The 128,305-nt window shown below is 46.1% G+C and overlaps 4 protein-coding genes across 5 annotated transcripts; 2 read left to right on the top strand and 2 right to left on the bottom strand.

Annotated features, from left to right (window-relative positions):
* Window positions 1-42,244: 42,244 nt before the first annotated feature.
* On the bottom strand, window positions 42,245-50,321 carry CHCHD4 (coiled-coil-helix-coiled-coil-helix domain containing 4). Its single transcript, XM_082663677.1, has 3 exons — window positions 50,184-50,321; window positions 44,077-44,175; window positions 42,245-43,266 (listed from the first exon to the last, which is right to left on the bottom strand). The coding sequence occupies exons 1-3, from the start codon at window positions 50,203-50,205 to the stop codon at window positions 42,992-42,994; spliced, it is 396 nt and encodes a 131-aa protein (XP_082519803.1). The 5' UTR covers window positions 50,206-50,321; the 3' UTR covers window positions 42,245-42,991.
* A 233-nt stretch (window positions 50,322-50,554) lies between these two features.
* TMEM43 (transmembrane protein 43) lies at window positions 50,555-75,530 on the top strand. The gene is made up of 12 exons (XM_082664166.1): window positions 50,555-50,735; window positions 62,593-62,742; window positions 63,512-63,646; window positions 64,230-64,324; window positions 65,100-65,149; window positions 65,404-65,473; window positions 66,215-66,285; window positions 67,274-67,395; window positions 67,659-67,733; window positions 68,223-68,324; window positions 69,686-69,803; window positions 72,466-75,530. Exons 1-12 carry the CDS (start codon window positions 50,724-50,726, stop codon window positions 72,666-72,668), a joined length of 1,203 nt encoding a protein of 400 aa, XP_082520292.1. The 5' UTR covers window positions 50,555-50,723; the 3' UTR covers window positions 72,669-75,530.
* Window positions 75,531-75,662: 132 nt separating this feature from the next.
* On the bottom strand, window positions 75,663-110,741 carry XPC (XPC complex subunit, DNA damage recognition and repair factor). Of its 2 annotated transcripts, none has more exons than XM_082664164.1 (16): window positions 110,563-110,741; window positions 103,535-103,730; window positions 101,450-101,568; window positions 99,066-99,189; window positions 98,085-98,169; window positions 96,409-96,566; window positions 96,012-96,132; window positions 85,522-85,611; window positions 83,801-84,697; window positions 82,434-82,594; window positions 79,605-79,686; window positions 78,501-78,635; window positions 78,220-78,389; window positions 77,372-77,465; window positions 76,789-76,878; window positions 75,663-76,056 (listed from the first exon to the last, which is right to left on the bottom strand). In XM_082664164.1, exons 1-16 carry the CDS (start codon window positions 110,708-110,710, stop codon window positions 75,847-75,849), a joined length of 2,880 nt encoding a protein of 959 aa, XP_082520290.1. In that variant the 5' UTR covers window positions 110,711-110,741; the 3' UTR covers window positions 75,663-75,846. The 2 variants fall into 2 exon arrangements, with proteins under 2 accessions (XP_082520290.1, XP_082520291.1); XM_082664165.1 differs by having other exon boundaries at window positions 110,626-110,727.
* An 88-nt stretch (window positions 110,742-110,829) lies between these two features.
* Window positions 110,830-120,600, top strand: LSM3 (LSM3 homolog, U6 small nuclear RNA and mRNA degradation associated). The gene is made up of 4 exons (XM_082664167.1): window positions 110,830-111,054; window positions 113,267-113,377; window positions 115,604-115,699; window positions 120,290-120,600. The coding sequence occupies exons 1-4, from the start codon at window positions 111,034-111,036 to the stop codon at window positions 120,368-120,370; spliced, it is 309 nt and encodes a 102-aa protein (XP_082520293.1). The 5' UTR covers window positions 110,830-111,033; the 3' UTR covers window positions 120,371-120,600.
* The last annotated feature ends 7,705 nt before the right edge of the window (window positions 120,601-128,305 follow it).

Raw genomic sequence — 128,305 nt, 5'->3', positions numbered from 1 at the left:
GCGCAAACCTCTCGCAGGAAGCGCAGCTTACTTTACTTCAGGTGAGGCCCTGGCATTCGAGGACAGCAGCGGCAGGTTCACAGTTCTTCGTCAAACCAACGGGAAAGCAGCTGATGGGGGTCAGAGGGATCAGAGAAGGGAAGAGTGGGTCCCCACCTTCTCTGGGCCTTGATTTCTCCAGCTCAGACATGGGGCCAGGCGTGGCTGCCCTAAGTCTGCATCTCCCCAAAAGGGACTTCTGCAGACCCTTAGTTTTCCAGAGACAGGCTCAAGGCTCCAAGAGTGAGAATTTTTAAATTGTCGTTTCAATTCAATGGGAATCTAACATCCACGTACCTTGGACTATCGGGATGACAGCTTTCTGACTGAGGGCCACCCTCCGCTGAGTTCCCTGCTTGAGTTTGTCTCTGTGTTGATTGTAGTTGTCTATATTTAATCTGGAACTTGCTGATTTTAGAAGAGCCTGTACTTAGTTTTATGATAGTGTATATTAAACAATGGAATACAGGTAGACTTCTGAGTTACTGTGGGTTCGGTTCCAGACCACTGAAAATCCAGACAGTAACGCAAATATCACAGTAAAGCGAGTCACAAGAATTTTTTTGTTTCCCAGCGCATATAAAAGCTACGTTTACACTATACTATAGTCTGTTAAGTGTGCAATAGCATTAGGTCTAAAAAAAGTACACACCTTAATTTAAAAATACTTTACTGCTGAAAAATGCTAACCATTAACCGACACTTCAGTGAGTCATGATCTTTTTGCAACCATAACACCGATGATCACGCACCGCAGATTACCTTAACAAATATAATAATAAAGTTGAAATATTTCGAGAATTACCAAAATGTAGCACAGAGACACAAAGTGAGCAAATGTTGTTGGAAAATTGGCACTGACAGATTTGCTCAACGCATGGTTGCCACAGACCTTCAATTTGTAAAATCAAAACAAAAACAATATCTGCAAAGCATAATAAAACGAGGTATGCCTGTAATAAAAATTGGTCAAACCACCATTTGGTGCAGGGGAGGAGCACACAGACAGCTTTCTCAAATTCGAGAAACACTGTCCCTGTTGGTTTCCAAGGACCGTCATGGTTTATGAGCTCGTAGATGAGCCACCACATGGGATTTTCCACTGAACTTTGGGCTTAGAGTCATTACGAGCCATTTTACACTAACTATAGTGTGGGTGGGGGAATGGGGAGCTTGGAGTTCAGTGGCATCAAAATCCCCTTTGCCCCCTCTGGACTCCACCCTTCCCATTTGGACATCAAGGGGTTTGGACAAGTCTAGTGCCTCTTCTAGAAGCAAGCATAAGACTCGAGGCCTGGTTTGCCATGAGGAGTCGAGAGCCTGTGGTTTTATTTGTGAGACTTCACATCCAGGCCGGGAGCTGCGGGAACAGGAGGGCAGGAGCTCCCTGCTTTGGGAGGAGCTGGCGGCAACAGATAGGCAGACTCCCACTTCAGATCCCACCTCTGCCCGTGTGACCTTGAACGAGTGACTTATCCCCAAGTCTCTGTTTTGTTTTTTTTTCCTCATCTCGAACGTGGAGGTGTTCATCCTCATGACGTAAGGTCACCAAAAAGCCTCTTCTGGAAAGCACCTGGAACTATTCTTAGACACAGCTGAGTGCTCGAGCCACACGTGGCCTCACTGATCACTGACGTGGGCTCTGGTCACCTTGGGAGGAGGGTGCTTATCACAATTCCACCCCCAAGGTCTTCCTCAGGATAATCTGTCCCTGGTGATTCATCTCGTGGGCTGGGCCCTTCCTCTCAGGCCTGAAATATCTCCCTCCCTCCACCGTTCCTGGGTCAGGCCTGTGACCCCCACCACGTGACTTCCTCCGGGGACTGGCCCTGGGCCCCTGCCCGCCTGCCAGCCCTCCAGTCCCTCGCTAGGGACCCGTTCTGGGCCTGACATATCAGGCAGGGCTCAGCTGGGGAGGAGGAAACCCACAGCTTGTTGTGCTGGGGAAAAAGTGCATCCCCACGTCCTGCCCCGACCTGGGCCCAGCCACACTTCTGCCTTCAGCGGGCTGGGCTTCCGCTGCACATCCTGGCCTGGCCCGGCCCTTTATCACCCGGCTGCCACGTGGTGCCCTGCCCCTCGGGCACACACATTCCCAGGGAGGTTTCTGGGCTGGCTGGGGCAGAGGGGTTGGCCAGTGTACCCCCCAACTTTATGGAAGCGATCTTCTTCTGGAGCCAAGGACAGCTCTTTGGAGAAGGTAAAGAGATGTGGATACACATCCCAGTTCCACCGTGAACTTGCTGTGTGACTTTGGGCAAGTGAGTCTACCTCTCTGGATCTTAGTTTCCCCAATTTTAAACAGAGAGAAAAATACCATCTCCAGTTGCTGTGAGGGCTAAATAAGGTAATACAAGTACACAGATGCCCAGGCTCTACCCCTCCAACCAATTAAGTCAGCATTTCTGAGGGGCAGGTCCCAGGCACTGGGCACAGCAAAGAGTGGAAAAATTGTAAAGAGTCGAAGTTTTAAAGTAAACCAACATGGGTTTGAATTCTGACTCTCTTATATAAGCCTTGAATAGATCGTTAGCTTCTCAGAGACTCCGTTTACTTGTCCATAAGATGGGGAAAATAGTGCTTACTTCCCAGTGCTGTTGGGAGAATTAAAGGGAGGAATCACTATCAGGTGCTCGGCACATAGCCCCCAAGTGACCCGTGTGAGGACAGACCCTGGTCTAGTCACCACTATATACCCAACAGCTGGCTCTGTGCCTGACCCACGGCTGGCACTTCAAACAAACATCTGTGAGTGAATAAATGCAGCTGTTGTCGTCACTGTATATTAAAAAGTGAGGATGAAATATCAGTTATCATGAAGATAAAGCTTCTGTCTTTTGACCTAAAAACGTACATTTCCCAGCATCCTCTGCAGGCCTCTGCTCTGGCCAATGAGACTCAGGTGCAAGTCTCAGGGCTCCTAGTCCCTGGGGTTCCCCCTTCCTCCCCGACCTCTGGCCACCATCTTGAGAAGGAGGCCAGAATGGGAAACAAGGAGGATCTGGGGACATGGCCGAGCTGCCACAGCAGCCCAGACTGCCCACCTCTGGGCTTTATTTCCCCCCCCCCAAGTGAAAGAAACTTGTCATTGTTTAGACCCCTGGTTGGGAATTTTTGTTTCTAGTAGAAGGAAAACAGATGCTTTGAACTTCCTCATTGTCCTACTTTCTGTCCACAGTCCTCAGCCTCCAGATAAATATAGGACAAGAAGATCAGCAGCCGGTGTCACTAATTCCCTCCTCAGACCCCTGGGGCTGGGTTAGGAAACCTGCCCTGCCTCAAATCTGACCTCTTGGGCAGAGTTAGCCCTGTGTCCTGTCCAGACTCCTCTGGCCTCCCAGAAGGTTCAGGAAGAGAGAGTGACTGTCTCATTCCCCAGAGGCCAACCTCATACCAAAAGCTCCCATCTCCTGAGCAGTCTCTGGAGTCAGGAAAATCTAGCTCAGACTCTTGAAGCCTGCACTGGATTGACTCCTGCACTGATCTGCATGGGCAAGGTGTCTTTGAACAAATCGCGATGTTCACATTCGTCAACTGAGGCTATGGCCACCAAGAGATAAATCTAAACACGGAACTCAGAGAGGGAAAAGCCAAGGTAACAGGGATAGAGGTGAGTAATGCTTCCAAATAAACCCAGAACTAGGACTAAACATCCCAGGGAAGGGAGGTGGCAGAGTAAATGTAGATACTGAAGACCTTGGCATTATGAAAACAATAGCCCAACGGCAGAATGTTGGGCGTGGGCACGGAAGAGAGTGTGAGGGACTTACTTTTCTCATCCTCCACAGTAGGGAAAAATCGAGCCAAGAGTGAAACATGTAATTTAAGAAAATAAATGACCCCCAACCTCTTAATGTTCTTCATAATCTTGGGGGAGTCTTGTAGGAAATAACATGTCATAGTAACAATAAGTAAAATTAGCAACTGCTTTTAAATTTCATTTAAATTTTTTTATTTTGTTAAATTCAAGTATAAATAAGCTCCATGTATTTTAAAATTTAGCAAATAGAGTGTGATCCCACTTTATAGAATTCTTTCTTTTCCTTGCTTCCTTTTACCCTCCCTCCCTTCCTTCCACACAACCTTCCTCCTTTCTTCTCTCCTCCTTGCCTCCTGTCATATACATGCCTAGAAAGATATCTGGAATGATGCTGCTAATATTAATACTGGATATTTGGGGTACTAATATTCACAGTGATTCACCACCCCCCATTTTTGCAGTATTTTCCTGTAAAGCTTGAAAGCATTTAGCAATTTTATAGAGAAAATAAAATCATTTTCCCCAAAATTAATAGCACCTATTTTTGTGGGGTTTTGTGAGCACTGAACAAGAGGGCCAGGAAAGTATCTGGCGTAGTGTGGCAAGCAGAATTCTGCGATGGCCCCAAGATCCCTGCCCTCTCATGGACATGCCCTGGACCTGCTTCTCCTACCTGGAAGGCCTTCCCTCTCCCTTTGGCAAATTTCTATTATCCTTCAAAAGCTACTCCAGTGTGAAGAATTTCCTGACACCACATTAATCAGATCCTCTCTCTGGACACATAGTCTGAGCAGTGGCAGCCCAGTGTCCAGGGGTGACTCTTCAGAGGTTTTGGGTACTGAGACCACCTGGGGCAGCCCAGCTGCTGCCTTGTTGACTCTTGTCTTCAGGCCTCCCTTAATTCCTTAGCTCTTGACTATCCGTTCAACAATTGTTTTCATGTAAATTCCTAAGGTCAGTTTCTGCAGCTTGCAATTCAAGTACCCAACTGTGGCCCTGTCTCCCCAATATTGAGTTCCAGGCTATTAAAGGTTTGTGGGTGAACCTCAGTCACAGTGAAGTCATTGTAAGAGGCTGTCCTTCCCTCAACCCAACCTTCTGAAGGACGACGAATGGGATTGACACCTGTGCAGCCTCATTCTGCGATGTCTGGGGCTGGAAGCAGGGCGCGCACAGATAGTTTTTACTTGCCCAGGAGTTAGGCCTTTCCTGAGAGGAAACTGGGCTCGGTGCGTCTGAGCAACGTGCTCGAAGCCACACAGCTATGGACAGGCAGAGAGGGCCAGGTGTCCGTGCCCCTCTCCGCATTCAGGGCCAGGCCTCTCGCTCTCTTGTCCCAGGCTCTCCCCTGCGTCCACCCTCGGCCTGGCGCACCGGCAGCGCGCAACACGCACTCACTGCTCCCCAGCCCCGCCACGAGCCCCGCCACGAGCCCCGCCACGAGCCCCACGAGAGCGGGGTTATCAGCAGCTTCATTTTGCATAAGGAGAGACGGAGATTCAGAGGCCCCAGGGTCATCCAGTTGCCATGTGGGTCGAGTTCGCGATGGTCCAGAACCCAGGGCCACCCCTCAGCCCGCGCGGCCTCAGCGACGATGGAAACCCGGGGGAACCCTGCAGGTCGTGTGCGACAGGCTCCCCCAGAGCGGCCGGGTCGGTGACTGGTGGGAAGGTGCCGGGGGTCTTCTCAGGTGACTGGAGAAGGGGGCGAGGCTGCGGGTGGAAGCGGCTGTGCAGGACACAACCCGAGGGGGGCCGAAGAGAGCCGAGCCGGACCCAGCCACGACCGTAAGGCCCAACGCGGCAAGCGTGCCATTCGAATTTGTTCTACAGTTGGAGAGCAGCAGAGCACGTGGGCCGAGCACGTGGGCCGAGCTAGGCCGAGCACGTGGACGGAGCCTGTCGGGCGGAGCCGAGCAGGGCCGAGTGGAGCCGAGTGGAGGCGAGCGGGGCCGAGCGGGGCCGAGTCCCGCGGCGCAGCGCTGGTGACCTCCAGGAGGCTGAGAGAGTCCCGCCTAGTGGAGGCGGTGGGAGTTGGTAGAGGTGAGGCAGCTCTGGAAGTCCTGTGATCCTTCGCATTTAGACCCCGTCTTTTCAGGCTAAACAGGGAAAGCAGGGCACTTCGTTCACCAAGCCCGCGAGGTAACGTCAGAGGAGTCTTTTCCTGTGGAGGCCCTTGTTTCCCCGTTTGCACACCTGAGGCCGTGGAGGGGGGCGGAAGCCGCTGGGGGCTCAGCCTGTCTCCGACTCAGGGGATGTTGTAGACCTTTCGCATTTTCGGGTGGGACTGGCTGTCACCTCTCTCGGTGGGGTCCCTCGGGTCCAGTTAACCTGGGAAGGGTTTTGGGGGATGTCGCTTAAAAGACTCTGCTTCTCTGGGGCAGAAATTCTCCGTCACGTTGTTCGGAGAGCGTGTCCTCGCCTCGTCGTGCGGTGGGTACTGTCCCCGGTCCGGAGCGGGGAGTGGGACACAGCCGACACCAGCTGAGCCTGGGCTGCGCCCAAAGGCCGGCGTCTTGACGTGAAGCAGGAGGCGCTCCCTGGGGTCTGGGCGGTGAAAGAGTCCCAGGTGTGGGCAACCGCCCCGAGCCTCAGTTTTCGCCTGCAAGGTGGGGAGACACCCCTGCCTCTCAGGCTGGTGTGCAGCCCGGAGCTAACTTCGGAATTTTCAGAAAGCAGATTTGGGGATGGTTGGGGTAGGGGATCAGGATTTTGACAGTATTATCCTGTGGTCTTTTATATAGTAAAATACCACCCCTTTTGATTTTTAATAAAAACTCATATGTACCAGGCACTGTTCTAAGCAGTGAGGACACAGACGCGAACAAACAAGTCAGTAATCCCTGCTTGTATCCTGGTAGGAGACAACTATTCCTGTGGTCTGGCCCCCAAATTCAGGCGGAAGCATAGTCTTGGATACGCTGTCCCCGTAGGCATCTGATCCCTTCTCGCAGTCCCAGCCTGTATTCCTACAGCTGAATTGTTCTGAAACACACATCTTATCATGTCACTTAGGTACTAAGAGCCCTTCAGTGCTATGAGATAAAGGCCTCCCTCAGGGCTCCCCCAGCCTACCTCTCCGGTGGCACCTCCTTTCTCTCCCCGAAATTTAAGGAACGCTTCGCTACATCCCTTTGCTCTGGGTTGGTTGGTTGGTTGTTTTTTCTTGTTTAGAAGTGCTGAGCACAATACTGACACGAGATGGCGCCAGAACTGTACTCACGGCTTTCTCTAGTGGCCGTTGAGCATGGGCTTCCTGGAAACTGGCTTGGTTGTTGGACCTTTTAGGAAGCCACTTAAAACTTGTTTTATTAGCAGCTTATATATTTTTAGCACAGCTGTCAATGAATTTTATGTATCTAATTAATTTTCCAGAGGTAAACAGAGATGGGAGTATTATACAGCTTACCTGCCCGCACTGTTTCAGTACCATCACAAAGCCCTCGGAGAGCGAGCCATGTAATTGTACTCAGAACCTGGCCCAAAGTCCGAACTCACAGCCTCTTCCCGCAACTTCCGTCGCCAGGATGATTTAGGGAACTTGGGCCAAGGTTGGGGACGTTCCCTTCTCTTTGTCCGGCTCTGTTTTTCATAAGCCAGGAAACAGTTCAATCAGAAGGATTCCCCTCCATCCCCCGATCGCATTTACCTTCCACCCACGCTAGGATTAGGTCAAAAGCAGATATTACTTGCGCTGCTTTCTCACCAAAATTTCTTTCATTTCAAATGTGTGAACATGCAGGCCCCTCCCTATCTTAGGAGGGACCACAAAATGGAATTTCATCCGAAATTCAGAAGTGGTCCTGACCTAGCCTCTGCTGCCAGCTCATGAGGAAACATGCCATCCTTTTTTAGGTGGTTTTTCTCCGAAGAGAAATTGTCCTGTGGAAGGAAGATTGAGGGGGACATTTTAGGGGCCAGGCTGGAGGCAGTTGACGCCACTTCCTTCCCCAGATTCCAGCAGCCTGAACTCAGTCCTATGGTCTAAAGTAATAGCAAGAGAGACTGGGAATGAAATCTGGGCGGAGGGGGGGATTTGTGAGCATCCAGCAGATCTCGCCAGAAGAGTCCCGGGTATCAATAGAATACATATTGTATTCTGTGACGGCATGACTAGCTGAGAGAAGAATGAGAGTGGTTGGATCTGGGATACAGATTATTTTGGCTCTAGATTAGGCAGGGTTTGCTGAGAGATGGATGTGACCAATAAGGGATAAGAGAAACTAAAGTTGATTCCTGAGTTTTTGGTTTGGGCAACACAGGTGGTTCATGCCACCTGATACTGGACAGAGAGGGGAGGAGACTTGGGGCAGGAAAAATATTATTGGTTTTTCCTGGGGTTGGAGAGTTCTGTGTTTGCACTGTTAAGTTTGAGATACTATTAGATATCCATGCGGCGAGGACTGCAGGTAAGCGGGGCGGCAGGAAGTCACGGGCATCGGATAGTATTTACAGTTGACCCTTGAACAACACAGGTTTGAACTGTATGGGTCCACTTCTACTTGGATTGTTTTCATAGTAAATTCTGCAGTACTGCATGATCCCTGGTTGGTTGAATCCCCAGAGGCTGAATGTCGAATAGGGAGGAACCACTTATAGGGAGGGCCGACTATTAACTTACACGTGGATTTTCGACTATGTGGATGGTCGGTACCCCTAACTCCCTGCATTGTTCAAGGGTCAAGACAGGGTGACCAATTAGAGAAGCTTGGGGAGCCTCGCCCTGAGTCCTGGGGCACAGGACACTTAGAGACAGAGAAGTCTCTGAAAGAGACAGAGAACGGACGTTCGGTCAATAGATGGCACACCAGGTAAGCGTAATGACATGGATTTCAGAGGAGATGATTTCAGGAAGACAGGTGGGGCCGCCTCAAGCCAAGCACCACTGGGAGCGAGCAGAAGGAGGTCGAGAGGAGACCATTAGATTTGGCACCAACGAGGTTACGGATGCTCTCGATGGAACCAGTGTCCTTCAGGTGTTGGGAGCAGAAGCCAGTTGGGTGAGTTGATGGCAGAATGTGGGTAGAGGACATGAAGGCAACACGTGATATTTTTCTGATTAAGGAGAATGAGATAAAAGGGTACCTGCCCAGGGTGTTAACATTGTTGATCTTGGAGCTGTGGAATTCATGTAATTTTGTAAAATCTGCGGGTTTTTTTCTCTTTTGTGGCCACTGAAATCTCTGCTGTGTTAGCATATTGGTCAGTTCATAACTGGAGAGAGATTTGCTTAAAAACATGGAGCTAATACGTCTTGTAGTTTAGACGCACTGTGTGTTGGGACATGCCTTCAACGTGGTGAGGCAGTTTATAACTTGTAGTCTTTGCTTCCTGCTTGTGCAAAATGCCTTTTCTAGTATGCCTACAGCCCTGAGTACGCTCACTACTGTATGTGTGCTTGTGGGCTTTTATATCCCCCAGGAATTCAAAGCCCCCTAGGGACACCTCATTCTCCAGATTTTACTTTTTAAAGGTTTTTGGTTAGCTTGTTTTTTACCCTGTTATCATCATCTCAGCTAGCTCAATTGCTGCTGATTTTTTTTGACAGGTGCACCTGGAGAAAATACTTTTCACAGTGGGTGATTCTGAGTAAGGTAAAATAAGAGAAGGCCCTTGAGTGGGGTTATCTCTGGAACTTCCAGACAGGTGAAATAATAACAGTTCTCTTGGAACGGGGCTTTGAATGTGTTCCAGCCCAGTCCTTCCCCTTCAGTGGCTGCTGGACTGTAGATTTTCACCCTGATTGCTGGCTCTTGATTTTCAAAGATACCCACAGGTGGAGTAAAGGGAGTATAAATAGAGCTATTTATTTATTTGTTTGTTTTTACTTTTGGCTGCGTTGGGTCTTCGTTGCTGTGCGCGGGCTTTCTCTAGTTGCGGCGAGTGGGGGCTACTCTGTTGCGGTGCACAGGCTTCTCATTGCGGTGGCTTCTCTTGTTGCAAAGCACAGGCTCTAGGCGTGTGGGCTTCAGTAGTTGTGGCACACAAGCTCAGTAGTTGTGGCTCACGGGCTTAGTTGCTCCGTGACGTGTGGGATCTTCCCAGACCAGGGCTCGAACCCATGTCTCCTGCATTGGCAGGTGTATTCTTAACCACTGCGCCACCAGGGAAGCCCTAGAGCAATTTAAATGCCACAGAGCTGGCTGTTCTTACCTTCCTTGAATAAATGCTCTCCTGATTGTTACAAGCCTTGAAATGTCAAGAGTTCTGAAAGAGTTGATTTTGACTATTTTTGCTGGTGTTGTCATCACTTTTATGAAGCAGGGTATGTTGGGGGCACTTACTATGTCATCCCCCTGATGTCTTCCTAGCTCCTTAGTTTCTAGTAACTCTCCAATCTGTGCATTTTCTCTTTTGCTCTTTTCTGCTTACTTCTTGTGTGTACTTTATGGGTTTTCTGCATAATATAAGTTCATATGTGAAGTAATTCATATGTTCTCCTCCCCAAATTGTCCAAAAATTTTTTGTACCGATTGTCTTTTGTCAGGTATTTTTTCAGATAGGGAAGGGAGTATTTGCACTTGAGCTTTCTTTGGTTCTGGAAAAGTAGACATGAAACCAGACTGTCATACACACAACAGGACACTTCTGACCAAGGATACACCTAGGTAGATTATAGGAATATTCACAAAGAATAGTTATTTGTGTTATTTATTTAAAAAGGAGATGTCAACCAGTTACATTCATTTTCAGTAAAGCATTGACTGTGGTGGAGGAAGGAAACGAATGTAGTAAAATTGGAAGCCAATTTCATGTAAACTCAGAGTTTATTCCTCTAAGAAAAATATCCCATAGTTGTTTGAGGGCATTTCTAATGTAGTTTAGGCAAAGTTGAGAGAAACTGTGCTAGCGTGAACTCCCATGGACATAATGAGTGAGGGAAAGTATTCTACAATAGCTGAACCTGTGCAGCAGGAAAACTTTTGGGATGTAATCAGTGTGGGAAAACCTGCAGTCATAACAAACCTCGTAAGACCTCAAGAGATTAATAGTGGAAAGAATCCTATAAGTGCAATAAATGTAGGGAGGCCTTCACCCATTTTTGCCCCCCCCCCCTTGCTTCAGGTAATCACCAATCTGTTCTCTGTTTCTGTAAGCTGAGGTCTTGGTTTCTGTTTGTTTGTTTTGTTGTTCTTTTTTTTTTAGATTCCACATACAAGTGAGATCATATAGAAATTTTTAAAATTAATTAATTTTTTATTTTTGGCTGCATTGGGTCTTCATTGCTGCGCACGGGCTTTCTCTAGTTGCAGCGAGCGGGGGCTACTCTTCGTTGCGGTGTGCAGGCTTCTCATTGCCGTGGCTTCTCTTGTTGCGGAGCATGGGCTCTAGGCGCACAAGCTTCAGTAGTTGTGGGACGCGGGCTCAGTAGTTGTGGCTCGCGAGCTCTAGAGCGCAGGCTCAGTAGTTGTAGTGCGTGGGCTTAGTTGCTCCACGGCATGTGGGATCTTCCTGGACCAGGGCTCGAACCCGTGTCCCCTGCATTGGCAGGAGGATTCTCAACCACTGCGCCAAGCCCAAGATCATATAGTATTTTTATAGTCCTTCTCTGTCTTATTTCACTTAGCGTAATGCTGTTAAGGTCCATCCACGTCACAAATTACAAGACTTCGTTCCTTTTTATGGCTGAATAATATTTCATTATATATATATTTCATATATATATATCACATTTTAAAAATCCATTCATCCATCGATGGATACAGGTTTTTTCCATATCTTGGCTATTATAAATAATGCTGCAGTTGACATAGGGGTACAGATGTCTTTTCAAATTAGTGTTTTTGTTTTCTTTGGATGAATACCCAGAAGTGGAATTGCTGGATCATCTGGTAGTTCTATTTTTAATTTTTTGAGGAACCTCCATACTGTTTTCCATAGTGGCTGCACCAATTTACACTGCTCTTACTAATGTAATAAATTCATCAGAATGTGTGAAAGTTCCTGAGTTCCTTACCATGCAAGAACTCATACATGTGAATAAAAAATACGTGAGACATATGTAGGTGGAAAACCAATCTGGGAAAATCATCTGGAAATGAAACCTCTTTGTACATCACTAAATTTTTCTTGAAAGCAAACCCAATTTTTTTATTAATTTGGAAAATGTGAAACTCATATAAACATATTCAAAAATTGATATTATTTGATACCAAACTAAAGATAAAAACTTATAAGACCATAAGTCTTCAGTATAAGTTTGTAATTTTTTCCGTGTTAAATAATTCAGGTAGCAGAGTAAAAATTCCATACATTCGAATGGAATAGGAATATAATAGGATATAACTAACAGTTACTATTTTCTTAATAACTTACTTTTCTTTTAAACAACAAATTAAGAAAGACATTTTTATGAGGGTCATGCACCACATATTATCAAATCAGAATTGCTACAAATTATAAAATGTAACACTATTTTATGTACCATTAAGACTTTTAAAAAAAATTCCCAATTAAACTATGTCATTTCAATGATTATAAAATGTATCATGATACAAAGATGTTGAGATATGGGTCATAAGTGCATTGTAGAGTCTCCCACCTACATGGTAATTCAGTAATATTTCATTAGGTATAGAGAGAAAGAGCATTGAATTTGAGCCTTAATTCACAAAATGAAGTCTTTCTCCCTCTACCAAAAATCTTGTGCTAAGATCGTGAATTGGACTTCTTTCTGTGATTTTGTGCTTTTCATTAAATCCATTTTTGAAGTCTGACCTGATAACAAATGTCTAATATTTTCAACGTCTGTATGGTATAGGTTTGGTATCTGTTGATGATGTTTATCCCTTAAAATTGGTCACATTTTCCTGATTCTTTATATATTAAGTTATTTTTAATTATATTTAAACTTTTTGAATGTTATGTTCTCAGTCCTGTTCCCTACCTCTTGAGGTTTTGTTTTGCTGTAGAAGGCAATCAGCCTGGTTTGGTTCAGCCTGTGTGTCTAGTTCAGCTTCTGTGTGTTGGATCAAACAGCTCTGTTGCTTCGGGTGTGAGCCATATGTGTTCAGAGATTAGGCTGAGACACCTGCAGGGACATAGATGGATTAGGACCCCTTTGCAGGTTTTCCCCTCTGGAATTCCCTCCCACACTCTCTGGCCCTCAAAGGCACCTCTTCTGTATCCTCCGGCAGGCGGATATGGTTTCTGTTACTACTGCCAGGCCAATTCATGGGTGAAAAAAATCCATGAGAGAAAAGAAATGGAAACCTTGTCCTCATACATATATATCTGGTTTATTATTAAAGTCTTTAGATCTTTGCTTATGTTTTAATTCCCATATTTATTTCTTTAATGTTTTTCATGCTTATCTTACATATGTGGTAATTACAGGATCTGGACTTTTGGAGTTCTTTCCTCTTTAATTTCAACGGAAATTTGATTTTTCAATGTATTGAAAGTTTAGATTTTTCACTCATATATAGCTGACTTTACTCTGGAGAATATTTTATGAATGGATTGTTATTTGCTTCTTTCTTGCTCTTGAGGACTAACAACTAGAGAACATATATTCTTTATCACACACATTTGTTAATTTGAAGTCCAAACTAACAAGAAGGAAAACTTTCCTCACTATCAGATCCATATGAAAATTCTAGAAGTAAAATGAAAAATTAAAAAATTGAAATGAAAATACAATGGAAAAGTTTCAATTCTGCTATGGTAAAACCCATTGCTCTTGCCAATTACACATAAAATCTTTGGGCAAAATATAAAAGACAGCTATCTGAGGGCTCTGAAAAGTAAACAAAAGCAGGCCAGCTGTGGAGGGAGCCCATTGGAGATGCATCCTGCATGAGGGTGGGTTTCCCGTTTATTTTCTCTCGTGAAGTAATAACAGAAACCATGTTGTTCTGGCAAAGGGAAAAAGAGAAGGGGCCTCTGAGAGTCAGAAGGGAATTCTGAATCATGAGGATAAGCCTTGAGGACAGTGTGCTCAGTGAAATCAGCCAGTCACAAAATGACAAATACTGAATGATTCCTCTTATATGAGATCCTAATATAGTGAGATTCATAGAGACAGAAGGTAGGTGGTGGTTGCCAGGGGCTGGAGGAGAGGATTGGGGAGTTGTGTTTAACGGGGACAGAGCTCCAGTTATTTAAAGTGCAAAGAGTTCTGGAGCTGCATGGTGCTTATGGTTGCACAACAGTGTGAATGTACTTAATGCCTCTATACTGTACATTTTAAAATGGTGAAGATGTTAAATTATTTTTTATGTATTGTATCCCAGTCTTTAAAAAGTAAATGCTTTGACTCTATGTCTATATTACCTGACATTAAAAAGAGACTTCTTGTGCTCATTCTTTACATGGCATCTCTCTCACTTTGTATGTAAAGTGTTCTGGGACTTTCCTAGCAGTCCAGTGGTTGGGACTTCCCCTTCCAGTGTAGGGGGTGCAGGTTCGATCTCTGGTCGGGACGCTGAGATCCCACATGCCTCACGGCAAAAAAAACAAGACATAAAACATAAGCAATATTGTAACAAATTCAATAAAGACTTTAAAATTTGTCCACATAAAAAAAAACCCTTTAAATAAAATAATAAAATAAACTGTTCCTATTTCAGCATACATATAATATGGACTTTCAAAAATCATTCTCCATCTTTGCATGAATTTGGATTCTTTAGATTATTAACATTTTATATACTTATGGATACAGTTGGATTGAGATCTATCATTTTCTTATGTGTTTTCTATTTGTCTCCTCTGGTTTTTTTTGTTTGTTTTTGGTTTTTTTTTTTTGCGGTATGCAGGCCCCTCACTGTTGTGGCCTCTCCCGTTGCAGAGCACAGGCTCTGGACGCGCAGGCCCAGCGGCCATGGCTCATGGGCCCAGCCGCTCCACGGCATATGGGATCCTCCCAGACCGGGGCATGAACCCGCGTCCCCTGCATCGGCAGGCGGACTCTCAACCACTGCGCCACCAGGGAAGCCCCATGCATTCACTTCTTAAAGGACATTTCTATTGTTTCAATTGTTGTCTACCCATGAATGCACAAGTCTTTTTTGTGGACGTGTTTCCATTTTTCTGGGGTAGATACATATGTGGAATTGCTGAGCAAAAGGGTAGCTGTATGTTTGACTCAATAAGAAACTGCCACAACCTTCCAAAGTCATTGCATCATTTTACACTCCCACCAGCGATATGTAAGACTTCTAGCTGATTAACATCCTTGCCACATTTTTGTTGTTTGGTCTGTAATTTCATATATTCTACTGGATGTGTAATAGGGTATTATTATCTTACCTTGTTTCTGATCTCAGGAGGAAGACATCTACTTTCTCACCTTTAAGTATGATGTTAGAGGTACATGTTTTGTAGCTCTTCTTTACCACGGTGAGGAAGTCCCCCTGTAGTGTTAGTTTGTTTTTTGTTTTTATGATGAATGGATGTTGAGTTTTGTCAAATGATTTTTCTGCATCTATTGATATAATTATATGATGTTTTCTTTTTCCCTGTTGATATGATGGGTTATGTTCATTGATTTTCAAATGTTGAGCCACCTTTACACACCTGGAATGAATCCCACTTGGTCCTGCTGTTTATATCTTTTTATACATTGTTGGATTTGATTTGCTAATATTTTGTTGAGGATTTTTGCATCTGTATTCATAAGAGATATTGTTCTGTAGTTTTCCTTTCTTGTAATGTCTTCATCTGGTTTTGATATTAGGGTAATTCTGCCTCTTAGAATGAGTTAGAAAGTTTTCCCTCTGCTTTTATTTTCTGGAAGATATTGTAAAGAATTGGTATAATTTCTTTCTTAAATGTTTAGTAGAATTCACCAGTGAAACCGTCTGGGCTTGTTGCTTCTTTTTTGTGAAACATTTTAATTATTGATTTAATGTCTTTAATAGATGTAGGCCCATTCAGATTATCTGTTCCTCTTTGTGTGAGTATTGATAGTTTGTGTCTTTTAAGGAATTAGTCCATTTTATGTACGTTATCAGATTTATGGATTTAGGGTTATTCATAATGTTCTTTTATTATGCTTTGCATGTCCGTAGGATCAGTAGTGTTTACTTCTCTTTCATTTCTGGTAAGAGTTTTATCAATTCGAAGAACCAGACTTCGGTTTTATTAATTTTCTCTATTGATTTTGTGTTTGGGGTTTCATTGATTTAAGTTTTTATTTTTATTATTTTTTTATTTCTGCTTACTTTAGATTTAATTTGATCTTTGTTTTCTAATTTCCTAAAGTGGAAGCTTAGATTATCTATTTTAGATATTTCTTCTTTTTCAATATATGCACTGAATGTTGTAAATTTCCCTGTAGGCCCTGATTTCAGTACATACCACAATTTTTGACAAGTTGTATTTTCATTTTTAGTTAGTTCTAAATAGTTATAATTTTCCTGAGATTTATGTTTGACCCATGTGTTATTTAGGGGTATATTGTTAATCTCCAAGTATTTGGGAATTTTCTAACTTTTTGCTGTTGGAAAAAGTTTAATTCCATTGGCGCTCTGGAGCATATATTGTATGATTTCTCTTGTTGAAAATTCGTTGAGATGTGTTACTTGGCCCAGGATGTGGTCTATTTTGGTAAATGTTCCATGTGAACTTGAGAAGAATATAATTCTGCCCTTGTTGGATAAAGTAGTCTATAGATATCAATTAGATCTAGATGAATGGCTGGTGAGTTCAGCTATGTTCTGACTCATTTTCTACCTGCTGGATTTGCACATTAGTGATTGAGGGGGATTGAAGTCTCCAATTATAATGGTGGATGGATCAGTTTCTCCTTGCAGTTCTGTCAGTTTTGGATCATGTATGTTGATGCTCCGTTACTAGGCACATATATATTAAAGATCTTTATGTCTTCTTGGAGTGTTTTATAACTCTCAGTCAAGTCAAGGTGATTAATGTGTCTTTCAAAACTTTGCTCTCTTTACTGTTTTTTGCTTGTTTGTTTGCTCATTCTATCATTTGGGGACTTTTAAAATCTATGATTGTGGATTTGTCAATTTCTTCCCTTTATATTGTCATTTTCTTCCCTTTGAATTGTCATTTTTTCTATATGTGTTCTAAAGTTCTGTAAGTAGTTGTACACACAGTTAGTATTACTATGTCCTCTTGAATAATTTTAACCCTTTTGTTATTATGAAATACCCCCATTTTATCTGTTATCAGAATAGACATCCCAGATGTATTATGCTTACTATTTGTAAAGTGTTTCTTTTCTATCTTGCAACTAATTTTTAAAGGACTACCACTCATTGCATTTTGATGCAGTTTCAAAAGCAATGTACACTATAATGAAAAGGCTGTGAAAATACTCCTCCATTTCCCAATTACATATCCATGTGAGATCAGATTTTCTCCATATGCTTTAGCCATGATACTATTTCACAAATATTGCATAGAGTAATATATATAGGAATCCAGCTCTTTTCTCTTAAGTCAGACATTAAAGAGCATTTTAAAAATGTGAAGCATTAAAATAAAGACTATTAGAAGAGACAAAGAAGGACACTACATAATGATCAAGGGATCGATCCAAGAAGAAGATATAACAATTGTAAATATTTCTGCACCCAACATAGGAGCACCTCAATACATAAGGCAAATACTAACAGCCATAAAAGGGGAAATCGACAGTAACACATTCATAGTAGGGGACTTTAACACCCCACTTTCACCAATGGACAGATCATCCAAAATGAAAATAAATAAGGAAACACAAGCTTTAAATGATACATTAAACAAGAAGGACTTAATTGATATTTATAGGCCATTCCATCCAAAAACAACAGAATACACATTTTTCTCAAGTGCTTATGGAACATTCTCCGGGATAGATCATATCTTGGGTCACAAATCAAGCCTTGGTAAATTTCAGAAAATTGAAATTATATCAAGTATCTTTTCCAAGCATAGCGCTATGAGACTAGATATCAGTTACAGGAAAAGATTTGTAAAAAATACAAATACATGGAGGCTAAACAATACACTACTTAATAACGAAGTGATCACTGAAGAAATCAAAGAGGAAAACAAAAAATACCTAGAAACAAATGACAGTGGAGACACGATGACCCACAACCTATGGGATGCAGCAAAAGCAGTTCTAAGAGGGAAGTTTATAGCAATACAATCCTACCTTAAGAACAGGAAACATCTCCAATAAACAACCTAACCTTGCACCTAAAGCAATTAGAGAAAGAACAAAAAAACCCTAAAGTTAGCAGAAGGAAAGAAATCATAAAGATCAGATCCGAAATAAATGAAAAAGAAATGAAGGAAATGACAGCAAAGATCAATAAAACTAAAAGCTGGTTCTTTGAGAAGGTAAACAAAATTGATAAACCATTAGCCAGACTCATCAAGAAAAAAAGGGAGAAGACTCAAATCAATAGAATTAGAAATGAAAAAGGAGAAGTAACAACTGACACTGGAGAAATACAAAAGATCATGAGAGATTACTACAAGCAGCTCTACGCCAATAAAATGGACAACCTGGAAGAAATGGACAAATTCTTAGAAATGTACAACCTGCCAAGACTGAATCAGGAAGAAAGAGAAAATATGAACAGACCAATCACAAGTAATGAAATTGAAACTGTGATTAAAAACCTTCCAACAAACAAAAGCTCAGGACCAGATGGCTTCACAGGCGAATTCTATCAAACTTTTAGAGAAGAGCTAACACCTATCCTTCTCAAACTCTTCCAAAATATACCAGAGGGAGGAACACTCCCAAACTCATTCTACGAGGCCACCATCACCCTGATACCAAAACCACACAAGGATATCACAAAGAAAGAAAACTACAGGTCAATATCACTGATGAACATAGATGCAAAAATCCTCAACAAAATACTGGCAAACAGAATCCAACAGCACATTAAAAGGATCATACACCATGATCAAGTGGGGTTTATTCCAGGAATGCAAGGATTCTTCAGTATACGCAAATCAATCAACGTGATACACCATATTAACAAATTGAAGGAGAAAAACCATATGATCTTCTCAATAGATGCAGAGAAAGCTTTCGACAAAATTCAACACCCATTTATGATAAAAACCCTGCAGAAAGTAGGCATAGAGGGAACTTTCCTCAACATAATAAAGGCCATATATGACAAACCCACAGCCAACATCGTCCTCAATGGTGAAAAACTGAAAGCATTTCCACTAAGATCAGGAACAAGACAAGGTTGCCCACTCTCACCACTCCTATTCAACATAGTTTTGGAAGTTTTAGCCACAGCAGTCAGAGAAGAAAAGGAAATAAAAGGAATCCAAATCGGGAAAGAAGAAGTAAAGCTGTCACTGTTTGCAGATGACATGATACTCTACATAGAGAATCCTAAAGAGGCTACCAGAAAACTACTAGAGCTAATCAATGAATTTGGTAAAGTAGCAGGATACAAAATTAATGCACAGAAATCTCTGGCATTCCTATACACTAATGATGAAAAATCTGAAAGTGAAATCAAGAAAGCATTTCCATTTACCATTGCAACAAAAAGAATAAAATATCTAGGAATAAACCTACCGAAGGAGACAAAAGACCTGTATGCAGAAAATTATAAGACACTGATGAAAGAAATTAAAGATGATACAAATAGATGGAGAGATATACCATGTTCTTGGATTGGAAGAATCAACATTGTGAAAATGACTCTACTACCCAAAGCAATCTACAGATTCAATGCAATCCCTATCAAACTACCACTGGCATTTTTCACAGAACTAGAACAAAAAATTTCACAATTTGTATGGAAACACAAAAGACCCCGAATAGCCAAAGCAATCTTGAGAACGAAAAACGGAGCTGGAGGAATCAGGCTCCCTGACTTCAGACTATACTACAAAGCTACAGTAATCAAGACAGTATGGTACTGGCACAAAAACAGAAATATAGATCAATGGAACAGGATAGAAAGCCCAGAGATAAACCCACACACATATGGTCACCTTATCTTTGATAAAGGAGGCAGGAATGTACAGTGGAGAAAGGACAGCCTCTTCAATAAGTGGTGCTGGGAAAACTGGACAGCTACATGTAAAAGTATGAGATTAGATCACTCCCTAACACCATACACAAAAATACGCTCAAACTGGATTAAAGACCTAAATGTAAGGCCAGAAACTATCAAACTCTTAGAAGAAAACATAGGCAGAACCCTCTATGACATAAATCACAGCAAGATCCTTTTTGACCCACCTCCTAGAGAAATGGAAATAAAAACAAACAAATGGGACCTAATGAAACTTCAGAGCTTTTGCACAGCAAAGGAAACCATAAACAAGACCAAAAGACAACCCTCAGGGGCTTCCCTGGTGGCACAGTGGTTGAGAGTCCGCCTGCCGATGCAGGGGACACAGGTTTGTGCCCCGGTCCGGCAGATCCCACATGCCGCGGAGCGGCTAGGCCCGTGAGCCATGGCCACTGAACCTGCGCATCCGGAGCCTGTGCTCTGCAACGGGAGAGGCCACAACAGTGAGAGGCCCGCATACCGCAAAAAAAAAAAAAAAAAAAAAGACAACCCTCAGAATGGGAGAAAATATTTGCAAATGAAGCAACTGACAGAGGATTAATCTCCAAAATTTACAAGCAGCTCATGCAGCTCAATAACAAAAAAACAAACAACCCAATCCAAAAATGGGCAGAAGACCTAAATAGACATTTCTCCAAAGAAGATATACAGAGTGCCAACAGACACATGAAAGAATGCTCAACATCACTAATCATTAGAGAAATGCAAATCAAAACTACAATGAGATATCATCTCACACCAGTCAGAATGGCCATCATCAAAAAATCTAGAAACAATAGATGCTGGAGAGGGTGTGGGGAAAAGGGAACACTCTTGCACTGCTGGTGGGAATGTGAATTGGTACAGCCACTATGGAGAACAGTATGGAGGTTCCTTAAAAAACTACAAATAGAACTACCATATGACCCAGCAATCCCACTACTGGGCATATACCCTGAGAAAACCATAATTCAAAAAGAGTCATGTACCAAAATGTTCATTGCAGCTCTATTTACAATAGCCAGGAGATGGAAACAACCTAAGTGTCCATCATCGGATGAATGGATAAAGAAGATGTGGCACATATATACAATGGAATATTACTCAGCCATAAAAAGAAACGAAATTGAGCTATTGGTAATGAGGTGGATGGACCTAGAGTCTGTCATACAGAGTGAAGTAAGTCAGAAAGAGAAAGACAAATACCGTATGCTAACACATATAATGGAATCTAAGAAAAAAAGTGTCATGAAGAACCTAGGGGTAAGACAGGAATAAAGACACAGACCTAGTAGAGAATGGACTTGAGGATATGGGGAGGGGGAAGGGTAAGCTGTGACAAAGCGAGGGAGTGGCATGGACATATGTACACTACCAAACGGAAAATAGCTAGTGGGAAGCAGCCGCATAGCACAGGGAGATCAGCTCGGTGCTTTGTGACCACCTAGAGGGGTGGGATAGGGAGGGTGGGAGGGAGGGAGATGCAAGAGGGAAGAGATATAGGAACATATGTATATGTATAACCGATTCACTTTGTTATAAAGCAGAAACTAACACACCATTGTAAAGCAATTATACTCCAATAAAGATGTAAGAAAAAAAAATTACTCAGGAAAGACAGAACCAGGAAAATGTGACCAATACTAAGGTATAATAAATACATAGAAGCCAAACCTAGACTCAAAGAAGCTGTTATAAGTTATAAATATAACATATGTTATATATTTATTTGTAAATATTTATATATTTCTAATATAGAATATAAATGTGATCCATAAGTCAAGAAAAATACTCTAAAAATGAATGAAAAGATAGGATATCTCAGTAGAGAAATAGAAATTATAAAAAAAAACCCAATGGAAAATTTCGAACTGAAATATTTTACAACCAAATTGAAATCTTCCTTGATAGTCTCAATAGTGAATGGAGATGACAGAGAAAATCATCAACAAACTTGATGAAAGACCAATAGAGAATAAGAGAAAATGGACTGAAAGAAGTGGACAGAGCTTTGAGGTCCTAGCAGACAATATCTAAAGGTCTAAGGTGTATGTAATTGGTGTTATGATAATAGAGAAGGAAAAGGGAAAAATATTTGAAAAAAAAGAATAGCCAGAAAACTACCCAAATGTGACACGTGACATAGATTTATCAACCTGGAAGCTCAGCAAACCCCAAACAGGGTAAATTCAAAGAAAACCAAGCCTAGATCGATCGTAATAAAACTGCTAACACCCAAAGATGTAAATATCTTGGAAGCAGCCAGAGGTAGAGGATACATTAAAAGTGGGAAAACAATGATTGGAATGACCATGGGTTTTTCATCAGTAACAATGGATGTCAGAATGCAGTGAAAATATCTTTAAAGTGCTATAAGGAAACAAAACAAAACAAAAAAACCTGTTAACCCAGAACATTATATGCAGCAAAAGTATCCTCAACTGAAGTAGAACTTAGAGAAGTATTTACAAGCATATCTGCTCTACAAGATATGCTAAATAAAGTACTTCATTCTGAAGGACGAGGGAAACTTGGATCTTTAGGACTTAAAGGATAGCACAGAAATGGTAAATGTATGGGTAACAAGAAAACACTACTTTTATTCCTTCTTAGATTTTCTTTAAAATACACATGACTGTTTAAAGCAAAATTTCTAACACTTGGACTGGGGATTTTCTGTGTGCAAATGTACTACCTATAAACAATGATGGTGGTGTAAATGAACCTATATGATACTAAAAATTTGGTGGTTTATATGCAATGGTACTATTATTAATTCTAGGTAGATCATGAAAAGTTAGATATATACATTAATTTTCCTAGGGTAATAATGAAGTAAATAATTCAAAGATATACCACAAAAATTCCAATTGATAAATTAGAATACTGATATTATTCAAATAATTCAAAAGCAAGCAGGAAGAGGAGGAGAAGAACTGCAGCAGAAGCAGCAAAAACACGCATAGGGGACAAACAGAAACGAAGAAAAATGATAGATCTCAGTCCACCCATGCTAATAATTACATAAAATGTTGATAATCTAAACTGTCAGATTAAAAGGCAAAGATGGACACGGTGGATAAAAAACAAGTCCCTATTATATGTTTTCTAAAATAGGAATATTAAATATGGAGTAAAAGAGATGCACCATTTAAAGAGTAAGCATAAGAAATCTCAAGTTGCTTTTTTTTTTTTTTTTTTTTTTTGCGGTACGCAGGCCTCTCGCTGTTGTGGCCTCTCCCGTTGCGGAGCACAGGCCCCGGACGCACAGGCTCAGTGGCCATGGCTCACGGGCCCAGCCGCTCCGCGGCATGTGGGATCTTCCCGGACCGGGGCACGAACCCGCGTCCCCTGCATGAGCAGGCGGACTCCCAACCACTGCACCACCAGGGAAGCCCTCAAGTTGCTATTTTAATACTAGATAAAGTAAACATAAAGATGAAGCATTTACGATAACAAGAGAGATATTTCCCAGTGATAAAGGCAAAACTTTATCAGGAAGGCATAACAAATGTAAACATGTCTTCACCTATGCATATGACCTCAGATGCATGATGCAAAAATTGAGAGAAATCAAGAGAGAGAAATACAGTCATGGTGGGAGATTTTAACACCCCTCTGTCAGAAATTAATAGTAGAAAAATTCAGAAAAGACATAGTAGTTTGAACAACACTATCAATGACCTTGCTCTAATTATCGAATACGGAGACCTACATCCCAAAACTATAGAATATTTTTTTCATGCTCATGGTACACCAAGATAAGTCATATGCTGGGACATAAAACAAGCCTCAGTAAATTTAAGAGAAACAAAACTATACAGAGTTGTTTTCTCTTACCACAAGCAACTTGACTAGAAATCCATAAAAACAATATACCTAGGAAGGAAAGAAAAATAATCTGACAATTATAGAAAAGATTAATGAACCTAAAAGCTGTTTTCCAAGATCAGAAATTACAAATTCTTAGCTACGTTGATCCAACAAAAAAGAAAAAACAAATCACCGGTATTAGGATTTTAAAAAGGTTTAACAAAATGAATGGATAAACAAGATGTGGTATATATACAGAATGGAATACCACTCAGCCATTAAAAAAACACTGAAAATTTTGCCATTTGCAACAACATGGATGGACTTGGAGAGTATTATGATAATTGAAATAAATCAGAGAAAGAGAAATACTGTATGATATCACTTATATGTGGAACCTAAAAACATACGACAAACTAGTGAATGTAACAAAAAAGAAGCAGACTAACAGATATTGAGAACAAACTAGTGGTTACCAGTGGGGAGAGGGAAGGGGGTAGAAGCCATATAGGGGTAGGGGACTTAGAGGTACAAACTTATGTATAAAATAAGCTACAAGGATATATTGTACAACACAGGTAATATAGCCAATATGTTACAGTAACTATAAATGGTGTATAACCTTTAAAAATTGTGAATCACTATATTGTACACCTGAAACATATAATATTGTACATCAACTATACTTCTTTTAAAACAAATGGGTTAACGCGACTTCCAGTTTCTGGTTCTGCATGTAAGGAGCTTGGAAGTCGCCGCTCCATTCTAACAAATAAATGGCTCAACAGATTGAAAAACCATTAACTCATCTTGGATCCAATTGAGAAGGGAAGACACAGGGTAAACCACAGCCCCCAAGGTTGGAGAGACAGGCAAATACAGGAAGACGTGGATTAATAAAACAGAGGCTCACAAGTGGAAATTGCTGCAAGAACCAGTGCCAGGGTAGGAAGACCTGAACTGTAATTAAAGGATTGCTGGAGATTCAGTGTGGACAACTCAGAGAGTTAAAAACTCCAGGGGGACTCAGTCCTTGGTGGTGGTGGTGGAGAGACACTATATTGGGAGATTTACCTTCAGGAGCTCCACTGTATTCCCACAGTTAATATCAAAGAAAAATCCCCTCTGGCTTCCTGGAGGGGGAGAGGGAAAGGAACCATTTAAAAATAAACTAGAGCACTCTGTTCTTCTTTACAAACCCTGCCCTCAGAGGAACCTGGTTAACCGGTGGCTAAACTGGGGTATTATCAGAGCCTAACTGACCCAGGTAAGGGGAATACCCAACTGCAGCTCTCTCTAGCCATTCTGTCCCACCTTAACGGGCAGAAAAAAACTGAGAAACAGTTGTGAAGTTCACAGCCCAGAGGCATGGGCTCGCTGAAAGATTGCAACCTAATCATAGAAATAGAGAATGCTTCCCCTCCTCTCATACCTCGCAACCACATTTCTAGTGGAGTCACATATTTGATGACTATAATACAATATTGTTGTCTATATTCACTGTACTGTGCATTAGATCACTAGAGTTTATTTACTACTCATTCTAACTTTGTACCCTTAAACATCTGTCCTGTCCACCCACCCCCATCTCCTGTTAACCATCATTTTACTGTTTTTATGAGTCTGGCTTTCTTAGATTTCATATATAAGTGATATCATTCAGTACTCTACTTTCTGACTTATCTCACTTAGCATAATGTGCTTAACACATTATGCTAAGTGAGATAAGTCAGACAGAAACAAATTATAAACAAATTTATATAAATAAAAATAAAGATAAAATAAATTTTTAAAGAATATTGGAAAGATCTATCTTATTTGTGTTCAAGGAAATAGAAGGGAATTTGAGCATCTTTGAGAAATATTTGGTACAGAGTGCTTGATTACAAGATCAGGGAAAGGAAATGTAACAATAGATGGAAACTGACAATAGAAATTCTTTATTAGGAAGGAAAAGAAAGTGAAATGAACACCTTGAACAAAAAAGCAGGTGAAATGAAAATGAGGAAACAATAAAGTAAAGCAAGTAATAAACATGAAGGAAATGAAAAAATGAAACAAATACGTTGTCACAAATGGCAGGATGTCCTCCTTTCTCATGTCTGAATAAAAAATGCTGCAAGAACATGGGGGTGCATATAGCTCTTTGAAATCCTGTTTTCATTTCCTTTGGGTATTTACCTAGAAGTGGAATTGCTAGATCATGTAGTAGCTCTATTTTGAACTTTCTGAGGAAACTCTATATTGTTTTCCATAGTGGTTGAACCAATTTGCATTCCTACCAACTTTGTACAATCTTCCACATCCTTGTCAGCACTTGTTATCTCTTTTCTCCTTGATGATAGCCATTCTAACAGCTGTAAGGTGATATCTCATTGTGATTTTAATTTGCATTTCCGTGATTAGTGATGTTGAGCGTCTTTTCAAGTACTTGTTGGCTGTTTGGATGTCTTTAGAAAAAAAGTCTATTTATTTAGTTCTGTGCATTTTTCAATTGGATTTGTCGTTGTTGTTGTTATGCATTCTTTTTATATTTTAAATATTCACTCCTTATCTGATACAGTCTTCCCTCAGTATCAATGAAAGATTGGTTCCAGGACCCCCCATGGATACCAAAATCCACAGATGTTCAAGTCCCTTATATAAAATAGTGTAGTATTGGGCTTCCCTGGTGGCGCAGTGGTTGAGAGTCCGCCTGCCGATGCAGGGGACACGGGTTCATGCCCCGGTCCGGGAAGATCCCACATGCCGCGGAGCGGCTGGGCCCGTGAGCCATGGCCGCTGAGCCTGCGTGTCCAGAGCCTGTGCTCCGCAATGGGAGAGGCCGCAACAGTGAGAGGCCCACGTACTGCAAAAAAAAAAAAAAAAAAAAAAAGGTGTAGTATTTGTGTATAACCTACACACATATTCCCATATACTTTAAATCATCTCTAGATTACTTATAATACATCATACAATGTAAATGCCATGTAAGTAGTTGCCAGCATGTGACAAATTCAAGTTTTGTTTTTTGGAACTCTCTGGAATTTTTTCCAAAGATTTTTGATCTGAGGTTGGTTGAATCTGAAGATGCAGAACACACAGATATGGAGGACTGTGTATGGTGTGCAAACATTTTCTCCCATTCTGTAGGCTGCCTTTTCATTTTATTAATTTCATTAATTTTTTTTCTTTCCCTGTGAGGAAGCTTTTAAGTTGAACATAATCCCATTTTTAAAATTTTGCTTCTATTGTTTGTGCTTTTGGTGTCATTTCCAAAAAATTGCCAAGACCAATATTGAGGAGTTTCTTCCCTATGTTTTCTTCTAGACGTTTTACAGTATCAGTCTTATATTTCAGTCTCTGTCCATTTCAAGATAATTTTTGTGAGTGCTGTAAAATAAGGGTCCAATTTCATTGTTCTGCATGTGTTTATCCAGTTTTCCCAAAATCATTTTTTGGAGAGACTATCCTTTCCCCATTGAATGTTCTTGGTTCCTTTGTTGAATATTAGTTGACTGTATTAGCAGGAATTTAATTTAGTTCTGGGCTCTCTATTCTAGGCAATTGATCTGTGTCTTTTTTCCCCAGTACCGAACAGTTTTAATTACTATAGCTTTGAAGTATAGCTTGAAATCAGGAGTGTGTGTGATACCTCTGGCTTTGTTTTTTTTCCCCTCAGGATTGCTTTGGATATTTGAGGTCTTTTGTAGTTTAATACAAATTTTAGGATTGTTTTTTCTGTGAAGAATGCCATTAAAATTTTGATGGAAATTGCATTGAATCTACGGATGCTTTTCAATGTTATGGTCATTTCAACAATATTAATTCTTCTGATCCATGAACACAGGATGTCTTTCCATTTGTTTGCATCTTCTATTTCTTTCAACAAAGTAGTGAAAAAAAATGTAGTTTTCAATGTACAGACATTTCACTTCCTTGGTTAAATTCATTCGTAAGTATTTTATTGTTTTTCATGCTATTGTGAATGGGGTAATTTTCTTTACTTCTTTTTCAGATATTTCATAATTAGTGTACAGAAATGCAGCTCATTTCTATATGTTAATTTTATATCCTGCAACTTTATTGAAATCATTGATTAGTTCCAACAGTTTTTGGTGGAGTCTTGGGATTTTCCATATACAAAATTATATTATCTGCAAATAGCAACAATTTTACTTCTTCCCTTCAGCTTTTGATGCCTTTTGTTTCTTTGTCTTGCCTAATTGCTCTAGCTAGGACTTCTAGTAGGACATTGAATAAGAGTGGTGAGAGTGGGTATCCTTGTCTTGTTCCTAATTTTAGAGGGAAAGCTTTCAATTTTTCTCCTTTGAGTATAGTTAGTTGTGAGTTTGTCATAAATGGTCTTTATTATGTTGAGGTATGTTCCTTCTGTATCCAATCTTTGAGGGTTTTTAAAATTTATTTATTTATTTAAGGCTGAGTTGGGTCTTTGTTGCTGTGCGCAGGCTTTCTCTAGTTGCGGCGAGCGGGGGCTACTCTTCATTGCAGTGTGCGGGCTTCTCATTGTGGTGGCTTCTCTTGTTGCAGAGCGTGGGCTCTAGGTGTGCGGGCTTCAGTAGTAGTGGCTCTTGGGCTCTAGAGCGCAGGCTCAGTAGTTGTGGCACACAGGCTTAGTTGCTCCGCAGCATGTGGGATCTTCCCAGACCAGGGCTCGAACCCATGTCCCCTGCATTGGCAGGCAGATTCTTAACCACTGCGCCACCAGGGAAGCCCTCTTTGAGGGTTTTTAATCATGAAAGAAGTTGTATTTTGTCAGGTGCCTTATCTGCATCTATCAAGATGATTATGTGATTTTTATCTTTCATGTTATTAATGTGATATACTACATTTATTAATTTTCATATGTTGAAACATTCTTGCATCCCAGGGATAAATTCCATTTGGTCATGGTGTGTAACACTTTCAATGTAGTCTTCAATTCAGTTTGCTAATATTTTCTGAGAATTTTCGCATCTATATTCATCAGGGATATTGGTTTATAGTTTTTTTTCTTTTGTGTTATTATCTGGCTTTGATATCAGGATATTGCTGGCCTTGTAGAATGAGTTTGAAATTGTTCCCTCCCCCTCAATTTTTCAGAAGTTTTTGAAAAGAATTGGTGTTAATTCCTCTTTAAATGTTTTGTAGAATTAGCCAGTGAAGCCATCTGGTCCTGGGGTTCTTTGTGGGGAGGTTTTTGATTACTGAGTCAATGTCTTTACTCATTATAGATCTGTTCAGATTTTCTGTTTCTTCCCGATTCAGACTTGGTAGGTTGTGTGTTTCTAGAAATTTATCCATTTCCTCTAGGTTATCTAATTTATTGGCATATAATTGTTCATAGTAGTCTCTTATGACCCTATGTATTTCTACAGTATCCGTTGTAATGTCTCCTCTTTCATTTTTGATTTTATTTATTTGAGTCTTCTTTTTTACTTGGTGAGTCTAACTAAAGGTTTTCCAATTTTCTTTATCTTTTCAAAAAACCCACTCTTAGTTTCATTGGTCTTGTCTTTTTTTTCTGGTCTCTATTTCATTTATTTCCTTTATGATCTTTATTATTTCCTTCCTTCTGCTAACTTTGGGCTTAATTTGTTCTTCTTTTTCTATTGTTATAAGATGTGACGTTAAGTTGTTTATTTGAGGTCTTTCGAATATATCAGTATATGCATTTATCTCTATAAACTTTCATCTCTAAACTGCTTTTGCTGCATCTTGTAAGTTTTGATATGTTGTGTTTCCATTTTCATTTGTTTCAAGATATTTTATTTTTCTTTTGATTTCTTTATTGACCCATTATTTGTTCAGAAGCATGTTATTCATTTCCACATATTTGTAGATTTTCCAGCTTTTCTCTTGTTGTTGATTTCTAGTTTCATACCCATTGTGGTCAGAAAAGATAGTTGGTATGATTTCAGTCTTAAGTTTGCTAAGATTTATTTTGTGTCCTATCATATATATGCTCTATCCTGGAGAATGTTTCATGTGTACTTGAAAGGAATGTGTATGCTGCTGCTGTTGGATGGAATACTCTCTCTATATATCTGTGAAGTCCAGTTGGTGTAAAACATGGTTCAATTCCAAGGTTTCCTTGTTGATTTTTTGTATGGATGATTCATCCATTGCTGACAGTAGGATATTGAAGTCCTCTCTACTGTTATTGTATTGTTGTTTATTTCTCCATCAAATCTGTTAGTATTTGCTTAATATATCTTGGTACTCTAATGTTGGGTGCATATATATTTATGGTTGATATATGTTCTTGATATATTGACCCTTTTATCATTATGTAATGACCTTCTTTGTCTCTTGTTACTACTATCAGTTTGAAGTCTATTTTGTCTGATATTACTATGGCTGTCCCCACTTTCTTTTGGTTCCCACTGGCTAGGATGTCTTCTTTCATTCTCTCACTTTGAGCTTTGTATGTCTTGACAGCTGTAATGAGTCTCCCGTAGACATCATATGGTGGGTTCTTATTTTTCTTATTCATTCAGCCACTCCATGCCTTTTGATTGGTAAATTCAATCCATTTACACTTAAAGTGATTATTGGTATGTAAGGACTGACTTTTGCCATCTTATCATTTGACTTCTGGTTGTTTTGTGTCTCCACCATTTCTTTTCTCCTCTGTTTCTGCTTACCTTTGTAATTGGTGGTGTTTCGTGGTGATAGGCTCAGTCTCCCCTTTTTCTATGTTTTGTGAATCCACTCTAGATTTTTGCTTTGTGGTTACCATGAGGCTTACATTAAACTTTCCATTGATAAAACAGTCCCTTTTTTACTGATAGCAGCTTATCTTCATTCACCTATAAAGACTCCACCTTTTTACTCCTCTCCTTTTATTTTCGATGTCACAATTTACCTCTTTTTATGCTGTGAATTTTTAAAATTATCATAACTGTAATTATTTTCAGTGTTCTTTCTCTTTAAACTTTATACTATAATTAAGTGGTTAACACAGTATTCTAATAGTTACTTTTTCTAATACTAAGCGTCTATTTTTCACCTTAACCAGCATGTTGTTTACGTTCATATGTTTTGTGTCACTAGTTAACGTCTTTTCACATTGTTTTGAAGAGCTCCTTTTAGCATTTCTTGCAAGGCAGGTGTAGAGGTGGTGAACTCCCACAGCTTTTGTTTGTCTGGAAACCCTTTATTTATCCTTCATATCTGAAGGATAACTTTGTGAGATGAAGAATTACTGATGGCAATTTTTATCTTTCAACATTTTGAATTTTTCATTGCATTCTCTCGTGAACTGCAGAGCTTCTGCTGAGAAATTTGCTGATAGCCTCATGAGGGTTCCCTTGTAGGTTACTTTCTTTTTTCCCCTGGCTGCCTTTAAGATTCTTTAGTTACCATTGATTTTTGACAGTTATGCTATGTTATATTATGTCTTGGAGAAGATCTTTCTACATTGAAGTAATAGGGTATTCTGTTGGTTTTGTGGACTTGTATGTACCAGGTTGGGAAGTTCTCAGCTATTATTTCTTATATAAATATAAATATATATATTTATTTATTTTTAAAATTTTCTTTAGGTAAACTCTCTGCCTCCTTCTCCCTGTCTTCTCCTTTGGTACACCAATTATTCTTGTTTTCTTTTCTGACTGAAAGTGATAGTGCTCATAAAATTTCTTCACTTTTTAAAAATCTTAGTTCTCTCTCCTCTTCCAACCAAATCATTTCTAAATTCCTATAAGTCACTTATTTTTTCTTCCATCTGTTCTGCATTACCTATGGTCTCTAATGTATGCATCGTCTCGATCACTGAATTCTTCAGCTCCAGAATTTCTGCTTGGTTCCTTTTTTAAAATTTCAATCTCTTTAGTAGAGAACTCCTCTGCTCATTGATTTTATTCCTGAGTTTATTGAATTCCTTTCTGAGTTTGCTTGTAGCTCAGTGAATTTCTTCATAATAGCTATTTTGAATTCTTTATCAGTTTCATTGCAGTACTCCATGCCTTTGAATTCAATGGTTGGAGAATTATCATTTTCTTTTTCGATGACGTATTACCCTGATTCTTCATAGTGTTTGAGGATATGCACCTCTGCTTTCACATTCGAAGTAGCAAACACTCTCCTTAGGCAAGGATTTGGGCTTTTTTAGCTGTTACAGTTCAACAGGCTGGCAATTAGAAACCTTTCTTTTGTATTTCAGAAGGTGGCACTATAGCTCAAGTTTTTGGTTTCTCTTACTGGCTCTGGCTTTCAGAGCAGTACTACTGACCATGCAAGAAGAGGTGGCAGCAGAGTGAAAGGAGGTGTGGCCTCAGCACCTGGGGCTGTGGGTGCCCTGGCTCTGTTGGGGGATCGAATGGGAGACTCTAGAGGTTCATAGGCAGACCTCCTGCTGAAATCCTGGAGCAGGCAGCAGGAAATGCATTCCTTCAATGCGCTTTGATATTCTTGTCTGCCTCCTTCCCTCTCCTCTCACTCCCCAACCCCCATCCCCGTCACAGAAGTCTCGCCTCAGCAATCCAGGTGCTGCTGTAGAGAAACGGGTCCCTTCAGCTGCAGTGTGTTCAGTCGGGCAGTGAGTCACTCACCGCTTTTGCATCCCACTCCTCTGCCAGGGAGGTCACGGCTTGTCCCCATTACCAGCAAAAAGCGCAGTACCTCACAGTGGCACCCTGGGGAGGGGGACCTGCTTGGTGAGTTCCTCTGTCTTCTCTTCCTCCAAACTCATCTCTGTCCTGCTCTGATGGCACACCACTTTCTCCCATCAGGTTGGATGGACCTCCACAGATTCTCTGTCTCCCATGAATGGCGCCCTGTGTTACACTCTCCACGTTTCCCTTTTCCTGGTGTGAAAAGTGGGTGTGGGGCAGGCTCACCAACTCCCGTGGACCCACAGCCCCACTGAAGGCCTGTCTGCCGTGCTGGATGCACAGGTGGTAGAAACTCCTGGATGTCCTGGCGTAATGTGCAGAGGCACTTTGGTTTGGTTATGGACATCCAGTTAGTTGTAAATCGGGGGGGAGAGAAAAAAAGGAAAAACTCACACTGCCAAAGATGCTGTTTTTCCTCCACAGCAGTTCCTTTTACCAGGTGCATCTAGTTCAGCTATCAGAGAAAAATTACATGGCATATCAAAACATAATTTGAAGGGACAAATCAAGCATCAGAAGCATACATGGCAGAGATGTTGGAATTAGATTGGGAATTTAAAACAACTGCGACTAATATGCTAAGGGCTCTAGTGGATAAAGTAGACAATATGTAAGAACAGATGGGCAATGGAAGCAATAGATGTCAATTATATCCTGTTGATTGAATATTGATGGGTTTAACTGTGTCCTAACTGATTTTCTGCCTGCTGGATCTGTCTACTTCTGATAAGGGGGTGTTGAAGTCTCCAACTATTATGCAGGATTCATCTGTTTCTCCTTGCAGCCCTACCAGTTTTTGCTGCATGTAACTTGATGCTCCATTTTTAGGTATATGGCATTAAGAATTGTTGAGACTTCTTGGAGAAATGATCCCTTTATCATCATGTAATGCCTTCTTTATCCCTGATAACTTTCCTTGCTTTGAAGTCTGCTCTGTCTGAAATTAATATAGCTACTCCTGCTTTCTTTTGATTAGTGTTAGCATGGTATGTTTTTCTCCATCCATTTACTTTTTTTTTTTTAATAAGTTTATTCATTTATTTTCGGCTGTGTTGGGTCTTCGTTGCTGTGCGTGGGCCTTCTCTAGTTGCGGTGAGCAGGGGCTACTCTTCATTGCGGTGTGCGGGCGTCTCATTATGGTGGCTTCTCTTGTGGAGCACGGGCTCTAGGCGCACGGGCTTAGTTGCTCCGCGGCATGTGGGATCTTCCCAGACCAGGGCTCGAACCCATGTACCCTGCATTGGCAGGCAGATTCTCAACCACTGCACCACCAGGGAAGTCCCCATCCATTTACTTTTTTTTTTGGCGTTACGCGGGCCTCTCACTGTTGTGGCCTTTCCTGTTGCGGAGCACAGGCTCCAGACGCACAGGCCCAGCGGCCATGGCTCATGGACCCAGCCACTCCGCGGCATGTGGGATCTTCCCGGACCGGGGCACGAACCCGTGTCCCCTGCATCGGCAGGCGGACTCTCAACCACTGCGCCACCAAGGAAGCCCCCATTTACTTTTAATCTATATGTGTCTCTGTAATTATAGTAGGTTTCTTGTCAACAACATGTAATTAATTGGGTTTTGTTTTTTGATCCAATCACTATCGTTTAACTGGTGTATTCAGACTATTAACATTCAAAGTGATTATTGATACTGTTGGATTAATATCTCCTGTATTTGTTACTGTTTTATATTTGTTGCCCTTGTTCTTTGTTTCTATTTTTGTCTTCCACACTTCTGCCTGTTTTTGGTTTTCATTGAGCATTTTATATGATTCTGTTTTCTCTCCTTTTTTAGCATATCAGTTACACTTCTTTACTTTTTTAGTGGTTGCCCTAGAGTTTGCAATATACATTTACAACTAATCCAAGTCTACCTTTTTTTATTGAGGTATAATTGCCATATAACATTATATTAGTTTCAGGTATACAACTAAATGATTTGATATTTGTATCTATTGTTAAATGATTACCACAATAAGTCCAGTTAACATCCATCACCACACATAGTTATAAAAGTTTTTTCTTGTGATGAGAACTTCTAAGACCTACTGTCTTAGCAGCTTTCAAATATGCAGCACAGTATTATTAGCTAGAGTCACCATGCTGTACCTCACATCCCCAGGACCTGTTTACCTTAAAACTGAAAGTCTGTCCCTTTTGACCCCTTGAAGCATTTTGCCCCCACTCCAGCCCCTGCCTCTGGCAACCACCAATCTGTTTGCCTTATCTATGTGCTTATGTTTGTTTTTGTTTTAGATTCCACATATAAGTGACATCATACAGTGTTTGTCTTTCTCTGTCTGACTTATTTCACTTAGCATAATGCCCTCAAAGTCCATCCATGTAGTCAAAAATGGCAGCATTTCCTTCTTTTTTATGGATGAATTATATATATATAAAATATATGTTATATATATATAATACATATAATATATATAGATTATAGATATATATGACATTTATTTATCCATTCATCCGTGACTGGACACTTAGGTTGTTTCCATGTCTTGGCTATTGTAAACAATGCTGCAATGAACATGGAGATGCAAATATCTTTTTAAGTTAGTGTTTTCATTTCCTTCAGATAAATACCCAGAAGAGTAATTGCTAGATCATCCAGTAGTTCTACTTTTAATTTTTTGAGGAACCTCTATACTGTTTCCATAGTGGCTGTACCAATTTACCTTCCCACCAACAGTGCACAAAGGTTCCCTTTACTCCACATCCTTGCCAACGTTTGTTATTTCTTGTCTTTTTGATAATAGCCATTCTAGTAAGTGTGAGATGATATCCCATGGTGGTTTTTTTTTTAACATCTTTATTGGGGTATAATTGCTTTACAATGGTGTGTTCATTTCTGCTTTATAACAAAGTGAATCAGTTATACATATACATATGTTCCCATATCTCTTCCCTCTTGCATCTCCCTCCCTCCCACCCTCCCTATCCCACCCCTCCAGGTGGTCACAAAGCACCGAGCTGATCTCCCTGTGCTATGCGGCTGCTTCCCACTAGCTATCTATTTTCCGTTTGGTAGTGTACATATGTCCATGCCACTCCCTCGCTTTGTCACAGCTTACCCTTCCCCCTCCCCATATCCTCAAGTCCATTCTCTACTAGGTCTGTGTCTTTATTCCTGTCTTACCCCTAGGTTCTTCATGACACTTTTTTTCTTAGATTCCATTATATGTGTTAGCATACGGTATTTGTCTTTCTCTTTCTGACTTACTTCACTCTGTATGACAGACTCTAGGTCTATCCACCTCATTACCAATAGCTCAATTTCGTTTCTTTTTATGGCTGAGTAATATTCCATTGTATATATGTGCCACATCTTCTTTATCCATTCATCTGATGATGGACACTTAGGTTGTTTCCATCTCCTGGCTATTGTAAATAGAGCTGCAATGAACATTTTGGTACATGACTCTTTTTGAATTATGGTTTTCTCAGGGTATATGCCCAGTAGTGGGATTGCTGGGTCATATGGTAGTTCTGTTTGTAGTTTTTTAAGGAACCTCCATACTGTTCTCCATAGTGGCTGTACCAATTCACATTCCCACCAGCAGTGCAAGAGTGTTCCTTTTCTCCACACCCTCTCCAGCATTTATTGTTTCTAGATTTTTTGATGATGGCCATTCTGGCTGGTGTGTAGTTTAGATTTGCCTTTCTCTAATGATTAATGATGTTGAGCATTCTTTCATGTGTTTGTTGGCACTCTGTATATCTTCTTTGGAGAAATGTCTGTTTAGGTCTTCTGCCCATTTTTGGATTGGGTTGTTTGTTTTTTTGTTATTGAGCTGCATGAGCTGCTTGTAAATTTTGGAGATTAATCCTTTGTCTGATGATTCATTTGCAAATATTTTCTCCCATTCTGAGGGTTGTCTTTTGGTCTTGTTTATGGTTTCCTTTGCTGTGCAAAAGCTTTGAAGTTTCATTAGGTCCCATTTGTTTATTTTTGGTTTTATTTCCATTTCTCTAGGAGGTGGGTCAAAAAGGATCTTGCTGTGATTTATGTCATAGAGGGTTCTGCCTATGTTTTCTTCTAAGAGTTTGATAGTTTCTGGCCTTACATTTAGGTCTTTAATCCAGTTTGAGCGTATTTTTGTGTATGGTGTTAGGGAGTGATCTAATCTCATACTTTTACATGTAGCTGTCCAGTTTTCCCAGCACCACTTATTGAAGAGGCTGTCCTTTCTCCACTGTACATTCCTGCCTCCTTTTTCAAAGATAAGGTGACCATATGTGTGTGGGTTTATCTCTGGGCTTTCTATCCTGTTCCATTGATCTATATTTCTGTTTTTGTGCCAGTACCATACTGTCTTGATTACTGTAGCTTTGTAGTATAGTCTGAAGTCAGGGAGCCTGATTCCTCCAGCTCCGTTTTTCGTTCTCAAGATTGCTTTGGCTATTTGGGGTCTTTTGTGTTTCCATACAAATTGTGAATTTTTTTGTTCTAGTTCTGTGAAAAATGCCAGTGGTAGTTTGATAGGGATTGCATTGAATCTGTAGATTGCTTTGGGTAGTAGAGTCATTTTCACAATGTTGATTCTTCCAATCCAAGAACATGGTATATCTCTCCATCTATTTGTATCATCTTTAATTTCTTTCATCAGTGTCTTATAATTTTCTGCATACAGGTCTTTTGTCTCCTTCGGTAGGTTTACTCCTAGATATTTTATTCCTTTTATTGCAATGGTAAATGGGAATGTTTTCTTGATTTCACTTTCAGATTTTTCATCATTAGTGTATAGGAATGCCAGAGATTTCTGTGCATTAATTTTGTATCCTGCTACTTTACCAAATTCATTGATTAGCTCTAGTAGTTTTCTGGTAGCCTCTGTAGGATTCTCTATGTGTAGTATCATGTCATCTGCAAACAGTGACAGCTTTACTTCTTCTTTTCCGATTTGGATTCCTTTTATTTCCTTTTCTTCTCTGACTGCCGTGGCTAAAACTTCCAAAACTATGTTGAATAGGAGTGGTGAGAGTGGGCAACCTTGTCTTGTTCCTGATCTTAGTGGAAATGCTTTCAGTTTTTCACCATTGAGGACGATGTTGACTGTGGGTTTGTCATATATGGCCTTTATTAGTTGAGGAAAGTTCCCTTTCTGCCTACTTTCTGCAGGGTTTTTATCATAAATGGGTGTTGAATTTTGTCGAAAGCTTTCTCTGCATCTATTGAGATGATCATATGGTTTTTCTCCTTCAATTTGTTAATATGGTGTATCACGTTGATTGATTTGCGTATACTGAAGAATCCTTGCATTCCTGGAATAAACCCCACTTGATCATGGTGTATGATCCTTTTAATGTGCTGTTGGATTCTGTTTGCTAGTGTTTTGTTGAGGATTTTTGCATCTGTGTTCATCAGTGATATTGGCCTGTAGTTTTCTTTCTTTGTGACATCCTTGTCTGGTTTTGGTATCAGGGTGATGGTGGACTCGTAGAATGAGTTTGGGAGTGTTCCTCCCTCTGGTATATTTTGGAAGAGTTTGAGAAGGATAGGTGTTAGCTCTTCTCTAAAAGTTTGATAGAATTCGCCTGTGAAGCCATCTGGTACTGAGCTTTTGTTTGTTGGAAGATTTTTAATCACAGTTTCAATTTCAGTGCTTGTGATTGGTCTGTTCATATTTTCTCTTTCTTCCTGATTCAGTCTTGGCACGTTGTGCATTTCTAAGAATTTGTCCATTTCTTCCAGGTTGTCCATTTTATTGGCATAGAGTTGCTTATAGTAATCTCTCATGATTTTGTATTTCTGCAGTGTCAGTTGTTACTTCTCCTTTTTCATTTCTAATTCTATTGATTTGAGTCTTCTCCCTTTTTTTTCTTGATGAGTCTGGCTAATGGTTTATCAATTTTGTTTACCTTCTCAAAGAACCAGCTTTTAGTTTTATTGATCTTTGCTGTCATTTCCTTCATTTCTTTTTCATTTATTTCGGATCTGATCTTTATGATTTCTTTCCTTCTGCTAACTTTAGGGTTTTTTTGTTCTTCTTTCTCTAATTGCTTTAGGTGCAAGGTTGGGTTGTTTATTGGAGATGTTTCCTGTTCTTAAGGTAGGATTGTATTGCTATAAACTTCCCTCTTAGAACTGCTTTTGCTGCATCCCATAGCTTTTGGGTCATCGTGTCTCCACTGTCATTTGTTTCTAGGTATTTTTTGATTTCCTCTTTGATTTCTTCAGGGATCACTTCGTTATTAAGTAGTGTATTGTTTAGCCCCCATGTGTTTATATTTTTTACAGATCTTTTCCTGTAATTGATATCTAGTCTTATAGTGTTGTGGTCGGAAAAGATACTTGATACAATTTCAATTTTCTTAAATTTACCAAGGCTTGATTTGTGACCCAAGATATGATCTATCCTGGAGAATGTTCCATGAGCACTTGAGAAAAATGTGTATTCTGTTGTTTTTGGATGGAATGGCCTATAAATATCAATTAAGTCCTTCTTGTTTAATGTATCATTTAAAGCTTGTGTTTCCTTATTTATTTTCATTTTGGGTGATCTGTCCATTAGTGAAAGTGAGGTGTTAAAGTCTCCTACTATGAATGTGTTACTGTCGATTTCCCCTTTTACGGCTGTTAGTATTTGCCTTATGTATTGAGGTGCTCCTATGTTGGGTGCATAAATATTTACAATTGTTATAATTGGATTCCTCATTATGTAGTGTCCTTCTTTGTGTCTTGTAACAGTCTTTATTTTAAAGTCTATTTGTCTGATATGAGTATTGCTACTCCTGCTTTCTCTTGATTTTCATTCGCATGGAATACATTTTTTTTTTTTTTTTTTTGCGGTACGCGGGCTTCCCACTGCTGCGGCTTCCCCCATTGTGGAGCACAGTCCCGGGACGTGCATGCTCAGTGGCCATGGCTCAGCACGTGGAATCTTCCTGGACCAGGGCATGAACCCGCGTCCCCTGCATCGGCAGGTGGACTCCCAACCACTGCACCACCAGGGAAGCCCTGGAATACATTTCTCCACGCCCTCACTTCCAGTCTGTGTGTGTCCCTAGATCTGAAGTGGGTCTCTTGTGAACAACATATATATGGGTCTTGTTTTTGTATCCATTCAGCCATTCTATGTCTTTTGGTTGGAGCATTTAATCCATTTACATTTGAGCTAATTACCAATATGTGTATTCTTACTGCCATTTTGTTAACTGTTTTGGATTTGTTTTTGTAGATCTTTTTTCTTCCCTTCCTCTTTTGTTCTCTTCGCCTGTGATTTGATGACTATCTTTAGTGTTGTGTTTGGATTCCTTTTTCTTTTTTGTCTATCTGTTGTAGACTTTTGGTTTGCAGTTATCATGAGGTTTTGATATAGCAGTCTCTATATATTCAAGATTAAGTTGCTGGTCTCTTCATTTCAAATGCATTTCCAATATCTTACATTTGTACTCTCCTGCTGGTTTTGATATCATATTTGTGTGTGGATGATTTCCTACCTTTACTGTATGTTTGCATTTACCAGTGAGCTTTCCCATTCGTAATTTTCTTGTTTCTGGTTGTAGGCTTTTCTTTTCTGCCTAAAGAAGTTCCTTTAGCATTTGTTGTAAAGCTGATTTGGTGGTGCTGAGTTCTCTTAGCTTTTCCTTGTCTGTAAAGCTTTTGATTTATTCATCAAATCTGAATGAGAGCCTTGCTGGGTAGAGTATTCTTGGTTGTAGGTTTTTCCTTTTCATCACTTTAAATATATTGTGCCACTCCCTTCTGGCCTGCAGAGTTTCTGCTGAAAAATCAGCTGATAACAATATGGGGATTCCCTTGTATGTTATTTGTTGCATTTCCCTTCTTGCTTATAATATTTTGTTTGTCTTTAAATTTTGTCCATTTGATTAATATGTGCCTCAGCACGTTCTTCTTTGGGTTTATCTTGTATGGGTCTCTGTGCTTCCTGGATTTGGGTGACTGTTTCCTTTCCAGGTCAGGTAAGTTTACAGCTATTATCTCTTCAAATATTTTCTCAGGCCCTTTCTCTCTCTATTCTCCTTCTGGGACCCTTATAATGTGAATGTTGGTATATTTAATGTTGTCCCAGAGGTCTCTTAAACAGTCCTCATTTCTTTTCATTCTTTCTTTATTCTCTTTCATGGCAGTGATTTCCACCATTCTGTCTTCCAGCTCGCTTCCATTCTTCTGCTTCATTTATTCTGCTATTGATTCCTTCTAGTGTATTTTTTCATTTCAGTTATTTTATTGTCCAACTGTTTGTTTGTTTTTTATATCTGCTAGCTCTTTGTTAAACATTTCTTCTATCTTCTCAGTCTGTGCCTCCATTCTTTTTCCATGATTTTGGATCATCTTTACTATCATTACTCTGAATTCTTTTTGGGGTAGGTTGCCTATTTCCACTTCACTTAGTTGTTCTTCTGGGGGATTATCTTATTTCCTCTGGAACAGTATTCCTCTGCTGCCTCTTTTTGTCTCACTTTCTGTGTTTGCGGTCCCACAGGCTTCAGGATTGTAGTTCCTCTTGCTTCTGGTGTCTATCCCCTGGTGGGTGATGCTGGTCTTCGAGGCTTGTGCAGGATCCCTGGTGGGAGGGACTGGTGCCTGCCCACTGGTGGGTGGAGCTGGGTCTTTTGCCTCTGGTCGGCAGGGCCATATCAAGGGGTGTGTTTAGAGGTGGCTACAGGCTCAGGAAGGCTTTAAGCAGCCTGGCTGCTGATGGGTGGGGCTATGCTCCCGCCCTGTTGGTTGTTTGGCCTGAGGCATCCCAGCACTGGAGCCAAAGGGCTGATGGTTGGGGCCAGGTCTCAGTGCCAAAATGGTGACCTCCAGGACAGCTCACGACAATGAGTACACCCCAGAACCTCCGCCACCAGTGTCCTTGTCCCCAAGTGAGTTACAGTGAGCTACAGCTGCCTCCCACCTCCCCAAGAGACCCTCCAAGACCAGCAGGTAGGTCTGGTCCAGGATCCTGTGAAGTCACTGCTTTTTCCCCTGGGTCCTGGTGCACACAAGACCTTGTATCCTCTAAGAGTGGCATTTCTGTTACCCCCAGTCCTGTGGAGTTCCTGCGATCAAGCCCCGCTGGCCTTCAAAGCCAAATGCTCTGGGGTCTCCTCCTCCTGATGCCAGATCCCCAGACTGGGGAGCCTGACTTGGGGCTCAGAACTCTCACTCCTGTGGGAGAACCTCTGCAAAATAATTATTTTCCAACTTGTGGGTTGCCTACCTGGCGGGTATGGGGTTTGATTTTATCACGAATGCGCCCCTCCTACCCTCTCGTTGTGGCTTCTTCTTTGAAAGTAGAATATCTTTTTTAGTAGGTTCTAGTCCTTTTTTGTCTATGATTGTTCAGCAGTTAGTTGTGATTTTGGCATTTTCATGAGAGGAGGTGAGCTCAGGTCCTTCTACTCTGCCATCCTGTCCTTGCACCTGGGATCTGCTTTTCTGATTCTTCTTGCTTTCTAGTAAATGCTGACCCCTGGCTGGACTGTAGCTTCATACAAGCAGAGGCCAGATAAGTCACCTCCCTGTGTCCCTAGGACATGGACGGTAGAGGTTCCCTGAATGTATCAAATGAATGGGATCCAGGACTAGTCACAGGTCAGTGACATCTTGATCAAAACGTTTCCTGAAAAAGTATGTTTGTTAAACATGCAAGGCTCTGCCTGCAGCTCAAAGAAGTCCCAAAGCTCCTCCAGACTGCACGGCTTCCAAAGCTGGTGGCTCCGGCTTCCTGACGCCAGACTCAGAACTGCACTCCTCACCCTGAGCCGGGCCTCCAGGCTTCAGAGAGCCAACAGCTCACTCTCTGGGGTGGAAGGCAGCCTCCTGTGCTCATGCTTCATGTCCCCTGGGCAGTGTGGGCTGGGACTCATTTCTAACAAATACAACACGTTAATGTTGACAGCGACGCCTGTGTGAAGGCATCTGCTCACAGAATCAGTGAGCTCCGTATGGACGCAACACAGAAAAGTTTAACAGATTCAAAGTGATCTACCAGTATCTTCAAAGGAGAATTTCAATTGAATTTTTCATAATTTATATTTCCTTATATCACAACATTTTTAATTAGGAAAAGCAAATTAAAACCCACTCAAAAATCACGTTTTCCTTTTAATTGACACCGTTTCCCCTCTCGGGTGCTACTTTGGTAATGATTAGGTCCCCACCTCTCAAGAACGTTGCATCTGAACAGGCTGAGACAGAGCCAGTGTGAACGCAGACCCCAAAGCAGGGCTTTTGGGATAACAAAAAGAGAAAAAAACAGCCTTTCTCTTCACTTACAAAGGGAGTCACTCAGAGGGTCCAAAGCTCTGTTTTCCAAACGTAGAAAACATGGAGCTCAATGCAAACTAGAACCCAAAATATATCAGAAATGAAGCATAGTGCTTCGTCACATCCTCCAGGTCTGATCATCCCGCCTCTTCTATAAGGAATGCCCCCCTCCAGCATTTTTAAAGGAAGATGTTTGTTTCTATTTCACTTTCCAACTGGGTATAAAATCTACTAAAAGGGATACAATGAATCAGAATAGATCAGCTCACTCACAAGACACTCCCAGATAAAGATTTTTGGTTGCTGAGATTATTCAGCACATTATTTCAAAATGGCAAAATTCAGGACAATCTGAGAATTCAAAAGTGGCGGCTACATTCGCTGACAGGTTATGTGAGACACACATACATACAACCCATGTTTCAGTGTACATGTCAAGGGGCCAAGACCCCTGATCACTCAATAAGTTATTTTGTACATTACAGTGCACAGAACAACAGAGGGAGAGACACTTTCTTGGAGAGGTTCATCCTCTCTGAAGGAGGCTGGAGACCAGGACCCTCATTAGCTAGACCCCTCCTCTTCTTTGGTTGTGGCAGCCTCAGAGACAGCCGTTTCCTCTAATCGATCCTCCTCCTCCTGGGGATAGAGGTCCGGGTACTTCTGCATGCACTCCTGCATGGCCCGGAACTGGTCTATACAGTCCGACCCCTTGACATCCTCTGTGCTGTAGTGGAAGCAGGAAAAGGCCGCCTTGAACTGTTCCCCACACGGGCCGCTGGCCATGCCCCCCAGGCACGGGCAGTTCCAGTTGATGTCTCCGTTGGGCAGGATCAGTCCTGGGACAGGAAGATGAGCAAGGAAGTGTGAGAGGTGCTGCCTGAGGTTTCAGAAAAAGCAAAACCAAGACCAGCCCTCATAGGCATAACGGTAACATGAACCACTGCCTGGCTGGCACTCACCGGTGGACCTGCTGCTCCCTCGGGATGGGGTTCAAATGCCCAGCACAAACCCAGCATTCCCGGCTCTGTCGGAAAGGTCACCATCAGCGACTCTCTCCGTGTGCAGCACTGCTCTGTGTCCTAAGCCGCCTCCCAGTGCTGTGGCCGTGCCTGTGCTCCAAGAACTACACAGGGAAACCGTTTAATCCAAAGCGGAAGTAACCGCTCGGATGGTTACTGAGAAGCTTTGAAAGCCCAAACACTGGAAGGAGTCAAGGTGCTGGTCTCCTCCTTTCACACAGATGGTCAGGAACCCCTGCGCCCCGGACCTTCTCCTCAAGCCCCTCCCACTCCTCAGCTGCCCTCAGCTCAGCACAGTGTGAGGACTGGTAAAAGCAAGGCTGGAAGATGTCCAAGGCATGGTGGGCAGGAAAAAGCGAGTGACGTGCCAGAGCACTGCGCTCCATTCTTATAAAAATGGAAAACCATTCAAAAAATCAGAAGAAAGAGAGGCGGAAGAAAGAAGAAACTCCTAGGTTCAGCCTGATGGCCAGGGAAGCACGTGGGAACGAGGGCTGGAAAGCACACAGCCCCTCACACCTGATGGAGACGCACTCAGTGTCCCAGGAGCAGTGGTGGCCAAGGTAGACATCTGGAAACCCAGCCGCGGCCAGGGATGTTGGACTCCCACCCCCGCCCAGCACTCACCGTGCTCCTCGTAAGGATCATTGGGGTCGTCGGCCACCAGCTCCGCGTTGCTTGGAGTTTCATGGTCTTCTTTGGTCACAAATATGATTCGATCCTTTCCTAGTGTTTGGAGAACAGAGGGAGAAATGTTTCACCCAGGAGCTGTGAATCAGCCCTAAACCCAAGCAGCCAGGAAAACCTTGTTTGAAGACTGTCCCATTTGAAACCCCGAAGTGAGTTCAGTGGTGCTCCCCAGGCTGGGGACTCGCTCACTGCTGACTCTGGGGGAAGGTCTAGCAGCCGCTCCTGCATCACGTGCCTGTGACCAGACTGGGGAGGAGGAAGATGGCTCCTGCTGGCGCCATGTGCATCCTCGAGTGGGAGACGAGACGCCCCAAGCCATCAAATGCAGCTGTTTTCAGTCCCCAAGTTTGCTGACATCTAACAAACGGGTCTTCTTCCTCTGCTCAGAACTCCCATGAGCTCTGATGGCTCTGTCACTTCCCGTCCCTGTGAGCACCTGGTCCACTTGCTCCAGGCCCCTCAGGACCTGCCAGCAGGCGCCCTCAGATAACATTTTACCAATCGGGCTCCTCCGGAAGAGGCTTGGGGAAAGCACGAGGTTGACAGTAAACACCAGAGAGACGTGCCAGTGAGGACAGCAGAGGGGACAGAGGGAAGGTACTTGGTGTTTACACCCTCCCCACACCTGTACAGCGTCTCCCAGGAGGGGTGACAGTAATGGCAGCTGACCCTCAGCACGCTCAGGACCACGGCCTGCTCAGAACACCTGAGGGTTCTCTCCAACACCTCCCATTCTATCTCAGAGAAGGTGGCTTGTCCCAAGTGGCCTGGGAAAGGATTGGGGCCGGGCAGCCAGGGCATGTTGAAGAACCTGAAGACCTTGGTAATTCTGGCCAGTGTTCAGAACACTTAAAAGCAGCCTGCAAAAGTGCTGCGTGCTAAGCAAAATAAATAAGCTGACACAATTGCTCAGCTCAGCTCTGACAGTTTTGTTTACCAAGGTCTCAGCCGGGCCCAGCCGAATGGGGAGGCTGGTCTCAGGCCAAGGCAAGGCGTCCAAGCCTGCTCAGTACGGGAGGCACCTGTGGGGCTTATGAGGCCCAGCCTCACAGAACAGAAGCTGAATCAAGCTCTCTGCACGTCCACACCACTGATGGGCTCCCAAGTGACTGATGCACAACCCCACCCAGAATGTTCCAGGTCCCTCCCACAGGCCGAGTCCTCCCAGGCACCTTTCTGGACATCCCCCAGAGAGATCGGTTATACTGGATCGAAGGATGTGATACTGTCATTTAGAATAAGAAGTATATATTTCACCTTTGACCCCATTCTTAGCACAGAGCTCCTAAAATTTTGGTTTCCCAAGTGATGAGAGCATAAAGATCTTTTCGTTATGTTAATAGGATGACTTGGGGGAGCCTGAGGATGGGGGCTGGTTGCCAGGAGAAACGGCCCTGGGATTAGAGGGTTGGAGCTTTCAGTCCCAACGTGCCCCCCCCCACCCCCGCATCCCACCCTGGGGAAGGGAGAGGAGCTGGAGGCTGAATCAGCTGCCAGCGGCCGATGATTTAATCAATCATGCCTATGTAATGAAGCCTCCGCAAAAGCCCAAGCGGACAGGTGAACACGTGGAGGTTCGGGAAGAGAGGGCATGGAGGCTCCGCCCCTTCCCCACACCTTGCCTTGGGCGTCTCTTCCATCCAGCTGTTCCTGAGTTATATCTGTTAATATAATATTCTATCCTTTTATAATAATCCAGCGATCTAGTAAGTAAACTGTTTCTCTGAGTTCTGTGAGCTGCTCTAGCAAATTAATCCAACGCTAGGAGGAGGTCGTGGGAACCTCTGATCTACAGCCAGTGGTTAAGAAGAACAGATGACAACCTGGACTTGTGACTGGCACCTGCAGTTGGGGCGGGGGAGAGGGGTGTTGCAGGCCTGAGCCCTTAAACTGTGGGATCTGACACCATCTCCAGGTAAACAGTGACAGATTGAGCTGAATTGGAGGACATACTGCTGGTGTCAGAGAATTGCTTGATGTGGGGGAAATACCCACACACTGGAATTGGAATCAGAATCGTTAACGGCAGAACATAACTGCATCTTTTACACGCTTGGGCCCTACTCAATGAGTTTCCCCACCCGTCGGCTCATTTAATCCTTACACCAACACTGTGAGGTGGGTATTACTAATCTCCTTTTTACAGAGAGAGGAAACGGAGGCCCAGAGAAGGTAGGAAACCAGCCCGAAGGCACATAGTATGTGAAGGCAGAGCAGGAACACAATCTCTGGTCTGAAAGATTGCGAGTGTGTCACCCTGTCCACTGCACGCCTGTCCCAGCAGGAATGTCTGAGAGTGCACACAGGACTGACAAAAGGACAGTGCTCACCGATCCCCGAGTCCCAACTGTGAAAAGAGAACTCATCATGACTGCCAACTAGTGGGGTAACCAGCTAGACTGGAAGTCTCATTACATTTCTCTGGAGAAAATATAAAAATGCTTGTTTTCACTTCCAAGATAACCTTAAAAAGTTGATACAAGCATATTCAGAAGGACGTGGATAACCACCTTATGCCCTCTTAGAGTTCCAAGTCAAGATTTTCATGATCACGGCCGATGGGAGAAAAGGCCTGGGGTGGACTTAACTCCCAGCCAAGGAGGGCCAGCGACTTCCTGGTCTCCACAGCAAAGGCTCCTCGGTCAGAGATTGGCCTTGGATGACCTTGGTCATCAGACGGTGGCACAGGGACAGTAACCTCAAGGACCCACCACTGGCACAGAAGCACATTCTCCACGCAAGGGGCAATTCAGTGAAATATCATCTACGAGACTGAATTAATGTTGTAAACTGAATGCTGTGAGAATTCAATCCACTCATCTGTCCAGTTTTAGAGTCACTGAAGCCCACGGGCACATGTTTATTAGAGCAGGTTCCTTAGACGTTTACATGACAGTAATAAAAGAAAAATTTAAAAATCAACACAAAAATATATTTCTCAAATTCAGGAAGCAGGGATTCCCTGATGCTGTACTCACTATAGGAGAATCAACCTTTTTAAACAACCTAATAAGGACTTCACCCTCATGACTTAAGCTCCTCTCAAAGGCCCCACCTACTAATACCATTCACCCTTGGGGTTTGGATTTCAGCATATGAATTTTGGGGGGACACATTCATATCGTAGCAATGGGAAAATAAGGAGCACGTTCAGATACCCTCACAGCCTCCCTCTCCCTGACTTCATAGCTCCTGCTCAGATGCCATCTTCCTTCATCACTCCCCATCACCCTTAACCTGCTTTTTCTCACCTAACAATTATGTATTTGTTTTTGTTTTTTTTTGCGGTACACGGGCCTCTCACTGTTGTGGCCTCTCCCGTTGCGGAGCACAGGCTCCGGACGCGCAGGCTCAGCGGCCATGGCTCACGGGCCCAGCCGCTCCGCGGCACGTGGGATCTTCCCGGACCGGGGCACGAACCCATGTCCCCTGCATCGGCAGGCGTACTCTCAACCACTGCGCCACCAGGGAAGCCCCAATTACGTATTTGTTTACCACCTGTCTCCCCCACTGAAATGTCAGCTCCTCAGGGGCAAGGATTTGTCTATTCCATTCACTGCAGTATCCTCGGAGCCTAGAACAGTGCCCAAGACATAGTGGGTAATCAGTATTTGTTGAAAAAGTGAATGGAGGAATGAACTCTGAATTCAGACATGAAGACCCCCAGACCCAGCAGAGGGCAGAAGACAGAACGGCTATCACTATGAAGTAGGTTAGAGAAAAAAAAAACCTTGGATGGGTGGTCTCATTCACCCTAGAACATGCGTGGGTCTTTACACAGCAGAATCTCTTGGTACATCCAACCCAGAAGGGGCGCCCACCACCTCCACCGTGCCACGAAGGCAGACCGCCCACCTGTGCCCACTGCCATGTGATCAGTGGCTGGCACATCACAGGTACTCAATAAACGTTTGTTGACACAACAGGAGAGAACACGGTCAGCATTAGAAAAGGAAGAACAATGACAGGAACAGTGTGGCCCTGGGCCAGGGAGCGAGCCTGAGTCCACGCTGCCCAACACCTTGAACGCCCTGCTAAGGCCTTTAACCCCAAGGCTTGGGGGTGGACCCCTGAAGTAAATGTGCACAGGCAAGTGACTGACTCAGAACAGAGGGCAGCCGTGTGTGTGGGTTCACTGGGTAAAGGTGCCGGGGATATGGCCCATCTAATGCTCTCGGCTTGCTGCAAGAACATAAGAAGGAAGATGACAAAAATAAACCAGGTAATTTCAAAGAGTTTAGGATATGAAAGACACGAAGACCCAGAGAAGACCTCACTGAGGTGACATATGAGCTGAATCTTAAAGGATGAGGAGGTAGTCATGGGAAGAGCTGGAAGAAGGGTGCACCAGGCAAAGGGAAGGGCCAGAGGCCAGTGTGGCTGGTCAGTGATGGCAGGAGCCGGATCAGGCAAGGGGCTCGCTCACATCAGCCTTAATCTGGAAGGAGTGTGGGATCATTTCTTTAAGTCCCATGGGAAGCATAAAGAATCGGTGGGTAGAAAAACAAGAAGTTGGGGACTTAGGGGACAGTGGCATGGATAAGATAAAAACTAGGGAAGGCCTAAAGTGAATGCTTTTAATTCTCATCTCCAAACTAAGAGAGCTTTGATCCAGGAAAAGATAGGGATCTAAACACCTGCCTCTGCTTCCCAGAGAAACTGCAACCCCTAGAAACCCTCAAGAATGAGGATTATACCTTCATTATACCCAAAAGGTTAAAAAAAATTTGCTAAATGAAGAAGTAAATTTGACTTAGAAGAAGGAAATTAAAAACAAAAGACTTGCTGTCTAACAAAGTGGTGAGGGCAGAGGACTTTTGCTCATGGCAAAGTTAAATATCAATCAATGGAAACTACTCATTAGAGACATCAGTGAGTTTTACGGCTTTATGACCCAGGGAAGGAGGATTCCAGAAGCAGAATGGGGTACTGGGAAAAGGCTTAGCATTTTAGACTGAGCTGTTCTCCTAACTGAAGCATGACCTTGGGTGGGTCACTTCCATCTCTGGGCTTAAGATTCCCTTAATTAACTGAGGGAGCTGGACTATTCGCTAAAGGATTTCTGGGTGAGTTCCAACTCTCTCTGGAACTTTATAGTCTCAGGTGTCCACCAATCCCCTCACCTGGCACCGAGGTGCTTCATGAATATGCGTGGAATAAATGAAGATCAACTTCTCATTTTACAAGAATGGACACTAGGCCCTGGAGGAGTTGGGTGGCCGCTCAGGGACAGAGCCGGTTAGTGGTTGTGCAGGAAGACCCTTGGACCCGGCTTGGAGACTTCTGAGGTCCCGGGTAGAGGTAACAAGCAGACAGACAGTAGGCGGGGACCAACTTTGTTTTATTTTGTTTTGTTTTCTGCACAGGGTGTCTTCTGAGCGGAAGGCTCCCTGGAGTCCACTGGGCACCAGACTGGGCAGTTCTGGAATCAGACCGCGGGCCTCCAACCCCAGCTTTGCGACTTGCCGGCCGTGTGGCTTACCCAAGTCACTTCTGGGTCTTGGTTTACTCTCCGGATAAAAGCAGGGCCTGACTTAGGAAGGTCGTCGCGAGATAGGCCACACAAAATTCCTGGACCAGGGTCTGACCCGTCGCAGCAGGCGGCACTCCCACCCGCAGCGCAGCGCCCACCGAGGGGCAACTTTCCGGGAGAGTTGAAAGCAGTGCAAACGGGAACACGTGGTGTGTGGTGAGCGCCATAGTAACATTATAATTAGAATCAATAAATTCCCAGTTACCAGCCACAGGCAGGGCGCTCGCACAGCCCTGACCCCCGGGCCTAGGTTACGAGCGCCCCCATGTGCTGTTCCCTCCGAGGTCCGGGTTCGAGCCTCACAGTGACCTCGGCCGGCCTCGCTCCTACCCGGGCCTCGGTTTTCTCATCTGAAAACCGGGGATGGCGACTCCGCCGCCGGGCCCAACCCGAGGGTCCCGAGGACTGTCCTCCGCGTCTGCAGTGGGGGCGCGGGGGTCCGGCGCGCTGCACAGACCGCGTGTCCCCTGCAGGCCCTCGTAGGCCGTCTCCACGCAGTCCCATCTCCTACCTTCCTGCCGGCAGTAGGCCATGGTGCAGCCCGGCGCTCCGACCTCGCGACGACTGTGGCGGCGGCCTCACGCCGTGACCTCTCCGCTGCAGGGCTGGCGGCTTGGAGGCCCGCGCGGACCCGCCCCCTCCAGGCCTGCCCGCCGCGCGCCTGCCTCGGCGCGTCTAGCCCGGCCCTCTCAGCCGGGAACTACATTTCCCGGCAGGCCGCACGCAGCCCGGCTGCTCCTCCAGGCAATAGGAACTACATCTCCCAGAATTGCTTGCAGTGCGCAGGCGCATCAGTGAGGTACGGTAGGTTGCTACTTTTGGAGCGTGCACCCGACCCTGGACTACATTTCCCAGGAGGCGGCGCGGCGCGGCGAGCGAGAGCCGAAAAGCTCGTGCCCGCGGGGCGGTAACTGTGGCGCGTCCCGGGCTCTGGGATTCGGTTGGTTGGTTGCCGCTCTCCGGTAGGCGAGAGGCCGCGGGACTCCGCGCTGCGGCCGTAAGCACCTCTCGCAGCTGAGCCGAGCGAGGCGGGCGGCGACCCAGCCGCGGCATGGCCGCGAACGTGAGTGTCTTCTGGTTCGCCGGCCACACCCAGGCCTCCCCGTGTCCCGGTCCCCTCTCCCCGCGGGCGGGCCGCGGCCCCCTGCCCGGTGAACCCCTTCCTCTCCCGTATCCGGGCCTTCTGGCAGCCGAGCCGTCTGTCCGTTTCTCCTAGCTCGGCCGGACTCCTTGGGGCGCGCGGTGGCGAGGACCGGGCCTCGGGACGTGTGGCTTCGGCTCCCCGCAGCTTCTCCTTTCGTTCCCAGTTCTCGCCTGGGTTCTCGGATTTCTCCCATGTAAGGACCTTGAGGGCTGGACTGGGCCGCAGAGAAGGCCAGTCCACTGGGGCGGTGGCGAAGCCGATCCGCGACGCACTGTCCGGGCGGGCGGTGAGCTCACCGCCCCAGGGGGGTATGTAAACCCCGGCTGATGCTGCTGCAAAGGGGCGTGGGCTGGTTTGGGAGCGGAGGAGTTAGGACGACGGGGAGAAGGGGGCATTTCCCTACGGCCGGGCCGTCTGCCTCCTAGCATGGATTTGGTTGCAGACGCCCTGGCCGAAGGTGGTGCCCCTGGAACGGCTGCTGGCTGCTTTTTCCTGCAGCCAGCCGTATTTCAGGAATCTTTCTATTTAAGCCCAACATTCGTTCAACAAACAGAGGGGCACCTCCCGCCAGGGTGCAGGGCATGGGAGGAGCTGGTGATTCACACTCGCCTTCTCTCTGAAAGTGTGTGTGGAGCCAGCTCACAGCCCTGCCAGCCCAGGCACTCCCTCCCTCCTGCTGTGGTGGAGTGTCCAGCCACTCTCCCCTGGTCTGTTACCTGCTCTTTTCAGGCCCCTCCTCTGTCCCCAAGCGCCCTCTCTGCCTCCCACACCCCCTGAGAAGCCAGGGCTGTGTCTCCCACAGCCTGGATTAGAGTTGTCTGGGAGTCCGAGAAACCTTAAATGGCGCACCTAGAGGTGGTCCGTGAGACGCAGGGTCCGCTGCCGGGAGAGACCCAAGCTGGCAGGACACGGGCCTGCCCCCATACCGCCACCACCATATCTTACAGATGAGGAACTTCCCCGGCAGGGGAAGGCACTTGCCCAGGGTCTCACAGCCAGTTTGGCAGGTCGTGGGAAGGTGTGGGGCAGGTTTTGGAGTCAGGCTGACCTGGGGGAAAATGCAGATTTTTCCTCAGTAGCTGTGTGGCCTTAATCTCTTGGGATTTTTGTTTCCTCATGGGAGCAGTTACTGTGAAGTTTAAGGGAGACTGTGTTTAGCATAGTGTCTGGGGCATAGTAGGTACTTAATACGTAAAAAAGAAAAGAGTTTGTCTTCAGTTTTGGTGGGCAGAGACCTTGGATACATTGGGTCCTGACCTTTGCCAAAGAATGTAGATGAATTAGGGTTCCCTCTGCTGCCAAACCTTTGTTGATTCACCCAGCAGTGGGGTGCACATCTACAGGGGCCACGAGGCCCCGTGAGGAAGAAAGATCTGAAGATGATGGGGCGGAGCAAGGAGGCCACAGGATTATTAATCACTGTAAAATCTGTCCAGTGATGGAGTTACTGTTACCATCTCCACTTTATAAATGAGTAAACAGGATCAGAGAGGTAGAGCAGCTTACTCAGTGTTACACAGCAAGTGATTTTCAGGGCCTGTATGTCGACCCTTGTTCCTACCACTCACTGCTCATTGATTCGAAGCTTGGAGTAGGGGAGTGGGCAGGGAGGAAATCTCCACGAACATCCATGTTTACTGGGCATTTGGTCCAGAATGTGGGCTGGGTGTGTCAAGCCACTCTGCACGCTCGCCAGCCTGAGGGGCACCTTCTTCTCCTAAGGCCATCTTTGAGCCCCTTATGTTGATGTTGGCTCCTAGCTGTGTGCTGAGGGGCGGCCCAGGAGGAAGCCAGGCCTTCCAGCCATCGACTTGGGGACTGCACTGGCTGTAGCGGGACTGGCTTCTTTTCCTGTCTTGCCTGCCTGCCTGCAGCGAGCTCCCAAGGAGTGAGGAACGCAGTTCAGAGCAGAGTGGTAGGAGAGTGGCCTCCAGGCTGCCCATATTTGAATCCTAAGTTCATCTCTTAGAGGCTGTGTGATCTGGACTGGTGGTATAACTGCTGAGCCTCTGTGTTCCTGCCTGCGAAATGGGGTCGTGATAGCGCCCCCTTCCTTGGGCTTGTCCGTGTCTGGCCTGATAGACTGGAGTGTTTGCCATTGTCATCATGATGATGGTTGATGGTCACCTACCTGCCTGCAGCAAATTGCTCCACTAATGTTTCCAAATGGCCTGGAAAGTCAAGACCATTTCTGAACGCAATGGACATCTGGGCCCTGGCAGGCCTGGGCTGGTGGCATTCAGCGACAGTCAGAGAACATGGCACTAGCTTCGTTTAAGCAGAGACTGCCTTGATTCTCCTCTGACTCCCCAGTGCCAGGATGGGCTAGCTTACCCTGCATGCTCATCCGGGAACCGCTTACATCTTTGTGGCTTTTGTCAGCTCAGCCCGGCCCAGCCTTGGTATCAGTGATAGAGAAAGCTGACTGCATTCCCACCAGCCAGCACCGGCATGGGGCTCCCTGTGCCCTGGGCACTGAGCATCCAATAATTATGTCCTCTGGTTCTTACCACAACCCTATGTACTGGATTATTAGCCCCATTTTACCCATGAGGAAGTGCCGGGCACAGCGGGGTTAAATCGCTTGCCCAAGGTCTCATAGCTGCTGTGTAGCAGAGCCTGCATTCAAACCCAGCCTTCTGGCTCCAGAGTCCTGCTTCGGATGATGACGCTCTGGGTCAGCAGCGGACACGCTGAACTGTGCTTTGTTACTGGCTGGACAATCCTGACCCACTGACTCTGGAGTTTGCAGCCTACCATGACCCACCTAGAGCCGCCTAGCTGCCCTCCTCTCCTCCCCATGCCCTCCACAACCCAGCCAGAGCAGAGAGGCCGCTGTTCCCCCTGCTAGGGATGCCCTCACCCCAGGGTCCGCCTCTGAGAGCCCACTCAAAATGCCCCCTCCTTCAGGGGGCCTGCTTTGACCCTCCCAGCTGGAAGCGGTCACTCCTTTAACACTGGATCTGCGCCTCTCACCCGGCACTCAGCAAGGCCTGGCACTGTTTGTCACCCTGACTCAATGGCCCTAAAGCCTCTCACCCCTACATTCTTACCCCTGTGAGGCCTGGCACTGCCCTACGGAAACTCAGCCACTATTCGTTGAACTGAATTAGAAATATATCTCTAATAACCTGTTTGTAAAACAATTTGCTAATTTCTTAAAAAACATGCATCTTCCCTATGATCCATCAGTTCCACTCCTAGGTATGTACCTAATGCCCAGGGGAAATGAAAACACATGTTTTCCTGAAGATTCTGACAAAAATTCAATTAACAGTCAAGTTAAGAGGAAAAAAAGTTAATTCTGTTTGAGCCAAACAGGATTATAACCCGGGAGATAGACTCTCAGAAGCTCTTGAGAACTGTTCCACATGTTAGAAGTCAAAGGCACACACCGCAATGAGAAGCCCATGCACTGCAACGAAGAGTAGCCCCCGCTCGCCGCAACTAGAGAAAGCCCGCACGTCGCAATGAAGACCCATCGCAGCCAAAAAAAAAAAAAAACAAGTCAACCTCCTCCCAAGGCTGTGTATACTGGCTGAAGTCTCAAGAGCCATCCCCAGTCCACTCCACTTTCCACCCCCGCCATTTTATCCCATTATCCTGTAGTATGTTCTTCGTTGCACTTATCATTATATAAATGTATCTTACATATTTAAAAAAAAAAGAAGTCAAAGGCACAGTCGTGTGCATTTTCAAATCAAAGGATCAAACATCAAAATGACATACTGATATTTTCTATGAAGTTCATCAAAGACACATTGTCCAGTAGGCACGTACAAAGGAGCAGTAAATCACCATGACTGCCTGCAGAGCTGGGAAAGAACGCTATTCTTTTGAGAAGTTGCATTGCTTGCATCAGAAGAAAGGGAAAAAAATAATCTTTACAGTCGAGCAGGTGCTTCTGTCTTTGAGAAGGTCTGGTCAGTGTAATGCAGATGCAGACTGCACGTTAGGGAGGGAGAGAAGAGGCCCAAATGCACACAGAGAGAATTTTAGGCTTAAATTTTCATGTCTTGCCTTAAAATATAAATTTCATTTCATCTTTTTCCCTCTTTTGGTAGAATACATTAGGTGATCAAATATTTGATCCCTCGATGGGGTTGGTGATTGCTTACCTGCCCTGCATCCTCTCCCTTGATGACAGATCTTAATAGCCTGATTCTTTCTTTCCTTTTAGGGGGTTAGGCTAGTAAACTGCTTGGCAAGGACTGATGGTCAGTTGTCCAATAGGACTTATGCCAGTTTTACGCTGCATATGCGTTGTGCATACCTATTATCTTATATAGAACTACAGGTATGATCAATAGTGTCAAATCGTTAGACATCGTTATTTTAGTTGGAGTTTTTTTTTTTTTTTTTTTGGCTGTGTTGGGTCTTCGTTGCTGCGCGCGGGCTTTCTCTAGTTGCGGCGAGTGGGGGCTACTCTTGGTTGCGGTGGGCGGGCTTCACATTGTGGTGGCTTCTCATTGCGGAGCAGGGCTCTAGGCGTGCGGGCTTCAGTAGCTGCAGCACGCAGGCTCAGCAGTTGTGGCGCATGGGCTTAGTTGCTCCTTGGCATGTGGGATCTTCCCAGACCAGGGATTGAACCTGTGTCCCCTGCATTGGCAGGCGGATTCTCAACCACTGCGCCACCAGGGAAGTCCCTGGAGTTTTGAATATACAAGAGGCACAAGAGATTATTACTCTGTAAATGAAATCAATAAAGCCAACGACAATAACAAAGTCACAAGCAGAGCTTTAAGCCATGAATCCACAGAGTTGAGCCATTTCCCTGAGATTTCACCTGGACTAGGAAGGGGATCCTTCAGTACGGAAATTGTACTTGGTATGTGAGCTGTTAAATGAGTTGTATTAGAGGACTCATCCTATATGGAAACGCAGCATTTAGTCTGGGTTATAGCACAAGCTTCTCCTTGCAAGGTGGTGTTGAAAATCAAGAGCTATTCGATTTTGCAACATCACTTTCCCATCGTAGAAACTTCAGAATTGAGTAAATTAATCCTATAGAGTAAACAAACATAGAGGTGTATGCTGATGGGGAAACAGTTTATAGATTATACGTTTTCTAAGGCAGCACTGTTAGCTAATACTACATGAGCTAAGGAACTTAGGGATGTCTGTTGGGCTGCAGTGCTGCTTGCAGTCTCTTTGGCTGTTTGACCAACGGTGCCTGATAGATTTCTGAGCATATCTCTGTTTACATATATTCCTGCCCTAGGACTCAAGATTCCCAAAAGACTTTGCCACCAGATATCTTGATATCCTGCTAACATGGATCTCTTGACTGTCATGGAGAGAGAAAGGAGGTTCATCTGCCTCATTGTATAGACAGTGGGGTAACATAATGCCCAACAAACAAAAAGCCTTTTACCTGCCAGCTGTTAAGACATTTATGTGCCCATCCTTGGGTAGGTGTGTCAGTTCCAATACCATATAAGAAGATAAAACCTAGGGATGCAAGTGTTCCCTCCCAGAGAGCTCTCATGGATAGCCGCATCGATTGGAAGTTTTGCTAACACGGTATTAAACCATGGTCGTTCTTGCAGGCTTTCCAAAAGCTGTCTGTATGGTATTTGACATGGGGGAGTTGTGGGCACAAGTTCCTTGTGTTTTTCTCTTCAAGACATTTGTAAGTTAAGTAAGAGATGGAGCTCGGGGCGGGGCGGGGCTGGGGTGTGGGTACTAGCGTAAGTTGTGTCTGGTCCCTAAGGACTGAGGGTAGTGTAGTGTCAGACAAGGCATGGACACATTAGCACTTTAGAAAATTTGAACCTGAAAGGTTAGGCCAGAGGGAGGTTGATCTAAGTAAGTGGTAACATTGGGAACATCTGAAAAGTCAATGACAGGAGTTATGAGGGCCTGCGTCGGCCTTGTATTGTCTGAAGAGTTGGATGACAGATCCAGCGATCGGTTAAATTTGCCTCCGGTAGCTATACTTTGCAACAGCTGTACTAAGGAATTTTCCTTCCATCTTAAACCCTGGGGCAAAAGCATAGCTAGAAGTAAAACAGTAGCTGTCAGTTTTGACAGACATTTGGTAAATAGTACAATTGAACGGGTAGGATGGGTCTTGCAGGCCTGGTCTGGACTCCTGGGGCAGTTGTCTGCTGCTGTTGTCCCCTCATCCTAGCTTGGTGGTACTTGTCTTAGTTGAAACAGGGTGTTAGAAACGGGTCGAAGTCCATTTAGGTGGAGGGGCCTTTTTAAAATGAGAGACGTGAATCCATGAATTAATGTCTTTCGGTTTGGCTGAGCATGGATTAGTTAACAATAACAGATAAGGTTCTTACCCTTGTGGCTGCAAAGAATCATTTATTTGATGTCCTTTCCAATAAACAAAATCACTAGGTTATAATCCATGATCTGTAGGGTTTTCTGGGAGCTCGCTGTAAAAAGAGTTAGTTACTGATTGTTTTCTAAGTGCCTCAGTGAGACCCTGACAATAATGTAATGTTTCCCTCGAACCACCGTGGAGGCAAGTTTCCAAGAATACTGTTTTCCCCAGAAACCGTTTTCTCAGGCGCACAGTGAGTTAAAGGGGGTGCGTGCTGGAGTGATGGCAGTTGTGCTCCAGACACTAGGTGGTTTTTTTTCAATCAGGTCTAAACCATATATCTGTGGTGGGATCAGAATTCCCTTTTTTGTGGCCATATTTGTTTCTCTTCTTTAGTGGCAATTTCTTGAGCCTGTAGAAGGAAATCTTTTACTGGGTTAGCAGAGTTAACTGAGAGCAGTGGCCGTTCTGGAGGCTGGATAGGATGAGTGTTTAAAGCTGCCTCATGGGCGGGAGCGTCACCGAGCTGATTTCCTCTAGTTTACATACTGTCAGATTTGGAATGCCTGGCGTAGGTGAAAACTGAAAATTATTGAAAATTACGGTTTCAATAATTGCTAACCGTATTGGCAGTCGTATAACAACAACTCTGCAACCTGTTTTCCGTTTTTTTATTAGGTTGTCCTGAAGAGCTTAAAAACCTCATTGTTTCCATAACATTCCAAAGTCATGTGTCACTCCAGAGGCATGGTGACTGTCAGTATAAATATGTATTAACTGGTCTTTAGCTAGAGTTAAGGCAGTTAATTCAGCTTGTGCTGACTTTGTTCCTGGTAAGTAAAAGTTTTCATTATGTCTACTGTGGGCGTTACTGCATATCCAGCTCGGTAATGTCCTAATGCCGTGCTCATCCCTTAAGTAGGACCATCTATAAATTAAATTAGATCAGCATTACTGATATGGGCTTCCTGGAAGCAAGAAGATAATTGGTTAACAAAACGCAGTCATGGTTGTTTTCTTCCGGTGGTGCTGGAAGCAGAGTTGCAGGGTTAAGGTTATTACATGGAACCAAGGTAGCATAAAGCAACGATACTTCATAGGAAGCTAGCTGGCTTATAGAATAGTGCTGAGGGTGGTGAGAGTTTAGAAGAAACTCACCCGAGTGTGGGACATAAATAGTTAAAGGAGACCCCATTACTATTTCTTCAGTGGCTTTATGTGAGAGCCGTGGCTGAAATAGCCCTCGTACAAGGAGGAGGTCCTTTTGCTACCGAGTCTAATTTAATTTGGGAGCATAACAGCAAGTCATCTACAAACATTTTTGTAAAAGCATCAGTTATTGTATAGGCATAACTGTGTATAAATGACAAAAGACTTAAAAGCATGGTTAAAGACCTGATTACAGTGTAGTTATCAAGGAAATTTGGGTATTTCTGTGGCATACAACATTTTAAGATACTGTAAATCATGACTGACAACATACCAGGACATTTCAAATTTTAGGAACTTCATATAATTTCTAGAATGTTTATAGTAATATATTTAGCCATATAATATAACCTAACAAGATTTATCATTACTCATTTGACAATGTTTCCCATGTAATTTAACATACCAAATGAGCCTAATTAGTTTAAATATTTCTCTTTGAGCTGTTTAGGGGCCTTCTGAAGCTTCCCAAAGGTAGCTGGAGGCCAAAAGAACATTTAGAATTTGATTTGAGGAAGTTTGTGAACGATATCAAGAGGTTTTAAATGTTTGGCTAAGTAGAATCATAAGTCACTGTGAAACAATATTTATTCACTTAACCAAAGTGCTAGTAAAAGATTTCAAAAGCAAATACAGAAAGTTACAGAAGATTACTTAAGAGTTAAAGAAACTTTACAGTCTGTTATCAAAAGCAGATCAATATTTCAAGAGAACTTTGTCTTCTTAACAGAAAAAAACAAACTCTAGTTTTCACCATTTCACCTTTAATATTAAATTTCATTCATTTAATTAAATTCAGTCTGATCTTAGTAAGTCCTGGCCATGCATAGAACTCTTTTCTCAGGGTTCCCTTTTCAAAATTAGTTTTTAGAAATGTATGCCACTTTATAGTTGTCTTCCAACAAAGCACAGAATATATTTACTAATAGTCTCAAACATGTTTAATCTCTCTGTAATAAGAGATCAAAGTAGGTAAACATAGACTTCTTTAGCAATTAATGTTTCAGTATTTCTTATTAAGAAAATGATCTAGACATTCAGTGAATTCCATCATTTGACTTAATTTAGCAGAACGCTGAAGTTTCAAGTCACCAAAAATCTGGAGAAACTGTTTTTAGGCAGACATACCATAAAACAAAATTATTCTTAAAGAGTTCACCCCAAAACTTATTTATTACTTATGAAAATATTATCATACCAAGTTAATTTTCTTGTTGACAAATTTTATAACAGAGATAACATGAGCTTATTAACTTTCAGTAAACCTAGGTACAGTTAAAGTATTACACTTAACGTTTGACTCTAAAGACATGTCTATTAATTAAACCATCAATTCTGACTCATTTTCATTCATTAAAGATTAAGCCTAGATTATGTGATCCTTTAAAAATTCGGGCTAGTGTAATTACATTTAGAAATATTTGATTTGTATGCATTTACTTTTAAGTCAATTAAGTGAACCTCTTTTACCAATTAATGTTGAGAATACCATTTGGAGTTAGAGACGGATCGTACATACATGCAGACATGCACATATCCAGCCAGACACGGACAGAAGTCTCCTGGTTTTCCTGCTTGAGTTTCACAACGGCCTCCTCTTTGCACACACTGTGCGCCCCCCACCCCCACGCCCCCCGTTTTTTTCCCCAGTTTTAGAGTCTATTAAGCCAAGGTTGTAGACTCAGGCGATGTGGGCTGTGTTTACATTTCAGGGACATGAGAAGAGTTGTAACTTCAGGCTTTCTCCTAGGAATACTTTTGTTCTCTCAGGGTCAGAGTTTTGAAAAGATGTTTTATCAAGCCAGCTTTCTCTACAGTGTTGGAATGTTAGAAGAGCTCCATCCTGGCCATTTAAGAGTTAAGATAAGTGTTTGCAAAAGCATCGGTTTCTTCATGAAGCCAGCCAGAGTGGCTGCCCATCAGGGGGCTGTTTGGCCTTTGAGCACGGTTTCCCATTATTAATTTGGCAGCCCAATTCAGATAGGATCCGAACAACTTTCTGAGGGCGGTGTGATGGATCGAATGTGTGTCTGTCTCCCTAAGGGCTTCCCCTTGGGTCAGCTTGACTCTCACGCGTCTTGGCTTCTCCCTCCGACAGTCTGAAACCACCGTGGATGCTCAGAGCGCAGGGTGATCAGCCTTTATGATGCGAACCTGGCGAGCAGAACTTAACTCAGTGGTTGTGGTGGGACTCCCTGGGCGACCGATGCGTGCTAAGAGACTTGATCCTCAGACACTTCCCCCAGGTTCTCAGTCGCCTGAGAACGGCTGGTGGCTGGAAGGAGCAAGTGTCCCTTTACTTCGGAGCTGAACATGCTCAGTCTCTCATTTCACTAGCAGTTTGTTCAGACCGTATATACATAATCTTTCCAATTTAAGTCAGTTTTTAAAAGAGACCAGTGAACCCCGTTCACTCCAAAGCTCCTCCGAGGTCCCTGCCTAGGATATGTTCCAGTACCCCCTTAGGACTCCAAGTCCCAAGAAAAACAGCTCAAGTAAAACTCAGGATGTCATTTAAAGCAGTGCTGTCCAGGTACCAGGAGAACCCACCAAAGTGCCTGAGGAATACGGAGGAGTGGGGCTCCAAGGGCCTATGCTGGTACCAAGCACCCGTTTGGGGTGGACTCCAGGTGTCCTCTGCTGTCTGTCTCTGATATCCCGCCACCTACGCCAAGCAAATGTCCACGAAAATTCAACTAACAATCAAGTGACAAAGAAAAAAGGGCATTTTATTTGAGCCAAACAGGATTATGCCCCAGGAGTTCTGAGACCCAGACTCTCAGAAGCTCTGAGAACTGTTTCGCCTGCTAGAGGTCGAAGGCATAGTCATGTACATTTTTGGGACAAAGGATCGTAAATGAAAATGACATACTGATCTACATAAAGTTCACCAAGGATACATCGTCCAAGTGGTACGTGTACAAAGCGAGCAGCAAGTCATCATGACCCCCTGCAGGGCTGGGAAAGAACGCTGTTGTTTTAAGAAGTTACATTGCTAGCATCAGAAGAAAGGGAAAAAAAATGGGCTTTATGGTCGAGCAGGCGCTCCTGTCTTTGAGAAGTCTGGTGAGTGTAATGCAGATGCAGACTGCATGTTAGGGAGGGAGAGAAGAGGCCCAAGTGGACACAGAATTTTATGTTTAAATTTTCGTGTCCTGCCTTAAAATATAAACGTTATTTCACCAACTTGTACATGAGTGTTCACAGAAGCATTGTTCATAATAGCTAGGAACTGGAAACAACCAGGGTATCCATCTACTGGTGAGTGAATCCACAGAAGTGATATGCTCGTGGGTAGAATTCTACTTGGCCATAAAAAGAAACAAATTACTGATACCGTGACATAGATGACCCTCAAAAGCGTTACGCTGAGTTAAAGAATCTGGACAGAAGGAGTTGATGCTGTGTGGTGATTCCATTCATACCAGGTTCTAGAAGATGCAAAACTAATCCGTAGTGATACGGATTCAAATCGTTGTTACCTCTGGGCGGTGGGGAGAGGGAGTAGTGTCAGGAAAGGGGCACAAGGAGCCTTCTGGGTGAGAGACATGTTCTGTGTCTTGACACATGGGGTATGCACTTGTCAAAACCAAACACTTGGAATGTGCATTTTTTTTTTTTTTTTTTTTTTTTGCGGTACGCGGGCCTCTCACTGCCGTGGCCTCTCCCGTTGCGGAGCGCAGGCTCCGGACGCACAGGCTCCGCTGCCATGGCTCACGGGCCCAGCTGCTCCGCGGCATGTGGGATCTTCCCGGACTGGGGCACGAACCCGTGTCCCCTGCATCGGCAGGCGGACTCTCAACCTCTGCGCCACCAGGGAAGCCTGGTCTGTGCATTTTTAACATACAGAATTAAAACTCAATAAAAACAGTATAAATAGGACTTCCTGGTGGCCCAGTGGTTAAGAATCTAGCTGCCAATGTAGGGGACACGGGTTCGAGCCCTGGTCCAGGAAGATCCCACATGCCGTGGAGCAACTAAGCCGGTGCGCCACAACTAGTGAGCCTGTGCTCTACAGCCCGCAAGCCACAACTACTGAGACCACGAGCCACAACTACTGAAGCCCGCGCGCCTAGAGCCCATGCTCCGCAACAAGAGAAGCCACTGCAATGAGAAGCCTGCGCACCACAACAAAGAGTAGCCCCCACTTGCCACAACTAGAGAAAGCCCGCACACAGTAACGAAGACCCAACGCAGCCAAAAAAAAAAAAGTATAAATAAATAGCAAAATTCAATTTATTTTTTGAAAACCAATTTTCTTTCTTTTTTTTTTTTTATGTCTTTTTTCAGTATTCCAGTACGAGTAACAGGAAAGAACATGTCAGAATTACAACCAAGTCCCAGCCAGGCTTCCTGGAGCGGCTGAGTGAGACCTCGGGTGGAATGTTTGTGGGGCTCATGACCTTCCTGCTCTCCTTCTACTTAATTTTTACCAATGAGGTACGATGTTCGGAGTCCCTCTGTGCAGATTGAGGGTCCCTGCAGTATCAGGGAGCAAAGGCTGTGAATTCGGAGGCTGGATATGGTAATAAGGGTCTAGATTTTATGGGGGCAGGAGCTGAATTAATCAGAGTTCTTTCTTTTGTGACCCACCTCACGGCTGATGTAAGCAGGAGGGGGAATGGATCTGTTCGCACACCTGCAATCCTGGGTAGCGTCAGTTTCAGGCACGGTTGCATCCAGGCGTTCATGCTGGGTCACTAGGAATCTCCATTTCTCCATCTCTTGCCCATTTTTCTCTGTTGTGGATGTTTCTTTGGCAGGCTCTTCCTTTGTGGTGGCAAAGGTGGCCCCGTAACTCCAGGGTCACATCCAAGCAGCTTAGCAACCCCCGGGAAAAGAGGAACCATCTCTTTCTAAATCAGTTTAGCAAAAGTCGCAGGGAGATCCCTCAGTGGCCTCAGTCCTCTCTCTGAACCGCTGCCTGTGGCCAGTGGACACAGGATGTGATTGCCGAGGCCTGGGTCACATGATTTGAACAGGTGTGCGATCGCCCCAAGTGAAGCAGGAGGGAAGGGGCGGAGAAGGCAGAGGAAAATGGGGGAGGGGTGCAGGGCAGAAGCAGCAGCAGCTCTTCCTGGCACGGGCGGTGCTGAGATGGGTGCCGGGTGGCCTTCCTGGGAGAGCGCACGTCCTGGGTTCCTCTTGCCCAAGGCAGAGGGCACAGCTGTGTCCAGTGGTTGAAATCCTCACTCCCCGCTGTGCACAGGGCCACACAGTGAAGACGGCGACCTTGCTGGCTGAGGGACTCTCGCTGGTGGTGACCCCCGACAGCATCCACAGTGTGGCTCCAGAGAATGAGGGGAGGCTGGTGCACATCCCTGGGGCCCTGCGGACGTCTAAGGTAGGCTTGGCGGTGGTTGCTGACCCGCGGAGGCCGGGACACATCGCAGGATATTGTCTGATGGAGGATTTGAAAGCGTGGGCCTTGGAGACGGGGACACTTGGTGTGACTCCCGCTGTATCTCTCAGCAGCCGTGTGGACCCATCTTTCCTGAGTCTCAGTGTCTTCCTCTGTCAAATGGGGAGAATAATTGTAACAGACCAGGGCCCGGTTCTGAAGATTGGGTGGGATTCAGTAGCTACCCTCCCGGCACAGTCTCTGGCCCGAAGCAAGAGCCTCACAAAGAGGCGCTTTAACAGTGATGATGGATTTGCGTGTCTGGTGCCAGGTCTTCCGTCTGAACACCCGACACGCTGCGTGGGTACCGCGCACTTGGGCCGAGCAGCCTGAGCTGTGCACGCGGCTCGTGTCACAGTCTTGCAGGTTCAGCACTCGGGACGGGCAGCTTCCCTCGTCTCCCCATGCGAGCAGCCGCGGAGTTCTCTGTGCTGTTCTGCCCTCTGGACCTGTTCCTCCTCCAGCCCGGCTTCCCCCGAGCTGGGCATTCTTGTCCTTTATTTTTCTTGTTTGATTCTATCTGAAGCTCTTGTCTGATCCAAACTACGGGGTCTACCTCCCGGCTGTGAAGCTGCGGCGGCACGTGGAGATGTACCAATGGGTGGAAACCGAGGAGTCCAGGTGAGGGGCCGGCGGGTGAAGAGTTGGCTGGGGCTGAAGGAGGCGTGGGGATTAGGGTGACGTGCAGGTGGCGCTCACTTTGACACTTCGGAAATTTAAAATATAAAATCTTCCCATCAGAGAAACGTCGAGTTATCCCCCAATTACTGGCTGATGGTCTTGTTTGGAGGGGGCAGGAATCTCCTGCAGAGGGGCTAGGAGGAGAAAGCGGGCTTGGTTAGCTCCCTTCCGGGGAAGTTGTCTAGGGCTGCCCCAGCTTAGGCTCAGACGGACCTGTGCCAAGTTGTGTCCCATCTTCTCTTCCATGGGGGGCGGGGGCGGGGGCGTCCTGGGTCATGTGCTATCGGATCTAACAGGAGCCCCAGGCAGGCTCTCATCGACCACACATACTAAGAGTGAGGGTGGAGAGGGGACTCGGGGAGCCCAGGTGGCTCAGTTTGGGGCAGGGCAGCCTCAGGGGCCTCCACAGGGCTGTCGCAGAGCAGAGGGTGCAGGCAGATCGCTGAGCCCACAGGGCAGGGCTGGGACACAAGCTAGGGGAGGCCGGTTTCAGCTCAGGATGAGAAAGCTCTTTTCTCTAGTGAGCGCCTTTGAGGCCTGGAGCTGCCTGTTTGCCAGGGAGCACCCTGTTTCTGGGCTGGTGTGGACCAAGCCTGCTCCATCTGGGGAGTCTGACCTGGGAGCCCCGAGGTTGCTTCCAGCCGGAGATGCTTAGAGATGGGGATGCCTCGGGAGTGATGGGCTGACTGTGGTGCTGCCTGTGCTTTCCCTGCAGGGAATACACCGAGGACGGGCAGGTGAAGACAGAGAGGAGGTACTCCTACAGTGAGTACCGGGCCCCGGGCCTGCGGGCGGACAGAGCACCTCCCTGCACACCTGTGGGCTCTGTCCTCACCAAGCATCAGGCTCCTTGGGTGCTGGTCCTCAGAGCCCTGCTCTCCCATCCATCCAGCGAGGCTCCAGTAGCCGCCCCTTTGGCTCCCGAGTGGTCACAGGCTTGGATAAGAGGACGTGCGGCCAGTGGGCCTCAAACCTGAGGTTTACCATGGTTTCTGCATTTTTCCCTCTGCCTGAAACAGACACTGAATGGAGATCGGAAATTGTCAACAGCAGAAACTTTGACCGAGAGATTGGCCACAAAAACCCCAGGTGAGAGCTAGGTCCCCAGGCCTGAGCGTAGCCTTGTCGGCCACTAGCAGGTGCCCAGCCTCAGCCTCCTCATCTGAGTAATGGGATTGAGTTGCTTCTGTCTCATGAGCTGATGAAAATGTGGGACAGGTTTCCGAGGCCAGGTCCTGTGCTGGGCACCAGGAACAGAGGTGAGACCTGACACCCCTGGCCCCAGGCGACCTCCCCTCAAACAGGTCACGGGTGTAAGGCTGGACTGAGTGCCTGGAGGGGTCACCAGCGGTTGGCGTGGGTGGGAGGACAGTCAGAAGGGGCTTTCAGGAGGCAGCAGCGTTTGACCCGGCCCTGCGGGGGTTCCGGCAGAGGAAGCTTAGCTCAGGGGCAGGATGGGGGTGGCGAGACAGGCGTGACACTGGGCTGGGCCAGGGAGGGCCTTGAATGTGCACAGTAGGGTTTGGGTGTTAACTCGGCTGGGAAGGGTCAGGAGGGTGTGAAGTCCGTGGAAGGGCCATCTGAAGGCTGGGGGACAGGATGGGACATGCTGGTAGGGGTCCAGGCAAGAGGGTAGGAAGCTCTGGGGGACAGGAGGCCGGAGGAGCCTGCTCCTCCCGGGCAGAGGCAGAGGGGGAAAGACCAGACTGTGGGGCTGGGCTGGACGTGCAGGAGCCCTCTGGGTTGGGACACTGCCCAGCACAACCCACAGGGACCCAAGCAGCGCCTGCCCAGCGCCCTCCTTCACCAGAAGCTCCCCCTCTTCCACAGTGCGATGGCCGTGGAGTCATTCACCGCAACAGCCCCCTTCGTCCAAATCGGCAGGTTTTTCCTCTCGGCGGGTGAGTCTCAGGCCCCTTTAGGTGAGCCAGCATCGACCCGGGTCCCTGCACTTTCACCTGGCCGCTTCCCAGGAGCCGGGGCCCTAGCACTCAGCCCTCAGATGCTTAAAGGGGTCCCCTGCTGTCCTGGGCATGGGGTCAGCCGGAGCTTTTCCAGCATTGTACTCTGGGCCGAGGCCAGAGGGCAGGTGTGTCCCCAGGAGGTGGGGAACCATGTAGAAGCCCTCCTGAAACCCATACCAGGGAGCAGCTGCTAGGTGCTGCGTTCTTATCGGGCTGACGAGGCAGAGCTGAGAGCCCTTGCTTGGCAGCCCTGGAGCCGGCAGCGCAGAGGAGGCCCCAGGACTCCACTTCTGAGCCCCACTGGCACCCAGCCCTGTGCCCGGGGTCGTCCGGTTCATCACAGGCCCCGAAGGGACTCTAAAGAGAGGCTTGCAAGGGACAGGGTGGCACCACTGGCCGCAGAAACTCCTGGGGCTCTGTCCCTGGGTCTCAGTCCCTGGGCCTGACCCAGGAAGGAGGGAGAGAAGACACTTAGGTGGCAGATAGCCAGGGGGACGGGGGAGAGACTGTGTGAGCCGGGGCCTGGCTTGTCTGCTGTCTGCTCTGGCGCTCAGCTGGTGCCAGCCATGCCAGCCAGCCCCAGCCTCGTGCTGTTGCTGCAGCAGGGAAGCCAGGCCTGGACACAGATGACCAGACCCACGGTGGAGTGGCTGCCAGGCTAAGGCCCTTGCGGAGCTGAGGGGAAGAGGGGACAGGGAAGGCTTCCTGGAGGAGCTGAAGACTGAAGGGGGCTGGCATTGCGGAAGAACGGAGTCGGAGGGGGACTCCGGGTGGGAGACGGCGTGTGTGGACGCCCAGGGGGCGAGCCAGGAGGTGGCTGCATGGCTGGGCTTGTGAGGGTGCTTGGAAAGGCCGTCAGGCCGAGGGTCTGCAGCCAGGAGCTGCAGTGGACTCAGCACTGTTTCTAACTGCCCGCCTCTCTCAGGCCTCATCGACAAAGTGGACAACTTTAAGCCACTGAGTCTGTCCAAGCTGGAGGACCCACACGTGGACATCATTCGCCGGGGGGACTATTTCTACCACAGTGAAAACCCCAAGTACCCCGAGGTACCCAGCGGGCTTGGGCGCTCAGATGGCAGAGGTCAGGGCCCCAGAGTCCCACCCCCGACAGCGCGTGGGACTCAGAGCGCAGCTTCAGACTCTGGTCCGGTTCCGGTGAATCACAGCTACACTCGGCCAGGGAAATTGGAGGGGAGAGACTTTCCGGGTGATGGGGCCACCTGGGAAAGGGCAGAGGTCATGGGAGTGGGGCACGCCGTGGGCCCAGCTGACAGCTCCCGCCTCCCTCACTTGCTTCTCTTCCACCCCAGGTCGGAGACCTGCGCGTCTCATTTTCCTACGCAGGGCTGAGCGGCGATGACCCCAACCTGGGCCCAGCTCACGTGGTAATCAGCTCCCCGGGCCGACTCAGGGGGGCCTTCCTGGGCGCAGATGCTGGGGCCCAAGCAAAGGCTATGGGCGCTCCCCCCCCCCCACCGTGTGCACACGTGCCCTGTGCACGTCCATGGGCCCCAGGCTGAGGGCGCGGTGCTGGGGGTCTCGCAGCTGGGCCCGATGAGGTTCTTTCAATCACGTGCAGTCCCTCTGCCCCCAACCCCGGCTTCTGCTCTGTAGAGACTCGGTCCCACGTTCCTGACCCCGTCACCCCGGCCCCAGCCCCTGCTCAGCCCTGAAACGCGCTTCTGCCCGGGGTCCTCCCTGGAGCTTCAGACGGAGCAGCAAAACGGGAGCCACCGTCCTCTGGGCCGACGTGGAGGCGGAGGCTCGGGGTGGCGTGGGTGTTCGCGCTAGCTGCCTCGTTGGCACATGGTGAGGAGGGGAGCTGGGCCCGCGGGTGGTTGCCCCGCAGCTCTAAGCCTGAATTCTCTGACCAGGTCACCGTGATTGCCCGGCAGCGGGGCGACCAGCTGGTCCCGTACTCCACCAAGTCCGGGGACACCTTGCTGCTTCTGCACCACGGGGACATCTCAGCAGAGGTGAGTGGCCACTGTGCACCTGTGCTCTGCCCTCCAGTGGCATGTCACAGATTGCCACCACGGAGGCAGACCCAGGCCCCGAGGCCAGAGAAAGCTGTAGAAGGGGTTAGGTCTCCCTGTGTGTGCAGCCCACGTCCCCGAAGTGGGGAGCAGTGGGCAGGGCCCCTGCAGCCTGGTGTGAGGGGCAGACGCTGAGCTCACAGACATGGAGACAGCAACCTCCTGTGGCAGTGGGCAGCAGGGGATGTTTTTGCTGAGTCCCAGGTGAAGAGAAGGGGCCAGCCAGTCGCGCTAGCAGGCCAGGGCCCTCCTTGTCGGGGCCAGGACGCCGGGTGGCCCTACCCAGGGAGGGGCGGGCAGAGGCCCGTGAAGGCTGTGTGAGCTGGGGTGAAGGGGTTGAGCTACGTGGCCCCAGGACCAGGCGAGTGAGGGCGGGTGCCTCCAGAGAGACCAGGGCACCCACCCCATCCGTAAAACGGGGTCACGCCTCACCCAAGCCCCGAGGAGAAGGGGTGCAAAGACGTGCCATTAGTTCAGTGCCTGCCTTAGAAGTTAGCCTCTCCTGTCCAGGCACGAGATCCTTCTCTGTAGCAGAAAATGCGCTTGTATGTTGTTGATGAGCACAGCATGTCCGTGGAGAGCTGTCCTAAACCTGCCCTCTCAACCCATAAGGGTTTGGAAGGTTAAGGTAGTGGGCAGGCGGCAGGGCTTAGCTGTGACCTTTTGACCCGCTTATTGGGCCTTCAGAGGTCGTCCTCTCCCTTCGGCCCCCAGTCCAGGAGGCGCTGGGCTGTGCCTTCTTCTTGAGCTTGGGACGAGGGTGTGGTCAGGCTGCGGCCCAATAGCCAGTTACCAACCTCAAGGCAGGGCTGGCCCCTCCCAGCCTGGTGACTGTGAGTCACCCTTTCTCAGGCAGCTTTCAGGGCCCCAGGGAGTTTCTAGAATTAGGAGGCCCAGCCCAGGCCTCTGTCCCGGGGCTCCAGCCTCCCGCAGGTGGGGCCCCGGTCTCAGAGCTGCCCCCCAGAGAGGAGTGCTGGGGCTCGTGGCTTGACGCCGCGTGAGGACAGATGACCCCTGGAAGGCGCTGCTGCGGCAGGAGGGTCAGGTTTATTCGGTGAGACGGTGGGCTGGTGGCTCTTGGAGGAGGCGGGCTGTGATCTGAGGGCCCAAGCCTGCCTGCTCTGTGCTGCCAGGTGGGCGAGGCACGTAGGCCTGGGTAGTGCCCTTTCCTCCTTCTGATCTGTCCAGAAATGCAGTGGCTCCTGGGTCAGCCCGGGCCCCTCGGCTCTGGCCCTGCCGACTGGGTAGGCTGGTGACCCCCGGAGCTGAGACGTGGCGGCCCCTCCCCGCTTGTCCTCCAGGAGGTGTTTCGTCGGGAACAGAAGAGCAACTCCATGAAGACGTGGGGCCTGCGGGCGGCCGGCTGGGTAGCCATGTTTGTGGGCCTCAACCTCATGACGCGGATCCTCTACACTCTGGGTAGGTGGGGAGAGACAGGGCCTCCTTGGCTTCTCCCGCCGCCGCTCTCCCTTCCAGCCTGCTGGGGGGCACTCAGCCCATCCTGTGCCCCCAAGGCTTTGGGACGAGAGAGCAGGGGAAGCAGGATGTGGGTCAGGATGCTTCCAGCGTAAGACCGGGCGGATGCTGACCCCCGAGGCTGCGGGTTTCCCCGCTCCGTCCACCCGCCCATCCCCTCAGCCCTTCACCCCTTCACCCCTTCATCGCACAACCAAATAGCCGTGCTGAGGAGGCTGGCCGGCCCATGCCAGGCCTGAACAGAGCTCTGGATTCCTTTCCTGGCCTGGCTTCGGTTTCCTCACACCTAATTTGCAGAGTTCTGTGAAATGTTTGGCAAATAGGAAACACTCAGGAATTGTTATGCTTCACCCCGACCCCAAATCCTGGGCTAGACTTGGCACAGCCGCTGGCAAGTCTGGAGCGCAAGGGAGAGCGTGCCGGGCTGCCCAGGGCCCGGGGTTGGCCCGCTTGAGCCCCAGAGCTGCCCAAGCAGCCCAGCCTGGCTCAGGAGGACCAAGTGCCTGGGGTGACTGAGTGCTGGGCCTTGGCCGCTCTCCGGGAGGATGGGGCTTCTCGGGGGACGCCCTGTCCAGTGAGATGGTTCTGTCCACCGTCTCTGGGCCCGGAAACCCGTCCCCTGCTTACCCTCTCCAGCTGGGGAGAGTCTGGCTGCAGTACACGCAGACTGTCAGATCATTTTATAGCTGGGAAAACTGAGGTGAAGGGAAAGGAAGGCTGCTTCCCTTGGACAGCTGAACTGTACTCAGAAAGGCAACCGCGTCTTGGTCACAATCGCTAAGTCCATCGTGGCTGTGACCTTGGACAGGCTGTTTTCCTCTCAGAGCCCAGTTCCACCATCAAGTTTGTCTCATAGGGCCCTCCTTTGACTCTCCGACTGGTTCTCTCCACACTGGAAGGCTGATCCTCCAGAGTCAGAACAGACATGAGAGCACAGAGGGACAGTGCAGGGGAGGGACTCAGGAATCTGCAGCGCAGGGCGCCCGTTCACACCTCCACTCCTGTGATGAGCACTTTCCGAGTGCCTGCTGTGCGGAGGACGCTGCTCCGGGCCCCGGAGGCCACGCAGCCAACAGTACGGACTCGCTGTCCTCTCTGGGCTTAGCACAGAGACTAAGACCTGAGGCTCTGCACTCAGACAGTCTTTTTTTTTAATTTATTTTTGGCTGCATTGGGTCTTCGTTGCTGTGCACAGGCTTTCTCTAGTTGCTGCAAGCGGGGGCTACTCTTCAGTGCAATGCATGGGCTTCTCATTGCGGTGTTTTCTCTTGTTGCAGAGCACAGGCTCTAGGTGCACAGGCTTCAGTAGTTGTGGCACGCGAGCTCAGTAGTTGTGGCTCACGGACTCTAGAGCGCAGGCTCAGTAGTTGTGGCGCATGGGCTTAGTTGCTCCACGGCATGTGGGATCTTCCCGGACCAGGGCTCGAACCCTTGTCCCCTGCATTGGCAGGCGGATTCTTAACCACTGCGCCACCAGAGAAGTCCCACTCAGACAGTCTTAAGTTTAAATCCTGGTTATGCCACCTTCTAGCTGTAAGTTTAACTCCCAGGCCTCAGTGATCTTGTGGGTGAACTGAGGTTGAGAGCAGTACCGGCCTATGCTGCGGAGCAACTAAGCCCGTGCGCCACAACTACTGAGCCTGCGCTCTAGAGCCCATGTGCCACAGCTGCTGAGCCCGCGTGCCACAGCTGTTGAAGCCTGTGTGCCTAGAGCCTGTGCTCTGCAACAAGAGCAGCCACCACAGTGAGAAGCCCGCGAAGCCCGCGCACTGCAACGAAGAGTAGCCCCCGCTTGCCGCAACTAGAGAAAGCCTGTGCGCAGCAATGAAGGCCCAACGCAGCTAAAAATTAATTTAAAAAAAAAAAAAGATCAGTACCGGCCTTACAGGGTGGGCATGGTGTGGTGCAACACATGGTCCCATGGTCAGTGCTCAAATGTGACGTGTGCTTGTGGGGGCCCTGCCGTCGTGGCAGACACCCAGGCCGGCCGTGCAGACCCAGCGGCACCAGGCCCCTGGCCCATGGGAACTGAGTGCAGATCCCCCCAGTGGATGATGGCTATGGAACGCCTGCCTGCAGAGGCCAGGAGGCCAAGGACGGCTAATTCCACAAGGGGTGACGGATCCGAGACTGTATCACGTTGGGCGGTAGACTGCAGGGTCCTCGAGGTGGGCGGCTGGGGCCTGTTGAGTCCCCTCAGCCCCTCCATGGAGCTGGGTGCACAGGTAACTGGTAACGGCTTGGGTGACCGAATAGGTCCCTCCAGGAAGGGCTGAGGGGCCCAAATAAGCCCCCCAGGGGGTTTGGCCCAGCCTGCTTTGTGAGGGGCAGCAGCCAGGTGCTTGCCACCATCCCCGGAGAGTCTCCGTTCTGCCCTCAGCGCACAAGGTCTCAGAGCACGACCACGCGCCCTCCCTGGGGCTGGGACGGGCTGCAGTCAGGAGCAGGGCTCCTCCTCGTGTGACCTCCCAGCTCCCTCAGGCCACATGCCCCGCCACCACTTCCTCTTCCTCCCCACCTGGTCCAGAGACAGTGGCTGGCGGGGCGGGGAGAACAGCAGAGCGCGGGGGCCTGGGAAGCCTCACTACCTCTCTCTTCCCCACAGTGGACTGGTTCCCCATCTTCCGAGACCTGGTCAACATTGGCCTGAAGGCCTTTGCCTTATGCGTGGCCACCTCGCTGACCTTGCTGACCGTGGCCGCTGGCTGGCTTTTCCACCGGCCCCTGTGGGCGCTTGTCATCAGCTGCCTGGCCCTGGTGCCCATCATCATTGCTCGGACACGGGTACCGGCCAAAAAGCTGGAGTGAGCCGGGGCTCCGGCACCCACTGGACACTGCCTGTGCCTCGGGACCCAGGTCATCCCCTCCCCCAAACCCACGTCGGTCTTGGATTCCGCACGCGCCCCACTCAGGTGGCAGCCTTGGCAGTGTGCATGGGTGTCGGGTTGGCGTCCATCACTTAGCACTTCGCACCCCTTCTTGCCAGCGGGCAGCGTTGGTGGCAGGAGGCGGCTCCTGTCTGGCAGCGTGACACGCGCCCTCCTGCTTGTTTCCTTTCCTTCTCTTGGGGCCGTGCGGCCACTTGCGTGTTTCACTTAGCTGATGTCTGCCGCGGTGGTGACACTCAGCCCTGGGGACGGTGTCAGGCTCCACCACAGCCACCGCCGTGCCCGCCTCCCAGGACAAGGCAGCAGGGGCGCCACAAACCCACTCTGCGCATGGAGCTTGATTCGGTACTTAAGAGAACCGGGGGGTGTGGTGACGAGGAAGGTGGACGTTTGTTGGGCTTTGCACGCACATTACCATTTGGCAGAATCTTTGTGGCGTGTAGGACCCCCACAGGCCTGGTTGTTTCTTGCCACTTCGTTTCTCTGCACATAGCTCCCCGACCTGCCCTAAGAGGGGGCAGTTTCAAGTCAGATGTAGAAAACAAACACCTCTGGAATGATTTACGTCTCAGACTGTTACAGAAAAAAACCCTTTCATCTGTCAGTTGAAGGTAGTTCAGAGCACAGAAAGTTCAGTGGGGCTGTTACTTACCTGGTTGAGAAAGTTACCTGTCGGTGTTCTGGGTCCCTGAGAAGCTTTTCAAAGCTTCAGGTGCTTTGAAACCAGTGTTAGCAAAAGGCTCGTTTTCCCTCTGGGAGGAGATGCTCGTCTCTATCCGGGAGAGAAAGGCATTTCCTTCCATCCTCTGGCATCAAAACCCAGATTTTCTTGAAGATGATTTTGAGTTTTTACTCAGTTATCCTAAGTGGGCTCCTTCGTGGTGACACCCCACCCACCAACCAAAATCAGGCGTCAGAGGCTGCAGATTGGAAAGCTCTCTGGCCTGGCTCTGTTCATCACAGGTGTGCTTTTGACATTAGCATCTGGGTCTCAAGTGGCTGCTTCTGGGTGATTTATGTGTTCAGTATCCACAGCTTTATTCCTAAATCGTATCTACCCATGCTTATTTAATTCACAGAGTTTAAGTTTCCCAACTACTCTCAACACCCTTTGAAAGATCAAGTATGTTGTAACACTGATGTCTTAAAAGACTTGTGTGTCCTTTACCTTTTAACTATTTGGAAACTGTTGTGTTTTGCTGGGAGTGGCTGCTTTAGTGGAATAAGTATTTGGCAGCTGAATAGGGCTTAGAACTTCGGAAACTCAAGAGCTAATAACCTCTCTCGTTGTCCTGGGGCATTTGTGGTACAAACTGAGATTTTTCATGTTCAAAACAGCCAGCCCCAGCGATGAGTTATCTGGGTTTAAGGACTGAAATAGTGTTGTTCACTGTTGCTTGTTAAATGAACAGTTTCTTCGATCTCTCAACTCTTAAAGATGCTTTTGGAAAGCACAGTGACGAGATGATGGCTAAATACAAAATCCTTGATATTTGGTTTGTGTAATATTTTTCTGGCACAGATTTTAAATTACTGCCAATTTCAAGTGTTCTTAAAGACCAAAATCATGTTAAGAAATATATCAGGCCTTTGGGAAATCATGACGAAACTTGTATTATCTTTGTATTTTTGATAAAAGTTCAAAATAAATTTCGAAATATCTTTTGATACAGGAACTCGCCATTATCCCTTTTTTTTTGCTTTCTGTCTGAAATTTCTGTCTGAAAGAATTCAGCCATAGAATTTATTAAGAACCCTATGAATTTTTGGAACTTAGGTTCTAAATTGCTTTCAGTGGTTAAAATTGGTTTCAATTTTTGAGAAGGCACCTCAGTATCTCTAGCACTTAGAAACCTGCTCTGGTTTGTGTGGACTTACGCGGCTCCCACCTTTGCCGGTCTTCAGATCGTTCTCAGAGGTGGGAGGGAGCCGGCGGGACCCGGCACAAAAGGCATCCCGCATCTGCCGCTGACGAGCTGTGTGACGCTAGGCATGGCAGTGACCTGAGCCTCAGCTTCCTCATCTGTGACACGGGGACAGTGCCTCTCTATGGAGTGAGATAAAGCCCACGAGCGCCTGAAGAAGTGGGCGGCCGCGAAGTGTCCGCCCTGCAGTTTGAACTTCTTTCCCCTTGTTACAGGATTTGAAGCAGGTGAGTGGTAACTTTCCAAAACCTGAGGTTTCACTCCATTTCCAAGATGCATCCTAGGAGCTGCCATCTGCCTGAAGAACTAGTTATTCCTGCAGAGACAGGGCAGTGCTCTTGACTCAACTCCCAGAAAACACGGTGCTCACTTCCAGGAGGGTGAGAGCCAGCTCTGGTGCACACAGTGCCAGACCAGACGGTTTCCATGGCAACCCCCATGTGTTTCACAACAGGAGCCTGCCTGCCAGTTCTTGCTGCATGAGTCACACCCCAAGTATTTTGCTTGTTTCCCTTGGATAAAACTGACTCAAAATTTTAATGGCTCCTGTCAAAGATTAAATCATATCTCCTGGATTAAACATAGAAATAAAAAAATTCCATGTGTGTAATGGTAAGTTCCCAGCCTGTGGGAAAACAAGATCTGATCTTTAACATAGTCACGACCTGTATACAGTCACTGTCATCCAAGTGTTCTTACCTGATGTAAAATCTGAAAGAAAACGTAGTCACGTCTTTCTAGAGAAATGCTTTATTTTTTTCCTCAAAATGTTATAAAAGTTATTTCTCCTAAATATCTACAGTGCATAAGGCTTTATAAATGTATCCAGTAATGAATAAAATCTCGTTTAACACTGATCCACTCTTCCTGACATTTCTCTAATTCTCATCGTTTGTCCTTTCCTTTCCTGACTTCAGCTCTTTGTTCTAGTCTTCTGCCACCACGAAGTGTTACCTGGGAATGTAGGTCCAGCCATGTCACCCTGAGACGGCCTGCGCTGACCTGCTCTCCCCCCACAGCGTCAGGCGGCTTCAGGGACCTGACTGAGGGCAACGAGGGGCCTGCAGAGAAGGGGCCCGAGTCTGCAACAGCACGCGTGTCAGACGCAGGAGGGATCTATCCGGGAGCAAGGTCTGGGGCACGGCTGAGCCACTGAGGAGGTGACCACTCACATCACAGCTTCTCAAATGGGAACAGGTGGGAAGCTGCCTCCTTCTCCTCCCTCCTGCTCTTCCGGGGGCACTTCCGCTTCTCCTCTACCTCTCGGTTTTGGGGCCAGGAGGCTGCCAGGATCCTGGCCACTTCCGCTGGAGAGCTGGTCCCCTCCTCCTCGTCTGAAGAGAGTCCTCCTCCTGCGTCTGCGTGGGGAGCGGCTTCCTCACTCTGGGGGGGACAGTGGAGGAAGCCCCGTCAAGAGGCAGTGACGCCCCAGCAGCGCTGAGCCGTGACCCGGAGGACAGGGCTCAGCCCAGCAGGTCCCAGAGCGCTTGCTGTGCACACAGGGCTAGGGCCACAAAACTGCCCTTGGGGAGCTACGAGCAATCCAGGAGGTAACTGCGTTTTCTTCCTCGTTTCTAAACAGAACAAGTGCACGAATGCACAGCATCAGCGCTCAGTGCCCGCTGCTGCGAGGACGGGCTGGGGAGGGAAGGGGGAGCCGTGCGTGGGGTCGCAGCTGCCCCCAGAGCGTGTCTGTGCGTCTCTGACCACTCCACGTGACTGTGTCCGGGGGGCCTCTGTGCCCCCATGGAGCCCGCAGGGGCTGTGAGAGGGGCCTGAATGAGCACCTGTGGGCCTGAAGGGTGGTCACAGCCCCAGGGGCAGCACAAGGCCAGGAGATGCAGACACCTGTCCCCCGCCCCGAGTGGGCTCAGCACCAGATCCAGCCCATAGCAGGCACCCTCTTGTGCAGACAGGGCGGGGCTGGCAGAGCAGCCGAAGCCTGACTCCAGGACACCTTGGACACCTCCTCAACGTGGACAGGACGCAGGGCCTGGGAGACACAGGTCTGTGGCACCGGAACAGAGCTGACTTGATCTCTGAGCAGAATCGGCCCCTGGTTCCCTAACTCCGCCCCCCTCCAAACCTGGCGTGTCCTCCAAGGACCACCCTGACCTGAGCCCCGTAGCGAAGCCTCAGCCGCTCCCGGATGAGCAGCCCTTTGACCAGCAGCTTCCAGTTCCCCAGAGCCCGCTTCTCCCTTTTCTGCAAAAGCAAACAGAATGGAAAACACTGTGCACTGCCGTTTCAGGAACATAAAGATACAGGTAATGCTTCAGGTTAAAATAGTTTCTCAACCATACCAGGTGTGATTCATAAAGTGCTACACATGAAAGGCACCAAAACCAAAAACCTCTTAATTGTTACCAACTCTCAAGTGTTTAGTGGAGGAGGGGGTCCGGGACCTGGACCACGGGCAGCTCCCTTTAACAGAGGTGGGTGTCGGCAGCAGGGGTAGCGGGCCCCAGAGCCCGGATCCAGGCAGACAGTGGACAGAGACAGGGTTCTGAGGGGCAGGCAGGTCGTTGCTCAATGCTGCCTCCCAGGAAGAAAGAGCCAGAAAGAGGGCTGAGGCCGGGCTCTCCCCTTCTCTTACACGTGGAGTGAGGGAGGCTGGAGGGAACACCAGCTCCGCTGTGCGTGCTTCCCCACCTTTCTGCTTCCCCCTCCTGGCCCCTCCCAGGCCCTGCCTGCTCACCTCCTTCTCCTTCTTCTCAATGAGCGCCTGCTCGTTCTCCCAGGCGGCCAGGAGCACATCTTTATATTCTTCACAGATTATGTAGCCATCGGTTCTGTGGGGATCAACACAGATGGTCTCTCGAGTCTGGGCCTGCTCTGGCCTCTCCACTCCCCTCCGTGGGGGACAGTGGGCTGCTCCTAAGCACTTGGGGCCCTGAAGTACTTCCAGGGTCAGCAGTCCACAATCCCGGCCACAGCTGCTGGCTGACACCACCCATGCAGAAGGCAGGCCCGTGGACCCCAGGCTATGTCCTCTTCCCCAGCTCCTCCCCACCCCCACTGCAGGGCAGGACAGAGGTCACCAACCAGGAAGGATGCTGACCCTATTCAGTCACCCTGACCACCCCCAGAACACTGTTAATCCACATCGTTAGGATGCTGGTTTCGCAGCTTTCACTGGTTTTGCAGCCTCTGGTTGGAAGCCAGAGTAAAAGTATAAAACATCGAGGGTTAAGGCTGATTTTGCAAATCCAGAGTAAAACCTTAGGGCTTCCCTGGTGGCGCAGTGGTTGAGAGTCCGCCTGCTGATGCAGGGGACACGGGTTCGTGCCCCGGTCTGGGAAGATCCCACGTGCTGCGGAGCGGCTGGGCCCGTGAGCCATGGCCGCTGAGCCTGTGCGTCCGGAGCCTGTGCTCCGCAACAGGAGAGACCACAACAGTGAGAGGCCCGCGTACCGCAAAAAAAAAAAAATAAAAAAAATAAGAGCCACTGGGCCTCAACCCCTGCCAGCCCCACACCAACCTCCCGCCCCTTCTCCATAACTTCCCCCCACCCCTTCTGGCCTCCACGGGAGGCCCCTCACGCACATGGGATGGGAGTAGCCTTTGTGGAAATCGAAGCCCGTAACAGCCTGGGCACAGTCAATGTTCAGCTTTCGGGCCACGCGGTGCAAGTTGGGCAGGTTCAGCTGGACGCAGCCGACAGGCATCATGCCGGGCAGGAAGAGGTACACGTTGCCAAATTCGTTCCGGGGGACCTGCGGAGGGTGGCACACTGGGTCCGGCGGCCACAGAGGGAGGTGGCCTGGTACCGACTGAGCGTGGCCCTTACCTACCAGGTGGCCTGGTACCACTGAGCGCGGCCCTACCTTCCCGTCCACAGCCACTGGCGGCTGGTACTCCTCGGTCTGCCACTTGCCAAACAGGCCCAGGTCATTGTAGTCCTGCAGTTGCGGCTCAGCCAGGCGGGCTCTCCGGGCCCGGTTGGAGTAGCCTTTTACAACCTACACCCGAGGGCACAGCCACAGTTAATAACAAAGGCAGCCACTTCCTGAGCATTCACTGTACACCGGGCACTGCTCTCAGTGCTTCTGTGTGTTCATTAATCTTTTCAACAAACCCAGGAAGTAGAGTCCATCATCGCCTCCATCTTACAGCAGCCTAGGAGCTGTAAACAGTCACCTACAGTCACACAGCTTGTAGAGCGCGTGTCTTGAACAGCTATGCTGTGCTTGGTGTCCATCACTGAAGGGGAAATTGGGACTCAGAGATGTTCCTGTGGCCGGTGAGTGACGGGGCCTGCTTTTGGCAGTGACCGGCTCCCCGTGCCTCAGCCCCTTCCCACCAACCAGAGGCCCCTGCACCCTGGCCCAGCTCCCTGGGTCTCACAATGCGAAGGGCTCCTCCGAGGGATCTGACAAAGAAAAGCGACTGTGTCTCATGACTGGCCACCGTCCTCCGCCGGCTGAAGCGGGCCCTATGTCCCGTGACAGCCTGTGTGGTCTGCACTGAATTCATGCGTCTGTGGGCAGCTGACCGGCTAGAGAGGGAATGAGGCATTGGGGCTGCACGCTGCCATCTCACTAGCTCTGGCCTTGGACAGGTTTCCCTTTCTGAGCTCCTGTTTTTTCATCTGTACAACGGGCATCCTGATGCTAACTCCTGTGAGACTCAGCAAAGATCACATACATGCAAAATGAAGGGACAGTGAGGGCGGGTGGGCCTGTCCACGCCAGGCAGGGCTCCGGCCTCCCAGAACAAATGGGTGACATGGTTCTGACCCACAAGGCCAAGGTTCTGACCCACAACACCGGGGCTTGGAGGGCTGCTTGCTGGCCTAGATTTCCTGTGTGCTCGGGAAGGCCCATCTCTTACAAGGTCCTCAGTAAAGATGCTCTTCTCCTCTGATCCTCTCAAGCCAGAACAGTCTGTCCCCACGCGTGCGCGGCAGCCCACAGTCCCGCGGCTGTTACCTTGTAGGGCACTTCTCCAAGCCTCACCACTCGGGCCTGTTTCAGCCACGTGTCCTTGGAGTGCAGGGTGTGCACGCAGTCCCTAAGGAGCCAACGGGAGACAAGACAGGGTTCACGCCCACTGAAGCACCCCGTGCCCAGTAGCCCGCAGGGCCCAGCTGCCTCCTCTGGCCCCCCAGGAGAAGGGGGAGCTCGGCCCTGGAGCGTCTCCCGGGGCACCAGGGGCCTGCGTCAGGCCCACGGTTAACAGGCACCTGCTGTCTCGCAGGGGGATGCATCCACTCACAAATCCCAAACTAAATGGCTTCCCGTGGTGCCTTCCCCCTCCTCCCGCCGAAGGGCTCAGCAGCCGGGGGCGGGGGGAAAAGCCAAGCAGCACAGGTGCAAGCCCCCCAGGGTCTGGTCTGCTCCTGAATACCAGAGACGGGGAGGGAGGGGCGAGTGTCCAGAGAAGGGGTGGGGAAGCCAGAAGACAACAACACGGAGACTACAGTAAGCTGACGAAGTACACAGGTTAGGATGAATGCACACAGAGCAATCGGTTCCACCTGGCTCTGGCTTCGCTCTCCTTCCAGAGCTTAGAGCCACACCCTGCCTCACATTCCAGCTGCTTCCTGCTGAGCCTTCAGCAAGGCCCGCCCTTCAGTAGGGCTCCAAGGAGCAGGGGCACTAAGCTCCCTGTGGTGCGGACATCCGGCCCTTTGCCTGCCCCCGGGCTGAGGCTGACGTCCAGCACAGTGCACCGGACAGGGTCACACCTCCTCTGTGCCCCTTCCTAGCGGGGTGACCCCCGATCCATCAGGAACGGTGAGTGCTGCCTCCCTGCCTCACAAGCTGCTGGCGGGACCAGAGCCAAGGGCTCCGCACGCGTACCCACCGCAGGGGCACATCTCTGCCTGAAAGAGTGACTGTCACAGTCGTGGTCTTCCGGGAGGAGCGGAGAAGGGGCAAGCAGGTGGGCATCGTCTGGACATTCATAAGGATAGCAGAGGGAAGTGGGCACAGACAGCCCGTTCAGAATAAATCTCAGCTTCTAACCACTTTACATCTATTAGGACACTACTCAAGAAACAAAACAAGAACTGGCGAGAATGTAGAGACAGTGCGACCTTCATGCTCTGCTGGGGGACATAAAATGATGCAGCCACTGCAGAAAACAGTGTGGAGGTTCTTTACAAAGTTAAACAATCATCATGTGATGCAGAAATCCTACTTCTGGGCATATACATCCAAAAGGACTGAAAGCAGGGTCTCAAGAGATGTCTGTGCACCCATGTTCATAGCAGCACTAAAAGCAACAGCCAGAAGGGGAAGCAACACAAGTGTCCATCAATGCATGCCATGGATGCCAGTCACAAAAGGACAAATGCTGTAGGATCCACTTCTATGAGGTGCCTGGAGGAGTCAGATTCATAGAGACAAAGTAGAGGGTGGTTACCAGGGCCTGGGTGGGGGGAGGGGGGTTAGTGTTGATGGGGACAGTTTGGGAAGACAGAAAAGTTCTGCAGATGGTGGTGATGGCTGCACAACAATGTGAATGTACTTAGTACTACTGGACTCTTAAAGCGGTTACATGGTAAATTTCGTTCTGTATATTTTATTACATTAAAAACAGGAAAAGTCTGCCTCGAAAGCTTTCTCCAGGCAGGGACCCCCTTCCCACCAGATGTCCCCTGCACGTGAGGACACCTGTGCTGTATCCTCCATTGAGGTCGCCAGGCCCTGGACGCTGACTGTCGGCAGCTGGGCCCCTGACCAGCCAGGGGACAGAAAGCTCCCACAGTGACCCTAACCGGAGGGTCAGGGATGACTCCCTTTGGGGCTGAGCTGCAGGAAGTAGCTCTCAGGCAGAGGACTTGAGCCACCTACTCCTGTGAGTTTCCCTAAGTTTCCTTTTCTGTCTTCCTTTTCTCATTTATTAAGAACATCCTCTATTTTGTGGTCTTGCATCTTGGTCTTGGTCTTTTTAGAGTTTCTAAAAATCACTTATTTTCTTTCTATTAACATTTCTTCCATTTCTTCCATTGTTAATGCTGACTCACCTTAAGTTTATTACATTTTTTCTCAGTTTTAACTTTGTATATATTTTGTTTTCTATGCTGTTCCCTTCCCCCCCTTCTTTGGCAATGTTTTTACTGTGGGGAAAAAACACACATAAGATAAAATTTACCCTCTGAACCATTTTCCGAGTCTACAGCTCAGTGGCATCAAGTACATTCATACTGTTATGTAACCGTCACCACCATCATCTCCAGAACTTTCTCCTCTTCCCAAACTGAAACTCTGTCCCCATTAAAATATCTGCTCATTTTAAGTTTCATTATCAAATCCTTTATTCCTTCCTTTTGCATGTTTTTTGACTTCTGTTTTGGGGGGTGTTTTCTTATTACCCCATATAATCCTTATCTGTCCTACGTATCTTTCCCCCCATAGATTTTCTCCCCCTGCTGATCTTTTTTTTTTCTTCTATTTATTTATTTATTTTTTGCGGTACGCGGGCCTCTCACTGTTGTGGCCTCTCCCGTTGTGGAGCACAGGCTCCGGACGCGCAGGCTCAGCGGCCATGGCTCACGGGCCCAGCCGCTCCGCGGCATGTGGGATCTTCCCGGACCAGGGCACGAACCCGTGTCCCCTGCATTGGCAGGCGGACTCTCAACCTCTGCGCCACCAGGGAAGCCCCCTGCTGATCTTGTAATCCCCGTGGTTTTCATTTTCAGGCCGCAACCTCTCTGCCATGCCCCCCGCCCACAAACGGCATGCGCACACCGTGAAGCTCGAACCCCAGCCCGGCGAAGGCTGCTAATCCCAGGCCGCCGGGCGACTCCTCACCTGGAGTAGACAGCCTCTCCGCGGCAGTACCCGAGGATGGCGGCCGTCTCGGGGTAGATGGCCTCGTACTTGAGGAGGTGCCTCTTGAGGGCGTACAGAGGGTGGTTCTTGTACATGCCTATGACGGTGGGCAGAGGCTGGTCCAGGTGCCTCGCCTGAAACTGCAGAGGCCGAGAGACGACGTTGGGCGTGGTGCTCGGAGAGGGAGGGAGGTTGGCGGCGACCCCCGAACTTGCCCAGGTAACTGATGGTGCCGTGGGGCTTTCGGGGCCCCAGGGCCGCCGCACCACGCTGTGACCTGGCGTTCTGTCCCACGGGTTTAGGTGCCTCGGAAGCTCCGCAGGGGCCGGTAATCCTGCAGCTCGCAGCAACAGAAAAGTCAGCCCTACCCTCTGACACCTCGGCCGGCCCGAGCAGAGCCTTCCTCGGGAGGAGGCCTCACCTCAAGTGACACCACAATTCTGTGACACGGGTTCAGCGGCTCGGCTCCCCCGGAAACCAGAATGAGCACTCACACCTTCTCCGTCCACTACGATCAACACATGTTTTCCCCGCCGCCTCAAGGAGCCTAGCTCTTCACAGGCAAGCCCACTGCTCTCACCTGCATCCCACTCACCAGGTCTCCTGCATTTCCCCGCAGCATCTCTTCAAACCCCGACAGACAAGGGAGGAGCGGCAAGTGGGGAGCAGGAGGGACCCCGCTTGGCCAGCTTGCATGACAAGCCCTTGAACCAGGTCAGTCACAACACGCTCTGCACGACTCCCACGACCCTGTCACCTCTGAGCCACACCCTGAGCGATGCAGTGCAGAGGGACGACTCCCTGCCCCGGGGAAGTGGGAATAATTCTCTAGCAAGTCTGCCCACCCTGCGCTGTGGGCAGCCCTGCACAAGCCCCCGGCCCTCTTCCGGGCCCACGGCTGTCCTACGACTCAGGGACGCGCTGCTGCTCCAGAAGCCGCCCCCCAGGGTGCCCCTCAACAGACAAGCCATCTCCTCAGCCCTCCTCCTGGGAGCTGAGTGTGCCGGGTCGGGGCAGGGGTGCTGGCGTGCACACCTCTGTGCATGTGCACGCTGAGAAGGGGGACCAATTATGTTACTGCATGTTTTCCTCTTTCACTCAGGACTACTTACCTGACGTAAAGCTCCAAATTTATAACTGGGCAATAACTGAAAGTACACAGGCTTTGAAGCCAGAGCAACCTGGGTTCAAATACAGGTTGGCTCATCTCTCAGACTCTAAACGTTTAGCTGGTAAAATTAAGGCTACGATAACCCCAGCTTTGTACTGTTGCTGTGACAATTAATTGAGGTAAAAACACAACACGGGGCTGGGCATCCAGCAGGTGCACGTGTGCAAGGCCTCACCTCCTGGTCCTCCTTCTGCTCCCTCTCCACCAGCGGGCTCCGGTAGGGTCGCAGGGTCTCGGCCCACCACGCGGCATCAACCCGGCACTTTCGGGTCACCGTCATCCAGGCAGGGTCGTACCTCTGTGTGACATCGCGCAAGCAGCCGTCGCTGTCGATGCCCACGATGTAGGTCACAGGCTTGGTGGCATACTGGTAGCAGGTCAGGGGCTGGCCCACTACACCGTGCACACAGTCCACGCACACCCACTTCTCCTCCTGCTCAGAGAACACCTCCAGCCACTGGTCCACACCAGCTGCTCTCCGGCCGTCTGCTTCCTCACCATCCACGGGCATCTTACGCTTGCCTCTCTTACGCTTACTGCTGGAAGCGCTTACAGACGCTTCTGGAAAGCCAGGGGGCTGACCGTCGCTTCCACGCTGGGACCTGGACTCCCTCTTGGACCCCACCTTCATCCTCTGAGGGGCGGCGGCCCTCCTCTGCCTTGGAAGGCCTGGCTCAGAATCCTCGTCGGATGGGCGATGGCTGTCCGAGCTGGAGAGCTCAAAGTCAGAGCTGCTGCTGGCCTTGTCACTCCCGCTCTCCTCTTTGTAAGACACCCTGGCGGCCGCCTGCCGCTCCCGGCCCCGCGAACGCCTCTGGGTCCCCTCCGTCTGCCCCCCGGCCTTGCCCTCTTCTTTCCTGCTGGAGGAGGGCTCTCTCCGTTTCTTCCTGGTGGCAGCCGCCTTGCTCCCCTTCGCTTTGTCAGGTGCACTGCCAGTGCCCTCAGAAGACATGTCCTCTCGTCTGCTTCCTCTGCTGGTCTCTGGTTTGCTTGGCTTTCCAGGAACTTGGCTGGAAGTTTCTGAGGAGCCTCCAGGACCCTCTGTGGATCTCTCCTTGGAAGGTTTCTTTCCCTTAAACAGAATAGGAAATTTTTGTGTTTTCTTTTTTTGCTAGTGATGCAATAAAGACTCTGGCATCTAATGGGGCTAAGTCACACTGGAACACCAGTGTACACAAGACATTCCCGGCTCAGACAGTGACAGGCTGGCTACCCTCCAGGATTGTAAGAAAGCAGTCACTAAATTCTGCAGCTCCTTAAATAAGGCCACACTCTAATTCTTTTCAATACAAAGTGTAGCACAGGGAAAAGAGCACAGGATGTGGAAGCAAACCCGGGTTCAAACTCTACTTCTGCTTTCTCATTTTTTATGTGATTCAGATAAATTATGTAACCTCTGAGTCTCAGTTTCCTCAGCAATAGTACTCACCTTGCACATAAGGCATTTTGCAAACAAAGTCACAGCATTAAGAATTCAGAAATTATTAAACTTGACTCCTGGACCGAATTTCGGACAATGCCAGCACCCCAAGGAGCACAGTGTTCAGCCTCCTTGGATGATGGCAGAGCTCTGAGTCCTCACCGTCCTCTCTCCGCACTGCTGAGGATGACCAGTACCTTTTTATTCTACCATTTACAGAACAGAAACCAGAGCACGAAGGAGCCCAGGCTCTCGCAGGCCCCTCTACGCACGCAAAGCCCGGCTGCTAGATACCCACCCAGGCGCCCAGTCTTCCCAGCACAGGGCCTGTGCCAGGCAGGCTCAGAGGAACCCTGGTCCACGAAGACTGATTTTTAAAAATCGTCTAATGAGCAGATCTGTTTGCTCTAAGTCTCATAATTTCTCACTCCTCCCTGACCAACTACTCTTTTCTCTGAAAGCCCCGGGAACCTCACCTTCGCTGCTGATAACTTCAGAGGAATTGGCTGTAGAGACAGTACAAGTCGGGTAGGGAGATGTAGGGCCCGGAGAATCAGTAAAAATATCTATGATGAAAAAGAACAACATGCTTATCCTCAGGGAAGAATGAAGCATTTGCATAATTCCAAGCTGTTTGTTGTGGTGCCTATTTATAAAAGGGAAACAACCAACTTGTCTAACAGTAGAAGCCTGGAACCCTCAACACTATTAAAATGATGCTGTAGAGATTTATCTTTGTAGAAAAATGGGGAAAGGTAACCATATATTAAAGGAAAATAAATGTTTGCTTTTTAATGAGTTATGTTAATTTTTGTAAGAAAAAATCGTGTCCAGACATAAACATGTATGTGTATTTGGAAAAGCACCCATATTGGGTTATGGGTGTTTATAGGTGTTTGGTTTTTTTCCAGCTTACCTATCTTCTGATTGTTCTGTTTTCAACATGTGTTGTGTTTGTGATAAAACAGTAAAGCAAAATACCACTTCGAGAGAAAAGGCATCATCATCATCAGGCCCGAGAACCCCTCCCGTGCACTCAACCTCCCCAGAGCGAATATTTCAACCAGAGGCTGCAGCTCTAAAAATTCTGTGAACTTGGAAGGATGGGAGCCTCCTCATGGGAATTAACCTCCAAAACAACAACAGTGGGACAGCACGTGAGCAAGATCTTCCCACACAGACCTCCGGGTCCTGGCGTCCTCATGAATCACTACAGTCATCTTCCCTCCTCGGAAAGCAAGAGCAAAAGTCAGAAACAGGAAGGCAGGTTTTCTGTGAAAAGCCAGTTATATTGAAAAAAATAACTACTTTTGCCTTGTTTCTTCTGGAGTTAAAAATGGCGGATGAGAAAACATCAAAGAAACCCAAATTGAGGAACTCTACAAAATTCCTAAAAAGCACTCCTCAGGGGTGCTGGGGTGACAAGATCACTAATGCCTGGACTGCATCCTGGGACAGGAAAAGGGCATCAGTGGGAAAACGTGGAAAACAGAACTCACCCCTACAGTGTGGTGTACAACTGGCACAGTGCACACCATACGAGTGTTGGTTGGCTCCTCACTTTCTCTGTGTGTGGGTGGTGCAGGGGCACGGGTGTAAAAGGCAGGGAAACCGAGCACCAGCAGGCGGCTGAATGATGGTTTAAACCTAGAACCTCCATCCGGAACATCCCCACCTCGTCCTCCTCACAAGACCACAGGGAAGACTGAATAAGGTCAGGTACACGACAGCACTCTGGAAGCGATCTTGTGCCTCACAGAGACGCGTGGTCACCACCTTTCACAAGTACGTCACTGAAGAAAAAATTTAAGTTACAAAACTGTATGACCCCTACACTAAATACAAGGTGAGCCAAGTGAAAAGGACGAATCCTAGAAACATACAAATTACCAAAACTAACTCAAGAGAAAACAGAGACTCTGAGAGACTGAGTCAAAAATCAAGCCCTCCCAATAGAGGGGGATCAAGACAGCAGAGTATGAGGACGTGGAGCTCACCTCCCCCCACAAACACACCAAAAACACATCTACACGAGCAATAACTCCCACAGAAAACTAACTGGAAACTCACAGAAGATCTCCCATAACCAAAGCTGCAAGAAAGATCTCCATGTAATCGGGTAGGATGCAAAAAAGAAAGGTACCAGGTTGGGACCGGCACTCCTGGGAGGGATCTGTCAGGAAGAGAAGGTGTCCGCTTGCCCTGGGGAGTCCCCTTCCTGCTGGGAAGCCCACTGAGACAGACAGGAGGGCTGGAGAAGCCTAGACTCTACTCAAGAGGAGCATGCGGGCTGGCTTGCTAACAACCAGGACAGAGAGACCTGCCCTGGTGGTGGCCACCTCCCCGCACTTCCCAATTCAAAGGGGCGAATGCCCTGGCCCTGCTCACTCCACACCGCGGCCTGGCGTGAGATCAGTGCAGAGACTGGGTCTAGCCGCGCAGAGGCAGACGGGGTGCCTAGGATGTGATCCAGGTGGGACTGTGAAGACTCCCGTCAGTGCACACACAGGGGCGACGGGGCACGCTGGGAAGACAGTGTCAGCGCATGCCACACGTGGCACCTCAACAAGGTGCAGCAGCTAAGCAGTGAATTTCACGTAGAACCTACAAGATGCTGCCACGAGAAACTCGCTTCATGGCAAAAGACGCACACAGACTGAAAGCGAAGTATGAAAAATATTTCATGCAAATGGAAACAACAAGCAAGCGGGCACAGCAATACTTAACAAAAGACAAAGCAGACTTCAAAACAAAGACCATACAGAAAGACAAAGAAGGACATTACATAACAATAAAGGCATCAATACAACAGCGTATTACACTTGTTAACATATACGTTTCCAATACAGGAGCACCTAATTATATAAAACAAATATTAACAGACGTAAAAGGAGAAATTCACAGGAATACAATAACAATAGAGGACTATAACATCCCACCTACATCAATGAACAGATCATCCAGACAGAAAATCAGTATGGCAACAGAGGTCCTAAATGACACAATGGACCAACTGTACTTAATAGATATCTACAGGACACTAAATAAGAAAAACACCAAATATACATTCTTTTCAAGCCAGCAAGGAACATTCTCACGGATAGACACATACTTGGTCACAAAACAAGCCTCAACAAGTTTAAGAGGACAGAAATATTTTCAAGCATCTTTTCTCACCACAATGGTAAGAAACTAGAAATCAACCATAGAAAGGAAAACAGGAAAAGAACAAACACATGGAGACTAAACAACATGTTACTAAAAAGCAAGTGGGTTGATGATGAAATCAAAGAGGAGATCAGAAATATCTTGAGACAAATGAAAATAGAAACACAATCTTACAAAATCTATGGGATGCAGCAAAAGCAGTTCTAAGAGGGAAGCGCATAGCAATACAGGCCTTCCACAAAAACAAGAAAAATCTCAAACAAGATAACCTACCACCTAAAAGAATGAGAAAAAGAAGGACAAACAAAACCCAAAGTCAGCAGAAGGAAGAAATAATAAAGATCAGAGAGGAAATAAAAGACATCAAAAAAGCAATAGAAAAGATCAATAAAACCAAGAGCTGTTTTTGTTTTTAAGATAAACCAAATTGATAAACCTCTAGCGAGGCTCACCAACAAGAAGAGAGAGAGGACCCAAATAAACAAAATAAGAAATAAAAGAGAAACAACTGAAACCACAGAAAAACAAAAAATCATGAAAGAATACAAACAATTATATGCCAACAAATTGGACAACCTAGAACAAGTGAACAAGTTTCTAGAAACATACAGCCTGTCAAAACTGAGTCAAGAAGAAACAATTTGAACAGACCATTCACTGGAAGTGAAATACAACCTATAATTTAAAAAACTCCCTGCAAACAAAAGTCCAGTACCAGAGAGCTTCACTAGGGAATTCTACCAAACATACAAAAAGACAAAAACAAAAACTTAAATCTATCCTTCTCAAACTATTCCAAAAAAATGAAGAGGAGGGAACACTCCGAAATTCATACTATGAAACCACCATTACCCTGATACCAAAACCAGACAAAGACACTTACAACCCCAAATCTTTGATGAATATCGATGCAAAAATTCTCAACAAAGTATTAGCAAACTGAATCCAACAATACATACTAAGGATACCACACTCAAGTTGGATTCACTCCAGGGTTGCAAGGATGGTTCAAAATATGTAAATCAATCAATGTGATACACCACATTAACAAAAGAATAGATAAAAATCACATGATCATCTCAATAAATGCAGAAAAAGCATTTGACAAAATTCAACAACGATTCATGATAAAAATTCTCACCAAAGTGGGTACAGAGGGGACATAACTCAACATGATAAAAGCCGACCATGTCAAATCCACAGCCAACATAATACGCAACAGTGAAAAACTGAAGGCTTTCCCAATAAATTCAGGAACTAGACAGGGATGTCCACCCTTGCTGCTTCTATTTAACATAATATTGTAAGTCCTAGCTACAAGAAAAAGAAATAAAAGGCATCCAAATTGGAAGGGAAAAGGTAAAACTATCACTATTTGCAGATGACATTATATTCTATATAGAGAACTCTAAAGTTTCCACATAAAAACTATTAGAACTAATAAATGAATTCAGCAAGGCAGCAGGATGTAAGATTAATATACGGAAATGTACTGTGTTTCTATACACTAACAATGAAATAATCAGACAGAGAAAGTAAAAAAAGCAATCGTGTTTATTAAAATTGCATCCCCCCCCCAAAAAAACCCAAAAAAACACAAAACACAAAACCTAGGAATAAACTTAACCAAGGAAGTAAAAAGATCTATTTGCTAAAACCATAAAACACTGATTAAGGGAACTGAAGATGATTCAAAGAAATGGAAAGATATCCCATGCTCTTGGATTGGAAGAATTAATATTGTTAACATGAACATACTACCCAAAGCAACCTACAGATTTAATGCAATCCCTATCAAAATACCCATGACATTTTTCACAGAACTAGAATAAATAATCCTAAAACTTATATGGAACCACAAAAGACCCAGAACTGCCAAAGCAATCCTGAGGAAAAAGAACAAAGCTGGAGGCATAACCTTTCCAGACTTTATACTATACTACTATACTACAAAGCTATAGTAAACAAAACAGTGTGGTGTTGGCATAGAAACAGACATATAAATCAAAGGAACAGAATAAAGAGCCCAGAAATAAACCCACACACGTATGGTCAACTAATCTATGACATAGGAGGCAAGAATATACAATGGAGAAAAGACAGTTTCTTCAACAAGTGTTGCTGGGAAAATTGGACAGCTACATGTAAAACAATGAGATTAGAACATTCCCTCACACCACATACAAGAATAAATTCAAAATGGCTTAAAGACCTAAATGTAAGCTCTGAAACCATAAAACTCCTAGAAGAGGGCTTCCCTGGTGGTGCAGTGGTTGAGAATCTGCCTGCCAATGCAGGGGACACAGGTTCGAGCCCTGGTCTGGGAAGATCCCACATGCCACGGAGCAACTAGGCCCGTGAGCCACAACTACTGAGCCTGCGCGTCTGGAGCTTGTGCTCCGCAACAAGAGAGGCCGCGACAGTGAGAGGCCCGCGCACCGCGATGAAGAGCGGCCCCCACTCGCCGCAACTAGAGAAAGCCCACGCACAGAAACGAAGACCCAACACAGACATAAATAAATAAATAAATAAATAAATAAAAATTTAAAAAACCCCCACAACTCCTAGAAGAGAACATAGGCGGAACACTCTGACATAAATTGTAGCAATATTTTCTTGAATCAGTCTTCTAAGGCAAAATAAATAAAAGCAAAAATAAACAAATGGGACCTAATTAAACTTAAAAGGCTTTACACAACAAAGGAAACCATTAACAAAATGAAAAGACAACCTACTGAATGGGAGAAAATGTTTGCAAATGATGAGACTGACAAGGGTTAATATCCAAAATATACAAACAGCTCACACAGCTCAATAACAAAAAAAACCAAACAACCTGGGCTTCCCTGGTGGCGCAGTGGTTGAGAGTCCGCCTGCCGATGCAGGGGACACAGTTTCGTGCCCCGGTCCAGGAAGATCCCACATGCCGCGGAACGGCTGGGCCCGTGAGCCATGGTCACTGAGCCTGCGCGTCCAGAGCCTGTGCTCCGCAACGGGAGAGGCCACAACAGTGAGAGGCCCGCGTACCGCAAAACAAAAAAAACCAAACAACCCAATCAAACAATGGGCAGAAGACATACGGATGGCTAACAGGCACATGAAAAGATACTCGACATTGCTAATTATTAGAGAAATGCAAATCAAAACCACAATCAGCTATCACCTCACACCTGTCAGAATGGCTATCATCAAAAAGCCTACAAATAACAAATGTTGGAGAGGATGTGGAGAAAAGGGAATCCCCGAACACTGGTGGTAAGAATTTAAATTGGTGCAGCCATTATGGAAAACAGTATGAAAGTTCCTTAAAAAACTAAAAATAGAACTATCATATGACCCAGCAATTCCACTCCTGGGTATATCTGGAAAAAAACCCTCTAATCCAAAAAGATAACATGCACCCCAGTGAACATAGCAGCACTATTTACAATACTCAAGACATGGAAGGAACCCCAGTACCCATCAACAGATGACTGGATTAAAAAGATGTGGTATATACATACAATGGAATATTACTCAACCACAAAAAACAATAAAATGCTTTGCAGCAACATGGATGAACCTAGAGAATATTATGCTTCGTGAAATAAGTCAGACAGAGAAAGACAAATATGGTAATGATATTACTTATACGTAGAACCAAAAAAAAAAAAATACAAATGACAGTATATGCAAAGCAGAAACAGAGTCACAGATATAGAAAACAAACTTGTGGTTACCAAGGGGGAGTGAGAAGAGGAAAGGGACAAATTAGGGTATGGAATTAACAGATACAAACTACTATACATAAAATAGATAAGCAACAAGGATTTGCTGTATAGCACAGGGAATTATACCCATTATCTTGTAATAAGCTATAATGGAATATAATCTGCAAAAAACACTAAATCACTATGCTGTAATCTGAAACTAACACAATATTGTAAATCAACTATACTTCAATCAATCAATCAACAGAAAATCCATGAATGCAATGCACTACGTTAGTAGAATGAAGGGGAGAAAAATCACAAAATCATCTCATTTGACACAGAAAAAGCATCTGACAGAATCCAAAGCACTTTCATGATTAAAACACATTCAGAAAACTAGAAATACGGAACTTCTTCAACATGATAAAGAATGTATATGAAAATCCACAACTACCAAGATACTCAGTCATGAAAGAGTGAAAAGCTTTCCCTCCCAATATCAAGAACCAGACAAGATGCCTGCTTTTGTCACTGCTATTGTACACTGTGCTGGAAGTTCTAGCCAGAGCAACTGGACAAGAACAAGAAACAAAAGGCATCCAAACTGGAAAAGAAGAAGTAAAACTAACTCTATTCACAGAGGTCAAGATCTTATATATAGAAAATCCCAAAGAATGCACAAGAAACTGTTAAATGAACTCAGCAAAGCTGCAAGGTATAAGATCAACACAATCAGCCGTTTTTTTAATACACCGTCACTGAACAATCTGAGAAGGAAATTAAGAAAACAATACCATTTACAACAGCATCGAAAAGAATAACATACCTAGAAAAAACCAAGGATATGAAAGACAGGTACACTGAAAACTACAAAATACAACTAAAAGAAATTTAAAAAGCAAATAAAAGGAAAAAGCCATGTTTACAGACTTAATATTGACTAGATAGCAATGCTGCCCTAATCAATGTACAGAATCAATGCAAACCCTATCAATACTCCAATGGCCTTTTTTTTTTTTTTTTGCGCGGTACGCGGGCCTCTCACTGTTGTGGCCTCTCCCATTGCAGAGCACAGGCTCCGGACGCGCAGGCTCAGCGGCCCAGCCGCTCCACGGCATGTGGGATCTTCCTGGACCGGGGCATGAACCCATGTCCCCTGCATTGGCAGGCGGACTCTCAACCACTTGTGCCACCAGGGAAGCCCCTCCAATGGCCTTTTTTGCAGAAATGGAAAAGCAGACCATCAATTTCACATGAAACTGCACAGGGCCCCACATAGCCAAAATGGCATTATGAGGTTGTACTCATACTTCTGATTTCAAAACTTACTACAGATTCACAGTAATCAAAACAGTGTGGCACTGGCATAAGGACAGACATGTAGACCAATGGAATAGAACAGACAGCCCAGAAATTAACCCAAGTGTCTATGGCCAATTGATTTCTGATAAGTGTGCCAAGACCATTCATCCCCATTGAAAAACTTCCAATAAATAGTGAAAATAATACAACAAATACAATGAATAGTTGAAAGACTAGTCTCTTCAAGAAACGGTGCTGGGACCACTGGATATCCATGTGCAAAAATAATGAAGTTGAACACCTACCTTACATCATATAAAAACATTAACTCAAAATGGATGAAAGACCTAAATGTAAGAGCTAAAACTGTAAAACTCTTAGAAGGAAACACAGGAGGAAATCTTCATGATCTGGGATTTGGCAATGAATTCTTGATATGACACCAAAAGTACAAGAAACAAAAGAGGACTTCCCTGGTGGCACAGTGGTTAAGAATCTGCCTGCCAGTGCAGGGGACATGGGTTCGAGCCCAGGTCTGGGAAGATCCCACATGCTGCGGAGCAACTAAGTATGTGTGCCACAACTACTGAAGCCCGCACACCTACAGCCCGTGCTCCGCAACAAGAGAAGCCACCGCATTAAGAAACCCGCGCACCGCAACAAAGAGTAGCCCCCACTCGCCGCAACTAGAGAAAGCTCACGCACAGCAACCAAGACCCAATGCAGCCAAAAATAAAATAATTAAAAAAAAAAAGAAAAATAGAAAATTGGACTTTGTCAGAATTAAAACTTTTGTGCATCAAGGGACTTCATGAAGAAAGTAAAAAGACAACCTACAGAATGGGAGAAAATATTTGCAAAGCATATATCTGATAGGCGTCTGGTAACCGAAATATATAAAGAACTCTTACAACTCAATAACAAAGACAAAGAACCCAATTTTAAATGGGCAAAGGACCTGAACAGACATTTCTCCGAAGAAGATAAACAAATGGCCGATACGCATATGAAAAGACATTAACCCATCATTAATCATCGGGAAAATGCAGACCAAAGCCACAGTGAGTACCACTTCACACCTGTAAGGATGACTATAATCCAAAAAATGGAAAATAACAAGTGTTCGTGATGATCTGGAGAAACTGGAATCCTTGTACTTTGCTGCTGAGAAGGTAAGATGGTGCAGCTGCTATGTAAAACAGTTTGGCACACAATTACCATATGACCCAGCAACTCTACTTCTAGGTATATACCCGAAAGAACTGAAAACAAGTACCCAAATAAATATATGTACACACAATGTTTATAGCAGTACTCTTCACAACAGCCAAAAGATGGAAAACAACCTAAACGCCCATCAATTGATGAATGGATAAGTGAAATGTGGTCTGTCCATACAATGGAATATTATTCACCATAAAAAGGAATGAAGTTGATACATGTTACGAACGTGAATGAACCTTGAAAGCATGCTAAGTCAAAGAAGCCAGACACAAAAGGTCATATGTAGTCGTCCCTCGGTTATCTTTGGGGATTGGTTCCAGGACCCCGCCGGACACCAAAATCCGCAGATGCTTAAGTCCCTTATACAAAATGGCAGAGTACAGCTGGCGCTCCCTCTATCCTTGGGTTCTGCATCTGCGGATTCAACCAACTGCAGATATAAATCTGGTTGGCAGTCGGCTGAATCCGTCAATGTGGAACCTGCAGATAAGGAATGCTGACTGTACTGTGATTTCTTTTATATGGAATATCCAAAATATGTAAATCCATAGAGAGAGAATGCAAATGGGTGGCTGCCAGATACTTGGGGAGGTGGGAAAAGGAGCAAGAATGGGAGTGACTGTGTAATAGGTACAGGGTCTCCTCCTGGGATAGTAAGAGTGTTTTGGAAATAGATAGAGGTGGTGGATGCACAACACTGAAAATGCACCGAGTATCACTGAATTGTTTACTTCTTTAAAAAAAACTATTTCTTTGCTTAATAAAACTACACAAACAAAACAGTACATGCACAGATATACGTGGGAACAAAGTCTGGGAGGATGACACTGAAATACGAGTGTTTTTCTCTGGGTGGTGATATCACCACACAATTACTGTCCAGATACCCACACTTTTTCAAGCCAAATTGGAAGAGACGTAAGATGCCAGTCATTTGGTCTCTAAAGATACAAAAAGTCTCTTTCCCTAAACGGAATCTGAAGTTCAGACACAAGTATATGCATCAACAGAAATCTTCCAGGGATAAAACCACATTTCTACCTATTTTTGTTTTATTGAGACAGAGCCTTACCTAAGGGTATTTTAAGCATGCGACAAAGCCTGTCTACACACAAACTCTTCGCCAAGACTCCTTTTGGACAGAACCCTACTCACTGCACAGCCACCTGCCAGCATCTTCACCCAGCTTGGAAGGTAAGGAAACACTTTCTTAAGGATTTCAGCAGCCAATTTGAAAAAACATTTCCTTGGGACTTTTAAACACGATTTTTGACTACTGTAAACAATTCGAGGGCAGCTGACCAAAAATTAAGTGCTTTAATACACCAGGACACCAAGTAAGAGACAGGAGAGAGGGCAGCTTTCAACTCACACGTGGGCCCAATCCTGTCTCCAATGCTCACCAACCGAATGACCCTAAGAAAGTGATTTAGCCTCTCTGAGCTTCAGTACCTGTTTTTATTTTATGAGAACTGAGCAAGGGAATATATGCAAAGCAGCTGGAAGGGTATGTGGCACATGACTGCCATACTCCCCAGCTAACAGACCTAACGGAAACAGTGCTGCCAGGAGCCACTCACGTGGACCAACTCTTCGCTGGCTCTCGCAGAGTAAATAGCAAACCTTCTCTCCAGCGTCGTCTGCAGGCCATCCTGCTCACTGGCTGAAAGGTCTGCATTAACTGTAAATGTTCCAATGAACCTGGAGAGAAATCAGGCATTGCTTTGCGTCAGATGTCAGGGCGAAGAGGAACTCTGTTCTTCTACAGCCAAAACACAGAGCGGGGTGTCTTGGGAGCCCCGCCTGCCAGTGCCCCTCTTCCCAGCCTGTCTGGCCAACTCCTGAAGACCCAACTCACACCCTCCCCCTGGGGAGCCTTCCCAGCCCCTCAAGGAGGGTCTGTGGAACTGACCTGCACCCAGCCTCTGAGACACAAATCCTACACTAGGCTCTGCAGCACAGGCCTGAAGGCCCTACCATTTCGCCAGGTTTGACAGGTAGCTGACGTCCACGTCTTGAGGTGGCACTTTGGTAAAGCGAGTTGGGACGATGGAGAGGCCGATGGCACGCAGATCTGGCTGGTTGCAGATGCTATTCCGATAGAAGCCATTTGCAAGCAGACACAGAAGGTGAACCTGGGGAGAGGGAAAAGGGAAGGCTGAAAACCAGTGGGATTTTTGCTGCCAAATTCAAAGACGTTTTGCGGACAGGAAATATTTGTTGTCATTTCTACATACAAGAAAGTAAAAATACTAACGCTGCCATCTCCCAAGACTCTGTCTTTCATCCCCTCTTCTCTCTAGGTACTCCTTCCCTCAAAGAAACAATCACATCTCAAAGCTGCAAAATACAAACTTCCTTTTTCTCAAGAGGTCTTATCTTTTAGAGGTACTGATACAGCCTGAAGGATTTGTGGGTGAAATGTTACAAAGTCTGGTGTTTGCTCCAAAAAGGAGGAAACGGAATGGGGGAGAGCCGCTGTCGCAGCTGGGATGGGATAGGCCGTGTGCACCTCAACCCCACCCGGTGTGTGTAATGCCTCCGCCGCAGACCCACGTGTCCCCACGCCTGCGCGCCACCCCAGCCTACCCCAGCCTTCCCCAGCCTCCGGAAACAACCACGAGGCTGTCTGCTCCTCCTCCCACTCAGCTTTGCATCATTTCCCCTCAAGGCAGTCCCCCTTCTTCCTGCCTACAGCCGGCCTGCTGCAGCCCATGCTCCGCCCTTCTCCCCTCACTTAAGCTTCACATCTTGGAGTCATAGTCATCCTCGCCTTTCTTTCACCTCCAACACCAAGGGGTAAAAGAAACCCAGCCACCCGGCTCGGCGCCCAGGCCTGTGAGGGCGCCAGGCCAGCTCTCCCCTCGTCTCTCCACCCTGACTCTGTGCTCTTTGCACCCCTCGGCTTCTGCAGCTGCTGCAGGCAGTGCCCCTTCCACCCTCCGCATCACTACACTCTCCCTAGCTGCCTGCTGCCGGTCAGAGGAAAACCAAAGTCTGCCCTTGCCTCACTCTCCATGGGCCTCCAGCGCATGCTGCCTCCTAGACGCAGGCCCCCGGCTGTCCCACCAGCCCGGCCACCACTCGGCCTTTCTGCGTCTCCCTGTGCCATCCTTCCTCCTGACCCGCCCCATCCTCTCTCCTAAATGAGGCCTTCCTCGGCTACTGAGGCCCACACTGATCTCTTTCCTTGTGCTATGTCTCGAGTCTCCCTGTTTTGATGTCTTTCCTGTTCCCTGTGTGAGATCAGAAACTCCTGAATGGTAGGAAACAAGCTTCATGCAAGTCTCTCTCCCCACAATGCCAAGCACCTTGCTAAGGCCCCGGTGTATGTTCAGGAAGTACCAGCTGAAGCCAGAAGCCACAGCAACTTTAGCTGAGATCAGAACCAACGTTATTAAACAGCTGAGAGAAGGGATGGGAGGACAGTGCCTGGTATTAGCCCCTGCTGCCCGCCCGGCACTGAGCTACGTGCTTTACATGTGCTATCTGCTTACTCCTCACGCCCATCCCCCCAGGCAGACACTGTTATCACCCCCACTTCAGGACCGAGTCAGAAACTCACCAGGTCACACAGTGAGTGGAAGCCCAGAGGCAGGGCTGACGGAAAGCCCAGTTCCCCTGCGTACCACCCTCCTCCTTCCCTGCCGTACCTTGTGTGTGTCCTCACGGACTTCCTTATTGAAACGTTTCATCATCCTCCGAAGATATGTCTCAAACTCCGTTTTTATCTTTTCACTGCAATGCACATTGAAAACTCGGAGGATGAAGGGTCAACGCCTTTCAGCTGCAATGACTGAGGCTGTGCTACTCAGCAGACCTGCAGGCTGGCTGTTCCCACTCCTCCTTACCCGCGAGCCCTGGCCCAGGACGTTCCCTCCCCTTGCTCGACCTGCGCCCACCCGCCATCCAAGCATGCTTCAGAGCCCGCCCTCCAGGACGTCCCCTCTGACTATTCTGCCCCCAAGACTGACCGGCTCCTCAGCACACACTGCCTTACGTCAAGTTAGCGCACGCTTGTTTGTGCGATGCTGTTCTGCTGTAAAATCTCTCTCATGTCTGTGTCCCAAGCATCCTGAGGAAAACCTGAGGCTTCCTGACTGCTATTGTCTCCCTCCTTCAGGCCTAATAACGTGCCCATCACACGGGGGCCTCAGGAACCAATTAACTACCAGGAGACGCACTCCATATGGCCGGGCTGCCAGGGGCTGCCGAGGGCCTGGGGACCCTGGAGAGGAGTGGGGGCCCCTAGCTGCAGCAGGCACTGCCGCAGGCCCTGCAGTGACATGGGGAGACGAACAGCAATGCCGGGTCAGCCTGAGGGACGCAGATCGTGGCGCATCCACTCACAGCAGAAATGGTACTTAACCTCTCTGAGTCTCCGGCTCCTCATTCGCACACTGTCCTAAAGACGGAGTAAGGTGACGGGCAACCTGCAGAGCCCCTGGCACACCTCCTGCCCTAGCCAGGACACAAAGGTGTCTCCTTCAGTCCTAAAGGTGAGCCCAGGGCTCTCTCCCCTAACGCTCCTGACAGCTCTGACACTCAGCCCGGGTCTCCTATGTGTTTTTCATTGAGGAGCAGCTGCCAGTGATGATACGTGACAGAAACTAGAAGCAAGTGCTTAATCGTACCTTCTTTCTCTTGCCTTCACCTGCTCCGGTGTTTCAATTTCTATCTCCACGGGCTTCACGGGCAGAGCGGATGTAGAGAAGGCTGCGCTTTCCCCCACGTCACCCGGCACGGGCTCACTAACTTCTATAAACAGTAATTTTTAAAATCAATGATAATAATTATCGTTATAATAGATACTGTACCAAACAAAATCGAGGTTCTGCTGGGACGGAGCAAGTGAGGAATGGGTGTGAGGTAGGAAACCGTAGAGACCATGTTCTGAGTTCCTAGGAAATGCCAGGCCCTGTGCTCTTACAATCTAACTGTCTCATTACCTGCACAAGAACCCAGAGAAACAGCCCTCAGAAGAAGAACCTTAGGCACAGAGATAGTAAGGTGAATTAGATACAGACCCCTGGTATCATGGAGCTAATGCTCATCTGTGTGTGATTTAGAAGAGACTTAGGGAGCAATTTCCTATTCTCTGTATCACTATGGTAACGCTCACAAAAATTTGCTTTGTAGAGAGGCATGACTTCCCCATTCAACTGTAAACTTGTACTGAATACACAGCAAGGCATGCATCTTCATCTTTCTCCGCTACACTGCTTATAAACACCAGCTGAAATAAATTAAATTTGCTGAACTGTGAACTTCATTAGCAAAGTTCCTTTCAAAGCAGCTCTGGGCCTAGAAGCAATGACACCCCACTGGCAATGACAATACCCAGTGCCAAGACCTTGGTTTCTATGTACCTGTTCCTACTAAAATGAACCAGGGCTTCTTAGAGGAAAAAAAGGCCAATTCCAGGTGTGCAGCAAGGGAGTATAGAGAGATCCTGGAACATCTTATTGTGCCAAAGAACAAAAACATTCTCAGAAACTAATGAAGTCATGTCAAAAGGACTCTGTAGGGTAGCTAGCTCAAAGGGGCTCCTGCTCGCCAAATGTGGGACAATCCAAAGATCAGAAAATGTAATGATGATAACTGATAACATTGAATTTTTAAGTCCATAGTGATACCCAAAATAAATAAATACAATTCTTAAAAGGCAGAGCTCTTCTTTACAGATCAAAGTCAGCTAATAAATATACATGAGATGACAGAATCAAAATATTTGCAGTGCTCAATATAATAATCTTTGATTCAGGCAAGATCATTGATGCTTGCTAAAACCATTAAGTAGAAAGTGACTGGGGAACAGGATATTCACGCAGAATCAGAGTCCCACTAGAGATGGTAAATTACAAAAGGAAAATGTACCTTTACATTGGCACAATCAGGCAGTACCACAGACATGATCAAACTTAGCATCGGCAGCGGTACAACCTGACATGAGATGCCTCTGAATGGATGCACTGTGAAGTACAAAGCTCTGAAGTGTTCCTGCCAAAAAATGTTTAATCTAAATATAACTAAGTCTTTGGTCTCCTTACAGTTTGTAAGGAATCCAGGGGGCATTCAAACAAGGTTCCCACCATCACAAACCACAATATGAGACATTCTACAAAACAGGAGGCCAGGACTCCACCAACACAAAACAAAACGAAACAAAAACCCAGTGCTATGAAAAGCAAAAAAAAAAAAAAAAAAGAGAGAGGAAAAACAGTTATAAAGGATAGTTTTATAACAATTAGGGACTGAATTTAGGTATGATAATGGTATTTCACCATGCAGGAGAATGTCTTACTCTTAGGAAATGCATGCTGAAGCATTTACAAGTGAAGAGTCAGGATGTCTGTGACTTACTTTCACGTGGTTCCACAATGCAGATTTACAGAAGGCAAGATGCTGGTACATTCAAACGGCACAATGGTAAAGTTAATGAGTCTAGGTGAACAGTGTATGGACTACATGTTCAATTTTTTTGTAGGTTTGAACACTTTCAAAATAAAAATCTGGGAAAGAGAAGTCATGCTAGGGATGGTGGCATTAGGGGCTATGTATTGTGAGTATGTGATGCACCAGGCCCAGCACATTTTCCCACAACAACCTGGAGCCTAGACTGTGCCCAGCTCACAGTAAGCGTTCGGTGTTTACCAACTGTCACCAGTGGAAAAACTCAGCTCGGACAGCTGGAGTTACTCACTCACCCAGCTGCACAAGTGGCAAAGCTGGCCTCTGAGCCAGGTATGAGCACCCGCAAAGCCCGGGCTCTATGAGATGATGCGGCTTCTCTATCTCACGATCCCCTCCATGGAGCACCACCAGAGGAAGAGAATATACAACGTTCTTTGCTAACCTGGTCATGACTTTTTCCTTACATCAAAAGCAAGTCCCCTACTGCAACTTTGTTTTTATTAGTTTCAAAAGAAAAGGACAGGATTGCAGTGACATGACTCCAAACAGAATCAAACAGAAAAACAGCATCAAACAGTTCTGAGAACAGAGGAAGACACTTTACCTTCTACCTCTTCCCAGTCCTCCTCACTCTCTTCCTCGTCGCCCCCTTCACCCCCACCTTTGTCCGCAGCAGCCTCTTTCTCTGGACGGTGCACCTTCTTGAGGGCACTCGGGAAGTCCCTGTGTAGAGATCACAGGAGAGAAGATGAAGAAAAGCTCAGACATCCTAGGGCTATGTTTAAACTAAACTCAACTGTAAGGACTCCTTCTATTTACTGAGAAACTGTTGCAATTAGTTGATGATTTGTGAGCTCTGAGCCTCACTTCCTCCATTAGCCCGGGTCTCAAGTTCCCATCAAGATGTGCTCTGATCACAGGTCGCACACTAGATGTGCTGTCAAAACAGGAGGAACATGATGAACCTACAATCTAGAGCTGTGTGAAGGGAAACAGCTGTGTCTGTAAATGATACAGGGCAAGTTAGAAAAAAACCACAAAAATAATGTGAGTCCCAGAAGTAAAAGCTGCGATGTCTGTGTGCACACACGTGCAGCCAGACGCCAGAAAGAAGAGGAGAGAAGTCACATTTGCGGATCCTACCATGAGCCAACTCAGAAGATTGTTTCCCCACCTCTGGGAAATAAGACGAAAGGAGACCGAGGTTGGTAGAATTTTAACTTCTAAGTAAGTGGGGATGTAACTGAACACAGGTGTGTCATAAGGAACACGGACAACTGGAAGGGTAAGGAGAGAACTACGTAGATACGGAGCTGGCTAAATACTGGCTCAAGAGTCAACGGTTGCTAATATGCAATAAAATTGTGCAAATTCACACATAAAATGTGTTCAGGGAATTGAGTTACTTACAGCTTTTGTAAGACTGGACACATGGTATCCAGTGAGAATATGACCCAAGATTTTAGCACAGACGTTTAAAATAACAAGCCTCAGGCTTCAGCTCTAAAAAGACAAACACTCCCTTTTTACCCTGCCACTTCCTCTCAACACCACAGCAACAAAAATGTCCCCTTAGAGTAAAAGTGGCAGAAATGGCAACTCTTAACTGAGAGGGAAAGGGGGACCAGAGCTTTCCCTGGCAACATCCTGGTCTATCTGTTTGTGAATTTCTATGCAGAAAGAATTCAACAAGTGCGGAGCGGCAACTGGGAAGCAGTAAGCTCAGAGGCATTCGCAGGAAAAGTCTAAGAGATGAACGATGGTGGAAAATCCACACGCTTCCTTGCGCTCCTTCCCACAGCTGCCCTGTCCTGGCCTACTTTCTGAGCCAGGACTGGAGGTTGCTGGAAAAGCTGACACTAAGAGTGAGGGTTTATTTCTGAAACAAAGAAGAAACGACTGCCTCTCTGTTTGTCCTCTTCCTCCCCCCTCCCCAATTTCCCCAGGAGGCAGATGATCAAGTGTTGATTGTTCACCACATATTAATATGTTCATTCACTGTCAAAGGCCCTGCCCTAGACACCACGGGGCATAAACAAATGAACCAGTGTGGGTCCAGCCGTCTGAGCTCACAGTGGTATATGGCACGGAAACAAGTAAGTGTAACACAAGGCGGATCAGTTACACTCTTACGAGATGCAGCAAGAAGTCCGAGGAGGAAAAGGGGGAGGAATCAATTAAGACTGTGGAGGGGATGACTTCTGCTCTGCATCTTGAAGGTGGAAGAAACCGTTCCAGGCAGAAGGAAGAGCGTGAGCACGTGTCAAGTGAAGGAGGGAAGTCCAGCTGGGCAGGGGCGGAGTGCACCTGAGGAGAGCAGGACAGGACATGGCCAGACGTCAGGGAAATGCCTCGTGTATGAAACGTCTTCGTGTGGTATAAAGAGTACTGGACCAGGAGTCAGAAGACTGAGGTCTCATCCTGGTTTTGGCCACCATCTAGCTGTGTAACCACGAACAAATCACTTTCTGAAAGCTGTCATCCTCATCTGAAAAGTTTGGGAGGTAAACTATATAATTGCCAAGACTCTTCCCAGCTCTTACTAGTGGTCTGAGCTCTACCTAGAAGAGTTTAAAGATCCCACCTTTTCCACAGATCCCAGTGACAAGCAAAAGGAGTAGGTTTTCTTAGTCACACTTCCCTGATGGGAACAATCAAGACCTGCTCAAGAGGTTTTCAGCCATCTCACCTGGAATCTTCCCCATCACTGAGGGCTTCATCCTTAATAACCAGAGGGTTTTCGGATTTAACAGTCACTTTGGCCGCTTTCTTTCTTGCTGGACCATCTGCTGGGCCCCCAGAATCACCGAAGCCTCTCTTCCTCTTTCCTCGTGAAACTTTTGAGAGAACACTCTTCTTTGGAGGTTTCTCATCTTCGAAGACATCTAGATGACCACACAGAACATGAGATAAGGGACAAAAGGAAAGGTGGAGACACTGTAGCTTCATGGGCAGGGTCATGAGAAGTCCTCTCTGGTAACCTCCCTCTAAACCTCCGTCACCATCCCATGTTGGGTCAGCAACCAGCTTTCAGCCTCTTCCCACCTCCAGCCGGTCTACACTCTACACTCCTCCTTTATCAGCACTGTATTCTACTCCTCCTAAGACTACAGACACACCACCACATGACTCATACAACCTAAACTGCAAACCTTAAATTTCAGCTAATATCCAGCAAGGAAAATTCACAATCCATTAATTAACACCTTGCTTATTTACTACCTGCCAAGACTAATTATTTATTTTAGGGATAATCCACTCCTATTAAGTGAAATGATTCAAGTTCATAAACATGTCCGAGTGTCCAGTTTTAGCACAACTGATTTCTCCTAATCTAAGTTCCTGTCATCTTTCAAACCCAAACACTACTCAAAACACATACATTATGAAATCTTTCCAGTCTCACCTCAGTGCCACTCTCAGTAAACTTAGGGTTGGAATGAGTTAGCAGTAACTCAAAAATAACTTTATTTTCTCAAAATAATTATTGTTTCCTTTTTTTGTTAAAGGGAAATATAAAAAATGCATAAACTGTTGGTTTTAGTTCAACTAGGGTATCTAAAAGCATGGTCTGCTTATTAACATATATTACTGTTATATATATTTATAACATGTATTAATATGACAGGGAAATATTTTCTATTTTATTATAAATATATTCATGCAAATTATCTTAAATCATCTTCTTTTGCTGCTGCAGAACTCTGCTTCAATTAACTATGGAAAATAAAAATACCCTAGCCTTCACTGAGGTTCCAAAAGGAGCTGCAATACTAACCTAAAATATCAAATTAATTCATTCCTTTCATCTATGGTTTGTCCTGCTGACTCTCTGGATAGGTATTTATATTCCCCAAGAATACAATTTTGCATGGGGAAAAAAGACTCTCCCTTTTGATCTAAACAAAATCATAACTTAATTTTAATAAATTTCACCTTATAACAGCATTTGTTTTAATGCTGGTTAAAATCACTGATTCAGTTCTGTTTCTTTAAAATGTTTTCTAAAAGGAGAAATTTATGCATTCCCAGGTTTTAAACATTTTAATGGAAACAAAATATTTCAAAATTAGTTATTTATAATCTGGAAACAGATTTCTTATTTCAAGGCCAGAATTTGCTTAAAAGTTTATTTATGACTTGACAGTTTGGTAGGGCACCCTTAAAAACAGGATTTCTAGATCTTACAGTGGTTTTTAGCCCTTTGTTAATAAGCAAAGATGTTAAATACTCCACTTTACTAATCTAAAGATGCAGGTGGGGGGTTGCTCCAGAAGCACTATTTCTTCCTCACCAAAATCACTTGGTTGGTTAAAAGGCACAGCTGTGTATTTTTGTGTTTTGAAGAGAGAGGTTGAGGAGTTAAAAGTGAGAACAAGGGAAATAAACTGTGAATCAAAAAACTGTTCATAGTATCATTATTCATAATATCCAAAATTTTTAAAATCTGAATGTCTATCCATTAGATAAGCATCAATTATGGTACAGTCACACAATGATATGTAATTCAGCCATCTTTTAAGACAAAGGAAAATGATATATGATAAAATGCTAAAAATGCAAAATTATTTTAATAGTATACTTTCTACTTCACACAAAAAAATACACAGACTAGAAGGAAATACACTATTATTTAGTGGTGGCTGTTTCTGGATGGCAGACATACGGATGACATTTTTTTCTTTATTCTTTACTGTTTTTTTTTTTGTTTTTGGTGCCACAGTATCAAGAGGCTATTATCCAGATATTCCATGCAAATGGAAACAAAAAGATAGCTGGGGTAGCAAGACTTGTATCAGACAAGACAGACTATAAAACAAAGTCTGTACTAAAAGACAAAGGACGTTATACAATGATAAAGAGGTCAATACAAGAAGATATCATTCATAAATATATATGAACCTAACATAGGAGCACCTCAATATATACAGCAAATATTAACAGAAATAAAGGGAGAAATTGACAGCAGTACAATAGTGGGGGACCTTAACACCCCCACTTACATCAATGGACAGATGGTTCAGACAGAAAATCAATAAGGAAACAGTGACCCTGTGACTTCCCTGGTGGCACAGTGGTTAAGAATCTGCCTGCCAATGCAGGGGACACAGGTTTGAGCCCTGTTCTGGGAAGATCCCACATGCCACGGAGCAACTAAGCCTGTGTACTACAACTACTGAGCCTGTGCTCTAGAGCCCGTGTGCCACAACTACTGAAGCCCGCACGCCTAGAGCCCGTGCTCCGCAACAAGAGAAGCCACTGCGAAGAGAAGCCCACACACTGCAATGAAGAGTAGCCCCCCACTCACCACAACTAGAGAAAGCCCGTGCACAGCAACGAAGACTCAACACAGCCATAAATAAATAAATAAATGGGGAAAAAAAGGAAACACTGACCTTAAATGACGCATTAGACCAGATGGACTTAATAGATATCTGCAGGACATTCTGTCCCAAAACAGTACAATACACATTCTTTTCAAGTGCACGTGGAACATTCTCCAGGATAGATCACATGCTAGCCCCAAAACAAGTCCCAACAAATTCAAGAAGACTGAAAATGTATCAAGCATCTTTTCCAATGACAACAGTATGAAACTAGAAATCAGTGACGGGAAGAAAAAAGAAAAAAATACAAACACATGGAGACTAAACAAGATGCTACTAAAGAACAAAAAAAACCAATGGATGAATCATGAAATCAAAGAGGAAATCAGAAAATACCTTAAGACAGTGAAAATAAAAACACAATTTTACAAAATCCACAGGATGCAGCAAAAGCTTCCTTCTAAGAGGCAAGCTTACAGCAATACAGGCCCACCTCAAGAAACAGGAAAAAATCTCAAACCACCTAACCTACCATCTAAAGGAATTAGAAATATTACTCAGCCATAGAAAGAATGCAATTTTGCCATTTGCAACAACATGGAGGGTATTATGCTCGGTGAAATAAGAGAGAGAAAGACAAATACTGTGTTTTCGCTTATATGTGGAATTTAAAAAATAAAACAAATGAATATAACAAAACAGAAACAGACTTAGATACAGAGAACAAATTAGTGGCTACCAGTGGGGAAAGGGGTGGGGGGAGAGGCAAGATAGGGGAAGAGGATTAAGAGGTACAAAGGACTAGGTATAAAAGCAGTAAGTTACAAGGATGCAATGTATAGCACAGGGAATATAGCCAATGTTTTATAATAACTTTATATGGAGTAGAGTCCAATATCAGATCACTATTGTACATCTGAACTAATATTGTAAGTCAACTATAATTAAAAAAAAAAAAAAGAGGCCATTTTCCAGGACTCTCCAAGATCTAGAGCTGTCTACTACAGTCAGCCCTCCATATCCCCCTGGTTCTGAATCCACAGATTCAACCAACCTCGGACTGAACTTTGGTTGAATCTGCAGATGTGGAACCCGAGGATACGGAGGGCTGACTGTACTACACTGTTACATAAAGGATTTGAGCATCCGCACATCTTAGTATACATGGAGGTTCTGAAACCAATTCTCTGCAGATACCGAGGGACAACTGTCTAACCAGCCTCCTTGACCTTAACCAAGTAATTTCAGCAGGGCATGAATTAACCACTGGGGCTTGATTGGCCAGCCACTGATTTACTAAAAAAAAAAAAACACCTGCTTAGAACTGCCAGCAGCACCTCATAGCACTAAGAATAAAATGCAAACTCCTTAGTTTGGTCTCCAACCTAAGGGTCCTACTCACGTCTCTCACCTCAATTCCAAAACATTCCCTCCTATGGGTCTTTAAACTTACTGATTCCTCTGTCCAGAGCTCTCTTCCCCCACAATGTCCTACAAAAGGCTCCTTCATTACAGTCAGTAATTGGCTCAAAGTGTCAAGTCTTCACACAGGAGTTCCTTGACCACTAATTCTGACAGCCGCTTCTTCCCTGTCCCCATGTCAGCTTTATTACAGCAACCTGTCCTACCTTCTTCATAGCTCTTATCACCATGTGAATTTATTTTTTAACTTACTTGTCCTACCTACCCTCCCCCAAAGATTACAGGCATCATGAGAGCAGGAACCTTGCCTATCCTGTTCACCGCTATAATTCCAGTGCCTAGCACAGGGCCTGAAAATAGCAAGTGCTCAGTAAGTAGCTGTTGAAGGAGTTAATGAACTACATCGATGAAGGATTTAACATTGAGATTAAATATGGAGAAACCAGAAGTGCCCTAATGGAAACAAAGATATAACGTGGAAGACTATTTTCTTTGTCCCCAGCTGTTGGAAGCAGCCAAGTGTCACGTTCATGTGCATGCACTGAGGTTCTGGTAAAACCCACACTATGGTGCTGTTAGACAGTACACTGGAGAGTCACCAAATCAGTGTCACCTGCGGCCAAAACCACAACCAAATTGCTCCTCTACCCAACCACATCAAAGCTGATAACTCTTCCCGGAAGCTACATTGGAAACTTACTGCAGCTCCACTGGCTCGCAGAGCGTGAGCGAAGCTTAAGTGCATCCTTGCCTACGTGTAGGCTGAATTGATATGAGCTACCCCATCTGATTACTTCACCTGGACCATACCAGGAGCCTTACGGGATGAAAATTCACAGCCACCCAGCAGGTTAGAATTAAGTTTCACAGACGAGGTCCAGTGAGGCTAAATTATTTGCCTCTCATATATAACCCAAACACATATAACTACTAAATGTTGGAGCTATACCAACCTGGTGCCAAGGTGAAGTGTTTAGCTGGGAGGAATGCTACCCAGGCTGGTGGCATTTCCAATACCTTTTGATTTCAAAAAAATTTTTTAATTGCCACGTATTCAGAATACATTCCCTCTGACTAGAATGACAACCCCTTTTCACAGCCGTTTGCTGAAATATTACCTATTCTTCAAGTTGCAGACCAAACATAACTTCTTCAGAGAGCATTTCCCAATTTCTCCCGATTATTCCTTCAGAAGTCAGAAAGCCTTATACCTTATCCCATGAAACCACACGCTGTCTTGGATATTTTTTTGGTAAATGTGAACACTACCCTACTCTGATCTCCAAGAAACCTCTATCTCCCATGTCACGTAGCTCGTGTGCAGCAGACATTAGGTACTCATAAAATGTTATAGGAATGAGTCAACGAATAAAATGGAACTTGTAGTATTAACTGTGAGGTAAATCACCTTTTAAGTTTAGAAATGGTTACCATTTGACTATTTCCTAATGAATGATGGCCTTAAAATATGTACAGAATCACAGAATTACTGAATCTATGTCACAGGAGCCCTTGATGGTGACCTAGGCTAATCGTCTACCCAGTTATATCAGGTACCCCAGAAATCCGTTCTACAGCATGCATTATGCAATTATTTATAATATTTATTGAGTACTTAGTATACGCAGAGAAGGGGGGAGGACAAGATAGGATACAGCAAAAAAATAAGACATGTTTACATAAGCTTAAATTCTGGTAAGACAGGTCAAAAAGGAAGCAAATAAATGAACAAGATCATTACAGATGTGGCATAGGCTGTCAGAGCCTGTCACTGGGAGAGACCACCTTAGGCAGGATACTCGAGGAGTGCCTGGGTTGAGACCTGGAGGAACAGAAGTGAGCCACGGCAAAAGCCACGGAAGAACGTTCTAGGGAGAAGGAACATCAAAGGCAAAGGCTCAAGTGAAAAATAACAGCGTATCTGAGGAACCAAACGGAGGCCAACAAGGAGGGTATCTGGCAAAGAAGACAGTGGTAGCAGACAACAGAAGAAGCAGGAGCCATATCACGTAGGATCTTGTAGGCCATGGTGAGGAATCTGGATTTTATGCCAAGAGCAATGGGAAGCCACAGAGGATCTGAAGCAGGAGCATGGCAAGATCTGATTTTTTTTTTAAGATCACTTGCGCCGCTGCATAGAGAACTCTTGCCGTGGTGAGGGATGAAAAGAAGTAAGGAGGCCAGTGAAGAGGCAATCGCTAGTCGCTCAACTGAAAAGTGAGGGTGGCTTGGGCAGGGGGTGCGGCCACGGGAATAAAGAGAAGTGGAGAGATTGGAGATATGGTTCTGAGGTTGAACTAACAGGACTTGCTGAAGGACTGGAGGTGTGCGTGTAAGGAAGAGGAGGGGTCTGCTTAAAGAAGTGAAGGGATCAATTCCTGAGAAGGGGAAAAGTGGGGAAGGGGCAGGTTTAACTGGGGAAAATCAAGAGTTTTACTTTGCCCAGGGCAAATATAAGAAGCCTATTCGATATGCACGTGAAGAAGTCAGGTGGGATCCGAAGCTGGGGCTCTGAGGTGAGATTTGGCTGAAGGTACTATTCAGGAGATCAGCACACTCCAGCACTCTAAGTCCTGGTCCGTTCGTCTTGTGGGGACACAAAACAATCGCAGTGCCTCTTGCCTATGCACCCTCTGCATCTACCAGGAGGCCGGACTTGATCCTGCGGGTGACGCGGAGCAGGAAGAGGCTGAGCAGGGGAGCTCGCGGTCCGGCCGGGCTCCGCGGAACCGCTCAGGGCGCATCGCTCCCGGCACGGAGGGCAAAGGCGCAGCGACGTCGGGGAGGCCCGGGGCAGCCGCATGACGCCTGCCTCCCGCGGTCACCGGAACGCCGTCTCGCTGGCCCAGGTGGGCGCGGAGCTGCCTCACCCGCACCTGCAGGAGGCCGGCCTCGCCCTCCCCCACCCGGCCTACCTCCCGCCCTCCTCCAGCCTCTCCCCCTAAGCCCGGCTCGGCCTCGCTCTCACCCGCCTCCTTCTCCTCGCGCCTGGCTTTGCTCTCGCCCTTGGCCGTCTGGCTGCGTGACTCACGTCCCCGCGGCCCCCTGCCCGCGGCCACCTGGCCGCGCAACTCGCTTCCCCGCGGCTCCCTGCGCGCCGCACGCTTCCGAGCCATCTTTGCCTGGGCAGGACTGGCGGACGCTGGACGCACCTCGCCGCCAAGGGACGCAGCCCGCGCGCTGGCTCCGCCCCCAGGCGGGGCGAGGCGCGGCCACGCCCCCTCACTGAGACGCCAGGTACCCAATTCCCCCCGCCCCAACGTCGGCGCCCCTGATAAAGCTCCGCCCCAGCCCCAAAGGACCAATGCCAACTGCAGGAAGCAAGAAGCAGCAAAACCGATTATTTCTACTTCCGGTGCATTGCGTCCTCGCCTTTCCAGAGACCGGAGGGGGTTCTCGTGCTCTCGCGAGAGGCGGGAAAGAGCGCAGGGTTTGAAAGATGGCGGATGACGTGGACCAGGTGAGTGTCTTCTGAAGAACTCGCTTCGGCGCGGCTTTCCCACGCCCAGGCCTGGCTCTGCCCCACTTTGCCTGTCAGGGTTGCTTTCTCCAAGCTCACGGCAAGGTGGCCATTTACGCCGCCTCTTTCTGGGTCTTCACGGCCTTAATCTGCCTCTTGGTTAACCGCGCCTCCTCCCAATTTTGCCTCAGGCCCTGAGATTTTTTTTCTGTTCGAAGTCTGCTGGAAACTAGTTATTCCTCACTCTCGTCGCTTCCTTTCTCTTGAGTCTCACCTTTTTCCGTAGGGTGGGGAATAATTATCCTTGCCTGCCTCACGGACCTGTCGGGATTCTGATAGAAAGCCTGATAGTACAGTTAAGGAGTTGTTATCGTTACTGAGCGCAGCAGTTGTTGCAGTCAACAGACACCTAGTGAGCATCGTCTTTGTGTGGTTGGACACCGTTCTGAGCACCAGGGACACTGGCATTGACGTACGTGGTCCCTGGCCCCACTTGAAGTTTATATTCGGGGAAGGACGGGTAAAAAGTAAACATAAGTGTGCGCGATATGCGGGGCTGTGATGTGGTATGAAGGTAACAAGCAAGGAACTGGTATTCAGAATAACTGATGGTCCTGCAGGCTTTCTCACCCTCTCTCCTTTCTTTCCAAAATGCTCTTCCTCAGATATCTTTGTGGATCAGGTTACAGCTTGTTCAGCTTTCTACTGAAATCTCATCTCCTCAAAGAGGACTTCTCTGGCCACCTGGCATCAAACGGCACTCTCCAGTCTGCTTTATTTTTCTTCCTAGCATGTTATTGGTTCATATTAAGTATATGCTTCTTTATTTAATGCCTGTATCCCCCAACTGGAATGTGAGTGCCTTAAGAGCAAGAGTTTTGTTCACTGTTCCGTCCTCGGGGTTTAGAACGGTGCTGGAAACACTCAACAGATACTTATTGAGTGAATAAATCGAATGATCAGGGAGTCCGCTTTGAAAAGGCAGTGTTTAAAACTACGGGATGAAAAGGGTGGACAGTGGGTAGTAGGGCACAGTCATGTATATATCCTTACAGTGTTATGATTACTTATTTATATGCCTCTCCCCACTAGAATGAACTTGAGGGCAGGGACTGACTTCTGTATCATTGTAATCTAGTATTTGGTTAGCTGGTCCTTAACAAACACCTCTTGAACTGGGGATGGGGACTACGTGAGTCAGTATTTTTTCTTCTTTTTTTTTTTTTCCCCTTTTACTCTATGTTAGGGCTGTAGAGCCTGTAACATTCAGTCACCTTCCTCCACTGGCCTTATGTACTTACTGAAGCAGCTCTCCTTGAATAATCTTATCAGCTCTCCTGGCTTCAAGCATCCCTTCCATATGCACCCCGGTCATCCTAGCCTTGGTCTCTTTGAGACTTGTTTCCAACAGTTCTTTAATAGTAATAAAAAGAACCGTTTATAAGTACTTTTCTGTTTGCCAGATACTATTTAAAATATATCAGATACTTCAGTTAAATACATTAGCTCTAATCCTCACAAGAATTATGAAGGGAAGATTGTGGATTCCTCATTTTGTAAACAAGGAAACTGAGAATTAGAGATGGCATGATTTTTTAATCCCAATTCGTAAGTGTCAGAGTCAGGAATTGAACCCACACTGCCTGACTCCAAAGCCAATGCTTTCAACCAGTATTCTATACTGCCTGCTAAATATATTCATCTTACTGACCAAATGGCACCCTAAACTCAACTTGCCCTGTACTGAACTCATAATCCTCCCTCAAACATTCATCTCTGCTTAGCATTCTGACTAGTATGTGGTAGTCATTAAATGTAAGTTCTTCAAATTACTAAATGATATTTGAGATAAAACTGAAGTCTCTGAGAGAGTGACTCCCTACACACTGAAATGGGGTCAGACAGTTTGGATTTTGAGGGAACAGAGTGCCGTCATGATTATTTTGTCATGTAACTCCTTTCTGTGTACGTATGTTTCAACCCTCATTGATCTAGCACTTACTCTGTGTCAGGCACTGTTCGATGCCTTCAAATATGTCATTTAAGCCTCACAACAACAGTGTTAGGTAGGCACTGTCGTTATACACATTTTGCAGATTAGGAGACTGAGGCATAGAGGGGTTAAGTAATTTGCCCACAGTCATGCAGGGCACTGATGGTTCATACACTTTACTCTCTAGTACTGTATTACTAAACCTGTTTCTTTCATCAGCAACAAACTACCAACACTGTAGAAGAGCCTCTGGATCTCATCAGGCTCAGTCTTGATGAACGAATCTATGTGAAAATGAGAAATGACAGAGAGCTTCGAGGCAGGTTACATGTGAGTAAATTTACTAAATCACCTTGAAATCAGATTATTTCCTTACCGTTGCTCCCTTGTCCCACCCCTTTGAAATGTAAAAACTGTCCACTGTGGAAGAGTGTTTGAATGTAGACAAGGAGGAGGTGGAAAGTCAGCCATATTTCCAAAAGCCAAATGCAACTGTGTTTTATTCATATTGTTAACATTTATTTCTCTTAACGGAAATGGTGTGTTTATTAAAGAATATTTTCATTTCTTTCATTTTATCCTGTTTATTTGTAAATAACATTTATTTGTCCTCCATTCTCATTTAAGTGTTCTTTAAATTACTGACATATATATAAATTTGTGTTTTGTTGTGAAAAATTTTAGACAGCACAGACATACATAGAGTAAAAGGGAAAGTGCCATTTCTTTTGAGTCTATAGTCTTTCAGGTCTTTTCTATATATCTACACATATATACAAGAATGTGTGTCCGTATGTATATATTTGCACTATATACACCACCTCTAAAAAAAATAAATGGGATCTTGCTATACATTTTGGGGATACCTTTCTTTGTCACTTAATTGTTCTTGGAAATTATTGATCATGAGTGCATATAAATCTCCTTTATTTTTTTAAATGACTGTAGAATTCTGTATATGGTAGCAGTGATATTAGGATTGTTTTCCATTTCTTACTACTATAAGCATGTTTATACATCGACCTTTGTGTATATCTGCAAATATTTCTATGGGATTGGTCCCTTGAGGTGGTCCCATTTATTCATGAAGAAAGTATACTAAAGGTTTTGCCTCCTCTTGATAACTCGTTACTTTCCTGAGTAAGTTGTTTTTATAACTACCATTCTACCCTAAAGTGATTAAAAATAGCTACTTTTTATTGAGCATTATTTATATGCCAGGTACTGTTACTCTAAGTGTTTTGCATGTAATATCTTATTTAATCTCTGTAACAATTCTATGAGGGTAGATACTCATTATCCCGTTTTACGTTTGAAGAAGCTCAGGCTCAGAAAGATGAAGTTACTTTGCTTAAGGTGACACAGCCAGTAAAAAGAGGGCCAGGCTAGGAACCTAGGCAGTCTGACTTCAACCCCCTCTTAAGTACTATGACTCTACCTAACATGAAACCTAAAGGTAGAGAACCTCCTGTGCTTGGAAAGGAAGTGGGGACCTAGTAGTCTTAAATTACAGAAAGGAAGAAGAATCCCGGGTAATGGAATAGTGGCAACTTCGCAGAGAAAAATAGAATTGAACTTAATCTCTTGGGCCAGTGGCAAGTAGACAAACACCCCAGGACAGACGTGTTGCCTTAACTCTTGGAGGCTTCTTCAGTTCCCTGCCTACACTCAATTGTCTCTGTACTGAATGACCCTCAACCTTTTGTTTTCTGGCCCTTATCTGTAGATCTTTGCCCCCGTTTGTTGCTTTGCCTAGCAGTTCCCTGTGTTGCTAATTGGCTATTTTTATTTTGATGTGAGCTGGTGAACCATTTAACACTTGGCTAGAAGTAAGCGTAAGTGGGTTCTAAACAAGCCACTCCCTCCCTCCCACCCCCTGGAGCTTCACATTTTAGTACAATGCACGAGCCTTAGAGCTTGGATTGAGGACATCCCTGAATATCTGAGTTGCAATATTTGTCGATCGAGCCCACAGGTGCCGAAAAGCTGGTGTTCTGGTGAGTTTTGGTGAGGCTATAATGTGCAGGGTGTTGCTCTACTTACTTTACTTTGTGGTGTTTATTTTAGGACAGGGTGTGTTGAGTGACAGGGTCTTGTGCTTTTAGGAGACTGCATTGCTGTCATCTTAGCAGTTAAAGAATTTTATTTCCTTTACTGTATCTTTCTTGTCACGCTATTACAGATGGAATTGAAAGAAGTATACTGAGAGGTATATGAACTGGCTTTTTTTCATAATTAAATATTATAAATACTTATGTGACTGCCTTAGATAACAAATAGGGTGGGCACTTTAAAAATAATTTCAAATTATTTTGAGTAATTCAGTTTTGACCATAACAGTTTTATATTTGTATCAGGTCAATTAAGTTAACATGGAGATGATTGGCAGAGAAACAGTATATTAGCACAGCAGGATTATTTTTTATTTGCATGTAAAACTTTGTGGTGTAAGTATTATGTGTTACTTGTAATTGAGTGATTTGCATATTATAAGCCCTGTTTATTATTTCCTAATTTGCTTATTACATTTCTTGGTCCCTCACCTTCCCACTTTAGGCCTATGATCAGCATTTAAATATGATATTGGGAGATGTGGAAGAAACTGTGACGACGATAGAAATTGATGAAGAAACATATGAAGAGATATATAAAGTAAGTCTTGCAGTTCCATTCATCGCTTTTAAAATGTCAGTTCTTTTCAGAATCCAACAGTTATTTATGGAAAGCCCGTCGTGTTTTGATACCTATTCATGGACTCAGTAGAGTGTAGCAATTAAAAAAACCAAAGGCATTGGGGTTGGACAGACCTGGTTTCCAGTGCTGGCTTGGCCACTTCCTATCTGGGGTACGTTGGACAAGGGAAGTACCTTTGCAGATGTAACTTCCTCACTGGTAAGCAGGAATATAGTCACTTCTGTCGTAGGGTTGCCAAGATTCGTTGAGATATGGCTGTGTAAGATGCCTCTGTGTGCTGGTGTATAACAGTAATACTGGACAGTGTTTTGTTTGATGTGGACTTACGTATCAATACTTACTAGAAACTAAAACTGAGAAATTTTTAAGATATTTAACTAATTAAAAATAATAAATCGATTACATTTTGACATAAGTAACATTTTTATGAATAATAGCTATATTTTCTAAAACAAAATATTCAGTGAGAAGTGTCTTTGTTTTATGTTTTGCAAATGCTTGGCTTAATAGACAACAGCTAGTTACTCACATCTTTGTTTCTGCATTTAATCTGTTGCACTATATTGTGAATGTCACACAGATAGGTAGTTGGAAAGGGAGGAGTATTTCTTGTGGATACTTGCCTTTGATACTATACCCAAACTCAGCAAGCGGTAGTTTCTTAAAGGCTAGTTGTAGTGTAGAATCTGAAACTATATCAGTGAACTTTTCATTTTCTTGTTATATGCAAATTCATTGGTCTACCTTGCGCTTGGAATGGATTTTTTATACATGTGTGATTTTGTAACATCAAGCTCTGGTCGTTTGGAAAATATTGGTTCACTGCATTATGCAGATCTTCCAGATATTGGCACATTTTGTTGTTCAGTCTTTTAAGTATTGAGAAGCCACTCTGGCCCTCAGGACCGCCTGGATTCACATCTTGACTCCCTTGCTTACCAGCTATATAATTGTACCAGTTACCCAACTTGTCTGTGACTAAGTTTCTGTATCTGTAAAATGGGGATGGTAATACGACTCACTTCATACAGCTATTGAGGATTCATTGAGAGATTCCGTGAAAAGCCTTCAGGTGGCGACAGGCACATAGTAAGTGTTCACATGTCAGCCTTTTTTGGGTTTTGTGGTTCTGCTTTATCCCGGCTTTCCTCCTCTTTTCAACCACTCCCGACTCCGTGGCTAGTTTTCTTTCTCCTTCTGAACGTGGGATTTTTTTTTAATCTGCTTTTTTTCCCCCCTCAGATGTCAATTAGTAATTACTGTTCGTTATAAGCCATCAATCTGTAATAATAGTACAGCATGAAAGCTTGAGCTCTGGCTTAACAGATCTCGGTTCAAATCCTGGCTGCTGGTGATTAGTTATGTGACCTTGGGCAAGTTCTAGAAATTTTTTAAGCCTCAGGGACCTCCTCTGTAAAATGCCAATACGATAATTGTGCCTTCCTCCCAGGATTACAGGTTGCAGTGAATTTGGTGCTTGTAAAGCTGGTGGCAAGTGGTGATTGGTGGCCATTATGATTATGGATAAATCTGTGTCTCCAGCTTTTTTCTTTTCTGAGCTTCACTCTCTCATTTCCAATATTCTTATTGAAACTATGTCCACGTTGGATGTTATCTCAAACTCAGTACATATAAAACTAAACTTCTGGTGTTCTTCACCTTCAAAATGAGCTCATTCTCAATTCCCTGTTTCTGTTCATGATTTTCTCAGTTATTTGGACGTTATATCTCAGAATTTTATATAACAAGTCAGCCGAAAACTTAGTGGCTTAAAAGTACACACGTTTATTAGCTCACAGTTTGTGTGGGTCAGGTGTCCAGGCTCAGCTGGGTCCTCTGCTTCAGGGTTTCTCACAAGGCTGCACAAGGGCTGGGTTCTCATCTGAAGGCTAAAGTGGGGAAGGTTCTGCTTCTAAGCTCACTTTCGTGGTTGTTGAGAGGATTCATTTGCTCGAGGGTTTTGGACTGAGAGCACCTCAGTTCCTTGCTGCAGGGCCTCTACCACTGGCAGCTTGCTTCATCAAACCCAGCAAGAGAGCTGGCTAGCAAGGTGGAAGTGACTATCTTATGTAACCTAATCATGATAGTGACACCCACTAACTTTGTAGATTCTACTAGTTAGAAGCAAGGCACAAATTTTACGCACACTCAGAAGGAGTGGGTTACACAAGTGGGTGAACACCAGGAGGCAGGGATCCTTGGGGGCGATCATAGAAGCTGCTTACTTGTATCTCCAGAAAACTATAACTGAATTAATAGAGAATCATTTCAGATGAAGTGGTTTCCATATGAAGGTAAGGTTGGAACTTTTTAGTTCAGAAGTATGACCACTGAATGAGGGATTTGAGTAAAATGTATCAGTTATTTTGATGAGCGCTGACTCCTTCACTGAACTGGCTATGGTAAGACTAGGTTGCCTTTTGCAACTAGAAGGAAACCAGAAGGCAGTGCTGCTTCCTAGTAGCAGACAGCAGACATGATCCTTGTTTCTCTGAGAGTGATTCTCAGAGTGTGTTCCTCGAACCAGGAGTATGTGCACACCTGGAGTATGTTAGAAATGCAGGTTCATGGGCCACACCCTGGCCTACTGAGTGAGGATCTCTGGGCATGGAGCCAGGAAACTGCCCTAAAGGTGATCTTATGCACATTGAAACTTGAGAACCACTGCCCTGAGAGTGTATTATCTGGGAAAGAGTTAGATACATTCATGGATGACACATAAGTGTACTTGATTTAGCATACTACATTTATAGGTACTACTTGAATTTACTGTTGGGGCTTCTCCTTTTATGTTAGTTCCAGTACCCAAGAAGCTCATAAAACATGGTTCTTACATTTTTAAAAAGTTCTGAAGACATAGCTATTACCAATATTTTCTGCCTGGTGGAGAGAGAGTTCTTTGTCGGACCTACATGTGGTCAGTTGTGGTACAGATTCGTGTAAGCTAAAAAGGATAAATTAATTGTCATTGCCCCACCCACCTCCACTGTAGCACAGCAGGGACAAGGATATCTGCTGCCATAAAAACTCCCTTTCAGAAAAGGAAAGAACAGGAACGTAGAGCAGTTACTGGTCCTTCACACTGATGGATCCCCTGGGGAGGCAGTAGTAGAAGAAATCCCTTGGTTAGGTCATGTATGTCCTGTGTGATATTTGGGCCATCCTAAAAAAAATTCTTTTTCATTTATCTATAATTCAAATTTAATTGGGCGACCTGTATTTTTATTTGCTAAATCTGGAGGCTGCAGAACGTTCACAGAAACGTCTCACTTATGCTGGAAGACTCAAATTGTCAAAGGCTTTTTTCAGCCAGGCTATGTATGGGTTCTTTGGCAATACCATTTCTTTAAAAACTTATGACTTCATATATTTCTGATCTGTTTATTTCCAATCAGTTCTTTGGGCCAGTCACCTCAAAGTCTTTTTCTGTACAGAACTTGTAGACACCTTTATTTCTTTAGTTCCTCACCTCTAATTTGTGTAACTACCTCTCCCACAAATTAACGTTGACTACCTTGGGTCATTTGCTAAAGTAAATTTGGGTGGGAAAGGGACACCCTTAATCTGATCTTCCCCTCAGGGCTGAGCTTGTTTACCTGAGAAAATTTACAGGGCCGCTTTGTTCCTTAACGCATTTTTCCTGCTTATTGTCCACAGTTGGGAGTCTAAAAACAGTTGGCTTTTATGACATCATGAATGCTGTTTCTTGTAATCTCTACTTGAAAACCAGCTAGTTCTCACCTAAGCTCATCTCTTCCTTACACTGCCCTGCCCAGTGCATCAGGTTAACAGCAACACTACTAACGTTTGGCCTTTTCCAGCCTCTTCCCCAGAACCTGTAGGTTTGGGACATCTTTTGGGCTACCTTTGGAGTCAACGTTTACTTAATGTTTTGCCGAGGCATGAGAAAATTTCAGACCTTCCATATCTGTTTCCTTACAGCCTAAGGCTTGTTCCCTAGGCTAATGCAAAAGGTATCCATTCTGTATATGAGTGCAGTAGCACATAGAAGCAACACAGGAGGGCTTAGCACAGTAGGATTTTATTTGTACCCACACAACGGTCTTTAGTGAGGTTTTAGGTCGGTACAGTAGCTTTCTTCCAGGTGCTCAGTCAGGGACCCAGGCTTCCTGGCTCTGCCGTCCCCAGGGTTCTCCATAATCTGAGTCCATGGTCGCGGGAGAACACAGAGGCGCCTTTGTGGGAGGTTGCTCATCACTTCTGTTCACTTTCCATTGGTTAAAACCCAGTCCGTGGCACCATCTGGTTGGCAGGGAGCATGAGAAATGTGGTCTAGCTGTGTGCCAAGAAGAGGGGCAGAAAGGGCTGGGTGGATAGCGGACGCCTCTGCCCCAGTTGTGTTCCAGGAAAAGAAACAGTTAGTAGATGGTTCTTTGTGCCACAAAGGTAAGTGAACAGGTTTTTTAAGCAATTTGTTTGTGTTATGCTGAATCTGTGGTTTTTTGTTTTCAAATTTCTTTCTCGAAAAATAAATAATACTACTACAAATTTGTATAAATGTGTTCTGTGTTTTTTTTCCTCTTCCAGTCAACAAAACGGAATATTCCGATGCTCTTTGTCCGGGGAGACGGTGTTGTGCTAGTTGCCCCACCATTGAGAGTTGGTTGAAACAAAGAATTTATCCTGTGTGGAAAATAGGAGATTTTGTATGATTGCCTCTTTAAATGTAGAAGATACTCAAAAGAGAAACCGGCGTACGTTTTGATTTTAAGAAATAACCAAGAATTCTTCCACTTCTGAAATAAGTTGATTTGCAGATAACTCACAAATTCTTAAGCTAAATGGCATTTTTATTTTTGTCCAACCCTTCCAATAAATGTGATTACCAAGATGCAGAACTTTTTCAGGAGTTGATTTGCTCCATTGTTTTTTCGGACAATTTCTGGGTTTCTTTCTTTAAATTAAATTTGATGTTTCCTTTTTTGATTTTTAATGCAGTCTCCTGTCTTGTGAATTCTTTCAAATAAGCACATGTGTTCCATTCACTTTATTTGTACACTTTTGTGTTGCATCTACTGTGTTTGCGGCACCAAGTTGAGTCCTGGGAACGACAGTTTTGTCCATTTGCTTCCCTTCCTGGAGTCTTCTGGAAAGGCAGTTGTTGAAGCCAGTAACTGCAGGACAGTGAGGTCAGGGCTGATGGCGTCATGCAGGTATGGGATGCCGTGAGAGCACAGAGAAGAGCACCATGGGTGGGCGGTCGTGGTGGTGGGGCTCTCGTTGTAAACACTGGCACTGCAGTGAAACATGGGAGGCTGGTTCTCTTTTCTCTGGCTGGGTTATTTCTAAGGCCAGGCTTCAGTGGTTGTTAATCCATTATCTAGCACAATATGCTTAACATATGCACAATATTTTAAGCCACGTGCAAGAAAGATGCTTTCTTTAAGGCGTTGTGTAATAAAGTTTCATTTTATTTCTTGTGCCTGTTCCTGCAAGTTAGTGGAGAAGAAAAAAACAAGTGTGGGCAAGCTGACAGATGCCTTACCTTACGTGAGTAGACAGGAGAGAACCACTCACTTCTGCCAGCCGCACTTTGTCCACAGGCTTCAGTAGTCCCAGGACGCAACCTGTTTATAGCAGCCTGTTCACTGTTGAAGGAATGGGACTGTGGTTCTGATGGTAGCAAGTGGTTGATCCTTTAGATCACCCTGTCTGAGTAGAATGCTTGCCTAAGTGCTGATGATGGTGATACATGTAATAATTGCCACCTTTTGTTGAACAGAGTACACCAGGCAAAGGCATTTTGTGTACGTCTTCCTATTTAATCCCTGCAGCAGCTCTCCTGCAGGATGTTACGAGAAACTGAAGCTCCATGAGCTTTCGTTGCTTGTCTGTGGGTCTGAGGAAGTACCTGTGTGAGTGAGTGGGCCAGGCGTGTGGTGCAGCTCTGGCTCCTAATGTCCACCACAGCCATGACGGCCACTCTGCGGTTCTCTCCACGTTGCATTTATTTTTAGTGGCATCTGATATCTGTGCCTAATTCCTGAATACTTCTTCTACTCCGTTCTTGGTCATCTTTCTCTTTTTTCTCCTAAAATTGATAGGTTACAGCAGAACTTTTTTTGGCTGTGAGGACTTGTGTACATGCACACGTTTCTGAAAACCATGAACCTTACAGTCAGACACAGTTGCCATCACGTGCACATAAAACTCAGCAGCCCCGTACAAATGTCCACTTACTCCTGTCTGCTAAGATACAGGGAGGGGGCAACAAAAGATTTAACTGCAGGATAACCATCTGCGTGTTACCAGATGGGGGTTTTGTGAGCCCTTTTGGAGCTCACGCTACCTGCCTGGAGGGTTGGAGCTGGGACCCAGTCCACAGCAGGGGCCGCTCAAGCAGCGTCCTGCCACAGATCCCCATCAAGGCTTTCTCTCCAGGTCTGCAGGCGCGCTGCCCTCTGATAGGGCCCCCGGTGCCATACCTTGGACTTCTGGTGCCACATAGCACACCGAGCTCTGGCCAGCTGGACGGCCCGTTGTCGTTGGAGCCGGTGACTGGTGGTTTCTGCAACGCGGTGTCAACGTAACTCAAGGGGAGCCTTCTACCCATTTTTCCTTTGGAAACCTCTCAAGCAGATGCCATACCTGGATCCCCGCGTTGGTGGATTCCTGAAAGAGATTGTCGTGAATTGTCACGGCTTCCCACAAAGAAAGATGGACAGACAGAACGTGGAACTACACACTCAGCTTTGAGATGAAATGTGCCCAAATTGAAATCTGAGTAACTTGAGTATCGCAAGTAAGACTAAAAGCATTAGCTACAAGTGGGCAATTTTCACACATTTGAAATAGTGGTTTTTGTAGATCTGCCCAAACTAGGCTGTTTTCACACTTCCTTTTATTACATATACAGGCGGACCGCGGGGCTATTGCAGGTTTGGTTCCAGACCACTGCAGTAAAGCGAGTCACAGGTTTTTTGTTTTCCCAGGGCATGTAAAAGTTATGTTTACACTATACTGTAGTCTATTAAGTGTGGAATAGCATTAGGTCTAAACAATGTACATGCCTTAATTAAAAAATACTTCATTGCTAAAACATGCTAACCATCCTCTGAGCCTTCAGCCAGTCTAAATCTTTTTGCAACAGTAACATCAAAGATCACTGATCACAGATCACCATAGCAAATATAACAATGAAAAAGTTGGAAATATTGCAGGAATTACTAAAATGTGACACAGAGACATGAACTGAGCAAATGCTGTGGGAAAAAATGGCGCCAATAAACTTAATGCAGGGTTGCCACAAACAATTTGTTAAAAAAAACGCAATAAATTGAAGCACAATAAACAGGAAATGCCTGTAATATATACCTACATTGATATTAGCCTGTAGTCAGAGGGGAGGAATGTTCCATTGTGTGAGCAGCTGCCAGCTGTGAGCAATGCTCACCTGCACTGGACAGGGAGAGTCACTGAAAATTCCAGGAGTCATCCTGGCAGGAACCAGAGGCTCACTGATGTTTTTGTCCCTCAGCTCTGCTGAGCTATGTGGATTTCATTCTTGGGCAAGCCCTGCCTGGTAGCAGATCCAGGCTTACAGCCTACCTGCTTGCCAGCTGCAGTGATCTCATTCTCGATTGGCTCACGTGCTGGTCCATGACTAGTCATCGTGGCCAAGAGAATACAGGGTTCTGATTGGAACTAAGAGTCAGATTATCCCTGCCTGGGCCATGTGGTCTGAGGGTGGAGAGGGGTAACTTCTCTAAAGGGAACCAGGGAAAAGAATGGATGGGAGCTGGAGACAAAGAATGCCTGCTACGTAAGAATGACTTGTAGTCTCCTCTAACTTCTACAAAAATAAGCCATTTTGATACTTGATTATTAGTAACAAATTTCTTGGAACACACCTCATAGCAGACATTATGATTTGAAGCCATCACTCTGGAATCTAGTAGGAGGCCCTCGAGCACCCTGAGCGGGGTCGGTCAGTGTGTAAGGAGCTTAGATGTGTTCCATGACTGGGCCTGATAGTAACGAGTCCTCTTGGGGGGCCAAGGTGGGGACCTGCAATGCAAGAGGGTATTCGGCTGAGAGTAGGTATTGGAGTCCTCAGAGCTCTGAGGAGGGTGGGATACTTGCATGATATGAGTGAGAAACAGCGAGCCCCACCCAACAAGTGGCTTTTTGTGAGCAGGGACCATTGTCACAACCCCAGCCCAGGGCTTGGCCAAGAGTGTGTCCCCAATAAATGCTGAATAGCTGAGTAAACCATAAGAAAGCCAGTGACAATACTATGGGTGGAAAGGCTAAATGGTACTCTTTTTTTCAGCTTTATTGAGGCATAATTGACAAAATTGTAAGATATTTAAAGTGGACATTGTGGTGACTTGATATAAGTATACATTGTCAAAGGATTCCCACCATCTGGTTAATACATCCATCACCTCATATTCATCTTTTGTGTGTATGTCTGTGTGATGAGAACTTTAAGTTCTCCTCTCAGCAAATTTAGATTATGTAATACAGTGTTGTCAACTTAGTCACCATGGTTTACATTAAATTGTCAGATATTACTCACACCTGAAAGTCTGTATGTTTATACCAACCTCTCCCTGTTTCTCCCACCCTCCAGCCTTTGAAAACAATTTTTCTATGAGTTTGACTTTTTCCTTTTTTTTTTAAATTCCACATATGATACATGCAGTGTTTGTCTTTCTTTGGCTTATTTCACTTAGCATAATGCCCTCAAGGTCTATCTACATTGTTGTAAATGGCAGGATTTCTTCTTTTCTCGTGGCTGAATAATATTCCATCATTTAAATATATATGTGTGTGTGTATATATATATATATATATATATATGTATATTGCAACTTCTTTATCCATTCAGGGCAAATTGTACTTTCAAAGTACCGTTGCACATTGTTTTCCAGATACTTGTGATGTCCTGCCCACAACTGGACTCTTTTTGCCCTTCTAGCCATCTTGACCCCATTACCATTTACCTGAGAAGAGCAGTATATGCCAACAGTAGATACCTAACTATTTATCAATTTACATGGAAAACTAACACCAGAAAACAAGAAAGCCAAGCGTTTTATTTTTTTTAATTAATTAATTTATTTTTGGCTGAGTTGGATCTTCATTGCTGCATGTGGGCTTTCTCTAGTTGTGGCGAGCAGGGGCTACTCTTCATTGCAGTGTGCAGGCTTCTTATTGTGGTGGCTTCTCTTTGCGGAGCATGGGCTCTAGGCGCGCGGGCTCAGTAGTTGTGGCACTCGGGCTCTAGAGCGCGGGCTCAGTATTTGTGCTGCATGGGCTTAGTTGCTCCGCGGTATATGGGATTTTCCCGGACCAGGGCTCAAACCCGTGTCCCCTGCCTTGGCAGGCGGATTCTTAACCACTGAGCCACGAGGGAAGTCCGCCAAGTGTTTTAATTCCTTTTAGATCCATTGCTCAATTTTAATACCTGGAGCACGTAGGTTCTTATTTTCTTGCCTGCTTCTAGAAGTTTCCTGGATGTAGAAGTAGCATGCCCCAGCGCAGGTTCTGATATTGATTACAACAGAGGAATTTTTTCTTGGCAGTCATCCTACCCACCTACAGTGCTATGGGGATCTGGGCTCTAGGTGTTGACAGGACTCCCGGAGTTGCCCTTGGTGGGTTGGAAGACTGACCACAGAGTCTGGAGATGTGGTCAAGTCAGATAAACCTGGCTACAAATCGCAGCTGTGCCACGGGCCAGCTGGGCAAATTACTTATGCCCTAAGGTCAGCCTGTAAGGGTTGGAAAGCTTTTCTATAAGAAGCCCAGGACGGAGCCAGGAACGTTGCAGACACATCACAGACCCCCGGTTCAGAAGTCACAGAGAAGGAGGCAGTACTGGGAGGCCTGTTCAGTTTGCTCTGGTCACTTACTCATCTTACTTCAACTATCCCCACACTTTCTCCCCAGATAGATTCCAGGAGGACCATGAATGTGAAATAATTCAATTCAGTCAATTAAAATTTATTCTCAAATGTCTTCTCTGTGCCAGGCTCTGTCCATGGAGGACTGAAAACACAAACAGTGCACAGTGCTAGTGCTGTGAGGCACGTGGAGGGTCAGGTGTTGAGCACACAGCGCGACTCAGTGGAAGGTGGTCTAAGTAGGTAATGTTTGAACAGACATCTGAGCAGCAGGAAGGAGCATTAGTCCAGGCCCCTGGGAGCCGTGCAGAAGCTCTGAGGCGAGAGCAGTGTTGCCTGGTCAGGGGTCTGCAGGGAGACCAGCAGCAGGAGGGGGAAGACCTGAGGGCCCACACACAGCCCCTGGCGTTGTGTGATGTGTAGTCTGCACGGTCCCTCCTGATCACACACTAACACTTCACTTCCTTTTCCTTCCTCCCTCCCTCCCTCCCTTTCTGTCTGTCTGTCTCTCTCTCTCTCTTTTTTTAATTTAAAACTTGTTTATTGGTATGGTTTCCCACTCAACTTGGTTCAGAGTGCTTTTAGTGCTGTCTGTGTCTGTAAGCTCTGCTTTTCCTCCTGTGGCCTGGTGAGGACAGTGGAGCAGCCAACGTGCAAAGCTGCCATGTGCGTGGCTCCAGTGGTGATTTCGTGGCTCACTGGGCATCTCACACCCATGAAGCAGGACCTGGGGCTGTGCACCAGGCACTTCTCCTTGTGTTTCCTCTTCTCTTCTGGAGAGAGATGGAGGGCCTGAGCCAGAGGCATGTTCCCTCTCGTGGGAGGTGTTACCCCCAGTAAGGGCCTTCCCTTCTCAAAGGGAGGGATCTTCCTCCTTGAGGCAGGGGACGGCTGGGAGTCTGTTCCCTTGAGGGGAAATGACTGCTCTCCCCTCAGGTGGCCTGGTGGGAAAAACAAAGGTGGAAATAGCTCTCTCATCCGTGTTTTGTGAATTTTGGCAAGACTCGCACCCTTTCTGGCCTCACATGAGGGAAATGCAGGGAGAATTTGACCACCCGGCCATGGGCTTGTGCTCCTAATGCAGCGCCCAGCTCAGAGCGTGCCTCCACTGCCATCTCAGATGTCAGCAGCAGGTGGCGCTGTGCTCTCTGCTTCTCTGCCTCCACGTTTCTTGGTTTGCAGTCAGCGCTGATTCGTGCTGGCCAGCAAAGCCTGCGCCACTTATTTCCTTAAATAAGTGGAGCTCTAACCCAACAATATCTGTTGCTGCCAGGATCAAAGAAGGAAAGAAAACAGCGTGCTGTTAGGCCCCAGGGACTAAGTTGTAGGGTGAAATGTCCCTCGTGCCCACATCTTACTGAATTAAAATGAGATTGTTGACAAGACCACATCCCAAACAACATGCCTTTTGTCAGCACTCTGTCCTGTGTGTGCATGTGGTCGACAGGTGGTCGGAGAGAGCTCTTATCAGGGTTTGAGTCCAGATGCTGCTGCTGTTGAGCAGATCCTCTTACCTGCTCACAGCCTCAGTGCCTTCATCTGTGCAGTGTCCCTTCAGCTTAAGCATTGTGTGTTGGGGGGCAGGCTGCGATCATTCTGTTACTGATTAAAAGAGCCTCAGTTTGGAGTTCTTGAAAAACTCTTGGTTATAGTATTCGAAAGCCAACAATTGTGTGCTAGGTGAACGGTACAGATCTGGAGTCAAGAAGCCTTGCATTCATTTCCCCATACCACTGCTTACTAGGTGAACAACAGGTCTGGCCTCTGCTCTTCAGTTTCTTCCTCCATAAAGCGAGGATGGTAGCCGTGCCCACCTCATGAAGAGGCTAAGCATTCACTGGCATCCACCCAGGGTCTGGCTCAGGGCCTGCATGCAGTAGCAGCCCAGAATATCTTTGTTTTCCTTAATTAAGCCAGCGGCTCCAAGTACCGTTCTTGTCTCCTCCTGTCTGCATTTCAGGCCTCTGTGGTTGGTCCATAGTACAAAAGACCAGTCGTAAATATTTCTCTGTCTTATAATAAGGATCAAAGCTGTTCTTTATGAGTTCATAGTTTCTGCCTGGCTGAGTCTCCTACAGCATTAAAAAAATAATAATCTCATTGATCTCTTTTTGCATTGTTTTTCCTTAAAGGCTTTTCCAGGCTGAGGACTGCTAGAAAGTGGGTCGGATAAAAGCTAATCATGAAAAGGATTTGGAAATCAGATGAGAGGTCAAGGGGTCTTCCCTTGTGCAGAGTCTTGACCCTCTCCCTCCTTGATTCTCAGCAGTGTTTTTCTCAGTTCAATATTAGGGTACAAGAGAAATGAGTGGAACCAGGTCTATGAACAAGGTCACCCAGCAGCATCACGAGACGATGACATCACTGTCAGCTCTTGCCCAGGAAAAACCCAGGGCTCAAATAACCGAGGGAAAGGACAGGTCATCTTCATGGCAGGTTGACAGAGCTGGTTGCAGGCTGCCATCAACTATCAGGCCCGGGAGTGTTGCTAAAAATTACCCAGGGCCACACCCACCTCTGCTCAATTTGCGCTGGGTAGCCTCCCTGCCCTCGCATGCTCAGGACATGAATATCACCAACAGGTGTTTTTTTTGTTGTTGTTGTTCCATTTCCTAGAAGAAAGGTTACCAACTGCCAGAATCAAAATAGAATGTGAATTGTGTCCCAGGAATCCTGTCCGATCCAAGCACAC

The sequence above is a fragment of the Grampus griseus genome (assembly GCF_964374135.1).
Source record: "Grampus griseus genome assembly, chromosome: 10".
NCBI classification, from domain to species: Eukaryota; Metazoa; Chordata; class Mammalia; order Artiodactyla; family Delphinidae; genus Grampus; species Grampus griseus.
This window is presented reverse-complemented; position numbering and strand designations above follow the sequence as displayed.

Excerpts from the sequence above, each read along its gene's own strand:
- LSM3 (XM_082664167.1), top strand. The coding sequence starts at position 111,034 with ATGGCGGATGACGTGGACCAG. Across the intron at positions 111,055-113,266 it reads TGGCGGATGACGTGGACCAG|CAACAAACTACCAACACTGT; the intron begins GTGAGTGTCTTC and ends TTCTTTCATCAG. Across the intron at positions 115,700-120,289 it reads CATATGAAGAGATATATAAA|TCAACAAAACGGAATATTCC; the intron begins GTAAGTCTTGCA and ends TTCCTCTTCCAG.
- CHCHD4 (XM_082663677.1), bottom strand. The coding sequence starts at position 50,205 with ATGGCCTACTGCCGGCAGGAAG. Across the intron at positions 44,176-50,183 it reads GGCCTACTGCCGGCAGGAAG|GAAAGGATCGAATCATATTT; the intron begins GTAGGAGATGGG and ends TCCAAACACTAG. Across the intron at positions 43,267-44,076 it reads TGATCCTTACGAGGAGCACG|GACTGATCCTGCCCAACGGA; the intron begins GTGAGTGCTGGG and ends TTCCTGTCCCAG.
- XPC (XM_082664164.1), bottom strand. The coding sequence starts at position 110,710 with ATGGCTCGGAAGCGTGCGGCGCGCAGGGAGCCGCGGGGAAGCGAGTTG. Across the intron at positions 101,569-103,534 it reads AGTGATGGGGAAGATTCCAG|GGACTTCCCGAGTGCCCTCA; the intron begins GTGAGATGGCTG and ends ATCTCTACACAG. Across the intron at positions 98,170-99,065 it reads GTGAAGGCAAGAGAAAGAAG|TGAAAAGATAAAAACGGAGT; the intron begins GTACGATTAAGC and ends TGTGCATTGCAG.
- TMEM43 (XM_082664166.1), top strand. Across the intron at positions 65,150-65,403 it reads AGAGAGGAGGTACTCCTACA|ACACTGAATGGAGATCGGAA; the intron begins GTGAGTACCGGG and ends TGCCTGAAACAG. Across the intron at positions 68,325-69,685 it reads ACGGGGACATCTCAGCAGAG|GAGGTGTTTCGTCGGGAACA; the intron begins GTGAGTGGCCAC and ends CTTGTCCTCCAG.